At 44.5% G+C, this 144,179-nt stretch overlaps 1 protein-coding gene across 1 annotated transcript; it reads left to right on the forward strand.

Moving 5' to 3' along the window:
• Window positions 1-16,503: 16,503 nt before the first annotated feature.
• On the forward strand, window positions 16,504-82,558 carry DHRS2 (dehydrogenase/reductase 2; the record flags this gene model as incomplete). Its single annotated transcript, XM_080809734.1, has 8 exons — window positions 16,504-16,643; window positions 77,843-78,020; window positions 78,799-78,900; window positions 80,094-80,164; window positions 80,980-81,031; window positions 81,580-81,714; window positions 82,071-82,126; window positions 82,447-82,558. The coding sequence occupies 8 exons, from the start codon at window positions 16,504-16,506 to the stop codon at window positions 82,556-82,558; spliced, it is 846 nt and encodes a 281-aa protein (XP_080665860.1).
• Between the last annotated feature and the right edge of the window lie 61,621 nt (window positions 82,559-144,179).

The raw sequence follows: 144,179 nt of genomic DNA on the forward strand, positions 1-144,179 counted from the left end.
ATTGATTATTTTATCTTATTGGGAAATGGTCTAGGTATTCAATGAAGTTAAGTTAACTCACCACCTAACTTTAGGTTAGCAAAGGTTTTAGGCTACTAAAAAGATTTGGGGAAACTCCTTAAGTAGACATAAATATTGTGGCAAAATTCACTTACAAAGTTTTATGTTGCTTACATCTATTTAATTAGATTTTTAAAAAAGAATTGTTTAGACTACCTACAAAAACTTTGTTAAATATTTGACAAAATCAGTCATTATCCTAAGTTATTTATTTTATGTTGGCAGATTTTTTTTTTTTTTAAGATCTTATTTATTTGGCAGAGAGACACAGCAAGAGAGGGAACAAAAGCAGGGGGAGTGGGAGAGGGAGAAGCAGGCTCCCCGCTGGGCAGGGAGCCCTAAGCATGGCTCGATCCCAGGACCCTGGGATCATGACCTGAGCTGAAGGCAGATGCTTAACGACCGAGCCACCTAGGTGCCCCTAAAATGCATAACTTTAACGAACAGAGAAAGAATTTATGTTCTTTCAAGAATGACTTCGGTTTCCGAAGGCTGATGATTTCTAGGTCCTTTGCAATAAACGAGGAAAGTTTTAGGATTTGGAAATAGGTAAATTTTGAATTTTGAATTGCCTCTAGAACTGATTTTTTTTTGCAAAAGATTTGTAAGATTAGCATAGTTGCTCTCAATTCCTCAAAGATTTGGGTTGTAATTCAAATGCTCCTATCCAACTATTTTATCTTCAATTTGCTTCTTTTCCTCTGTGTACATAATTTTAATTTTAAATATTTCTGGCAATACTGAATGACCCTGCTTGGATCCTGAAGGACAGTGCAAAGGATATTAGCTAAAAGAAAGAACCAACAACCTACATTTCCCAAGCAGTCAGAAAGCCAAACCTAGTTACACAAACAAGAAGGCAATAATTTTTGTTGGGAGAGAAGGATCAATAAATAATGGGTCTGGATTTGCAAAGGAAAGGATGTGCCATTTTATTTTCCACTCTGGACTGGGCACTATGGACGGAAATTCTGAAGAACTGATTCTGGTATGAATTTTTACCACTGCTGGCCTCTGCCAGTTTTCAAGTGGTCCCCTCTACAGGCTCTGGTGTCTACCAGCACTTCCCCTTGGCAGTTTAAAGGAATAATGCAGCTGTTTACCAGGAAATCTCTCAGTTTGGATAACTCTGGAAGTTTGGGGGCCCTCCCTTGAAGGCAGGTATAGGGATGTATGTAAGGCCATTACCTTGGCAGATTTTTGTTTATGGTTGTGTAGTCTTTTCAGAGTGCATAAATACTTCAGACATGATGAGTAGAATGAGTTCTCAAAGGAGGGAAGAGGACAGTAGCAGGTCTGTCAGTCTTACAGTCTTACACCTTATGTACCTCTTATACCTTTAATTTTTCTTTAGCCTTTTGCAATGAATCTTTCAATGATACAATTTTGGAATTTTGAAACTTTTGGAGGCTTCTGTTTGCCAATTTAAGCAGGCATGCCACTGTATTTAATTTGGAACCCCTGCTTTCAAGCGCACGTCTTAAAGGATCTTCTGTCATTGAAACATTCCCCATAATGCCCGTGATAATTCCACATTGTTTTTAGTAATATTTTCCATCTTGCTTGACACCTGCAACTCCTAGGATGATTGTTCTTAGACATAAAATAAGTAGGTGGGCCAGAGAGGAACTTGCCTAGGAGGGCATTGGGATGGGTGGGGTGTTCTATGGCATGCCTCGCAATGTGGAAACTGTTGAGATCAGCAGGTGACTTTGTGTCAATCTAACCTGCTCCGAGACCACCTTATCCTAACACAGGAGTTTGAGTTAGATGACAAGTGCTCTAAGAGCTCTTAGATACTCAACCCGTGCCCACCAGTTTTTGTGGCTTTTGGCCTCTGAGATCTCCACTAGCTGTAGCCTTTATTTACACAAAACAAGACAGAAAATGTGTGCAAACAAATCTCAACTCACTGGCAGTAACCAAAACCTGTCACTGCAGACTGGCCAAGAGAAGACCGTGGGCACCACCAGAGGATGGACTCTATTATGGAGACCACAGGCTGGACTCTGGGCTGGAACCAGGACAGGGGTCCAATGTGGAATTATGGACTGAACCCAGGGCTAGGAACTGGTGCTTTGTTAGAGCATCCTGTCAGTCTACACTGCCTCATTCACCAGGGGCTAGAAAGCCAATGAAATCAGTAGCCCAAACACAAGCAGAGTTGCTGAAACCCAGGGGATTTACCATCCGTCCTCAGGATGAGAAAGATAAGGAACTAAATAGGGCTCCTGGGGAGCCATGCCTGTGTTTCTCATTGTTCTCAAAGGCTGTCACAAGCTTGCTTCAGATCCCACTGCTGCCACCAATTTGTTAAAATACAAAATTCAGGTGAATAAATTTGAAGACCTAATTAGTTTTATTAGATCACGAGTCAGGCGGCATCCCATCCAGCAAGTAGAGGGGGGCTCTGAGGATGAGTACAAAATGGCAGGTTTTTATAGGAAGGAGGGTGGGGCAAGAGTGTTATTAGCAAAAGGAAAGGATTGTTTCAGGCCACATAGCTTTCCTTTGGGAGAAAGGAATGGGTCTTATCAAACAGGTTACCTCAGTCTTGGGGCAGATGGAGAGGACCCCTGTGGCAGATTCATTGATGCTGATCGGAAAATTCCTGACTGACCTGTTAAGACTTCATTTCTGGGGGAGGTGGAAGCTGTAGTTAGGTTGGGTATTAATCCCTGGTTTGGGGACTCAGCCCTAGTGACCTCATTTGGGGCCTGTGGTTTTCTTCCTAACAGTTCCTTGACCTTTCAGTTAAAAGTTAGCAACCCCTCAGCAAAACCCTATGACAATTTGTATGCCCCTCACTCATGACACTTACCATGAGTTTTTCTTGTCCTAGTTATTGCATCCTAGTTATTTACATATGCATTTACCAGAACACTGTAAGGGTCTTTAGAGTAGCCGTCAGATTTCAATGTTCTAGTTTGAAACTTGTAATCCTCCAGTTCCTATATTCTGGAGAGTGTGGGTTTGTAGTCAGACTAATCGAGCTCAAAGGCAGACCTTAGTTATGCAGCATTCATTTGTTCAGTGTACAGAGTTTTATCGGTGTCTACCAGGCATTGTTATAGGTGCTGTAGACCCGGCAGAGAAAAATATAAATAAGGGCCCCATAGCAGGAAGATTAAAAGCACATACTTCATAGCCAGACTAATTAGGCTTGTAGCCAACTTCACTGTGTGACCTTGGCCAAGTTACTCTGTCTCTCTGTTCCTGAGTTTCATCCTCCGAAATGTGGAGATGTTCATAGTGCAACTTTTAAAGATTGTGATGAAGATTACACTAGTTTTCATGTGGAAAGTGCTTAGAACAGTGCCTGGCACATAATAAGAGTGACATATACATTACTTGTTATTATTAGCTTGCAGAACTTGCATCCAATTAAGCAGTGGTAAGTGCTATGAAGGAAACAAAAGATTGGAAAGGATGGGAGGAAATAGGAACCCTAGGTACTGTTGGTGGAAATGAAAAATGGTGTTAATACTGTGAAAAACAGTGTGGAATTTCCTTAAAAAATTAAAAATAGACCTACTTTTTTAAAAAAAGATTTTATTTATTTATTTGAGAGAGAGAGAGAGTGCGCGAGAGTACGAGAGGGGAGAAAGTCAGAGGGAGAAGCAGACTCCCTGTGGAGCTGGGAGCCCAGTGCAGGACTTGATCCCAGGGCTCTGGGATCATGACCTGAGCCAAAGGCAGTTGCTTAAACAACTGAGCCAGACAAGCATCCAAAAATAGACATACCTTATGGTCCAGTGATTCCACTACTGGGTATTTACCCAGAGAAAATGAAAACACTAATTTGAAAAGATACATGCACCCTTATGTTTATAGCTGCATTATTTACAAAAGCTGAGATATGGAAGCAACCTAAGTATCCTTGATAGATGAATCGATAAAGAGGAGGTGAGATATATATATATATATATATATATACATATATATATATTACTCAGCCATCAAAAAGTATGAAATCTTGGCATTTGCAACAACATGGATGGAGACAAAGAGTATAATGCTAAGTGAAATAAGTCAGTGAGAAAGACAAATACCATATGATCTCACTTATGTGGAATTTAAGAAACAAAACAAATGAACAGGCAAAGGGAAAAAAAGAAACAAAATAAAAAACAGACTCTTAAATACAGAGAACAAACTGGTGGTTGCCAAAGGAGAGGTGGGTGGGAGGTGAAATATGTAAAGGGGATTAAGGTTATATTCACTTACCATGAGGAGCACTGGGTGATGTATGGAATTGTCAAGTCATTGCACTGTACACCTGAAATTAACATAACTCTGTATGTTATGTTATAACTGCAATAGAAAAAAGAAAGAAAGAGAAGAGAATGGGTAGGAGAAGTGCTTCTAGAGGGTCTACTTTGTACCCAATGTTCAGGGAAAGTCTCTATGAGGAAGTGACATTTAGGGGCCATGAAATGTAGGTGGGAAGCGTTTTCAGGGAATAGCTAATTTGAAAGCTATGAAGTCAGGCCTGAGCTGGCAGGTTTGGGGCAGTAAGAAGCCTGTGGGTCAGAGCCTGTAGGCCAAGGATAGAGCATATAAGGTGGTCTGAGAGGTTTTTGGGAGCCAGGTCCTGAAGGGCATTGCAGATTGGGGAAATAATTTAAGTTTTGATTCTAAGTGCAATGGGAAGACATTAGAGGGCTTTAAGCAGAGGAGATTTCTTTTTATCTCTTGTTTTTTCTTTCTTTCTTTCTTTTTTTTTTTAAGATTTTTATTTATTTATTTGACAGAGAAAGAGTGATCTCAAGTAGGCAGAGCAGCAGGCAGAAGGAGAGAAGGAAGCAGGCTCCCTGCTGAGCAGAGAGCCTGATGCGGGACTCGATCCCAGGACCCTGAGATCATGACCCGAGCTGAAGGCAGAGGCTTTAACCCACTGAGCCACCCAGGTGCCGCTTGTTTTTTCTTTTTTAAAAGATTTTATTTATTTACTTAAGAGAGAGAGAGAGCATCAGCATGGGGAGAGACAAAGGGACAAGCAGACTCCCCACCTAGTGTAGAGCCTGATGTGGGGGTCCATCTCAGGACCCTGAGATCATGACCTGAGCCAAAGCCAGAGGCTTAACCCACTGAGCCCCCCCAGGCACCCCCTGCAAGGAGATTTCATTTCTTCCTTCCTTCCTTCCTCCCTCCCTCCCTTTCTTTCTTCTCTCCCTCTCTCTCTTTCTTTTTAAATATTTATTTATTTGAGAGACAGGAAGAGGGAGAGAGAGAACACGAGCAGGGGCGAGGGGCAGAGGGAGAGGGAGAAGCAGACTCCCCGATGAGTAGGGAGCCAGAGGCAATCTGTGAGCCAAGGATCATAACCTGAGGCAAAGGCAGCTGCTTAACAGACTGAGCCACCTAGGGACACCCCCTCCACCCCAGGATTTGTTTTTATTTTTTAAATTATTATTATTTTTTTAAATTTATTTACTTGTTAGAGAGAGCGAGCGAGCACAGGCAGACAGAGTGGTAGGCAGAGGGAGAAGCAGGCTCCCTGCCGAGCAAGGACCCCGATGTGGGACTCGATCCCAGGATGCTGGGATCATAACCTGAGCCCAATACAGCCGCTTAACCAACCGAGCCACTCAGGCGTCCCAAGGATTTGTTTTTAAAAAGATAATCCTAGCTGCAGGGTAGAAGGAGAACAGTTTATAAGAATTTAGGAGTGCAGTGAAGGAGGTCAGTTAGGAGACTCCTGCATGACAGTATGGATGAGAGAGGATAGTCAAGGTGGAGAGGAGGGCTGGACACATGTTTTGGAGGTGAAATCAACAGGATTTGCTGATGGGTTGAATGCAGGAGGTACAGGGAAGAAAAAACTCAAGGGCACCTCTCAAGATTTGGGTTGAAAGACCTTTCTGAGATGGGGACATGTGAAAGGACGGGTTTTAGGGTAGACAACAATCAAGAGTTCTACTTTGGCTATGTTCAATGGGGCAAATCACTTAATAGTCTGTTCTGGAGTTTTGTTATCTAGAGTATGAGAAGAATACTAATGCTCCCTTAGGCAGAAGGGTATTGTGGTTAAGAGGACAGATGCCCGAGTTGAAATACTGACCCTGCCATTTACTAGCTGTGCAACCTCATGTAAGTTACTTTATTTCTCTGTGTCTCAGTTCTATCATCTGTAAAATTGGGATAATCATAGTGCTTACCTCAAATGGTAGTTGTATGAAGATTAAAAGAATTAATGTTTACAAAGTGGTTAGAATAGCTTCTGACACATAGTAAAAGCAATACCAGTATTATGGAAGTATAAAAACAAATAAGAAAGAATTGAACCTTGTATTACATAAGTGGCAGGAAGGAAGGAAGGAAGGCAGACAGACAGATGGACCTGTTCCTCTGAAGTATGCTATATAGATTTGACAAGTTTGACATACTGTCTTAGAGAGATGAAAAAGAAGGGAAAACTTCCCCAACTCATTTTATGAAGCTAGTATGACCTTGATATTAAACCAGAAAAAGACAGTATTAAGAAAAAAAAAAAAGGAAAAAAAAAGCTACAACACACATCTCTGAATATAGACACAGAAGTCCTTAGCCAAATGTTACCAAATAGAATTCAGCAATATATCAAAATTATTATATATCACAACCAACCAAGGGTGCAAGGCTCAGTCAATATTCAGAAACCAGTCCATGTAATTGACCATATTAACAGTCTAAGGGAGATTCTTCCACATCTTCTAAAAGTTTTATAGTTTTATGTTTTACCTTTCAATCTGTGCTCCATTGTGAGTTAACTTTTGTGTGTATATGAAGTTTAGGGGGAGACTGACTTCGTGTATGCGGAGCTGGGACTCTGGGCAGGGGTGGGGAGCGCCGAGGGGAACAGCGTTCCAAGACGTTCTGTATGTTACATTGTGCAATGAACACCTCACTGATTCCTGGAGGATGATTTATGGCTCAGCAACAGTTGTTGAGTCAATATTGAGAATTAACAGGGAGAAAATATCCTCAAGAAAGAGGTGAATGGGGATGAAGTCTCCTGAAGGTTGTTGGTGTGTAGGAAGGCACGTCCTCCATCATTCCCTTAATTTCCAGGAGCCTGACCTGTATTCATCTGGGGAGAGCTTGAGTGTAAGTAGGGACTGACAGACCTTCACTAAGGGTAGAGTCTCCTAGAGAAGGTTGGAGCCTCTTGCCTGTGGGGGATGGGACAGGGAGGGCTGGGTATGTGGGAGCCTGCTCTTTGAGTCATTTCTCTTGGACAGAAACTGGGTGATAGTTAGCTTTGGGGAGTCTGTCAGGCACCTGGCTGTCTGCCCTGCTGCCTCCCGGGGCAGTTGAAAGGTCACTGCTCTGGCCCTCAGGTTGCACAGTGGGCTTCTCAGATCTGTGAGGGTGAGGGCAGGAAGGCAGGGAGTGGCTTCAGGAAGTTTCAGGCAGGTATAGGTTGGGAAATAGATTAAAACCTGAGAGAAAATTGAACCCCCTCCACTTCCCAGTGGATGGCAAGGAGTCTGGTCTGATGGCACTGGATTCTCTTCTCTGATCTTTTGTAGGGTGAGAGACTGTGTCTCCCTGTCATTCCTTACAGGCCGGCTGGTGAGACTGGGACTGGGCCTTCTACTCCCCTCCAGCACAGGGTGGCCAGAAGTACTGAGGTAGGCCGTATAATGAAGAGGAAAGAAGAGGGAAAAGGGAGTTACCCCTGATCAGTGCCTGAGATGCTCCCTGAGATCACGACTGAGCCAAAATCAAGAGTCAGACCCTTAACTGACTGAGCCACCAGGGTCTCCTTGTTTTTTTTTTAAGATTCCACATACAAGGGACACCCTTTAAAATTTGTCTTTCCGTCTGGCTTGTTTCACTTAGCCTAATGCCCTTCAGGTTCATCCGTGTTGTTGCAAATGACAGCATTTCCTTCATTTTTAATGCTGAACTTTTGTGTGTGTATTGTCCCATTCATCCACTAAGGGACCCTTAGGTTGGTTTTTGATACCCTGCCTGTAGCGAATAGTACACTGCAATGGACTCAGAAGTACAGAGATCTCTTCAAGGTCATGGTTTTATTTCCTTTGGATATTTATCCAGAAGTGGGACTGCTGGATCATGTGGGAGTTCTATTTTTAGTTTCTTGAGGAACTTCCATACTGTTTTTGCATTTGTGGCTGCATCCATTTATATTCCTGCTTGGACATCACTCTAAATAAAAAATAACCATATTTTCTAAAATAAGAAAAATTAGTAAGAAGAGTGGCATTGTTGTCCATTAAAAAAAAATCTCTTTGGGGCTCCTGGGTGGCTCAGTCGTTAAGCAACTGCCTTTGGCTCAGGTCATGATCCCAGGGTCCTGGAATCAAGACCCACAGCAGGCTCCCTACTCAGCGGGAAGCCTGGCTTCTCCTTCTGCCCCTCCCCCTGTTTGTGTTCCCTCTCTCGCTGTGTCTCTCTCTGTCAAATAAATACGTAAAATATTTAAAAAAAAATCTCTTTTATGTCTGGCTTAATAGAAGATGGCTGAAATCTCCTACTTGTTTCTACATTCAATGTGTTACAATATGCTGTTTTGATGGAAATATAGAAAGCATTTCTGGCCTTGCGGTTGGAAGAGGTAGGAATGTTAGCTTTTCCAGATATTCATTACTATTTTTTTTTTGGTACCACACCCAAACTTGACAAAGGGTAGTTTCTTAAAGGTTTGTTGCAAATGGAATCCGAGACCACGTCAATGAATTTTTGGTACTCTGTTATATTAAAATCCCTTTGGTATCTTGCACTTTGAGTGGATATCAATCAATCAATCAATCAATCAATCTTTTTAAAAAAATCACATTTATTAATATCGACACTGATCTCACTGGAAAAAAATCTTAGAGAGTCAGGCAATTGTCAAACAGGATGACAGATACAAATTTTCTACAGTCCTAACTTTTTAAAAAGATTTTATTTATTTATTTGACAGAGAGATCACAAGTAGGCAGAGAGGCAGGCAGAGAGAGAGGGGAAAGCAGGCTCCCTGCTGAGCAGAGAGCCTGATGTGGGGCTCCATCCCAGGACCCTGGGATCATGACTTGAGCTGAAGGCAGAGGCTTAACCCACTGAGCCACCCAGGTGCCCCTACAATCCTAACTTTTGCCGGAAAGTTCAAATTTTATCAATGGCAGCAAATGTTGGCAAGTGATAGTCCGCCTTGCTCGTTTTCAAGAAAATATCTGCCAAATCCCTGAATCTGAGTAATCACGGCTTGGCTGTCAGTCATTCCTTCCAGTAAAAACAGAGTTACATGAAAAAGGCAGATAGTTCCACTGACATCTCAGACAATTGCACAAGGGCCTGTTCTTAAGATAACCATCATTCTTCAGGACACAACACAAACGTTTTCTGTGCACTTTGCCATTTCTTCACCAAGAATGTTAAAAAGATGTGTTCTCAAGATCAAGATATCAGATGATAATTTTAAGTGAAACGGGCTTTCCTTGAACTGCAAGTGTGTGGCAATAAGAACACAGGGCCTGCCTGGCGCCCTTATTGTGGGGAGTGCCAGGACCCATGTCAACAGGGGGAATGCCAGAGCCATTCTTTCAGAGTAACCATGAGATTCCAGAAAGTTAGTCAGCACTGAATGTTTCACCCCCACTTGTGTTCGTTGCCAAGTATTCAAATAAAAGAATGACTAGATTGGGGGCACCTGGGTGGCTTAGTTGGTTAAAGCCTCTGCCTTTGGCTTGGGTCATGATCTCAGGGTCCTGGGATCGAGCCCCACATCCTCGGGCTCTCTGCTCAGCGGGGAGCCTGCTTCCCCCTCTCTCTGCCTGCTTCTCTGACTACTTGTGATCTCTGTCTGTCAAATAAATAAATAAAATCTTGAAAAAAAAAGAAAAAGAATGACTAGTCTGTGCTGACATGAGATAAATACAACAGCAAGCTCTCCCCACCTCCCCGTCGTGTATGTTGGTCCATTTATTTGTGAGGCAAAGTACCATTCTTCAGACAAGAGATTCATTCAGTCTTCAGGTTTGCAACTAAATCTTTTCTTCCTTCCTTCCTTCCTTCCTTCTTTCCTTTCTTTCTTGATTTTCTAAAAAATATTTTATTTATTTGACAGACAGATCACAAGTAGGCAGAGAGGCAGGCAGAGAGGCAGAAGCAGGCTCCCCACTGAGCAGAGAGCCCGACACAGGGCTCGATCCCAGGATTCTGAGATTAGGACCCGAGCCAAAGGTAGAGGCTCAACCCACTGAGCCACCCAGGTGCCCCTCTTAATTTAAAATATTTATTTATTTATTTATTTATTTATTTGAGTGAGAGAGAGAGAGTGAGAGAGCGAGCGAGCATGAGAGGGGAGAAGGTCAGAGGGAGAAGCAGACTCCCCGTGGACCTGGGAGCTTGATGTGGACTCCATCCTGGGACTCTGGGATCATGACCTGAGCCAAAGGCTCAGGTCAAATATAAAACTATAAAACTTTTAGTAGAAAATGTAGAAGGCTCAACCAACTGAGCCACCCTGGTGCCCAATTTTATTTATTTATGAGAGAGAGAGAGCATGCACACATGAGCAGGGGGCAGAAGCAGAAGGAGAAGCAGGCTTCCTGCTGAGCAGGGAGCCCCATGCAGGACTCCATCCCAGGACCCTGGGATCATGACCTGAGCCGAAGGCAGACACTTAACCGATTGAGCCACCCAGGTGCCTGTGACTACATTTTTGATTTGGCAAGTGAGTGACTGCACTGTTGTAAGGTGAGGGTGCCCAGGATTGCTTTTGCGGACCTCCTCCAGCAGAAACTTGGTGGTGTCAGTGCACAAGGCTGGATTCCCTCTCAGCCATTGTGTGCCCTTTGCCAGCTAATATAGTGTGACAACTTACCCTGCAAGATACTTCAGTGACTTGTTCATTTCTACTCTGAATAGCTCTAGGAAAATATTGGCTTTCAAGCAGTGCATTATATCTATATGTAAAATAGGCAGTTCCTTTTTCTCTCAACTCTGAGTGACTGGTCTCCAAATGATGCTGCATCTTACAGAGTTATAACACTATTCAAAATGTTCCGTTGCATCACACATAATAAGATAAACTACTAATATCTGCATAGTGGAGGGAAATTGGGATTTCATCATATTTTGGTTTCTTACTTGTGCACAGTTTCTTTGGAGTACATCCTTCCCTCCAGCTAGTCCGAGGGCTCTCGGAGAGTCCACTTTCATCTTTTCCAGTATTTTCAGACATAGATGGTGCAGCTGTGGGTTGAGGAAGCAAGTCGTCTAATCTGTCTTTCTTAAGCCAATGATGAATCCTTGAATAGAAGGAGAAGTATAATGTAAATAAATGATTTTGTGTGTTAGAATAAAATAGTACTATATCTTAAAATAACCATTTCAGATAAAACTTCAAAATTTAGAGAGGTTTTTGAAAAACATTTTATTTAAAAAAGATTGTATTTATTTACATGGGAGAAAGAGAGTGAGAATTCAAGGGTAGGGACAGAGGGAGAGAATCTCAAGCAGACTCCACGCTGAGTGCAGAGCCTGACTCAAGGCTAGATCTCACCACCTTAGATCATGACCTGAGCTGAAAGCAAGAGTTGCACAGTTAACTGACTAAGCCACCCAGGTGCTCCTGAAAAATACTTTAAGATATTATTTCAAAACAAGAAATTTTGAGAAATATTTGAGAGAGAGAGAGCACAAGAGAGCTCAAGCAGGGGGAGGAGCAGAGGGAGAGGGAGAAGCAGGCTCTCCGCTGAGCAGGGAGCCCGACATGAACTCGATGGCAGGACCCTGGGATCCCAACCTGAGCCAAAGGCAGATGCTTAGCCAACTGAGTCACCCAGGCGCTCTACATTAAAATTTTTAATCCATCTGAAATTTATTCTGGTGTGTGGTATGAAAGACACAGATCTAATTTAGTTTCTTTTTTCCCAGAACACTAGCCAGTGATGCCAACATCATTTATTGAAAAATCTTTTTCCTCACTGATGCAAAATGCCATCTTTATCACATGTAAAATTCTCAAGTGTGTTTGTATTCATTTCTGAACCTTCTATTCCTCTCCTTTGATTCATTTGTTCACGAATCAATGCAACCCCGTTTTAACCGTGGCTACCTTATTTTTAAAAAAATCTTATATTTCAAAAGCATTTTCTGCTCTGTCTCTTTAAAGAGCTAATTCTCTCCAGATTCCTGTACTAGTTATCTATTGCTGCGTAACAAATCACCCTAACATTTAGCAGCTTGGAAATGTATTATCTCATTGTTTCAGGGCGTCAGGAATGAGAACAACATAGCTGGTGGTTGTGGCTCAGGACTTTTCCTGAGGCTGAAGTCGGCAATCTTCTCCAGACCTGACTGGGGCCAACCGTTTGCTTCTGAGCCTGCTCATGTGGTTTGTCGGCAGGCTGCATTTCCTTGCCACGTGCGTCTTGCCATAGGGGCACTCACAGCATGGCAGGTGGGAGTGACCCCAGGGAGAAAGGGAGAGACAGAGATGACGGTCCAGGACAGAACACTGTGTTTTATGTATCCTTATTTCAAAAGTGAGAAACCATTACTTCTGCCAAGCCCTCTATGCTGGGGGTGTGGGGTGTGGAGGAGGAATTACACACGGTGGTGAATGCCTGCCTACAAGGATCACGGGGACCATCTTAGAGTCTGGCTGCCACTCTTCCAGTTTTGACTTTATTCCTTTTCACTTTCTCGGGATAGCTCAACCATTTATGAGGCTGCTTCCACCCATACCAATGTTGGCAAATCATTCTTCTGGTCTCTGACTTGCCCTCATGAGTGTCAGGACGCTTCCTCCAACTGCCTGGGTACCCCCTCTGAAATATCCATAGGCCTCTCTATGTGGCTTTTTCTACCCTCTCCTTGGAAGTCTCCCTGAGCCTCAAACCAACTTCTATTTTTAAATGTAGCATTCTGGGGGTACCTGGGTGGCTCAGTCGTTAACTGTCTGCCTTCGGCTCAGGTCATCATTGCGGGGTCCTGGGATGGAGCCCCACATAAGGCTCCCTGCTAGGCAGGGAGCACGTTTCTCCCTCTCCCATTCCTCCTGATTGTGTTGCCTCTCTCTCTGTCTCTCTCTTTCTCTCTGTCAAAGAAATAAATAAAATCTTTTAAAAAAATGTAACACTCTAGGGGCACCTGGGTGGCTCAGTGGGTTAAAGCCTCTGCCTTCGGCTCAGGTCATGATCTCAGGATCCTGGGATCGAGCCCCGCATTGGGCTCTCTGCTCGGCGGGGAACCTGCTTCCCCCTTTCTCTCTCTGCCTACTTGTGATCTCTGTCTGTCAAAAAAAAAAAAAAAAGAATCTTTAAAAAAAAATGTAACACTCTATACTACATTTATTTGATTTTTCCATTAGACTGTAAGCTAGTGGGTGGGGACTGTGCCTTCATTATTTTGGTGTTCATAGTACTTAACACAGTCCTGGCAGGAAGTAAGTGATCATTCAAATATTTGGACCCAGGAGAGAGCCTGGGTGGTGGGGGGACACCTGGAACTCTACTGACATTAGTCCTATATAGTGCCAGGGGCCCGATCCCCTGATCCAGAGGGAGGGCCTATTTCACTGGCTTTGAGACTGAGGCCTGCAGTCTCTTCTCAATGCATGTAGAAATAACTTGGTGGCTTTGTACTCAGCTCTGCCTCCCCAGCCAACGAAGACTGTAGGCCCACAGGGTGGGGTCTGGAGCCTGCTTAGACCCATGGGTCTGTTTGTGTTGTGTGAGTGTCTGGGGACAGCTGGACTGAAAGGACAGACTGTGGGTACCCTGGTAGGTACCTACGGTAATCTGCAAACGATTACTCTGGCAGTGAGTCCTCTTCTTCCCCCCAGACTACTCCTGGCTGTGGGGGAGGCCTTGCCTCACCACCACCTTTCATCATTGCAGGACTATATGTTCCATGAATCCTTGAGTCTTTTGGAAAGAATTACAGGACCTGAAACCCAGCCTGCCACCTCCCCACATCCTCACACTCAGCTGCAGGCTCTTTAGCGGAAGGGCTCCTGACCTGCGCTCAGGAACCACAAGAGCACAACCAGGTAAGGCTGCGGCAGGGACAATGTGGCCTCCAGTCAGGCTGACTGTCCAGGTGGGGGTCCCTGACACTCGGCTGCCCACCTTCACTTTTTACAATTTTTTGTGTTGATGCTTCTTTCTTCCTGGGTCTGTGAGCAGCTGCCTTAATTTCTCCTCAGATTCTCATAACAAAGCTCTTGGGGGCTATCGGAGCCCTTAGGGCCCCCCCAACTCATTGCCTCATCTTACCGAGGTATAGATGGAGCCAGAGTGGGGAACAGACTGGCCCAAATTCTGCTTCTTCTGTGGACATCTCCCTAGTCTCTCTCTTTCCTGATTTTCAATGTTTCCCATATTGCATGTCTCTCCCCTAATCTTTGTTTTCCCTTGTATTTTCTCTTTGGTGAAGGCCATACACCTCCAAGATGGGACTAGTGTGAGGGTATGTCCACTTGGCTCCCCCACCTCCATTTCTGGTCATCTGAACTGCTCAGCATGGTGAGGGGAATCCAAGTGGACAGTGCCAAGTTCAGAGGCCATCTAAGCTCCCGGGACCTGTGGTAGACTGTGGCCTAGCTGGCCTGGCTGACTACTCCAGAGAAAAGCCGAAGTGGGGATGAGGGCTGAGTGAGTGAAAGCCTGGGCCCTTGGAAGCTGCCCAGTCTCAGGCCCTGGGAAAGTGGGACCTGGAACGAGAAAGGGGAACCAAGGGAGATAAGGGAGGCCTGATTAGTCCCTCTGAACTCTACGTGAAATAGGTCAGAGCTGCTTTTCCCTACAAGCAGGATAGCTTTCCTGCAAACTACGTCACCACAAGGTTAGCAAAGAGCAGGGATTGGTAAAAACCGTTGTAGACCACAGAGAGGACAGCCACAGACTTGCTGAGAAGGGACAAGCTCCTCAGAGGTGCCATAACTCTGGTCTTCCAGCAGGGGGCAGCCTATCCTGACAAAAAGCAATTCCCTGTTTTTCCGGCTGCCCTCCCAGCCAAGGAGACCAATTCCCCTGACACTTGACAGGGTTAATCTGAGCTTGCATCTTGGGGGAGAGAAGTCCCCGGGGGGTCATAACAGTGTTTAGTATGTGGTGTCCTGTTTAGGAAAGGTAGAGCAATCAGAAACTGAAACCCCTCATCCCCTCAAATTGAAAGGCTGTAAATATGACCTTGCATAAAGGAGAGACAGCGTGTATGAGAGAGTGAGCAGAGTGACAGCAGCTAGGACAAAAGGGCGAGAGGTCTAGAACCTGCAAAGGGTAAATTTAGAAATATGGTGTCAGGAGAGACATAAGTTTGAAACCAAGGCTGTCTCTCTTAAAGCAGAGCATTTGGTTACCTTCCTTACAACACGGATGTAGCTTGATATTTCATCTGAAATTTCTCCATAATTCCTGAGCAGCACCCATTCACTGATCATTATAGATACCAACCCCTAACTCGAGGGAACTGGGTTACATAAGGGTTGGTTGCTAAGGAACAAGGGAGATGCAGTAGGTACGACAAGTGTTGCTTAGTAACGAGGAGTCCCTCGGTGTTGGAGTGGCCAAAGCAGGTCTAGAACTGATGGGGGTCTGTGGACAGTCAGCCCCTACCAGAGCCTCCTGAAAATGCATGTCCGCTGGCCCTTAGTCCAGAGCTGCCAGACCTGCATCTCTTCAGCTTCCTGGCACTATCCTGCATGAAAAGTACATCCCAAGTCCCCGAGTGCCCTCAATAACCCCTTGCTGCCTCCATTCCTTCCCACCTGCCTCCACAGGAAACCAATCAGACTCCTAGATTGAGGACCCTGCAGGGCTCCTGGGCAAGCAAAGGGAAATTTCTCACTGGGGGAGGTAGAAGATTCCAGACTCACAGCGTGTGGAGCTGGGAAATTTGAGGTCTGGGTGAAAGAGGGCCCCCTCCACAAGCATCTCCGATGTGTTTCCAGTTCATCAGAGTCTATCTGCATATCTGAGTCTCCCAAGCCGGGTCCTCACCCTGCCTCCACTCCTGTGCACACCTACAACGGCCTGCCCCTTTCCTTCCAGAGGGTGTCCTGTGGGGGGTTCCTGGGTCTGCTCCCTGCCTCAGTGTCCTCCCAGCCTCCACTCAGCGAGCTTCCCTTCAGCACAGCCTGGCGGGGGCAGCAGGTAGGCATTCAGAACCTAGGTCTGCTCTCTGACCTGTTGCAAGCGCTCAGTGCTTGCTCAGGGAACGAATGGGAAACTTGTCCTGTCTACTGAATGTTGGGTCTCACATTCCAACTTGCCTGTTTTATAAATAGAGAGTTTTCACAGACAGTCTTCCTGACCAAGGCTCACATGTTTGAAATTCACCCTGACCAGCTCAACTCTCTCTGCTCTCTGCTGCTGGCCTCGTCAGTCTGCGGGAGCAGAGGGTAGATTACTGTCATTACTCTGGCATCCGTGATAGGTGAAGTTGAGTCTTTCCTCCAGGACCCGGTTCAGCAGGAAGCAGAAAAACACACTGGCCAGCATGCTCCAAGCAGTGGCTGGGGTCCACAGGGGCCTGTTTCACTCCCATGCTGGACTCTCTGTGCGGATGAGCAGCACTGGGATAAACCCAAAGGGTGTCCTGGCCAATCGGGTAGCTGTGGTCACAGGGTCCACTGAAGGGTAAGTGCCCTGATTATCCTATGGGTCTTGACCCCTCCCCAGGACTCTGGCATCCACAGAGACCTCGGGCTTCTAGGTCAACACACAGCCTTGTTGATTTCCAGGACTGGGTGGAGGGACAAAGGTGGCATGGGGCTGAGGCTGTCTTGTTCCCTCCATCTCTGCTGCAGGATCGGCTTCGCCATTGCGAGGCGCCTGGCCCAGGATGGGGCCCACGTGGTCGTCAGCAGCCGGAAGCAGCAGAACGTGGACCGTGCAGTGGCCGAGCTGCAGGGGGAGGGGCTGAATGTGACAGGCACCATGTGCCATGTGGGGAAGGCCGAGGACCGGGAGCGGCTGGTGGCCAAGGTGAGGGGCCACAGAGAATGTACAAGGCCTTTCCCATGCTGTTCAGCCCTGGGTGGGGCTGGGGCTGGGACTGGGATGCGGCTGGGAGGCCCTAGAACACGTCTGGAAACCAGGACTGTTCAGGGTCTACCTGGGTGGAGGGCACTGCGCACACTGGTTTTCTGGAAAATGGCTTGTTCATGAGAGAACCCTCGCCTCCATCCAACACCCTGGAGAACCGCAGCTGAGGAGGAATCTAGAGGGATTCCCTATTCCCAGGTCCATGGACAGATTCCTGGAGGAGAGAGACCCTCCACTCCTGAGACCCTCGGGGACACAGAGCCTGTCCTTGGGCCTATCCCACACTCCTGCCTTCATCAGAGTTTGGTTCTCACACCAGCTGTGTGACCAGTCCTGGTGGAGACAGGATCTGATTAGCAAACTTTGCCTCAATGCCCTGTGCACTTGGCAGCAGCGCTGGGAGGGCGACGCCTCCTCGGGCCATCTCTACACTTATGGCCCTGTGTTTCACCATCCCCCCCAGGTCCTGGAGCACCACGGGGGCCTTGACTTTTTGGTGTGCAATGCAGCCATCAACATCCTGGTGGGAGGCACCCTGAAGGCCAGTGAGGAGGTGTGGGACAAGGTGAGAGGCTCTGAGGGGAGTTGGCTGAGGAGTCTAACTTGCTCTCCCATTGAGACTCGACTCACCTCCCTGTCAAGCAACTGTAAAAACTGACACTGACCACTCCTCCCCTGGAATGTGTCGTGATGCTACTTTCCAATCTGTGTGCCTTCTAAGTGGGTTCCTCATTCTTTCTGCTTTCTTTTCTCTTCCTATCCCTTTTGCATTTATTCATTTAGCAAATATTTAATGAGCATTTGCTATGTGCCAGGCACTGTTCTAGGCTCTGGGGATACTACTCTGGGAGTAGGTCTCAGCTCTTGATGAAAGTCAAGAATAGGAAGGGCTCTGCTCCTTGTTGACAGTAGATACATTTCACATCCTTTGATGATTTTGCTCCTCTTTGGGGACTCGTACTTGCCGCTGAGATTCTTCCCCCTTCCAAGAGGAGGGTTCCTCACTGTCCCTCACAGGAACCTGAAATACCTGTCAGGCCTGGACCCAGCCATCAGCTTTCCATGACATTCCAACCCACTGCATTAGGCCTAATGATCCTGCCACCTGGTCCACGGGGTCCAGAAGAGACCTTGTAAAACATCTTGAGGTCTACGTTGGGCTTTGTTGTTCTATAATTTGTGTTATGTTTTTATTTATTTTATGTATTTATTTTTTATATTTTATATCTATTTATTTATTATTTATATTATATTATTAATTTTTTATTTATTTTATAGATCTATTCTATGATTTATGTTATGTTATGGTTTTATGTCATTCTATATTTTCTATTCTATGTCACCTGTGTGGGTTCCTGAGTCCCTCTGACCAGACCAGATGGACTGCAGCGAAACCATCTTCTTCCTGCTGTCATTAGCCTCCATCTCCATCCCAAGCACTGGCCAGAGCATTTCCTTCTGCCTTCCCCAGGTTTCTGCGCTGCATAGACAGTGTTCTCAGGCCAGCCCCTCTTGTGTATCTGCCTTGGCCAGATGCCGTTCCCTCCTTCCTCAGAGATGACCTGAGATCTGAGCTCCCCGCAGCCACTGTTAGCAGCCTCCTCAAGCTTCTCAGCTTCTTTAATGCCTCTGAAGGGTCATTTGTGATTAGGTAGCTGGGATTTCATTGCTGATAGTGTCCTAGCCCTCCAGAGTCATTTCCCCTTTTAGTGTCTTAGTTCATGGGATCATGACTCTCTTTTTCTTGGAATCCATTTGAAATCTTCCCCCCTGAAGCTAAGCACACTCGGCCACAGCCCCGCCTTCCTTTCCCCACTGCCACCCTATTCTCCAAGGTCTTACTGAGCCACAAGCTGTCTGCACCACGGGGTCGTAGTTGTCCCTGATCACATCTACCACCACCTCACATGTTTGAAATTTCCCTGATGCTCTGCTTTCTCTGAATGCAGTTTTCAGGAGGTGTCCTGGGAGTTAGTTCCTTCTCACTCACTTTATCACTGGGCCAGTTTGAGCACTTCTCCAGAACCCCTTTTTCTCCAGCTGGTTGGGAAATCTCCCCTCTCCTCTTCCACTACTTCTCCAATCTTCTTCTGCCTCAGGACTCTCCAGCATCCAAGCTCTGCAGGCCACGATCTCTACTCAGGACTTCGTGGCAACCGGAGCTACTCTATCTGCTTTTCTTTTACTTTTCTTTTCTCTCTTTCTTTCTTTTTTTTTTTTTTTTTTAAGATTTTATTTGTTTACTTGAGAGAGAGAGAGAGAGAGAGACCATGAGAGGGGAGAAGATCAGAAGGAGAAGCAGACTCCTCATGGAGCTGGGAGCCTGATGAGGGACTCAATCCCTGGACTTCAGGATCATGACCTGAGCTGAAGGCAGTTGCTTAACCAACTGAGCCACCCAGGTGTCCTCTATCTCGTTTTCTAATAGGGCAGTCCTCTTAAGCAAGGGAGGGACTCACCTTTTCCTTAGTTCATGCTTGGCTGTTGAGTCTAGGAGGGGCCTTGTTGGAGCCCATCCCCCAGCTTAGAGCAGACATCAGTGGGATGGTGGGGCTCTATTTTGAGCAGAGAAAGACCAGGAAGTCCCTTAATCTAACCCTCAATGCCTTCTTATTGGGGACCTCATGTTGGGCCCCTCTTTGGACATCTGAACCACTTCTTCCAGTCCTGGGGGTCATCCCCAGCCCTGGCAATCGTCATCATGTGGGCCTCAGCAGCTCTCCATTGAAGCCTTTCCCCTGCCCTCATCCCTTATCAAGGGGATGACCAGATATGCAGTCTCATTCCCTAGAGACAGAGGACACACTGACCTCACTCAAGATGGTGCCTCACAGGAGGGATCCTGATGTCACTTTAGTCCCAGCTGGTGCTCTGTCCTAGCCCCCAGCTCAGTCTCTGCCTCCTTCCCTGCCAGTTCCTCTCTTACTTTTCCTCTGTCCCCAGTCCCATCAGACTGATTTCCCAGACAGTGGGTCAGGAACCCTCATGTCTGGGGCCGGATCCAGGTTTTAGTCGCAGGCGGGACTGGTGTGGGAAGCTCACTCCCAGGATGGCAATTCTCTGTTGTGTCTCCCACTTTGTGATGGCCGTAGGAAAGCTCAGAGCCACGTCTGCAGGAAACAGGCTGGCATGCAGGCTCTCGCAGCTGGCATTTTTGTGAACAGATAATAATATAATGCTCAGTCCTTGCCACATGCTGTGAAGTGTGGGCACCAACCTTCCCCTTGCTTTTTCTTATCTTTCTACACTTATTTTTCCCGTTCTCCATTTCTTCACACATAATACCTATTTGACTTGTTTTATGCTGTTGCACCGTGAGAATGCCTTAAATTCTACTGGGACAAGACAAGGACACCAACAAGTCAAAACGCAGACAAACAAAGACAACTCTTCCAGAAACCTTCTTTGCTCCCAGCACCTCCTTTCCCCTCCATCTGTTCTACTTTTAGTCTTTTTTCCAGGGGCCTCTGCTTAGCGGTTCTATCTGCAGACCAGCATGTTGTCCATTTTCTTGAAAAGGCCCGAGCATTTCCCTCCTTCACCCCAGTCAGGAACAGTTTGCTCACAGGCCTGTCACTTAGCCTGACTGCCTGTTAAACCGTTAGCCAGTGGGCTACCCCTCTTGTTCTGATCAGAAGAGAAATGAATCTTAGATCTACACGCTTGTGGGTTTGCTGCACAAATGATAGGGCTCCGGGTGTCTTATGACAACAGGCCCTGGGCTGAGGGCTCGCGGCGTCTCTTTGTCTTCCCTCCTGCCTCCACTCAGATCCTGACCGTGAATGTGAAGTCCCCAGCCCTGCTCCTGAGCCAACTGCTGCCCCACATGGAGAACAGGGGGTAGGTTGCCGGGTGGGGGGTGGGGTGGGGTCTGGTGGGGAGCCCGTGTGAGAATGGAGTCTGGAGAACACAGGGGCCCAGCTGGGAGGTGTCGCTGGGGTCTCCCCATCTCCCTTCCTCTGTCCTGCTTCACCCTTTGTACAGCTACAGCTTCTAATTCTTGGCCGCAGGATAAGGGTGCTGTTCCTGGGGCTCCAGCGTGCTCTCATTGGCCTCGACACCAGCACATTTGGGAAAGGGCTGAGCTTTAGCTCCTTAGCCTCATGGACAGATCCTTTTCACCCTCTACTCGGGCTCTCGCACCGAGGGACAGAGTGCCTTTTCACCAATTTACAATCTGTGACAGGCTCCCCCCCATCCCAGATCCATCCTCCCTCCCTGCTTCTCAGCCTCCAGGGAGACTACCTGTTCTTCCAGATCCTGCCTATTTGACTGCACTCCATACATAGCTTCAGAGGTTTCGTGTCAGGGACTCAGGCCTCCACCTCCCTCAGGCCGTAGCTCCTCAATGCAGACATACCCTTTAGGAACCGGCCCCGGGCTGTGTGGGGTAGAGGAAAACATTACTGCCTCTCATTTCTTGTCTACTCCTGCTTCATCTGCTTCTCAGAGGCGGCCCATTGTCACCAAGCCCACTCTGCCCCCTTCCCCAAGCAGCTGGCTTTCTACTCATTGCTTCCCTCAAGATGAGGCAGAGAGTGTCATGGTTCGGAGCATGGGTGTTGGGTCAGAGAACTAGGGTTGGAGTTCTGGCTCCACCACTTACGGTTCTGCTGCGAAACTCTGTGGGCCTCTGTGGGCTTGAAAGGGAGACGATAATGCAAACTGTACCGCCGCTGTGAGGCCTTCATTATTCCATGACTATAGTAGTTAAAATGGTATTGTTCTCATTCTTATCTTTTTAAAATAATAGTAGCACCTCAATCCATGTTAAGTTACTGGTTTCTTGTCTCCTTTCATGTCTGTCTCCTCTCAGGATGGGGGCGGTCATCTTGGTCTCCTCCATTGCAGCCTATGTACCACAGGCGGTGAGTGCTTGCTTGTGTGCTCCTGGTAGTATTAGGGGAAGGGGTCCCCACTATGCCACAGGGACAATGCCTGGGACAGACCCCCACATCATTCCTGCTGCCCTAGGTTGAGCTGATGCCCATGTGGCTGCTGGGTCCCTCAGACCCCGCTTCTGTACTCAGACCAGGCTAGGGAGAGTGTGTCTGAGCTCTGCGCTTGGGCCGGGGGTGGGAGCATCTGTAGGTGAGAAACTCAACTGATACTTTCCTCTGCTTCCTCATATCCTTTTTTTTTTTTTCTTTTTAAGATTTATTTATTTGAGAGGGGGAGGGGCAGAAGGAGAGGGAAAGGTTCCCAAGCAGACTCCTGGCTGAGCGCCAAGCCATGGCTGATGCAGGCTCAGTGGTGGGGCTCCACCTCATGACCCTGAGGCCTTGATCTGAGCAGAAATCGAGAGTCGAATGCTTAACTGAGTGAGCCACCCAGGCGCCCCTGCTTCTGCATATCTTAATGACTGCCTTGACTCCCTTCCCAGAAACTGGGTGTCTACAATATCAGTAAGACGGCCATGCTGGGCCTCACCAGGACACTGTCATTGGAGCTGGCCCCCAAGGGCATCCGGGTGAACTGCCTGGTTCCAGGAATAATTGAGACCAGATTCAGCCAAGTGGTGAGGACCGGGGTGTGACCCCCATTTCCCAGCCTGGCTCAGTGGAAACCTCCCCAGTGACTAAGGGATAAGCCTCAGATCAGTGTCTCTAACAGCTGAGGTCCTCACTGTCCTTTGAATTCAGCCATGACTCAGCCCGTCACCCCAAATCTGCCAGGGGTGATCTGCTGCAGGATCATCTGGGGCCCTGCCCTTCTCCTTGTTTTAACACCACTGACTCATTCATGTCTTCTCTTTGCCCAGTTACACAAGGATGAGTTTTTCTGGAACGATTTCAAGAAAAACTACAAGCTGCAGAGGCAAGTGGCGTGTGGAGCCTTGGTTACCAGGGTACAGCTAGGGAGGGGTGGCTGGTCTGTTTCACTAGTTGACCCCTCCCTGTGTGCTGGCCATTCCTTTAGCTGGAGTCTGGGTTCCACAGAGTCCTGCAGGGTGCAAGCAAGAAGCCCCGCTGAGTCCATCCTGTCCCTCCTTGGAGCCCACTCCCACCAGAGCAGCAGAGTCTGAGATCCCTGACATGTGTTCTGTCCTTCTATACAGGTTAGGGCAGCCTGAGGACTGTGCTGGGATTGTGTCCTTCCTGTGCTCTCCAGACGCCAGCTACATCACCGGTGAAAGCTTTGTGGTGGCCGGTTTCTCCCCTCGGCTCTGATGGAGCTGAGGGGTCCCTGAGCTGTGGGTCTGGGCTTAGGAGACTGGGGACAGGTGGGCTGGGAAATCATGAAGTTCGAGAGATAAAGACTGAAGCTTAAGACAGGACACCCCAATGTTCTCATCTGTTGATTCTGCTGTTGATACAGCTGCTGTGATCCAACCAACCCGTGGGTTCTTGATATGGGGCTGTGGAGCCGAAGGAGTTTATGGGCCTGGCACATTGGAGGAAACATAAGGGATAGAAGCCCCAACTTGGGCCCTCGAAAGTTCCAGTCCTTCTCTCTGCCACTTGTGCTTTAAACATTTCTTTCCTAAAACAAACTCCAATTTCTCTTCAAGCCTGGAAACTCCTGGTAAGGGGAGAGTCAAGGGGAATGAGGCTGAGGACAGGCCTCTCCTGTCTCCTGCCTTCTGCTGCCCTGAGCCTGTCCTCAGACCCAGCCAGTGAGTGTTCACAGAAGGCTCCTGCTCCTTTCTCTGAGTGGGCTGGTGGAGGCTAAGCAAGGTGGGAGAGGGTGGGAGGATTCTGGGATCCCCCTGGTGTTCTGTGGGCTAGTAGTCTTTCATGTTTTCTGGACCACTAGGCCTTTGAGTCCTTGAAGAAAAAAAGCTTCACCAAATCTTGCATACCATTCCAGGTTGAGAACTGCTAATTGATACAAAAGAGACAAGTCAGTGTGAAGTTCTCCTTAAAGGTGTCTCCTCTTGGTAAAGGTACTTCCTGCTGTCCTGAAGCATGTTTGAAGGCTCCATCCTTCTACGTGTGCATGTCCAAGGCTCAGCAGACTCAGGGAGGAACAGTGGCCCTAAGAATGCCTCTCTTCCTCTTGTGCCATCCAAAAGTCTCCCCTGAATTGGTCCCAAGGGAGGACCTGAGACAAGGCTTCCAACTGACCTCTGGCTTCCACCTCACTAAAGCTGCTCACCAGTGCACCCTCTCTGAACCTCCTGGGCATGGGTCTTTGTCTTGAGACTAATTCAGTCACAAAAGCATTTATTGTTCCCTACTGCAAACGTTGGGCCAGGCACCCTGGAGAACACAAATATAAAAACAGACCCAACCTCTCTTAAGTTCCTTCCTTGTGGTACGAGTACAGGGGTTTAAAACACTCATCTGTAAATAAGGCAGAAATGGGGCGCCTGGGTGGCTTAGTTGGCTGAGCGTCCAACTCCTGAATTTGGCTCAGGTCATGGTCTCGGGGTTGTGAGATCGAGCCCCATGTCCAGCTCTGGGCTCAGCACAGTCTGCTTGTCCCTCTCCCTCTGCTCTGCCCCCTGCTCATTTGTGCATACTCTCTCTCTCAAATAAATAAATAAAATCTTTAAAGATTAATTAATAAATAAGGCAGAATGTATTCATTCTTTCAATAAATTGAGTGAGTACCACTCTATGCCAGGTATTGTTTTAAGAACTCAGAGGGCCACTGTGAACAAAACAAAGATAATTTCCCTGCAGAGTTTACACTCTCATGGGGGAGATGTACAATAAGCAACAAACATATTAAAAAATTATACAGTGCGTTAATAGGTACATAGGTACAGAAAAAAAAAGGCAAAGAGAAGGGTAAGGGTACAACTCTATACCCAATTCTAAGGCATGGTGGGCTCTTTTCCCACACCAAGTAGTTCTCTAACAGCTGAGTGTCTTACAATTCAGCTGAATTTGGACACATTCTGCCTGGACATAGGGTGAGACCCTGCAGGTTAAGGGCTCAGTTCTGCAAGACTAGCCCCCCTCCACTTGCTAAGTGCAAGTCCTTGTTGTCTGCTGTGGTCTGATGGTAGCTTGGAGATTCCAATCACCTTTTCCTTGGGTTCAGTGAGTTTGCTGGAGTGGCTCACAGAACTCGGAGAATGATTTTTCTTACTAGATTACCAGTTAGGGCACCTGGGTGGCTCAGTCATTTAAGTGCCTGCCTTTGGCTCAGGTCATGATCCTGGGGTCCTGGGATTCTGGGGTCCTGGGGAGTCTGCTACTCCCTCTCCCTCTGCCCTGCCCTCCCCCATTTGTGACCTTGCTTTCTCTCAAATAAATAAAATAAAATTAAATTAAAAAGACATCTTTATCACTCTTATCTTTATCACTCACATCTTTATCACTTAGGAAAGTCTACGGGCTTTAGAAACTCTGTGGCAGAAATGCAGACAGTGAGGTCTCCCTAAGGTTGGGACTTGTGGAGGCCACAGGTGCAGGGCTAGGAGGCCACCTGAAGGGGCCTGACAGAGGGGCCTGAGGTGAGGAATCAGAATATAACAGTAAACCAAGAGCATAAATCTCAGACTGAAGGCTTTGGTATTGGGGAATAGTTGGGGAAGGTGGGGGACATGGGCATCCGGGTGGGGTGGGGAGATGCAGACAGGCAGAACAGGACAGGATTCTATGGGTAAAAAGGATAGGTCCAGAAAGGGGAATCTCTGGAGGGTCCCACAGCTCTAGAATATAGCCAAGGCAGTGGGCAGAGCCTTGTTATCATATCTCTGGCCCCATGACCTCCTCCTACCTAAACTCTGCGAGGGCAGACAGTGAGGGAAGTGGCCGGGCAAGCAGGGACAGTACCCTTTAGGCCTGCAAGGAGGACACCCAGAGTGGACCCCCAAGGGGAGAGAGCAACCTGAGAGCGGGGTAGGGGCTTCTGAGCTCACTTCCTCTCAGGATGAGAGCCCTGGGAGAGGGACGACAGTATGGCACTGGGAAGGAAGTCCCTGGTTCTGGAACCAGCGCTGGAGGAAGGGAGCCGAGGCCCACAGAGAAGAGGACTTTGCTTGCAATGCAGCGCCGCACAGAGGGGGATTTTGTGTGCCGTCAGTACATGCTGTGTGTTTGTGGGAGCGTGCATGTGTCCCTGATGGAGTGGGACTGACCCCAGAGGAGGAGGGCTTGGGACTGAGAGCAGGTGAATGGGCTGGGGTGTGGAGGGGCGGTTTGCACTAGTTTTATGGCCCTTGCCCCTTCCTCTGTTGAGAAATGTCCAGAAAAGCCCATCCTGGGCCCAGGGCGCAACCGGAATGGGAGGGGTGCAGGGGCAGAGACAAGGACAGGCCCATGTGCTCTGCCCCCCAGGCTATTCTTACCTTTCAGCCTCACAAGTGGACAAAGGCTCGGGACCAGGCTTGGTGAGAACCAGGGTCAGACTGTTTGAGTCCTCCCCACCCCCACCGCCCTCTAGTCCTCAGGCCAAGTTGCCAGCCAGGGGCTGCAGATCATGGATACTGCAACACAAGTATTTCCTTGGGATAAATAACCTCAGTATTTACTTGGTTCCCAGCAGCCCTTGGGTGGTACTCAAATGCTTTCACCTGGGCTAAGAAGTGAAAAAAGAAAGAACCACCACCACCAAGTTTGGCACATCAGAGGGTTTCTGCTGACTTGGGGTATTTGTGTGCTTGAAGAACTGGGGAGGAGGGAGAGCAGGAAATGGAGCCAGGTTAGTGGGGAAAAGCAGTGCGTGGGGCCACTTGGCTTCTAGCTCCCCCAGCTATGGGTGGGAGAGCCTCAGGATCATTGGCCTTGGGCTGGGAACTTGGAATGCCTAACTCTCCACCTGGGAGCATGTAGTCTCTGTTGATACATTTTAAGTTAAGCCCTTCATCTCTGATTCCTAAAGAAAGATCTGGAAAACAGTATCAGGGCAATTTGGAATTCTAGGGTATCCGGTGATGGCTGCAGGTAAGGTAACCCAGTCCAGTAATCGAGGTGCTGGCAATCCAGCCTGAGGATTCTGTGTTACGATGAGTCCTGAGGGTACCCAAACTTGTCTGGATGTTGTGGCCCCATGGGAACAAGAAGCAGCATAAGCTGCAGTCCCTGGCCCAGCTTTCTCTTATTTATTTTCCAGACCACTCTGACGATGGGTCTCTCGTCCCGTGTCTCTGGCTGTGACTGCCCAGGCCTCACTGTGGGGCTGGACTCCCAGGTGCGAGGGCAGCCTGGGGGTCCTGGAGCTGCGCTGGAGAGGAAGGGGTCATCCTAGGGTGGCCTGAAGCAGTGTAGCGGGCTAGAGGTTCTGCGTAGGCTGGGATCTGTGGGGGGTGAGGTGATGACAAACATGGGTGAATGCCCAGGGCTATGCTTGCCACAGCTGACTTCATCTTGAAGATCTTGCACCAGATTGTACCAAGAAGATGAACTGTCTTTCCATCGAAAGCAAATGGTTCCCTTGGCAATTGAACAGCAGGGGATACATTAGCTGAATACCAGAATCAAGGAAAGATTGGGAATAGGATGGAAATGGAGGAAAAGAGGGATGAGGAGATGACAAGCCACAGGTACCCTTGGGCTTCTGCACCTGTGGAGCTGGGACAGTGTTGGCGGGGTTGGGGCTGAAGCTGCTGTGCAGGTCTGGGCAGTTGTGTGCCTTGGCTGGCTGGATTCCAGTTTAGAGTTTCTGTCCCTTTAGCCGTTGAAGGCCAAAAGATGAGGTCCTCCATGCAGGGAGGGTCCTCCTGAATTCCAGTGGGTGAAATGACTTCCTTTGTTGATCGTTTTTTTTTTTAACAACACGTTTTCTTTTTTTTTTAATTTTAAATTTTTTTTAAAGATTTCACTTATTTATAAGAGAGAGCACAAACACAAACACAAAGAGGGGGAGCGGCAGGCAGAGGGAGAGGGAGAAGGTGGCTCCCCACTGAGCAAGGAGCCCTATGTGTAGCTCAATCCCAGGACCCTGGGATCATGACCTGAGCCGAAGGCAGACACTTAACCGACTGAGCCACTCAGGCACCCACTTTTGCTGACCATTTTATTCATTTATTTATTTATTTTTAAATTTAATTAAAAAATTTTTTAAAAAGATTTTATTTATTTATTTGACAGAGAGAGACCCAGCCAGAGAGGGAACACAAGCAAGGGGAGTAGAAGAGGGAGAAGCAGGCTGCCTGCTGAGCAGGGATGCATGCAGGGCTCCGTCCCAGGACTCTGGAATCATGACCTGAGCCGAAGGCAGTTAAGGACTAAGCCACCCAGATGCTCCTTGCTGATCATTTTAATGGGGACCTTTGATGTTTCCTACCCTCCAGAGAGGGTAATTTGTGTAGATATGTGCAGCGTGTGTAGATATGTATAAGAAGGTGATGCTGAGCTTTGAATCCAAGTCTGTCCACCACTTTCCCTGACAAAGTGACGGCCAGAGCTTTGTCAGCCTGATTCTCTCTGGCATGTCTGTTTTAGTTTGGTTTCTCTTGTAAGTAGAGCCTAAGACAAGAACTTTCAGACAGAGGATCTGAGGGAGCAGGAGTGAAGGGGTAGGTAGGAAAGGAGGGGGATGGTTAGGGAGGGTGACACTGCCGGCCACATCCCTCCATCTTCCAAGGAGCACACAGACCACCTCCCAGGCATGCGTGTCCCCCTAAAGATGGCAGGTGGAGCATTTATCCATGCGCTCTCACCTCCCAGCCCCAGAGGGCTGCCCCTGGGGATTATTAACTGCCCCCCAGTCAAATTATTAACTGCCCCTGGGAATTATTAACTGCCCTCTTTCAGTCAAAGAGGAAGAAGCCCTCCAAAGTGCAGTGAGTCAGACCCTCCAGAAATGCCTCCCCCTACCCCCAGCCACATCAGAAGTCACATCAGACAATGGCAAAAGGGTTCAAGTCAGAGCACGCAAAGTGTCCCATCCAAGGTCTCTAGGAAGTAACTATCCAAGGTTTCAAATTTGTTTAAGCGACAAAACTCTCTACCCATTGCTCCTATGAGGACCCAGGGAGAAACACAATCTCTCTTCTTACCCAAATAACAATTAATCTACTTGCCCCAAGGGACAGCCTTCAGAAGTTTTCACTGGAAGCTTTCAAGCTGCCAGATCTCAAATCTCCAGTTATTGGTTTGAGTAGTTGGCTGTGGCTGTCCCGAAGGGTTCCCAGAAGATTGAAGATACGGGAAGGCAGGAAAGGAAGATCAGAGGAGGAAACTCTTAATAAACTAATCATACTCCAAAAGAGCTGTGACCTCTCAACAACTGAATATTCTACTTGTTAAAAAATGAAAATTTAAAATGCAACACTCAATGTCATTAAATTTACATATTAACTTTAAAACTCCCCTTACTTCTCCATAAAAATCGGGATGGTTTTAGTATGTGAGGTCCTGGGAGGGAAGAAATCTGGGGCCTCCTTTTGTCCCATTTCTGTTGACCCAGCTTTTGGAGACAATTGACAAAAGACGCTAATGGTAAGGATGGGTCCTTGGCGACCTGAAGCGCTGCAGGTATGGGAATGAAATGTGGGGCTTTGGAGTTTAATGAATGGAGACCTCAGGAGCCAGCCCAAACAGAACACCAGGCATCTGGGGTCTTGAATGTCCTGGGTCAGGTTTAGCCAACTAAATAGCACACAGACAACACAGCCCACATCTGGAGAATTTCTTTCAACAGGCAGAAGGAGGGAGTATGGGATGTCAAGCAAAAGAAACCATTACCTCTACCACCTAACTTTGAAACAGACCTCAGCAGCCCACATCAGAAGGATCCATTTCCAGAATTCTCTTCTACCTCCTTTCTGCTCTTCCCTGTCCTCCTGAAGTTTATCAGCTAACTCCATGCCAAACCTTTCAGGGAGGCTCTGTGCCCCTCCTCTCTTGCTTCATTTGCTGGGAGTTAAGAACTGATGCAGGTGTGGGGAGGTGTAGCCCTCCGAGTGTCCATAAGATCTAAGACCACTTGCTTGTCATGGAGGCTATGTTTCTCTGACCAGATCTGGTGGCTTGTCTCCAGTGCACCTGGTCTCTTGCCTTTACCAGAAGAGATTGAAACTGTCTCATCACCTGCCTTGGGAGCAGTTATGCCTCAGAATCAAGGAAAAGGTCATCCAGAAGATCTGGTTTACTCCCACCTTCTCTCTCTCCTGATATTTTATAGATGAGGCAACTGAAGGCCATGAAGGGGAAGGGGCTTGACCATGAAGTGGGCTGGTAGGAGATATGCTCCAGAAACTAGGTCCCCTGACCCTCAGTCTGGGCTTGTCATGAGATAGTCCTGTGCCTGGTTCACTTGGCCCATCACCTGCCATACTGATGATTCCCTAAGAAGTTCTCTTTTCCAGGGCAGGAGCTTCTGGATTTGAACAGGGAGTGCTGTGGATTGAAAGTCTATGTAACCCCAAAATTCATATACTGAAACCCGAATCCCTAACAGGATAGCATTTGGAGATGGGGACCTTTGTAATTTGAGTTCTGTAAGGTTTTACAAGCGAGATAAACACGACACCAGGCGAGGTAGGCACAAGGCAAGATTTATTAAAGGCACTCTCGGGCGAAGTTTCAGGGCTCAGGAGAAGGGGAGCCAGGAAAGTCGCGCCGGGAGGAGGTGGGCACCCTCGGGTGAGGTTCCGCGACTCCGGAAAGGGGAGTCAGGGAAGTCACACCGGGAGGGGGTCGAGTGGGTCTTTTATCTGGGTTAAGACATGGAATAGGTTCACAGCCATATACGGTACAGTATTCGGGGATTGGAGGCTTGGGGGAGTCCTGATGTTCCGGTTTCTTGCATAGGTATCAGGTTACTTGTGGAGCGTGACCTGGGCATACATCCTTATGGCAGGAGAGTCAAGGGTTAGGAAGCAGGGCGGGAGGGGGGTGGTGGGGGCTGGAAGATGGTGGCCCGGTGGTCATTTCTGTTGTTTCTCCTGCATTCCCGGAGCCGCCGACCCAACATTTTCAATGAGGACATGAGAGTGAGGCTTCATGATGGAATGAGTGCTCTTATAAAAGTGACATGAGATCTCTTTCTCTCCCCACCATATGAGGACACAGCAAGAAAATGGCCATCTGCAGACCAGGAAAAGTGCTCTCACCACTGCCTGACTAGGCTTATCTCAGATTCTGAGCCTCCAGAACTGTTAGAAATAAATGTCTATGGTTAAGCTACCCAGTCTATGGTATTTTGTTATAGCAGCCCAAGCAGACTACATCTGGGGAGCTGACGCTAACCTCTGCCCACGTGACTTCACTATGGTGGCGACAGATCAGAGAGCCTGACCATCTATGCCAGCCACAGGTGGCCCCCTCCTCAGGGACCTGCCCCAGCTCAGGGCTTAGAATATATCATATAAAAGCTTTCTGGTAACTCCCAAAAAATTGCTAAAGAGATCCTTACTTAGTGTTGAATCTATATTTTTAAAAAAATACTCGATTTCTATACTACTCAGGCAGTACAGTAAAAACAACGAATCGCATTCATTAGTTTGAAAGGTGCCAAGAAAGAGAGGAGCAGCCACTGGCTCCCTGGAGCCATCCTGACATGGTCAGCTGGCCCTTGGTGCTGATGGCCTGGCCTCCCAGCTAGGCCAGGTTGTTCTGTTTAACACAAACAATTCTGTGAGATACTGACATCTGATAAGCCCACTCTGTTCCCTTGACAGAGAAAGACAAAAACAAGATCACTCTGTAATCAGTTTGAACACGGACAAATTACTGTTTCAACTACAAAAATCTGAACATCCGTTTTTCATCTTGAATAGGGAGTGACAGTGGTTGCTTTGTCAACAGCCCCTGTAACTTGGCTCTTTTCTTCTTTCCTTCTACATGCTTATGATTAAGATTCCAATGGTATGGAAGAATTACTCCAGTAGCCAATCCAGAGCAAAGCCTTGCCTCCCTAAATCCTCAACATCACCTGATACAAGCCTGAGCTGATAAGTTCTTTCCAATATTCTGTTCCCAAAATGCCCCACACTTGCCCATGGGGTGCGGTCTCCCTCATTTGCGAAGAGTCAGTAAACCCAGTCTTACTGACTATAGTATTTACCTGGTGGCCTTTGGCTGGAGAGTACTGGCAATCTGTACATTTATTTTTTAAAGTATTTTAAATGAACATGGTAAAAAATCGAGGTACTTCAAAGGGTAAACAGTGAAAGATAAGTCTCCTTTTCTACACTTGAACCCTGGAATCCACTTCCCTTCCTCCAGGGCCATCACTGTTCCCAAAGACAGTCTGTGCACATACAGATGGATACGTATATTTATCAATTTCGGTGCTAATCGCGTTTATCATTACTACCACTTTTATCCACCTGCTCGCCCAATATTTACTGCACCTGGAACTCCATGGTGATGCTATGAACTTTCTCAGGGGAATGATAACAGTGACTCAGGATACCGTGTGAGCCATTTTTCAGTAAGTCAAAGCAGGGGAAGAAAGGGCTCCATGGCCTGTGGCCTTTTAAGCAGCAGTCCCAAATTTATTGACAGAAAGGTTTATTGTTTGCTTTCAATTCTGCCTTTACTACCAGCATGGATGGGGCTATCACCTTTGATGCAGAAGCTGTAGCTTTTACAATGATGCGGGGATGGACTGAGGGGTGGAGAACAGGTCCTGTGGTAGAGATGGTTTTCCCTCAGCTTCAGGATGAGGGCCAAATTCCTTTGTGTGAGGTACAACTCCTCAGATCCTGACCTCTGCCTCCTTTGTCCCTCTTTTCTTCAAACCACCACTTGCCCTCAGGAGCTTTACTCTTGCTGGCTGAAGGAGTCCAGTCTGTCCATGCCCCCCCTCCCCCCACCAGGCTGTTCTTTCTCTTGTTTAAGGTTTTTGCACACTCCACTGCCTTTGTCAGAACCCAGCCTCCAGAGCAGCCTCTCCCATGGCACTTGCCCCAGAGTGTGGGCATTCCGTTTTCTCCTTCAGCCCTGAGATGTTCTTGCATCTCTGAAGCCACAGCCTCTAGCAGGAAGCTCAGCACATAAAAACTTCTCAAGAAAGGTTTGCTGAATGACGGAATGAATGGTGAATAAAGAAATTCCTCTTCTGGAGGCTCAGTCTGGTGTGTTTAGCCCTTCCTGCTTCTAAGAACCCCTTCTTCGATCCCAAGTTCCTGGAAATGGCAGAGGCAAGCCATGTAAGGAAACGGTTCCTTCTAGAAAAAGCAAGATTTGCCCCCAGGGCTACTCTGGAGCGGCAGCCCTCTCTGCCTCCCGCACTGCAGAAAGTTTTGTCTTTCCTTCAGGGAAGGAAGGAAAAACTCTTGGCAGAGTTTTCTAGAGCCAGAACTCAGGCTTCTTCATCAGGATTCACCTTCCAAATGACTTCCAGTCCCGCCCGATCTGGGTCTTGCCAAAGAGAAGGGGTGGGGTGGGGCACTGTAGTGGTGGTGCTACACCTTAAGGTGGGACTTAGTGCTACAGAAACCACCCCACCATCCCCAGTCACAGGAAGAGTAGCAGCTGCCACTTACTGAGCCTTTATTCCAGGTCAAGCATGGTGCTAAGTGTTTCTCAGGAATTCTCTCTTTGAAAGATATTAACAGCTCAAAAAAAAAAATTAAAAAAAAATAGTAACAGTTCTGTGAGGCAGGGCAGTTCCTAGCCCCATTATATCTGTGGAGAACCAGAAATTCTAGAAAAATTCAGTAATGTTCCAGAGTGTGGCCTCATCCCCTCAGTCCACCTCAGATGTCAGCCACAGTATAGGCGGACAGTTCCTGGGGAGCTCAGACTCACCCAGGACACACCGCGTATCATCTGCTTTCTGCCCAGGTGGGTGCCCAGGGAGTCCCGAGTGCGCATACAGGGTGACTGCCCTGGGCAGGGGCTGCTGCGCAGCCCTTGGGGAGTCCCGTGGAAGGAGGGACCGGAGGGCATCCTACTTCCTCCGTGAGTCTGTGTGGAGTCAATTCTCATGGCTCACAGCAGAGACTGCCGGGCATCTGTCTCCCCACCCCCTCACTTCCGCGTTCCGTGATCACATCACAAAGGATTTACCGGTCTTGGGTTCGGCTTTTGGAGGAATTCAAGTGAAGACAGTCACACAGTAGAAAAGTGGCAAAGCTGGTACTTAAACTGAGGTGTTCCTGATGAGGGTTTTTTGATGTATTTTTAGGAAGTGAGGAGTCCCAGGAGAAACCCGAGATCCCCAAGCAGAAGAGGGGAGGAGGAGGCAGGGTGGGGTGCTGTCGCCCCCTGCCGTCTGCTCTGTAAGTGTGGTGGTGCGTCCCGGCCGCCCTCTCGGGGTGCTGGAGGGGAAGCCATGACATTGGGCGGGGAAGGCAAAGTCTTCTGTGGTGACACCACACCTTGCTTTGGGGTAGCAGACTTTTAAGAGAAATCACATTCTTTGGCTCTAGAAATAGAAGCTTAAACAAAACAAACTCTTTATTGTCCGAGGGAATCAGCAAGTGCAAAGAAATGCTTCAGAGGAAAGAAGATCACCGGGCTTCTCTCTTTTCCTCTCAAAGAGTCAAGTCCAGCTCTACTCTTGTGGCACTTGTCCTTTGAACTGGTGCCTGAAATTCCACTTAGGAGCTCATTCCTTACAATTCAACTTCGGATCTACCTGAGAGAATATCCTTTCATCTGTCATTACTCACATTCAAGTGTGAACAGGTTTCTGATCCCTGAGTGAAAGCAAGTATTGATGGGGAGAGGGGAGAGGTCACTGGGTGCTTGAGGGAGGTGGTGAAGTGTTTCCTGCCCGGGATGCAGAGGTAGCCAAGGCCATCTCTCCTAGACCAGCCCTACCTGATTCCAGGTGTGCGGTGCTTGTTGAGAAAAGGACTAGGAGTTTCAAAGAACCCTAGTGCCCTCCCTCCTGTCCAGCGAGCTTGAACTATGTCGAAGCCGAGATTCGTGGTATGAAAAGCAGGAGAGAAAGACACACACGCAGGGCCGAAAGGTCTCTCAAGGATCGTAGTGGGCCAGTAGAGACCTGTTGGTCTCCTTATGGAAGGTGTTTTGATAGCGCACAAGGATGTTGGGGTAGGGGAGACACTGTTCTCATCCGTATCAGCTCACAGCTTAGCAGGCAGCAGTGGGGCTGGGGTCATCAGACAGGAGAGAGACTTTGAGGCTGCTGAAATGGCTAAGGAACGTTGTCTCCAGGAGCGGCATTTCTCCTGACCTCCCAGGAAGAGCTAATTTCCCAGGAGGCTTCCTGAGAGTTCATTTCCAAGAGTCTTTCCTCCCCAGATTCTTTTCATTGCCATGGAGACAGGCTGCTGTTCTGTCCAGTGAGGCGTCTGAGCAGCAGACACCATGACAACCTGTGGGGGTTGGAAGCACAGCTCCAGAGCACCTCACAGACTGGAGCAAGGACAGAGGTCCAGGGACATTATGATTGTCACGGACTCCGCTGATGAAAGGGGACAGCTTGATTTTTGACAGCTTTCCCCTCAGTGAGCAGTGAGGGAGGGATGGGCGTAATGGGTGGGCTGGGGGCTGGCAGGATTAAGGTCTTGGGCTGCCAAAGACAGGCAGCTTCATTCTTTTTCTGATTGCATGTTTTGCTTATCCAGACCAGGCCAGCAGATACATGCCTGGAGAAATGACATAAGCCCGAGCAGGACACATCTGTCTAGTCCTGGGTGGCGAGAGGGGCTGGGGAGGACAAAGTAGCGCATTCTGAGGAGACGGCCCACAGCTAAAGCACTGCCTTCCCCCCCCCCCCCCCCCCCCCAGAAATCATGTCACCCTTCCCAGGAAGGCGGAGGCAAAGGAGTTGCTAACAAGCTGATGTGAAGCAAATGCTGGTTCCCAGGTTGGAACATCCTGGGTCATCCAGTGGGTAAGGTTTGTTTGTGTTACGAGGCCAGAGGCCTGCCAAACCCTCCCCACCCTCCTCCAGTGTTTGCCTGACTCCTGCTGGAAGCCTGCCGGTCACAGGCAGATCTAGTGGCCTCGGTGGTCAGGCCATGGTTGTTTACTTTGCAGAGCTGGGTTAGGAGGCTCACCCACTCTCTCCTTCCTTCCTCCCTGGCTCTCTCTCCATTCCATCGGTCCCCAACCCTGGGCTTCCTGACTCTCAGGCCAGTGCTCTTACTCCCACTATTCCATGGTTGGCTGGATTATTCAGAGAAGCATCTTCTCTCTCACCCTGGAGGACGGGGAGGAGCAGAGCGGTACTGAGATCTGCCTGGTCCTGGAGGAGTTTAGGGAAGTCCCAGATACGACCTTTGGCCTGCTCATCCTGCTCATCTCGCTGGGGGCGATCCTCCTGAAGGCCACAGCCTAGGGGATGGCAGGAGATCTATAAAAGTGCCCCCCTAGGGCTCAACAGATGACCAAATTTTGACAAGCAATGCAAGTTATATGACTTCAATTCTGGAGGGTCAACCTCTCTGTGACTCCATTTTCTCATGTATAAAATGGGGGTAAATTTGCAGGGCTGTTAGGAGAATTGCATGAATTAATGCCTGGGCATGGCTTATGGTCGATATTAGCTGTTACTATGATGTCTTATTCCCAAGTCCTCATACAGAGCTCTTAATGTTCACTTAGTCCCTGTAGACCACCCCACCCCTGCCCAGCAGGACGTCTGCTTGTTCCCAGCAAGTCCAGTGTTTTGGAACAGCCTCTGGCCCTCTTCCACCATGTACACTGATTATTTGGGGAGTGGCAATCCCATCCCAGAGCTATTCGTCCTCATCTTCCGGGGAGTCCCAGCTGGTAGGGTTTGCCCTTCAACCCACCCGGATAAGAGAGCATCTTGCTCGGTTATCTTCAAGTTGATGAGGTTCCCAGCTCACCTTTCCCTCTTGTGGGATCCCCTATCTTCCACCCACCAGGCCTGGACACAAGCTGCCAACTGCCTACTGTAAGCCCTTCATGCTCTCAGGTAAGGTCAGTTCTGCTTTCAGAGCTCTGGTCTGACCCCTGCTGGCCTTGCCTTCTCAGACATCACCTCGCCACACAGGAGAACATGCCTCCACTTGCTCTAGCCCTAGACCAATGCTGTTAGCCCACATCTACTAACAGCAGTTCATCTGAACTAGCCCCCAGGGACTGCCTCACACGCATCACCCAGAGCAAGTCTTCAGAAGCTCTTCCATCCTGGGTCATCATCATTTGGTGCAGCCCATCACCATAGTCATGGGATGTCTTTCTCCCCTCCCCAGGTCAAAATATTCTCTTGGGAAGTTTTGTAAACTCATCAGTTTTTTGATGCATAAGTGAATTTTAGGACTTAGGCACTGAGAGTTAAAAGACTTCCAGGTAGCCCTCCTTAGTGCTGTGGACTGTGTGCTACGGTGGACACTGTTGGTTGTCACCATTGCCACCATCACTGGTAACATTTACAAGCACCTATTGTGTGCTGGATAAGATATTTGGCCATTGTATGGGTGCCTGGGTGGCTCAGTGGGTTAGGCCTCTGCCTTCAGCTCAGGTCATGATCTCAGGGTCCTGGGATCGAGCCCCGCATCGGGCTCTCTGCTCAGCAGGGAGCCTGCTTCCCCCTCTCTCTCTGCCTGCATCTCTGCCTACGTGTGATCTCTGTCTGTGAAATAAATAAAATAAAATCTTAAAAAAAAAAAGATATTTGGCCATTGTAGAGTATAGTGGTCGACATCTTAACTGAATCCCTACCTCATTTGTTATGCCAAAATTTGAGAAGGACCAAGGATTTGCATGGAATGTAACAGAACTTATGTTGAGGTTTGTGGGCAGGTGTCCACTTTATAGCACCACATATAATAGTAAAAGAAAGGAAACCACCTAAGTGCCCACCAACAGGAGGTGAGTAAATAAGGTAGAATATATCCATTTATGGGATACTCTGGATGTCTTAAGAAGAATGGGCATTGGTCTGTAACTACTGATAATGGAAAAATCTCCAAGAAATAAGTCAAAGGGGGGAAAAAAGCAAGGTGAAGAACAACATGTGGTTTGCTACCTTGTGTGTAGTGAAAGCAAATCTAGAGAGAGGCATATGCACGTGACCTGGAGTAAGTTAGTTCCCCTCTTCAGTCTCCTCCTCTGTAGGAAGGGGAGGAATGGCCCCTGCCTCTTGGGCTATGGTGAGGATTAAGGGGGATAGTGCCTGTGAAGCTCTCAGCACAGTGCCTGGCACAAAGCAAACCATCAGTCGTGAGGTGCTGTACACGCACCTCTAATTATCCCTCCGGGTCCAGTTTAGTCGACAATGCTCTGTGCTGTGCCTCAGGCCCCCAGCAGAGTCTGGAGATACAAGAGCAGTGGGAGAATCAGATGGTGGGCAACCCACCATCAGGATTAGGGAACGAAGTGCTGGAGGACTTTGGAGGAAACACGCCTTACTTTGCCATAGGGATACAGGGAAGAGGTCCAGGAAGTGTTCACTGAAGAGGTAACGTCTGAGATCTGATTTCACAGGGTGAGAAGGAGCAGCTCCTGGCGAGAGACATCACAGGAGGGGCTTGGGGCCCTCCATCCTGCCACTGGAGTGCTGAGTGTGTGGAGGGAGGCTTGCAGAATCCTCAGGGTTCAGGGCAGAGGCAAAGGGCATCAGTTCCTCTCGACAGCAGTGCCTTGCTCCCCCTTTCCCTGTGGCCATCTAACCTGTTTCACGTCGCTGCAGTCAAGTCCCAGGCAAAAGTCCTGGGGGCCGTTATGCAAATGTCCTGCACACGGAGACTTCTTTTCTAGCGACAGCCACCATGGCCATGGCCCATTGGCTGGGGGAAGTAGCCAGGGACCTGTGTCCTTGAGGGCAGGAGTGCTTCTACCCCACATGCCTCTAATACAGCAGCCAGTCACCCCGAGACATTTTTCGTCCCTGACAGATTCACACAGGGAATTTGTACAGCTGTTCTGTTTTCTCTATCCTTAAATCTAGATATGTCTCTACCTCTCTGTTGAAGAAGGGGAGGATCTGCTTCTGGCAGGAGAAAGAGCCAGAACAAGCGATGGGCTCTGGTGGTCACCCTACAACCAGCAGAGAGAGACCTGACAGTCTTGTCAGATGATGGATGAGCCACGCCTGCGGAAGACAGCTGAGTGCCCAGCTCCCCCCTACCAGGACACCTCCCACCCCCGTCTCCTGGGCAACGAAGCCTCCGGATGACCCCCTCCCCCCAACAATAATGAGATGGAAATGAACAGTGCTGCAGTATAATGAGCACGACAAAAATAGAGCCATTGCTAAGTAATGGGCCGGCCCTGGTTGAGGAGCAGGAGGAGGAAGGCAGGGCCCTCCTGTGTGGCCCCCAGCCAGGTTCTGCTGTGTCCCTGGGACTCGACCAGGCACAGGCAAGTTTGGGCTCCATAGTGGCAAAGAGATCAGGGAGGGATTAAAAGGTGGGCCTAGGTGCAAAGCCTGAGCAGACTCTGGCCTGGTCACTGTGGGGGAGGGATGATGTGAGGCCCCACAGCTGCCGATGTGAGGTTGCTGCCATCACCTCAAACCCTGTGCCTGCCTGTACGTAGCAGCAAATGGTCTAAAAGAGTTAACTAATGAGACAGATTTTTTTTCTTTTTTTCAAAATATTGCACCTCTCGTCTGTAGTGTATAGTGGAAGAAGCGGAAGAAGCTTGTTCATTATACCTTTGTTTCTTCTTTGTTCCGTTGGTGGCTTGGAGTACCTGCCAGGAAAGGCAGTCACGCCTGGGGAAGGAGGGATCCACGTGCTGCAGGGACAGCTGTCTCTGAAGCCTTCTGGCACCAAGTCCCTCCACAATCTTTCCTTTTTATTATTTTCTAAAAAAATACAAAATTATTTTTTGAATAAGTAATACCTGCATGAGGTACAAAATGCAAAAGGAACAAAAAAAAGTTTACAGTAAAACTGGATATTCCTTCCTCCTGCTCTCCACCCCCAGCCACTGTTTCTTTCCTGGAAGCATCCACTGCCAGCGGTTCCTTGGGCAGCTTTCTAGAGACGCAAAGCATGCGCCCGTACATGTGTCCCGCTCCTCAACACAAACACTTTCTTTTTTTTTTTTTTCCTTTTTTTACCTAAGGCTAACATCTCCTATCAGTCAGAGCCCTGACAGAAAACAGATGGCCCCCATAAAATGAGTCATTTGAGTCAAGCATAATAAACGGACGGTTTACAGAAGTGTGGACAGGACACAAGAGAAGCACAAGGGATAGTGTGATGCCCGGAGCCAGCCATCATGCAGGGATTCGGGCAGTGACTCCTGTGAGCCGCAGGGCCAGTGGAGCGTCACAGGGAGGAGGCCAGGGGCATAACCCCCACCCCACTTCTCCTCCCTCTGTCCTCATGCTGCAATACTGAAAATCCAGCCTGAGCCCCAGAACAAGACAGTCTATTGATGTCGTTTACAGAGGTCACCCTTGGGCAGGATGGGCGGGGTGAGGGCAAACAGTGGCATGACCCCCATGCAGGCACTCAGCACCTGGATCCACATTTCACTGGTTTCCTCTTAACAGTCTGCCTCTACCTCTAGCCTCAGTCTCCTGCTGGCCTAGAGCACTCTGTGGTATTCCTGTTGTGGAACACTGTATCACATGTATAGCATATATAATATATACATGTATATCATACAGATGAATACAAACTACATGTATATGTTCATATATGTAAAACTGATGGAATTTTTTTATTTTTTATTTTTATTTTTTATTTACAAAAAATATTTATTTACTTATTTGAGAGAGTGCATACACACGAGTGGGGGGAGGGGTAGAAGGAGGGGAAGAGAAGCAGACTCCCCACTGAGCACAGAGCTCATCACAGGGCTGGATTGCCGGGTTGGATCTCACGACCCCCAAAATCATGACCTGAGCCAAAAATCAAAGGTCAGGCACCCAGGTGCCCCACACTGATGGACTTGTATGATTGTTTCCAATCTTCTGCTATTCCAAACAATGCTCCAAGGCATATCTTTTTTCTTAGTCATTTCACATGGCAAGGATAGGTACAGAATAAATTTCTGAGATTGCTGGATCAAAGAGTGTATGCTTTTAAAATTTTGATAGACACTGCCACATGCCCCTGCATCAAGCTGGTACAAATTTACATGTGCCTCAGCAATGGATAAGGTTTCTGTGCAGTGTTTAAGCAATCTGGACGACAAAGATGTGAATAAACTTCTTAGAGCATCTCTCTAATGGTGTCTGTCACCTTCACAAAATATAAATCCCTCTTTTTTTGAGGGGGAAATTATGAAAATACGCATTTCCCCCTTGTTTTCGGTCATTTTTGTTTTGTTTTGTTTTCTGTCATTTCTTTCAGAATTGTTCAGTAGGGATAAAATTTCTACACTCTTAAATGGAGTTCTGCTCATTCTTTGGGAATAATCCTGTGTCACTTGAAGTTACAAATAATAGCCTCAACTTAGAAGTTAAAAGTTTCTAGTTTATCTTCCTAGACATGAACAAATCAACTGTATTTAAAAAAAAAAATCTTGGAGACAGTTAAGGAAACCACATATGTATTGGGCATCAGGGGACTTAAAAAAAATCACCATTAATCCCACTATGTGTGACAGTATTGCTGGAGCACACAAGAAAATGTTCTTGCTCTCTGAAAGACAATGTGGAATCCCCAGAAGTGTGAAATGCCAGATGTCTGCAATTTACCCCAAAACACCTTAGGAAAAAAAAAAGATGGAGTAAATACACAAACATGAACAATCATTAAATCTAGATGACAGACACTTTCCCATATGCTCAGAAACTCTCATAAGGAAAAATCTTAACGAGGAGTCCAGCCAAAATAATAATCAGCATTTCATCCCTTACCCAAAGGTAAGCCTTCTTCCCTTTCCTCCTCTAGCTTCTGTTCCCCCACCTCAGCCTAGCCCTCTGCCGGTGATCCACAACACCCCGACCCATCAGAGCCTCTTCACTCTCCACATGGTCCTCTTGGGGGGAGAGTGGCTCCAGCCTGGCTTTCCCTCTGCTGAGTGGCAAACACTTGTTCCATGGAAAATCCTCAACTCTCCAACAAACCCTGGAAATACAGGCTCCCTGTTCTGTCCCACACGCAGCTTCAGCCTTCTCAGGCCCAAGTGAAGCAATCATGAAAGACCACCCCTCCAGGTGGTCTTGGAACACACACCAAGCTCATGAGGATGCGGTGGAGGCCCCCCTCTCAATATTTGTGGTTTATGTTGGAAAGTGGCCTCCTGTCCTCTCCTCCCTGGAGATGGGGGAGTGAGAAAGTACCAGCATTCTCTGAAGAAATCTTATAAACCCTCCCAGTATATGTCTTGGATAAGACATTCCGCCCCCCCCCACCATGATATTGAACATATCTTAGTATTATTTAACTTTTACTTTCCATCAAATGCATTTAGAGTTTCATCCATATTTACACAGCAGGGTTTATGACATTCAACTCCATTTTGTTTGTAACTGTGCCAGAGAATGTTATTTTATTATCTATTGTTATGGTGATTTAACACAACAAACATTTCTCAACAGCTTCTGAGAGTCAGGAATCTAGGACTGGCTTATCTGGGGGGTTCTGGCTCGGGATCTCCTGTGAGGCTGTGATCAAGATGTTGGCCAGGACTGCAGTCATCCGAAGGCTTGCGTGGGCCTGGGGGTTCCACTCCCAGGAGGGCTCACTCACCTGGCTGAGCCTCAGTTTTTCTCAGGTTGTTATCTGGAGACCTCCACTTCTCACTAAGTTGTCTGTTGTAAGTTGTCTCCGTAGGACTGTTCAAAATATGGCAGCCGGCTTTCCCCTGAGTGAATGATCTGAGGGAGCAAGAAAGAAGCCATGATATCTCTTATGACCTAGCCTCAGAAGTGACATGCCATGCTCCTGCCATATGCTGTCGGTCACAGGGATGAAAACCATGGTACACGGGGAGGAGACAGGGGTGTGAATACCTGGAGGCAGGGACCACTGGGGCTATCTTAGAGGTTAGCCACCTTACCTATCGACGACATCCTGCATGTGCTCAGAGCTGTCAGTGTAAGCTGTGACCCATGGACCGTCCCCCACAGAGTCGGATACCACGTTGGGGAGATCCCTCTAAGGTTTTGAGTGTGGCCTTTGGTCACTGGGTACCAATACCTTAGTAAAGTCTGTGTCTCTCAGAGGTCACAGTGATAACAGCACCATCACTCTTTTCGCGGTGAGTCAGGGCCAGAGGATATGTTTTCCAGACAGACCCTGTTCTGTGCTTCGAACCTCCTCTCACAGCACCTGGTGCTCTCTTGTGCTCTTACCATTGACTCTCTTACAACAGAAGGCCCTGAAAGACCCAGCATGCAGAAAGAAAACTAAATTCCAGCAGGGATTGGGCTCAAATTTGGGTGCTCCTAACTGCTCCCTCCCCACCCCAAAGCACAGGAATAAGATTTATCTGCAGTGATCAGCATGAGAAATGGGGACAAGGTGAAGAGGGGAGCTGCACTGGAGTCGGGACAGATGGTGTCTATTTTCCTGTTGTAGGAGAAGTGAATCCTAACACAAAGAGACTTCGGTGGATGAGAAGAGAAGGCACCAAATGCAAAGGTAAAGAGGACACACCCTACTCCCTACTGAGGGCCTTCAAGGAATCTAGAATTCAATGGTCCTGCCACATCAGGGACCTGATCTCTCAGAAGAAGAAAGGGGTGAGAGAAAGGACAATTTTTTTCTTTCTTTCTTTCTGAAGATTTTATTTTTAAGTAATTTCTACATCCAGCATGGTGCTCGAACCCACAACCCAGAGATCAAGAGTCACACGCTCTACTGACTGAGCCAGCCCAGCACCTCAAGGAAAATGGCTTTTTGAGTCTAGGAAGAAACTATCTACTTGGCACTTGTATGAACTTAAAACAAATAAATTCCATTTGGGTTTGCACATGAGTTTCTTATAATTTTGGTTTGTGCAAAGTAGCTTCCCTGGGGGTAAAAATGGGAACTGAGAAGTAGTAGGGGCTGGGACGGTAATGCCTGTGGGGAGGGGCAGTACTGTGTGAGAGCAGCTCTTCGACTTTGTTCCCTCTCTGCCAAAGGCTCACCCTGTCCACGCTCTGGAATCTAATTTAGCCAACCCCCAAACTCAGAGAGATGGCATTGCTGTTCGTATTCTATGGGTAAAGAAACAGGCCCTCCAGAGGACAGATAACTCCCTAAACTATTTCCTTTTTTTTTTTTTTTTTGATAAGATTTTATGTATTTATTTGAGAGAGAGAGAGTGCGGACAAGCAGGGGGAGCTGCAGAGGGAGAGGGAGAAGCAGGCTCCCCAATGAGCAGAGTGCCTGATGCAGGGCTCCATTCCAGGACCTGGGATCATGACCTGAGCCGAAGGCACTCACTGAGTTATCCAGATACCCCTCCCTAAGTTATTATTAAAACTTGAGAGGACATCCATACCGAGATAAAACTCACATCCTGGAGGCTGCAAAATTGTTTCCCCATAGCGGAAACTGGATTTCCAGCAGGGCTAACCACTTTCCTTATAGACCATTATCAGTTGTCCCTTCTTAGCAACACATTCCAAGTGACTACACTCTCTAACCAGAAACAAAAACGCCATATGAACGGATTCACCCACTTTGTGGGTCATTCTCATTTCCTATTCTGCCCTCCACTAACGGTGAGCTTACTACCATTCTACCTGTGGCTGCAGGGGCCAGCCACTGCGTAGTTTCCACAGGGGCCATTCCCACAGCAGTCACGGGGGAGCCAAAAGTAGGAATGAGGTATGTCTTTTCAAACAACATATAACTGGATTTAAAAAAAAAGCGCGCATGTTAGACCCCCCATTTTTTAAAAAGTGAGTTTAGTTTGTAGGTTTTTTTTTTTTTTTTTTTTTAAAGATTTTATTTATTTATTTGTCAGAGAGAGTGAGCACAGGCAGACAGAGAGGCAGGCAGAGGCAGAGGGAGAAGCAGGCTCCCTGCTGAGCAAGGAGCCCGATGTGGGACTCGATCCCAGAACCCTGGGATCATGACCTGAGCCGAAGGCAGCCGCTTAACCAACTGAGCCACCCAGGTGTCCCAAGTTTGTAGGTTTTTTGTTTTTTTTTTGCCATTCTTGTTGTATGTGGACATTCTTCTTCTTTTTCAAGGTTTTCTTCCCCATTTCTTTTCTCCTTTCTTGTTTTTTGAGGTTTCCTTGGTTCTTTCATTGGTTAGAAGGAGGACATTGTATTTCCACATCCATTTTTGTGGCTAGGTGAAATTTTTTGTTTAATATGCATACCTAACTATATCTTTCAATAAAAGTCAAAGTTCATCAAAATGGTAATCCTTCTCCTCCTCTAAAGACATAGAATGCCTTATTTTCCCTCTGCTAATTTTCTCCTACCCTCCCTATTGTCATTGTCTAGTATTTTAATTCCTCGATGCTTTTAACCTCTCAATAGTTATGATTTACCATGCATCAAGGATTAGACTTGCCAACATGTTTTATCACTCTTGATCCACTACTACTTCTTCTAGCCCATTCTTCCTTTCTGGTTCATTTCCTTTTTTTGCTGAAGTAATACTCCTGAAATGCTGTCAAGTTGTTCTTTTTCTTTGATGTTCTTTGATAAAACCCTGATGTCTCCAGCCAAGATGAGGCTTATCTTTAATTACGTTGCTTAATATTGGGTGTATCCCTTTAATGCTGGAAACCTCGGCCATTATTTCTCAACAGGGCAATGTCATAGAAGTGTCGGGAGGTGGGGACAACATGACATAGGATGATCAAGGAGAGGTCTCTGAGAAGGGGATGTGGGCACTGAGATCTAAATGATGAGGCAGAAGGAAGAGCAAACTTGAGAGTTTGGTGGGATTCGGGAATTGAAGGAAGGCCCCTGAGTCTGGGGCATGGGGAGTGAGGGGTGTGGCAGAAGATTAGATGAGATCAGAGAAGGAGGGCTCTCCGGACACTTCATGGGAATTTGAGTGGAGAGATGAAGGAGTTCAGTGCTAGCTTTTATGGCAAAGACACCTAGCTCTTCTCCAGAGCCCACTGATTATTACCTAGGGTCCAAGTGGTATTATCTGCCTTACAGTTAAGTGTGACCATCTAGCCGCCTCCTCAACAACGGGATGAGAACAGAAGCGATGTACGCTACTCCCAGTCTTGCCCTATAAAACATTCCCACAAATTTTCCTCTGTGCTCCTTTTGGTCTCTTGGGATGGAAGCAGCCATAACAGTGATGAAAGCTACATGTTAAAAAAACAAAACAAAACAAAATAAAAACCCAAAAAAGCTACATGATGTAGATGATGGAGGTGCCATTAGGTTGGTTGCCCAAGTGACTTTCTGGAGCGGAACTCCCATCCCCATCCTTGACCCAACCATCCTGACCCGGAACAGCCCTGCACGGTTTAATGAGAAAGAAACCAGCATCTTGTTCTCCAAACCCTTACTGTGTGTTATTACAGCCAAGCCTGGTGAATGCTATCCAGAGGACCTTAGCAAAGAAAGCTGAAGTCCTGTGAATCACATGAGGGCAGGCTTGAACGTTCAGAGTAGTCTTAGATTTTATAGATTAATAGTGTCAGAGACAGAAAGTCTTGCTGAGGGGGTGCTGCTCTTCAACACATAAGCAATCACAACCCAGAGGAATTAACTGTTCTTCCCAAAGACACTTGATGGCAAAAACCAGATTATAAACCAGAGCTCCAAGTTTCTAGTGCAGGTTCTGTTCTTGGGACAGCAGGAAGGGAGGTGGGGAGAGTTGAGAGAGAGAGGTAAGGAAGGCTGCACTTGCGTTCATTGGCCACCTCAGGGCTGTGCTTTAGGACAATTCAGCAAGAACTTTCTTTAGACAAGTGTGCTCTCCCTTCCTGTGGCTGAGGATACTTACGTCCTGCAATAATGCTGTGGGCCCTCTATCAGTTTAGAGGCTCAGCAGGAAACTGGTAACAACTCAAACTGGGTAATTGTGAATAGTTCTCTTATTAAACTCCTCTCAAAGTTATGGCGGGATTTAGGAAACTGAGTAGGATGGTGCAGTGCCCTGGGGCCTGTGATGGTGGAAATCATTGTCACGCCTGTCTGAAGGGGTGTATTGATTTTCCCAGTGGTGCTGTAACAAATGGCCACAAATCTAGTACTTGAAAACAGCACAAATTTATTCTCTTACAGTTCTAGGGGTCAGAAGTCTAAAATGGGTCTCACCGAACCTAGCCCTAGTGCCATGTTTCTTTCTGGAGACACCAAGGAAGAATAATTTCCTTGTGTTTTGTAGTAGCTCTTTCTAGTACCATACTAGTGCCTGTACTCTTTGGTTCTTAACCCCCTTCCAACTTCAAAGCCAGCAATGGCTGGTCAAGTCTTCCTAATGATGCCGTTTCTCCATTTCTGACTCTTCTGGTCCCCTCCTCCACATTTAAAGGACCCTTGTGATTACATTGCGCCAAACTGGATAATTCAGGATAATCTCCTTATTTGAAAGTCAGGTGATTGGCAATCTTAATTCCATCTGCAACCTTAATTCTCATCTTGTCATATAACCTAACATATTCACAGGTTCTGGAATTAGGATGGGGACATCCTTGGGAGCCATTATTGTGCCTAACATAAAGGAACAAGGACATGAAACTGCTACTGGAACCCAAAGGAGGTAGCTGTGTGAGGTCATGTGACAGGAGTATGACCTTTCGTAGAGAACTGAGTCCTCCAAATTAGGAGTGGTAGATATCATCTGGCCAGTTTTCTACCTGGCCACAGGGGACCAGGAATCAAAGGAAAGATTTATTGCACTCGTTTGGCAATTGGTCCTGATTAGCATGAGGAGCTAGGGTTGCTTCTACACAAGAGGATAGTAAATAGAATTTCCAGAACTCAGGGCATTTATTTGGACATTTCTTAGTACTTCTATGTCCTATAATAACCACAGGAATCACAGCAACTGCAACCTACCGAAGCTGGGAAAATAAAGGGCCCAAAGGTCTGGGTTTCTCTGCCAGACAATTAACTTGGACCAGCCTAAATGCTGTCAAGGGATGAGGGAAATTTAGAATGGGTGTAGAGGAAAGAGATAGTGAATATCAGGTATGACCAGGGACAAGCTACAGCAGCAAGCACTCTTGTTTCTGAGTTCTTCCAGGAGTTTGCAACTGGGCACCACCTTGAGGGGCTCTATGACCAATTCGTACACAGACCTCCCTCTAGGGCAAGAAGTAGGGCATCTTGTACTCCCCCCAAAATGAAATCTCTACCATATAGCACAGGAGTCAATACAATAAAGAGAGAGTGGATTGGAGAGGTAGGAGGGGTGGGTTATATCTGATGCAAATCTATGTTCATCTGTAGATTTCCTCAGCACCGACAGCCTCCTGGACTCTGCTGACACTACTAGAGTCTGACCATCACTCTCTCTGGGAACACTTGGTCTTTCACCTTGACTGCTGCTAGCACGAGCCCAGAGTTCCTGGCTCCTCCCACAACTTCTAGACTCTAGTGATTTTACTATATGAGAATCTTACTGATTCTCATATAGAAAAGGCCACATGACAACACCTGAACTGTTGAGGAGTCAACTTTCTGTGGACTGAGTCTCCGCTAATGAAAACGGGAGATGGCAGGGAGATTGCAGATAAATTCCCCTTCCTCCTCCTTCCCGTGGCCTACTCTGAAGTGCCATTTCTCTCTGCAGCCTATTTGGAGCCGAACCATATGCCAACCAGAAATGCTTGCTGAGTAACCTGCTGTGATCTTGGAGGCTTCTCGTGAAGCGTCAGCCAGAATGACAACGTACCATTTCACACTTCCTCATGCCTTTCTTGCTTGGCTTCCCCTTTCCTCATCTTTGCTGCCCTGCTTATGAATTCCAAGTGGAATGGTTAATTTTATGTGTCCATTTGTCTGGGCTATGGTGCCCAGATATGTGGTCAAACCTTTTTCTGGATGTTTCTGTGAGGGTGTTTTTGGATGAGATGAACATTCGGATCAATGGACTTTGAGTAAAGCACATTGTCCTCCATGTGTGGATGGGCCTCGTCCAATCAACTGAAGGCCTGAATAGAACAAAAGGCTGACTTCCTCCAGGCCAGAGAGAATTCTGCAGCAGACAGCCTTCGAATGTCAAATGCAGCATCAAGCTTTCCCTGGCCTCCAGCCTGCTGGCCCACCCTACAAATTTTGGACTTGTCAGCCCATAATTTCAAGAGCCAATTCCTTAAAATAAATCACTTTCTTTATAATTACACAAACCACTCGTTCTCTTTCTCTGGAGAAACTTCGCTAATAACATCAAGGAAGTCTCCAGCCCTTTCATCCTTGCTTTAGCCTCTTTTTTAGAGGGAATAAATCCAGCCAAGACAAGGTCCCTGCCTTTCATGGACCTGACACCTCATCTGCATCCCCATGTGAATACTAAAACCGAGGCCCTAGACTCTAAGGGCCAAGCTCCAGGTCCATACTGACTGCCCTATTGTCTTCATCTTTCTTACCACACTGGCTTTGGGTTCCTTATTTCCCTCTGAGACTTGAGAATTTCCTATTATTTATTATATTCCCATTATTTTATAATAAAATTCCTTTTTATTAATCTCCTTTATTTTATTCCTCAACAAATATTTTCAGTATTATTATACACTATTCAGTATCTCTTTATATTTGTAGCAGGAGGGTAGCCCTGTCTCTATACAGCACATTGACTGGATTTCCTCATGCAATTTGTCCTTACACATATGAAATTGTCAAACAGTAACAAATTCTTCATATGTGTGTGTGAGGCTCACAATTTCCATCATATGGGGATTCAATTTTGCTGACCATTTCACTAGTTTTGGATAGTTATATTGGTTTTCCTTTTTACTATTAAAATTCATCTTATGGTGAATATATTTATGGATAAAAACTTTCGGTATTTGGTATTATGCCCCTAGTATAGATTCCAAAAAGTAGAATCACCACATCAAAGAATACAAACATTTTAAAATCCAAATTGCTCTCATCAATTATGCCTCCATGTGACTTCACTCTAGACATCTTGATTGAAGTTTGGCATTGACGTGTCTCTTCCGACTTTGATCTGTTCCTTGAGGTGAATTCTTTAGATAGCTACTCTCATCCATTAAAGCTTTCTTTTTACTAGTTTAAATCTCAGAGGGCAGGCATCTGCAAGTTGTATCTTTCTGGTTATAAGGACACAGTTATGTTCATGAACAAAATATTCTGCATAGTCTTAACATAGCTCTTGTTTTGGATTACACCTTAATGTTAGGATATGTGTGTGGACATTTCCCTTTCGCTTCCTAGAAAATAAACATTGCAACTGGCATGGTTAAGTGTCTGAGCTCTGGGGTCAGACCTGCCGGGATACAAATCACAGCTCCACCGCTCACTTGCTTTGTCACTTTGGCAAATCATTTACCCACACTGAGCTTTAGGTATTTTATCTGTCAGATGGGAGTAACAATAGTACCTAACTCAAAAGGCTGCTGTGAGAATGAATTGAGATAACAAATCTAAAGCCCTGGATACACACAAAAGAAAGCACACCATCAGCCTGCAGGAGTGTAGTTGTTATTAACAATTGGACCTCAGCTCCTCATGGACCCTCCCTGTGGCCCCTGGATCCTGGGGGCAGACAGTAGCCGTCGGGAGACTGGCTCTCCCCCCAAAGGGCTCAGTTTGTCATCCACTCTATTCTATTTCTAACAGCACTTTACAGATGAACTAAGTGTAACATAATTATTTGTCTTATTCTATTTTCCTTTAGCCTTTAAAAACATTTTTTTTTTTTAGTTTTTTAAGAGTTAAAATATTATAGGGGCACCTGGGTGGCTCAGTCAGTTCGATGTCTGACTCTTCATTTTGGTTCCTGTTATGATGTCAGGATCCTGAGAGTGAGCTCTGCATCAGGCTCTGAGCTCAACACAGGGTCTGCTTGGGATTCTTTCCCCTTCTGCTCCTCCCCCTGCTCTCTCTCTCTCTTCCTCCCTCTCAAATAAATAAATAGATAAACTCTTTTTTTTTTTTTAAGCTAAACCATTATAGACACCACTAATGTCCCTTTTATCCCAGTTTTTTAATTGCAGTACAATACACATAACATAAAACTTACTATCTTAATCATTTTTTTAAAGATTTATTTATTTATTTGACAGACAGAGATCACAAGTAGGCAGAGAGGCAGGTAGAGAGAGAGGGGGAAGCAGGCTCTCCACTGAGCACTGAGCCACTGAGCCACCCAGGTGCCCCTATCTTAATCATTTTTAAGTATATGGTGCAGTGGTATTAAATACATTTACAATGTTGGGTAACCGTCACGACCATCCATCTCCAGAACTCCTTTCATCTTGTAAAACTGAAACACTATGCTCATTAGACAACTCCCTTCCCCCTCTACCCTACCCCTGGCAACCAACTCCTACTTCCTGTCTCTATGAAGTTGACTCCTCTAAGTACCTCATATAAGTGGAATCATACAGGGTTTGTCTTTTTGTGACTGGCTTACCTCACTTAGCATGATGTCTTTAAGGTTCATTCATGTTATAGCATGTGTCAGAGTTTCCTTCCTTTTTAAGCTGAATAATATTCCATTGTATATAACTACATTGTGCTTATCCATCCACACTAAAGCCGCTTGGACAACACTCCTACTCTCCAACCCCTCTCCCTCACACCCAAGATGATCACACTCATGATTTAGTTATTCCCTCCGTACTTAAAAAAAAAAAATTTTTTTATTTTTTTAAGATTTTTAAAATTTATTTGACAGAGAGCGAGATCACAAGTAGGCAGAGGAGCAGGCAGAGAGAGAGGGGGGAAGCAGGCTCCCTGCTGAGCAGAGAGTCTGATGTGGGGCTCGATCCCAGGACCCTGAGATCATGACCTGAGCGGAAGGCAGAGGCTTAACCCACTGAGCCACCCAGGTGCCCCCCCCCCAAATTTTTTTATTCAAATATTTGTACTCCCAGAAAAAGCATGGAATATGTGTGGTGTTTTACATAATCCATATCAGCCAACATGTAATATTTTGCATCTTGTACTTTTCAACTAATGATTTTGCTTTTTTTTAAAAAGATTTTTATTTATTTATTTGACAGACAGAAATCACACATAGGCAGAGAGGCAGGCAGAGGGAGAGGAGGAAGCAGGCTCCCTGTGGAGCAGAGAGCCCCATGCGGGGCTTGATCCCAGGACCCTGGGATCATGACCTGAGCGGAAGGCAGAGGCTTTAACCCACTGAGCCACCCAGGCACCCCTAATGATTTTGCATTTATCCATGCTAATATATATGGATCTAGTTACTCCATTTTCATACTGCATAATTTTCCATTTTATGTATATATTATTAGTTTTATTTACCCACTTTCCTATTGATCCCTCGGATTTGAGCCCAGTAGCTTTTGTTGGCTTTCTGATACTCTAAAAATAAAGTAAAAATTATTTGTCCAGTTTCTTCTAGTCCTTAAAGGGAGAGATGGTTCTGGCTTTGTTTTTAGCTCTTCACTCTGCAAACCAAATATTCAAGAATATATCCACAGAATTCTTTAGTGTCAAGTTCCAGATAAAACGTCAATAAAATTTGCCACCAGAGAGAGAAAAAATCAACTATGTTCTCTGACTTCAATTCCATAAAATTAGAAATAGAAATAACTAACTTCATTTTTTAAAAGATTTTATTTATTTATTTGAGAGAGAGAGAACATGAGTGGAGGGAGGGGCAGAGGGAGAGGCAGACTCCCCTTTGAGCACAGAGCCAGACACAAGGCTGGATCCCAGAATCCCAAGATCATGACCAAAGCAGAAGTCAGACGCTTAACTGACTGAGACACCCAGGTGCCCCAGAAATATCTGACTTTAATGAGCGCTTAATAAGTACTAGGCATAAATCTAGATGCTTGAAACATATTAAGCTACTAAATCTCATTTAATCAGCACAATAACCCCATGAAGTAGGAATAGTATTATTACCATACACAAATGAGAAAAAGGCAATGAGATGATTTGCCCAAATTCTCATAGGGTTTTTGTGGTGGAACAAGGATTCAAAACAGAGCAGTGGTCTGATTCCATGGTGCTTAATCATTTCATGATAATACTATTTTGAAAGTAGAATTTTAAAAAAGAATACTTGCAAATGAAAAGTGAAAGGGAGAATAAGTGAATTGGAAGACACTCTAGAAGATTCTGTAGTATGGGGAAACAAAAAGAAAAGAAAAGTAGACAAAGGTAGACTGAAAGCCTCGAACTACATCTACTGGACAACAGGAAACCTAACTTTACCAAATGAAAGTAAATGGAAAGGGAAGATGTAGGAAGAGAAAGCAATAGTAAATGTAAAACATTTTCATAAATGTAATTCTGAATCGGCAGTGAATTTTTTATTAACATAGTTGGTGTGCTATTTTGAAAGTGAAATGAAATCTTGAAATAAGTGGTATCCAAAAAAAAGGCGCATGTGCCCCTGAGGGCCAACAAAATCATTTCTTTATTCCCAGAAAGAAAACATCAGGATTTGTCATCTTTACATGAAATTTATCTATTTTTATCTTTTTGTATATATTTTGTAATTTATATAATATGTTGGAAATGATGCATGTCTATAATTTATAAATGATTAAATAAATAAATATTACAGAGGGATGCTCAATATTTATTCATTGGATATTTGAAAATTTTGGGCACCATTTCTAGACAAAATAACAAAAGAGACTGGGCTGGGATTTATTCAGTGGGAAATAAAAGTATGTTAATTTGGGGGATCTTTTCTGTGAAAGAATGGAAATACTGAAAAAATACAGAATTTATTAGAAAATTTTATGGCTGTATGTCTGTTGAAATTTAAGGATACTGACCAAAATTAGTGTAAATATCTAATACCTTCTGAACAAGCAAAGGTAAAAAGATATACCTTTATCAATATGACATTAGTCAAGAAATGAGGGGAGCTAAGAATAAGGAATAAGAATGTTGTGTGGGGGATTGAATGATAGCCCCCCCCAAAAGATATGATTACATCTTAATCCCTGGAATTTGTAAATGTGACCTTATTTGGAAAAAAGTCTTTGCACGGGGTGCCTAGGCGGCTCAGTCAGTTAAGTGTCTGCCTTTGGCTCAGGTCATGATTCCAAGGTCCTAGGATCCTGGAATTCTGGGATCCAGCCCTGCATCAGTCTCCCTGCTCAGCAGGGAGCCGGCTTCTCCCTCTCCCTCTGCCATTCCCCCTACTTGTGCTCACTTGCACACTCTCTCTGTGTCAAATACATAAATAAAATCTTTTTTAAAAAGTCTTTGTACATGGAATGAAGTTAAGGATCCCTAGATGAGATCACTCTCAGTTACCTGGCTAGGCCCTAAATCCAAATCCAATGCTAAGTGTGTCAGACACACAGGGAGAGGACTGCTGGTCAGAGGAAGACAGAGGCAGAGATCGGAGAGAGGCAGCTGCAAGTCTAGGAATGGCAATAGCCACAGGGGCTGGATGAGGCAAGGGACGGACTGTCCTCAAGAGCTTCAGGAGGGAACCTGGCCCTGCCAACACCTGCATTCCAGACTTCTGGCCTCCAGGTCTATAACAAAACAGTTTCCGGAGTTTTTTACATTCATTCCTTTGTAGTAATTTGTCATAGCAGCCTTAGTAAACTAGTAATAGATGATAAACAGAAAATGCAGTAACATGGGGTAGAAATAAGTCCACATTTATCGACTGCAAGCAGGTAAATGAATCTATTCAGACCAGCAGCTCGGATTAAATAAAGCAATACAAAATCCAGTTATAGGCCGATGATAAGAGGCGGAGGGGAAAAATGGCTGCAAAGGTTGTAAATATAAGGATGGAGAAGATAGAGTGGCCAATTTTTTATTAATTATTTTTATTAACATATAATGTATTATTTGCCCCAGGGGTACAGGTCTGTGAATTGTTAGGCTTACACATCTCACAGCGAGAGTGGCTAATTATTAACTGAAGAAAGTTGGAGTGTCAATATTAGGTCAGACCATTTGAAATTTAAGACAAATAAAGAGCTAATGAGAATAAAAAGCACCCATACATAATTATCCAGGGAAGACTCTACCAAGGGGGCTTTATTTATGTGTAAGTAAAGTTAAAACAGAAAGTAACAAGCTGGAGGAAGGTAGGCTAGGCTAAGGCCTTATTTTCCTAATGCATAGAGAACCTCTACACATCAATAAGAAAAAGACAAAAACTCTTAGGGAAAAAATGGGCCAGGGATACGAATAGATGTTCCCAGAAAATGCTCAACTGCAGCAGTACAGAAAGAAATAGAGTTTTAAGCTATGCTGAAATACCATTTTTATCTAATTAACTCATTTATTCAGAAATTTTTATTTTAAAACATAGTTGACATATAATGTCCTATTAGTTTCATGTGTACAACATCGTGACTCAATGATTCTGTACATTACACTTGCTCACCACGGTTAAGAGTGGTCACTTTCTACTAATGACATAATACTATGCCATTAGAATATTACTGACTGTAGTCTCTATGCTGTACCTCATGACTTACTTTGTAACTGGAAGTCTGTACCTCTTAATCACCTTCCGCATTTTAAAATGATCCAAATGGTAAAGATCCAGTAAGTTGACTGAACCCTGGGTTAGCCGGTGGTTAGGGTGTGATGAAACAGGCCCTCTCACACATTGTATGCAGCAGTGCAAATCCATAGAACATCAGACAATTTGGCAATTGGACAACATGGAATAAAATAACACAAGCATATTCCTTTTGACCGACCAATTTCACTTCTCCTAATTTATCTACAGATACAAACAAAACGATGTATGAAAGAAGCTATTAATTATACTACTATTTATAAAAGCAAAAGATTGATTACAATTCAGTGAACAGTCATAAAATACAAATGCTGTGTGCAACTATTAAAAAGAATGAGGATTCTCAGTATGTAGTGATTCATGATCATCTCCAAAATGTATTATTTATTAAATGAAGGGTAGGACAGCATGTACAATATGCTGCTCTTTTATAAGAAGGAGTTACAACTACCTAAGTACGATTTATATGTAGTTGCTCATACATGCACAAAGTCTTGCTGGAAGGATAGGTAAAAAGACAACTGGTAACACTGGTTGCCACTGGAGGGGAACTAAGAGGCTGGTAGAGTGCAATGGGAGGGAGTCTGAAACCAACAAACCAAACAACAGCTACCTGAGACCAAACCACCCCCATCCTCTCATAGAAAGAAAAGAAACTGTAGAGATAATTGGCAATATTAAGAGCTGGGTCTTTTAAAATGACTAGTAAAGGGCATCTGGGTGGCTCATTCCGTTAAACATCTACCTTTTGCTCAGGTCGTGATCTCAGGGTCCTGGGACTGAGTCCCGCATCTGTCTCCTTTCTCAGCATGGAGTCTGCCTCTCCCTCTGCCTCTCCCCACCCTCGCAATTGCCCCTCCTCCCTCCCCCCCATTCATGGTCACGCATGCCCCCTCTCGCTCGTTCAAATAAATAAATAAGATCTGAAAAAAATAAAAAAATAAAATTACTAACAGAATAGACAAATCGGGGGGGGGGAGCTGATCAAAGAAATGAGAGAATGTACAAATAATATTTGGTGAGATGTGTCCATTCTTGGTCCCCACCTACTATGTGTCAAGGCTGTGGATGACTTCAATGTCATTTAGAATGGGGTAAGGCATAGGCTTTATTCTAAGGCCAAGTTGTCAAGAGAAGGCAGGAATGCCCTCATCTTATCATCCCACAGAGGCATGCCAGGGATTGTCAAGACCCCAATGTGCGCCTGCTTCCCAGTGAGGGTCCTCATCCCCTTGTAACCTTCCTTTCCTTCTGAAAAGTACAAATAAATGTAGGAGCAACCTTATCAGTGAGAAGAAACACATATTGTTTGGCATCAGGAAAACTTGAAAAAGTAAAAAATTATTAGAGAAAACAAATAAATAACTAATCAAACTCTGTCTTCCTGCCCCCTCTCAATAAAAATACCAGGACAAGATAGTTTTAGAGATCTGTTTTTTCAATAGAAATGGATCATTTTTAAAAATCCAGACTGTTTTGGAGGAGAGACAGAGACGGGGGTGGGGAGGAGAGATAGGAGTGGGGGGAATGATGATACTCATTTATATTCCCCCCAATTTTGATATATTTGAGTTTTCATTTTTTAAAAAAGATTTTATTTATTTATTTGACAGAGACACAGCGAGAGAGGGAACAAAAGCAGGGGTGGTGGGAGAGGGAGAAGCAGGCCTCCCGCCAAGCAGGGAGCCAGATGTGGGGCTCAATCCAGGACCCTGGGATCATGACCCGAGCAAAAGGCAGCTGCTTAACAACTGAGTCACCCAGGCGCCCCTTGAGTTTTCATTTAATTCCATTAAAATATTTTCTAATTTCTCTTGTAAATCTCTGTCAATGTCTGGGTATTTAGCAGTGGATTGTTTCATTTACAGATGTTTAGAGATTTCCCAGTTACCTTTGTTATTTACTTTTAGCTTCACCCCCATTGAGGCCAGAGGACATACTGGTAATATTTCAGTCTTGTTCAAAGCGTTGGGGGTTGTTTTCTGGCCCAGGATATGGTCTATCATGATGAATGTTTCATGTGTGCTTGGGAAAAACAAGGTATATTCTGCTCTTGTTAAGTGGAGTGTTCTATACATGTCAGTTAGGTCAAGCTGGTGGATGGCATTGTTTATATCTGCAGATATCCTCATTGATTTTCCATTTACGCGCTCTATCAATTACTGAGAAAGGAGAGTTGAAGTCTTCAACTATAAATGCAGATTATCCTGTTTCTCCTTCTAATTCTAACCGTTCTTGCTTTATCTATTTTGAAGTTCTGTTTTTAGATGCATACACTTAGGAGAGTTACATCTTCTTGCTAATGTGATCCCTTTTTCATTATGTAATGTTCCTCTTTATCCCTGGCAATAGTCTTTGTTCTGAAGTGTACTTTTTTTTTTGTACTAATATAGCTTCTCCAGCTTTCTTTTGAGCTTTGCTTGCATGATCTCCCTTTTCCATCTTTTAACTTTTAAACCCTTTCTTTCTTCAATTTCAGAGTGACTTTCTGGTAGACCACGTATTAGCTGGGTCATGTTTTGTATCGAATCTGACGATCTTTGCTTTTTAATTGGGGGTTCTCTCTGCCCCTCTCTCTTTCACCAGCACTTGGTGGAAGGCTTTGGAAGAGAGCTTGTGAGTGAGTTCAGACTCTCTTGTGTCTGGGTGTCCATGGTTCCAAACCAGTGGTTCTCAGTCAGGGGCATTTTGTCCCCAAAGGGATATTTGGTAATGTCTGAAGACGTTTTTGATGATCACAATGGGGCCAGGGGGAGGGGTGGATACTACTGGCATCAAGTAGGAAGACACCAGGAACACTGCTAAATATTCTACAATGCCTGGGACAGCCTTTCACAACAAATAATTATCCTGCCCAAAATGTTAAAAGGGGTAACGCTGAGAAACTGTTCTAAACTGCATGTTAGCCCACACTCAGTCTTAAAGAATTCATTAAAATTTTGGGTGCCTTTTTTATGGCAACCTCTTCTTCCCCTACTTTGACAAAAGTGAAACAGTTCATGTGTCCCATTTTTCTTTCGCCAGTCTCCTCAGTGTTCAACATTCAGCTAGCATGGTTGCCTCTGCTTTCTGATGGGGTCTAGGAAAGTTATGATTCTGTAGATTATCTATATTTTTTTCATTGCTAGGGTGGGAGTTGATATTTTCTCGGAGCTTTGTACATTCTAAGAGGAAACTAAACTTCCATTCGGTTTTTAAATAATCAATTCTAAACCAGGAAAAGGCCAGCTATTGACAATTTCAACGAGGAACGTGGATGGCAAAAATTCCAAAGTGGTAGTGATAGTATATACATAGTAGAAATTTATACACAAAATAAAAATTTATATACAAATAGAAATTTATATCATTAATGTTCAGAGATAAAAGGGTTAACCATTCATTCCATTATTTTCTGGAGATAAGTCCTTTCTTCATACTGAAATCTGATGGCAATTAAATTCTGATATTTTTCCAAGCTACTGTATGAAGAGGATGCTGGAGGCCATCACTCTACAGCATACTGCAACATAAGGACTCTTTGATTCACCAATTCTGGTGCAGTGCTATATACATATAAATCATGGACATGCAGAGTTTATCCCAAGAGTACAGGATGTTCACCAGCAGAAAATGTATCAGTATAATCCAGTTCCTTAAGAGATCAAAGGACCAATCCATATAATCACCTCAATAGAAGCAAAAAATTTCTTCCTATAGAATTTAAAATCTATTCAGAATAAAAAAAAAAAAAAGCAACTCGTAGCAAACTAGGACTAGAAGGGAATTTTCTCCTTTTTTCTTTTTTTTTAAGATTGTATTTATTTATTTGACAGAGAGAGAGGTCACAAGTAGGCAGAGAGGCGGGCAGTGAGAGAGGGGGAAGCAGGCTCTGTGCTGAGCAGAGAGCCCCATGCGGGGCTTGATCCCAGGATCCTGGGATCATGACCTAAGCCGAAGGCAGAGGCTTAACCCACTGAGCCACCCAGGCGCCCTGGAAGGGAATTTTCTTAACCCAATATAGGGTCCTACCAAACATCTATAATAAATATAATTTAAAAGTGAATCCTAACTATATTCCCATGGGACTCAGTAATAAGAAAAGGATGCCTGCAGCACTCCTACTATTCAATCTTATACTGGAGGTTTTAATCAATACAATAAAATACGAGAAGGAGGTAAGATGTAAGAATTCATAAGGATGAGAAAAACTCAATATTCATCAATGCATAGAATCTAAGACAAGATATTAGAACTAATAAGATAAGTCAGCATTTGCTAGCTGCAAGTTCAACATGCAAAATCAGTAATGTTGTCCTACAACATAACCAGTTAAAAATGTTAGAGAGAAAAGGGTACCATGCATAAAATCTATCAGCTATATAAGAATAAAAATAACATAGAGTTTGCTCTATCTTTACAGAGAAACATATAAACCATTTTGGAAGAGCGAAATGAAGATCTGAGTAAGGGGAGAGATCTCCTACACGTGAGGAGGCTCAGTAACACGAAGATGACCATTTGTTCCCACTTTGATCTATGAGGTCCATGTGATTCTGATCCAAATTTTAATAGTTTGTTTTGTGTCTTGGTGCAACTTATATGGAAGAATGAAACTTTAAGAATAGCAAAAACAATTTTGATGAAAAAAAAAAGATGGAGTTACTTGCCTTACCATGTATCAAGACTTATTAAAATGCTGTGGTAAATAAAAGAGACAAATAGACCAGATAAAGAGCCCCAAAACAAACTTTCACATGGATGGAAGAAATATCTGTTATTGAGAAATAACAGAAGTGAGATTATACAAGCCAATGGAGGAAAGGAAGGACTAGTCAATGAATACTAATGGCATGACTGGTTTTCCACATCAAAATTAATTAGCTCTCATGGCTCAGTCAGTTAAGCATCTGTCTTTGGCTCAGGTCATGATCCCAGGGTCCTGGGATGGAGTCCCACATCCGGCTCCCTGCTCAGTGAGGAGTCTGTTTCTTCCTCTCCCTCTGCCCCTCCTGGCAGCTTGTTTTTTCTCTCTCTCTCTCTCTCTCTCAAAGAAAATATAATCTTTAAAAAATAAAAAATAAATTAGATCCCTACTTCAAACCATATACAAAAATAAATTGAAGTTGAATTAAAAACTACATTTGAGGGGCGCCTGGGTGGCTCAGTGGGTTAAAGCCTCTGCCTTCGGCTCAGGTCATGATCCCAGGGTCCTGCGATCAAGCCCCGCATCGGGCTCTCTGCTCAACAGGGAGCCTGCTTGCTCCTCTCTCTCTGCCTGCTTTTCAGCCTACTTGTGATCTCTGCCTGTCAAATAAATAAATAAAATCTTTAAAAAAAACTACATTTGAAAATGCAAAGCTGTAAAACTTTTAAGAAAAATAATTTGTCCATTTTTTCATTCATTCAACAAATATTACTGAGCTTCTGTTATATACCTAGCCTAGTACTATATATCTAGCCTAGTACCTAGTACCTAGCAGTGAATAAACAAAAGTCGATGTTCTTACAATGGTTTGCATTCCCAAAAAACAAATAGGTACATGCCAGGTGATGCTAAGTGCCATGGGGAAAAAAGAAAGCAGGATAAGAGGATAGCTTATAGAGAGGAGCTTCTATTTTATAGTGGTGGCTGAGGAACGCCATCCTGATAAGGTAAGTTTGGCATGTGGATATCCCGGAATTTCTGCCTGTAATAAGAAATTTACAGGCAGAATGACTCACCTGAGCAGTGGCCCTGAAGCAGGAGTATACCTGGTCATTGAGGAAAAAGAGGGCCACTGTGTCTGGAGGAGGTGGGGGGTGGGGGAGAAGAGTGACAGAAGAGAAGGTAAAAGAGGAAGAAGGGAAACAGGGTAGGCAGGGGCTGGAAGACCATTGATAAGGACATCTGAAGGGTGCGGGGAACCGCTGGAGGATTTGAGCTAAGGAATGACAAGATACAGCTAACAGTTTATAAGGATTACTCCAGCTACTGTGTGGAGAGTGGACTGGAGAGGGATAAGGGGAAAAGGGACAGAATGTCCAGTTAGTAGGCTATTCTAATTGTCCAGGCAAGAGATGATGACTTGTTTCTGGATAGTGGTGGTGGAGGTAGTAAGAAGTGCATGTGTTCTGATGTATTTTGGAGGTAGAGAAGATATAATTTGCCTACACAGGATGGGAGAGAAGGGGAAAGGTCAAAGTGTGGAGATTCCAAGGCCCCCAATGACTGGGTTAATGGTGGTGCTTTTTAATAAGATGAACCCTGTAGGAGGAGTAGGCTTATGGGAGAGCACGAAGAACCTGGTTTTAAACATCTTAAGTTAGAGATACTTATCAGACATCAAGTGTAAGTGTCAAGTAGTAGGCTAACCAGTATATGAGTCTGGAGTTCAGGCAAGAAGGTGAAGACACAGATGTCAATTTGAGAGCAGCCAGTCTATAGATGATGTATGAAACCATGGGCTGGGTGACATCCCTGAATAAATTAATGTCCATAGAGGAGAGGAGGTCCTCAGGGTGCTCCAGTTTTAGACCTGAAAGGGAAGAGAAGGAACCACTAAAGGAGCATTCAATGGGATTTGAAGAGAACCAAAGAGAAGGGGGTTTCTTAAGAAGGAGGGAGCAATTATGTCAGATGCTGCTGAGAGGCTGAGTGAGATGAGGACTGATCATTTATTGTTTTGGCAAAGTGGAGGTCACCCACAGCCTTGCTGATTGTTTCAGTGAGTGGTGGTGATGAAAGCCTGTTGAGCCTCGTTTCAAGAAAGAACAGAAGAGAAAGGGGGAGAGGATGAGTATAGATGATCTTTTTGAGTTTCCTTCTAGAGGGAGGAGGGGAAATGCGATAGGAGTTGAGGGATGTATTAAGGGAGTTCGGGGTCTTGTTTTTTTTTTTTTTTTAAAGATTTTATTTCTTTATTTGACAGAGAGAGAGAGATCACAAGTAGGCAGAGAGGCAGGCGGGGGGGTGGGGAGCAGGCTCCCCACTGAGCAGAGAGCCCGATGCGGGGCTCGATCCCAGGACCCCGAGATCATGACCTGAGTGGAAGGCAGAGACTTAACCCACTGAGCCACCCAGGCACCCCATGGGGTCTTGTTTTTATTTCTTTTAATATAGGAGATATACAGAGTATACGCTGATGGGAATGATCTAGTACAGACAGATCTTTGAGGAAGTGAGAAGGAACGGGACCCAGGGCAAAAATGGAGGTGTTGGCTTTGCATGGGAACACTGACACTTGATCTGCTGTAACAGAAGGGAAGGCGGAGAATACTTTTTAGATTGGTAATACTTTTTAGATTACTTCTATATACTCCATACAATCAGAAGCAAGATCATCAATTAAAAGTGAGGACATGGAAGGCTTTGGAAATTTGAGGGAAGAGGAGAGGTTATGAAATGGTTGTCTATAAGAATATGAGAGAGTGAGTCAATTAGGGAAGTAGAGCTGAAGGACTGAAGGACAGCCCTGAAGACCCTTCTAAGGTTAGTGGTCATGAATATCACCATGCTTGTGTGTTGTTCCCTAGCAAACATCATTTGCTGATGTGCTATTGGGGAGTGAATGGAGAGTTGTATTTATTCAGTGTTGGGGTTCTTCCAGAAAATTCAAGGGAGAAAAAGAGTAAGAGAACAACCACACATACAGGGAAGTGACTGTAATGATGGAATGCGGGTTCTAAGGCAGATAGGGGAGGGGGTTAAGGACTCTAAGGGGTGTGGGATATTAAAAACTGGCAGGTCAATAGAAAGCAGGTTCTGTTAGAGTTGAAGAGTTATTGAAGTCAGGCTATGGGAGGCAGTGTGTTGAAACCCAAGTATTGAACATGGGGATGCTTGTCATCAAGAGAAAGGAGGGAATGTGATTATTGGTAACTGGTAAAGTCTCAGGCATGACTGGAAGCAGATGACTTGGGAAAGTGTGAAGACAGGATCCCTGGGAGTGAGGGGGCTAGGAACCAAGAAGATCATCCTTGTGATCCTTTGAAATCCCCAGTAACTGAGTACTGGGAAGGAGACAATGAACCAGGTGCTAAAATCTTCAAAGAATGAGGAGTGAAACCTGGAGGTCAGATGACTGCAAAAAGTAGGGGTAAAGGAAGTACTCCACTAAAATTCACACTCAGAATATGCAAATAACCCTTAAAAATCAATAAGAAACAGACAAACAACTCAATAAACTGGACAGAGAATGAACAGTCCATCAATTTAAAGAAGAGGAACGCTGAATGGCTGTCAATTGTGTAAAGAGGACCAACTGCTTGGGTAATGAGGAAAATGCAAACCACAATGAGATGCTATTTTCCATCTATGAGGATGATGAAAGTGGAAATGTCTGAGAGCACAAGCATTAAGAATGACATAGAGAAATAGGCGATCTCCTAGGAGTATAAATTGGTACAACAGTGTGGGAAAACAAATTTGGTAATATATAGTAAAGATCAAGATGTGTGTGCCCTTTAGCCCAGCCTCCCCCTTCCAATAAAACTCTACGGGAGAATTCACACTTATGTGGTGCAAGGAAATGTGCACAGGACATTTACAGCAGCATTTTAGGTGATAGATAAAAATTAAAGCAACCCAGAAGTCCACCAGCATGAAAATGGAAAATTGTGTGTGCTCATACAGTGGGAACACTCTCTTCTGTGCAGTGAAAGTGAATGGACTAGAGATGTACATGTTGTGGTTGAATTCCAAAAACATAAAGTTGATGAAAACCAGTAAACTGTAGTATGGTAGGTACAGCGTGATAATACCATTTTTGGTAAAGCCTAAAAACAAGCAAAACGATACCCACGATTTATGGATGTAAGTGTAATAAAAATGTAAAAATATGGGCGCCTGGGTGGTTCGGCCAGTTGAGCATCTGCCTTCCACTCAGGTCATGAAGCCAGGGTCATGGGATCGAGCCCTGCATTTGGCTCCCTGCCCAATGGGGAGTCTGCTTCTCCCTCTAGTCTTCCTAGTCTTCCCTCTTGCTTGTGCTTTCTCTGTCTCTCTCAAATAAATAAATAAAATCTTTAAAAAATAAAGAACAATAAATAAAATGTAAAAACATGGACAAGAAGGATACACATAACTTTAGGATGGTTGCCTCCTCTGGGGAGAGTGGGGAGAGGGCAGTAGGATCTTGGAGAGGCACAAAAGGGGTTTTTTACTCAATCTGTTATGTTTTACTTAAAAAATATGAGCTAGGGCAAAATGTTAACATTTGTGAAATGTGGGTGTTGGCCGTATGACGCTGTTCTTTGCCGTCCGTTTGGAATATTTCACAATAGAAAAAGTCCATGGCATATGTAAGATGACAGCACTTTCAGATAAATACACTTTTAAGGCTCATGTAATCCCACTGTTCAGTGTCAGTCTGTCAATTTGTAAGTACTTCTGGAACACCTAAAAATTGCATAACAATGCCCTCAGTATCAGGACAGCTGCAGAGGCTGAGTAGAATTCCCAGACAGATGTCAGAAATATGAACGTGCCACTCATAGAAACATATAATTCGTCATAACAAATGTGCATCAAGAGGAGATGGTACTGGTAGCTTCGTCTAGAATGGGCTGGAATTGACAAAAACCTCCTAAAATATTTCTCTGTGGCCATAGCTCTCCAGTGCTCCAATCTGTGACTCTGCTTCCCACCAACCCCCTCCCCCACCAGGCTCTCTCTAGGCCATAAGGGCATTTGGAATGCCCCCTCTCCTTCTTCCGTGTGATATATAAATCTTTATTTAACAAATAAATATGTACAGCTTCCTGTCAGGCTCACGTGTGCATACACACATAGCCCAGGTACCACGCACTCCCTTTCCTGGGTCCTCTTCCTCTTACTGCAATCATAACCTCATGCCCCTCCGTCTGCACTCTCCTGGGAAAGTGAACCCCTCTCTTCCTTCAGGACCTTTTGCTACTGGAAACCTAGCTGGGGAGGCAGGAGCTTGCCTTAGGAGGGGTCATTCAGGGCCATTACAGGTGATCCTAAGGATATCACATTTTGCTTAAATGTTTTCATGACTCAAAAAAGGGCTAGGGAGCGTGGTGGGCAGGGAATAGGGTGAGCTTAAGGGGAGTGTCCTGAAAGACAAGAGGAAGTGGGATGAAGCTCTTATATAGCAGAATACTCAGGGTGATCAGAAGTTTCCTGATTGCTACAGTGCCAGGCTTCTGTTCAAGGATCAGAAGAAAGCACCTGAGTTCATCAGCCCCAGGTAGGCTTGTTTATTTCCTCCACCCATACCCCTGGGGACAAAGGGCTACAGAGACTGGAGAGGCCAGAGTCCTCTAGAAGGACTAGAGGCCAGAGCCTCTTCTCAGTACAATCCCTGCTCTGCAAGGCTTAAGATTGGCCAGGCTAGGGGGTGTAGTGGTCCTTAACTGAGGAAGTGCTAACCTCCTTCTTTCTTTCTTTCTTTTTTTTTTTTTTTAACCTCCTTATTTCTTATGTACCAGAAATATCAGTTCAAATCCCTGCTGGTAGTAAGTATCAGCCATGCCAGAGGCACCATGGGGCCAACTGTCCCCATCCTTGAAGAGCATGCCAGGGGGCTCTTGCAGGGCTAGGTGTGGGAGGGAGGAGAGGGATCCATCTGAGCCCTCCTGTGAATCCCGGGCCCTGGGAGTGTGTCTAGAGGTTTCCACAGTGTACTCAGAGTATATTATTTCAGAAAATTTAAGAACAGCCCAATTTTCATACAAGTCACCTAAAATCTCTAAGTGTACAGTTAACTTAAAGTTACAAAATTTTAGTAGCAGATTTTTACTATTCACAGACTTAATAATCATGCCAAATTCTTAAAGGATTCTCAAAGTCCTCTAAGGTATGTATAGTTGGTAAAAAAAATTTTTTAATTAACTTTTTATTTTGTAATAATTTTAGATTTACCAAAAAGTTGCAAAGCTAGTACACAGAGCTCCTGTACACTCTTCATTTGGTTTCTTCTAATTTTAACGTTTTATGTAAAACAATGGCACATTCATCCAAGCTAGGAAATGAACACTGGTGCAATATCACACTAAACTACCTGCTTTATTCCTAGCTCTCCAATTTTTCCACTTACCTTTCTCTATGCCCAGATCCAATCCAGGATGCCATATTGCATTTAATTCTCCTGTCTCCTTAGTCCCCTCTTATCCCGGACATTTCCTCAGTCTTGTTTTTCATGACCTTAACAGTTTTGAAGAGTATTGGTCAAGACATTGTAGAATGCACCTCAGTTTGGGTTGGTCTAACGTTCTTCTCACGACTGGGCAGGGATGCCGGGCTTGGGAGAATACCCTGAGGTGAAGGACCATCTCATCTTATCAGTGCATCCATGACTGTGAGTGACTTACATGGCGATGTGAACCTTGATCACTTGGTTAGGGCAGCATCTGCTGGGTTTCTCCACCGTGAAGTTACTATTGCTCCTTCTCTACACTCAATTCTTTGGAAGCAAGGCTCCAAGTCCAGCATTCCCTCAGGGTGCGGGAGGAGGGATTTCTCTCCAGCTCAGACAAAGAAAATATTTGGAGTTCTTCTAGAAAGAAGGCTTATTTCCTCCTCATCATTTAGTTATTGACTTAGTCATTTTTCTGGTATCAGTATGGACACACGCATATTTATTTTAGAGGTTAGATTAAAATTCAATACTACATTATTTAGTTTGTTGCTTATTTGTTCCAACTTTGGCCACTGGTAACTCTTTCAGTTTGGCTCCTTTGCCCTTTGACACCCCTCCATCCTTTCTTTTTTTCTTCCTTTTGTTTCTTTTCTTCTTCTTCTTCTTTTTTTTGCAACTGTTTACTTTCTGGCAGTATCTGACGTCCCAGGTTCCTCTTGTGTTTTTCCTGCTCCAGCCCTAGAAGCAGCCATTTCTCCAAGAAGGAACTGGGTATTTTAAAATAGTAGACTTTTAAATATCAGAGCAATGTATACTTTTTATAGAAAATTTGGGAAGTAAATAAGAGTAAAAATTCTAGGGAAAAAAATCACAGTCCCACCACCAAAGGAAAACCTTTTTAGAATTTGGTGTGTTTCTTTTTTTTAAAAAAAGGTTTTATTTATGTATTTGACACAGAGAGAGAGAGACAGTGAGAGAGGGAACACAAGCAAGGGGAGTGGGAGAGGGAGAAGCAGTCTTCCCTCCGAGCAGGGAGCCTGATGTGGGGCTCGATGTGGGGCTCGATCCCAGGACCTTGGGATCATGACCTGAGCTGAGGGCAGATGCTTAATGACTGAGCCACCCAGGCACCCCAGAATTGGGTGTATTTCTTTTCCATTTACTTGTTGATGTTCTTTGTTTTCAGTTTCACAATTTCTGCTTTTATTTATTTGTTTATTTATTTCTTTTGCTTGTGTTTATGTATCTTTTATTCTTTCCACTTTGAGTTTATTGGTATTGTCTTTTACTAACTTCTTGAGTTGAAAGCTCGTGCCATTATTTTCCACTATTTCCTTTCTGAAAATCTGTACTTTATCCTACGACTAATGCTTTGGCCATATTCAATAGGGTTTTGTTCTTCTGCAAAGTGTTTGCACTGTTGTTCATTTCTAAAGTGATTTTCTGCTTTGATTTTCTCTTCCAAAAGTTATTTTATAAGGGGACTTAAATTTCTCTGTATATGATATTTGGGGGAGTCTATACTTTCACATTAACTTCTGTATTTATTGCATGTGAGTGAGTGGATATAAGGGACCCACAGGATTTCTGCTCTTCAGAATTTATTGAGATTTCCTTGTTAATTATTATGTAAAATTCTCTATATTTTCTTACTTACACCTTGTCTATTGAAATGCGATTTTAGAAAGGTATGTGTTACAGTTACCAACTAACTGGATTTGCCAATTTCAAGCTTACATGTTAAGTACATAAAGGTTAATGACTAATATAATTTTTGTTTCCCACATATTTTATTAAAGTCAATTATTAATCACTTCCCATCTTAAGTCTTTTTTCCCATTTTAATGCTTTTTGTCTCAAATTCTATTTTGTCTAATTATACTATTGTCATATTTGTTTGCCTTTTAATATTTGCCTGCTATGTCATCTATTCCTTTTTTTTTAAAAAGATTTACTTATTTATTTTAGAGACAGAGCAAGTGTGGGGGAGGCAGGAAGAAAATCTCAAGAAGACTCCCCGCTGAGCACAAAGTGCCTTGTGGGCTGGATCTCACAACCCTGAGATCACGATCTGAGCCAAAACCAAGAGTTGGATGCTTAGCCAACTGACCCACCCAGGCTCCCGTCATCTATTCCTTTACTGACAATCTTCCTATGCCATTTCGTTCTAGCTGTGTCTCTTCTGAACCGTATTTAGCTGGGCTTTAAAAAGATTTAATTTGTGAAACTCCATCTTTTAATAGGTAAATTTAACCCATGCTCATTTATTGTGAACATTCACATACATTTAGACTTATTCCTAAAATCTTGTTTTGTGCTGGTCATGACACTTCTTTTTTTTTCTTCTTTCATTCCTTTTATTGGGTTAATCCAAATTGCTTCCGGCCTTGTTATGATTACCTTCTCAGCATTGATGCTTTTTCTCAAGAGGTGCTTGGCACGAAATAAGTCAATCAGTAAAAGACAAGTATCATATGATCTCACTGATATGAGGAATTTGAGAAACAAGACCGAAGATCATAGGGGAAGGGAGGGGAAAATGAAACAAGACAAAACCAGAGAGGGAGACAAACCATAAGAGACTCTTAATCTCAGGAAACAAACTGAGGGTTGCTGGAGGGTGGGGGTGGGAGGGATGGGATTTCTGGGTGATGGACATTGGGGAGGGTATGTGCTACGGTGAGTGCTGTGAATTGTGTAAGACTGATGAATTACAGACCTGTACCCCTGAAACAAATAATACCTTATATGTTAATTTAAAAAAAAAAAGAGAGAGGTACTTGGCAAAATGGCAATGATTTGGAGAAGAGATCCAATGGCCTGGCTCCACCCAATGCAAGTACCTCTGTCCTGACAATTGCTCAGGCCCCTCCTTCTCCTTCTGTCTATTGCCTTTGAGCTTAGAGCACCTGCAGCTGCTCCTGCCTTTTACTGATGCCCTCCCCTGAAGGCAAGTTGGACTGTGATTTTCACTTGCAAGGTGACCCAACCTGTCTTTCAAGAATTCTTCATAATTTCCATAAAGTTTGCTTTTTAACCTTATTGCTTTGGATTTGTTTTCTTTCTTAAAAATATTTTTTCATCTAGTGATTTGTGGTGAAGGGGAAGGCTGAAGTACCTATTTAATCTGTCACTTTTATTCCATTATAGCTTATTTACTTTCAAGCATTTTTCTATGTAGACATTTATGTTAATATAATTTCAGTCATTCTGTACATAAAAGTTTGTGTCATGATTTTTTCAGCTAGCATTTTAACTGAAGCATTTCCATATTATTACAAACTACTTATAGACACCATTTTTTAACAGTTGCATATATCCCGTTAGGTAACATGCCATATTCAGCACTTAAATTTTATCTATTTTTTCACCTGTTACAAATAAGACAATAAATGTTTCTGTTCATAAATCTGTTTTTATATGTAAACGTTTTAGGTGGATGTCAAGATTTTTGCAGAATCCCAGCAAATCCCAGTTGGATCATTCCAGATCCACTAACATACAGCACACAAAGATATATCATATATAACACATATTTGTGTATTTATGTATATGTAAAATACATAGCATGCATAAAACATATATGCATATTTCTCAGAACATACAAGTCTCTATATGTTACCATGGTTTTTACGGATTCTATGTCTTTGAAAACAAAGATGGTAAATCAACCCGAGACTAAGTATAGTCCAAGAGTGGAAATATGAAATATATCACATGAATGCCTGTGGATGTAGGGCAGCTGTTCCTGGTCATACCATTCTCTTTTGGAGGGGGAGATACAGCAATAGTGACCACATTTTCTGGACCAAAAATAGGGACATATATTTTGTTCCATGATCAGTGTCAGAAGATCAGGGTTGGAGTATGAAAACATTAATATGACTGGGGTTTTTTTACTGCCTTCTGCCATATAACTTTGGCTTTCTGATCCCACCCCAACCTGTAGAAACCCAGCCCATCTCACTTGCATCACCAGAGACACCTTTGCTCTCTTCAAATTCATGAGTCTGAGGCTCATAGTTGCCTTTCTACTTCTTTTTTCTCTCCTCCTCCCCTTCCTCTTCCTCCTCTTCCTCCCCCTCCTTCTCCTCTTCCTCCCCCTCCTTCTCCTCCTCCTCCCCCTCCTTCTCCTTCTCCTCCTTCTTCTTCTCCTTCCTCCTCCTCCTCTTCTTCTTCTTCTCCTCCTCCTCATCCTCCTCCTCCTCCCCCTCCTCTTCCTTCTTCTTCTTTTTAAGTGGGGATCCAACGTGGGGCCCAAACTCATGACCCTGAGATCAAGACCTGAGCTGCGATAAGAGTCATGTGCTTAACCAGGTGAGCCACCCAGGTGCCCTGCCTTTCTATTCTCTATCTCCTGGGATTCCTTTTGCCTGTCAGAAAGCTGTAGTGTGCCTTTTTTGTTAAAAGGAGGGTTGAGGGAGACTAATGGGTAATAACAAAACGTGTTAAGGAATGTTATTGAGGTTTCTTCTGGTATCAGTCTACTAGGGCTGCCATAACAAAAATGCCATAGATGGGGGGCTTAAACAACAGAAACTTGTTTCTCACAAATCTGGAGGCTGGAAGTCCAAGATCAAGGTGTTGGCAGATTTGATTTCTCCTGAGGTCCCTCTCTTTGGCTTGCAGATGGCTGCCTTCTCACTGTGTCCTCACATGGCCTTTTCTTTGTGTGCACACATCCCTTTGTGTGTCCAAATGTCCTCTTCTTATAAGGACAGTGGCCAGACTGGATTAAGGCCTACCTTAGTGGCCCCATTTTAACTTAATCACCTCATTAAAGGCCCTATCTCCCCTCCTAAGTCACACTGTGAGGTAATGGAAGTTAAGGCCTCAATATACAAATGTAGGGCCTGGAGGGAAACACAATTCAGTCCATAATACTCCTTGAGATCAAGATTGAACTTGTTTCAAAACCCAGAGATTTAAGTAGAAAGTGCCTGGTTATTTCTAGCTTTTATGTTAAATATAGAAGTGAACTTATCTAGTCTCAGAGTCCTATGATGTTTTTCCTAAGAAGGGTTAGGTTAGCTATCTCTATTACTCCTCTACTTGTGTGAGGGCTTAGGTAGAAAGACCGGGATAGACCACTCAGAAAATGGAACAGGAATTAAGACACACACAAAAAATGTACACTAGAGAAACAAGTATTAGCTATTTCAGCCTGTAGGGCCTCAAATGAAATGTATGCCTCCTTGAGTGTCATGATCATCATTCATATAAAAATTATCAATTTCTGGGACAGCTGGGTGCCTCAGTCAGTTAAGCGCCACCTTCAGCCCAGGTCATGATCCAGGGTCCTGGGATTGAGTCCCTCATTGGGCTCCTTGCTCACAGGGAGCCCATTTCTCTCTCTGCCTTTGCCTGCCACTCTGCCTGCTTGTGCTCTCTCTCTTTCTCTCTGATAAATAAATAAATAAATTTTTTAAAAAAAATTATCAATTTCTAAAAACCTCCAGGAGCTTTTTTTTTTTTTTTTTTTTTTTTTTTGGTCCATTAGAGAAAGCACCAAATCCCATGGCCTTACCTCAGCATCCCACCTTACCCAGAGCCCTTGGCTCTGTCGCTGCTGGCCACCTCTCTATCCCACCTCAGGCCAACTCTGACTAGACTCTGTGCCTGGAGCTTTCTCAGCCCTAGCTACCAAGATGAGGGGACTAGTAGCTTCAAGCTCCCACACCCTCTTCCTTTCACACACAGGAGCTTCCTCACCTCTTCTGCCCAGGGTGCTCACTCTGTCTCACTTCATCTCCTAGAGACCAGGCTCTTATTTGTGCTGTGCTCTGTCTCATCAGACAAGCTTGATCCTTATTCCACCACACTGTCCACTTGTAATGACTAATGATGAAAAATCTGCCTCCCTTAGTATATGTGCTGCTGAAGCGAGCACAATGTGCCTCCCTTAATAAGAGGCAGGAGTACATATTACAGAGTAGATGTCTACTTTAACAAACAGTTTCTTTATAGCGATTCTAGAAATATAAAAATAGCCCCAATTGATGAATTTGTATTTTATTCTCCTATAGATCTTAGTACAGTTTTTCTATGAGTCAAAGCCAAGTGAATTTCTTTAAAAGTTTTTGGGTTGAAACAGTTTTAAGTTCAGAGGAAGTTGCAAAAACACTACGGAGAGGTCCTGCATACCCTCCATCCAAAATTTCCTATTTCCTATCCATTCTTCTAAATGATAGTTCAGTATTCAAACCGGGAAATTGACACAGATACAATCCACAGACCTTTGTCAGATTTCACCAGTTTCATGTGCAATCATTTGTGTAGGTGATGCTGGACTGTTATCACACATGCAGATTTGTGAAACCACCAGCACAGCTGGGATACAGAACTATTCCATCACCACAAAGATCCCTTGTGCTACCTCTTTAGAGCCACACCCATCTGCCTCCCCCAACTCCTTCCCTAACCCCTGGCAATAACAAATCTCTTCTCCATATGTATAATGTTGTCCTTTTGAGAACACCATATTAGTGGAATCATTAAGGGAACTGCCTTTTTTCACTCAGCATAATTTCCTTGAGCTCCATCCAAATTGTTGCACATATCAGTAGTTTGTTTCTTTTTATTGCTCTAGAGTGTTTTCGAACACCAACAAATTCTTCAGCACCAGCTGGGTGCCCAATAATGTAATTCAATTCTGACATTAACTAGTGAGCCTCAGATGCCAGAGGTTTAAGGGTTTGGTCTCATATGACTGTCCTAGTCCAGACACCAATTACAAGTCCCAAGCCACCCATGTTTCTGATCAACCAGCTATAAATTGGGAATCCCCACAACCTCTTTCTTAGGTTTGATGATTTGCTAATATGACCTGCAGAGCTCAGGAGAACACTTTGTTTACTTCAATTGACTGGTTTATTATAAAGGATACAACTTAGAGGGTGCCTGGGTGGATCAGATGGTTAAGCGACTGCCTTTGGCTCCTGCGTACCCTCCATCCAAAATTTCCTATTTCCTATCCATCTTCTTCTTCTTCTTCTTTTTTAATTTCTTTTCAGCATAACAGAATTCATTGTTTTTGCACCACACCCAGTGCTCCATGCAATACGTGCCCTCATCAATACCCTCCACCTGGCTCCCCCAACCTCCCACCCCCCACCCCTTCAAAAACCCTCAGATTGTTTTTCAGAGTCCATAGTCTCTCATGGTTCACCTCCCCTTCCATCTTCTAAATGATAGATCAGTATTCAAACCGGGAAATTGACACAGATACAATCCACAGACCTTACTCAGATTTCACCAGTTTCATGTGCAATCATTTGTGTGGGTGATGCTGGACTGTTATCACATATCCCGGAGTCCCAGGATCAAGTCCCACATCAGGCTCCCAGCTCCATGGGGAGTCTGCTTCTCCCTCTGACCTTCTCCCCTCTCACTCTCTTTCTCACTCCCTCTCTCAAAATAAATAAAATCTTTTAAAAAAAATAAAATTTGATGTTATTTAAAATAAAAAAGGATACAACGTAGGAACAGCCATGTGGAATTAATGTATAGGGCAATGTATAGGTGAGTGCGTGTGTGTGTGTGCGCGCGCGCGCGTATGTATAGTTTCAATACCTTTTTCTGGAAGCTCTCTGAATCTCATTATTCAAGAGTTTTTATAGAGCTCCTCCTCCAGCCCCTCTCTCTCTTCCTGAGGTGGGTGGGTGGAGCTGCTGGTTCCAACTTTCTCATCACTCAGTCTTTCTGGTGACCGGCACTATCCTGGGGCTACCTAGGACCCCCACCTTAAGTCACCTTACTAGCATGGACTTAGTTTGTGATTGGAAAGGGGCTCCTTATGAATAACAAAAGATACCCCTATCACTCAAAAAATCCCAAGGGTTGGGGCACCTGGGTGGCTCAGTGGGTTAAAGCCTCTGCCTTCGGCTCAGGTCATGATCCCAGGGTCCTGGGATCGAGCCCCGCATCGGGCTCTCTGCTCAGCAGGGAGCCTGCTTCCTCCTCTCTCTCTGCCTGCCTCTTCATCTGCTTGTGATCTCTCTCTGTCAAATAAATAAATAAAATCCTAAAAAAAAAAAAAATCCCAAGGGTTTTAGGAGCTCTGTGCCAGGAACCAAGGATGGAGATGAAATATATTTTATTTTACACCACTGGGAAGATGTACCACACTTGGCTCAACCATTCATTGAAGGACTTTTGAGTCATTTCCAGCTTTGGCTAATACAAATGAAGCTTCTATAAATGTTCATGTGCATGATGTTGTGTGGACATATGTTTTCATTTCTCTGGGATAAATGCCCAGGAGTACAATTGTTGGTCATATGGTAAGTATATGTTTATTTTTAAAGTTTAAGGGTAGCCAAGACAAATATGTAAGTTCTGTGGGCTCAGAACAAGTAGCCCCTCCCTGAGGAAGTCAGAGAAGGCAGTAGAATTTAGATATTAAAATTACAAACTATATTCAGTAGACTTGGTTTTGAACCTGAGCATTTTACTTTCTGGTGAGAGATTGAATAATTTAACTCTTTGTTTCATTTTACGGTTCTGCAAGATGTGGATAGTGACTGCCACTAACTCCAAATGCTATCATGATTATTACACTGAAAAAAAAATAATGTAGCATGCATAACACTATGTTTAGGACATAATCATCAATAAATGTGACATATGTAACAGATGCTATTTGTGTCTTGCTTCTGTTCCAGGGGCACTTATCTTTCTGTCCATGGAAGCTCAATGTCCAACAATGAGCAGCTATGACTTTTCCTGAATGTTTCTGAGCACAGGTGGGGGAGGTTGAAAATGTGATGGAACTAATGCTGCTCAGAACAGTCCTCAACAAATGACTGATAGGAGTTGGAAATATACTTTCACGAGATGAACCGAATATCCTGGTTTGCTTAGGACTGAGCAGTTCCATGGAATCTGGGTCTTTTGGTACTAAAACCTGCAGTCCTGGAAAACTAGAATGGTTGGTCAAGCACCTCTCGTGGACAATCTTCCCTTCTGTCTCTCTCCCTCCACTCCCCTAACATGGTTTCCCAGAGCCATCTCCAGGGCCAACCTAAGACAATTGCTCCTTGATCTCCCCAGAAGATGAAAGATGTGAGTTGAGAAAGAGTTGTTGCAGAAATGAGGTGTTGCTGATGCAGTTGCAATGGCAAAGGTGCCATGGGATCTTTGGGCAGGTGGACCAGAAAAGTGTGAAGGAGGGGTGAGTGTGGAGACCCCACGAAAGTTTGGGAACCAGAAGAGAATGGTTGGACTTTCACTACCGTTGGATGAGAGTCATTTGTGATGAGGAGAAGCAACTTGCCTGTCAAATGCTGACAAGTTTGGTATCTCTGATGCGGGGGCTAAGGCTGTAGCTTCAGTGAGGAGCTGAGAGAAGAGGAGGTTGTGGCAGATCAGGAAGCTGACAAGAGCTTGGGCCAGGTTGTTGCAACAGGCTGGGGAAGTTGAGAAAAAGTTGAAAGCAGCATCTTTGTGGAAGCATGGATGTGGGGAGGGAAGTACAAAGGTGACTCTAAGAAGAGTACAGTGACATTCCTTGTTTGAGGTGTGTGGAGGTGTCAGGCAAGAATTCCTCAGGCATCTACTGGCAGCCCAGCACCATGGCTGCTCACTCTGTGGTGGTGGTGTGGTTCACTACAATGAGGAGGCCCTTCAGTGGACAGGTAGTGGAAAGGCACAAGCAGCTCTGTTGTGCCTGGAAAGTTTGAAGGATGCATGAAGACACAGATCCTGATATATTTCTTGTTGTGATTATCTTTCCAGGTTCTTCCTCAGAGTGGGTCCAGACAGAAGGAGGCCAAATGACTGCCATGCTCAGAGCTGTGTCATGGGCCTTTAGGGGTCTTCGTCACTCCTCCGTGCCTCTGTCAGCAAGAATGAGCAGCAATAGTGCAGACAGGAGCTGCGCCCTGGCTAAGAAAGTGGCTGTGATCACTGGGTCCACAAAGGGGTAAGCGAAAGGGAATCCCCCACTGCAATATCACAAGACGTTAGTGTCCCCATCCCAGAGTGAGCTCAGTAATCAGTGCCCTTCTCAGACATCCCTGCCTGACACCCCCACGGCTCCAGCATTTACAATGAACTCTAAATCTTAGCAACTCTCCCTAAAACATCTGAGTTCCAAGAATGATGTAGTTGGAAAACCAGCTGATTCGGAGTCAATCAGAGTAGTGTTGGAATCTAATCTCTGCCACGTACTTGCTGGGTAACCAGAAGACATTTAACTTGTTATCATCAGGACAGCCCTCTTTCCCTGTCCTTCCTAGGCACATCACTGTGGTCTTTTAGGGTCCTGGTCTATCAGGGAGAAGCCCAAGACCTACTTGCCTCTCAGACTCGGGGTTTCACTGGCTGCATAATGCCCACCGGCACTAAGGCAATGGGCAGGACAACATCTCAAGACCAACTCAGAGACCTTTTATAGATGAACCTCCCCTTTTGCCATGTTTCTTCCAGTGTCCCTCCAGTTCTGCTCCTCCTCTAATTACCACAAGGAGCCATGATCTGTAATGAGTCATTACCGTAGACAGGAGGAAAGGAGGCTTCTGGTGTTGAGTGCTTCAGGGCCACCATCTTCCTTTTGACTGTTCATGGTTTAGACCATCACTAATTTGGACCATTCCATTTTAGAACTGCTTAATCATTCCAGGTTTCCCAGACCCACATGGTGTTTTAAATCTTTGTGTGGGCTCCCCGTGCCCAGCCTTCATAACAAATGAATACCTCCAAAATGCCAAGCTGCCCAGAGAGTTTCCAGGAGACAGGAGAAATATGCCTTCTGCCCTTTCATTACCAGGGCTCAGCCAGCCCCGCCCAGAGCAGCTTCAGACCTAAAGTAAGGAGATGCAGAGGGGACAGAACATCTTTTTCAGCAGGAAAGTTTTTCCACTGCAGAGCAAAAGAAACTATTGGGCTTAGAGAAAGGAATTCCTACCAGAGGCCTCTGGTTAGAACGAAGGGAGAGAATGTTGGGCAGCTGAGGGTTCTCTATAATCGAGGCTGAGTGCCCAGCACATTTACAAATGTTCATTTTAAAACCTTCCTTTTGGGGTGCCTGGGTGGCTTAGATGGTTAGGCATCTGCCTTCAGCTCAGGTCATGATCCCAGGGTCCTGGGATCGAGCCCCACTTTGGGCTCCCTGCTTGGCAGGGAGCCTACTTCTCCCTCTCTCTCCTCACTGTCTGCCCTGCTTGTGCGCTCTCACTCTCTCTGTCAAATAAATAAATAAAATCTTTTAAAAAAAATACCTAAAAAATAAATAAAACCTTCCTTTAACAAAATTAATGTGAAAATTTTCTCCCCTCTAAAATATAATTGTTATACATGGTAAGACTTAAATGAGGTAGCCTTGGTGAAGGCCTGATGTGTATTGTCATATTCAATTGTTCTTCCTCCCTGCTTGGAAGGATTTGGAGACAGCTCTTGGGCCATACTGTGGAACTCAATTTGTGTTTCATGATCAGGCTACTAGGGGGAGAATGGGAAGGGAATAAAGCCACCACAGCTATCTCTGCCCATAGGATCGGCTTCGCCATTGCGCGGCGCCTGGCCCAGGACGGGGCCCATGTGGTCATCAGCAGCCGGAAGCAGCAGAACGTGGACCGGGCAGTGGCCGCGCTACAGGGGGAGGGGCTGAGCGTGACGGGCACCGTGTGCCACGTTGGGAAGGCTGAGGACCGGGAGCGGCTGGTGGCCACCGTGAGTGCCAGGGCTGGAAGGCAGATGGGGACAGGCAGGCTTAACCCTGGAGGGAGGGGCTGGAGGTCTCTAGCATTGGTGTCTAGGCCAACAACACATGTGATCCAGGATAGGGTCCTGCTCAAGGGATAAAACAAATGGACAACCAGTGTTGTGTCAGTGTGGCTGGCAAGGGATGCTCCGGGTAAGGAAGGAACTCACATGGCCTAGACTGGAGGCTTGTTATCAGAGGGTAGTCTGATGACCCCTCAGTGGGGCGTGTCCTGGGAGCTTGCTGGGGACCCAGAATTTCAGATCTCCCAGAGCTGCTGAATTAAAATTGCATTTAACCAGACTCCAGGTGAGTGTACCTGTTAGAGTTTGAGCAGCACAGTGCTAGTGCACCCCAGGTGTTGGGTTGGGGAGCCCACTAGAGTCACAGTCTGGGTTAAGACCAGTTCATGTGGTTAAGACCAGTCCTGGAAGGGGTGAGCTATGAGGCAGCGGTGAGAGAAAGGGCAGTGTAGAAGCAGCGACCCCATGAGTGAAGATCTGGACTGGGGAACGAGCTACCAAGTGGGTATCTTGTGGGGCAGAAATTAGATGCTTCTGGGAAGGTGAGAAACAAATATCTCACTCAACTTCTGATCTCCAAGGTCTGACTCTGCCCCAGAATGGCCTCAGGCAGGAAGGGTTACTTACTATGCTCTAGGTCATCAGTCTGGCCGGGGAAGGAGAGAGGCTTCTGGGAACCTTTTATTCCATTCCTTCAACCCCTATCCTGTCATTTCCTCCACAGGCCCTGGAGCATTGTGGGGGTGTCGACTTCTTGGTATGCGTGGCAGGGGTCAACCCTTTGGTGGGGAGCACGCTGGGGGCCAGTGAACAGGTGTGGGACAAGGTGAGGACTGGGGTAGGATCTTACACAGCCTGCATGGTTCTCTGTCCACCATATCTGCATACACACACACGGTACCTAAGGTCCCTCATACTCCTGTCACTACTGACTTTGATGGGTGGGGGATGAGATCACCTGGGTCAAACAACCCATCAGGAAGCTAACAGGCACTACCATGGTCCCCGTATGCCAGGCACCAGCAGCCTCCCCTCTCTTAGGACTCTCCAGGTTGACTCTCCTTGTCCTGGCCACTGCTACAAAGTCCTGAGACGAAAGAAGAGATTTCTGGTCTGTCTATGGTGAAGGGTTCTGAGGCTTTTTCGGTCTGGACTCATGGGCACCCACTCTGATCCCTTCAGGCTGTCCCAAGAGTCCCTTACCTGTCCACAGACACAACTGAGAGGAGGGACCCCCACCCAGACTTGCCATCCTATCTGGAATCCACCAAGCATTCTAGGGGCTTCTGTTGCCCCTGCCCTCCTGCCCCTGCTGTCCTGGAGGTCCCCTGAGAGGGATCGGCACAGTCCTGACCTGCCCCCTCTTCGGCAGAGATGGGTCCGTTGGCAGGGTGAGCCATTCGCTCCTCACGGAGTCTTCTTCCGCTGACCAGCTCCTGCCGTCTGTCCTTGCAGATCCTGCCCCACCTCTGTCTGTTTCTCACATTCCCTGGTCTTCTGGACCCAATTCTCAGTTCCCCCTTCTCACTCCTCAGTCATCCTCAGACTTTTCCAATTAAAAACAAAACAAAACAAAACCAGTTCAGAACATTTCCTGACAGACTGAGTGCTCAGTGTGGATTCCCTCTCTCTTTCACCCACACTTCCCTTAAGGCACTCACCAAAAACAAATCATCCTGATTTCTTCCCCCCTTCTCTTTTCTCAGGCCTCCTCTCTGGAGGGCCATGTTGACTGGGGAGAGGTGGTGGGGACACCAGCCGTGGGAGGGTCTCCCAAACCACAGCTTGTTGGTGGTTCTCCTATGATCTGGACAGGACAGGAACCTGAGAATCCGACACAGGCCCTCACATTCTTTCTCCTGAAGGACCCTGGCCATCGTACACAGTCAAAGATCAGGACCCAAGTTCTGAGGCTATGGAAGTGCCTCGGGTCCTGCTCTGGCCACAGGTCTCCAAGTGACCAGTGAGAATGGACATTGGACAGACCTCATCTCTCCCTCTTCTCTGCTCTGATTTCAGATCCTGGACGTGAATGTGAAGTCCCCGGCCCTGCTGCTGAGCCAGCTGCTGCCCCACATGGAGAACAGGGGGTGTGACAGGGAGGGGCTTGTGGGCCCTGGGGTCTTCGTGCATGGGTGTCCTCTACACTACATGAAGCACTTGGGCAGGGGCCCAGGAAGTGGAGGGTGGCAGGAGAAGTGGGAGGTGTGTCCTTTGGGACATGTTCTCCATTCTCAAACCTACCTTCTTCCCTATGGGATGAGACAATTCTGAAGAAAAAAAAATTTTTTTTCTGGAAAGGAGGAGAAACCTGCCTTCCAGGTCCTCAGAGGACCTGCATGAGCCCTTGTTCTTTTGATCTGAGAGAATGCAGGGAACTTGCCCCTGTAGTGGCAGCTCCAGGGAAGAAGGGTCAAGAAGGAGGTTACCTGGAACCCCAGCTCTGGTCCTTTGACTCCAGCCCTCCTCTGTGAGCCATCTCACCAGTTTCCTTTCTGGTTAGAGGAACTATGGCATTTGCTCCTCCTCAAGTCACCTGCAGAGCCTGGCTCTTCTGCGTTCTGGGCTACCTGGAAGGAGACCAGGCTGGGACTGCTTGGTGGCACACTGAGCTCACAGGAGTCTGTGGCTTGGGAGTATTACTGGGGCTCTGCTCTTGGGAAGTGCTGCCTATCAGTCTTGGGTCCCCCACCCAAGGAGTACCTCCCTGGATATGGTCACTGGGTAGCATTGACCCCATCATTGACCTTCATGTCCGCTAGATTCTCCCCAGTGTTCCAGATAGTCTCTCACCTTATCCTGAATCTTGAGCTGGCTTCCTCTTACTGTAAAAGTACAACTTCCTGGCTCATCTGGACTCTTAGGTGGATGCACATGTCATCTTATCCCATCCATCTCTTTACAGGACAGGCTCTGTGGTTCTGGTATCATCTGTGGTGGCCTATGTGCCAATACCAGTGAGTATAAAACCCTCTGGATGGGGCTCCGTAAGGGGCAGCAGAGTCTTCTTTCGTGTGAGGCCCTACAGTGGGGTGTGGGCGAACTGGCTAGTGATGGGAGTTGAGATGAACTTGATTGCTACGGATTTGGTACTATAATCTCACTTTGCCATAACATCTCTGAAAGCCAAGGATGTTAAGCCATTTGCCCAGGGTATGCACAGTTTATGGTAAAGCAAGTTCTGAGTTCTGGGATTTCCTCATTCCAGTTTCTTGGCTGAATGTTGGAAAGCACAGTGTGGCTTTCTCCATTTCAAGCTTGGACACATATGGCAGTGACTCCCTGGCATTTCTCTAAAGCCTGGGCAAGGCCCTCTCTCTCAAAACTTCACCCCTTGAAAATGACTGTAGATGGGGAAAGGTGGCAGAAGGGATTTTAGTTTGGGCCAAAATCAAGTGCATCTACTTAGTCTGAGACCCAGAACCACAGCTCCAGCCATTCAGGTGACATTCCCTCCTACTGTAGACATTCCAATCTGCTCTATCTACTTCCTTCTGCTTTTCAGAAGCTGGGAGTCTACAACACCAGCAAAACAGCACTGTTGGGTCTCTGTAAGTCTCTGGCTGTAGAGCTGGCTCCAAAAGGCATCCGAGTGAACTGCTTGGTGCCAGGAATAATCAAGACTGACTTTATCCAAATGGTGAGGATCACAGTGTTTGCTCCCCAACAGCTACCCCATGGTCCCCACTGGTCCCTTCCCTGGTGTAGCTCCTGGGGCCCACAGACACCTGCATACTTGGATTACAACTTCAGTCCAGGCCCATCAATCAGAGGCTCTGCCCTGCAGCCTTTGGCACGAGTGGCCTCTCATTTCCCTGCAGAATGGAGTCTCTATTCTCAGTAGGGAGCAAAGAAAAGTTCTGCCATCCTCCCCTCTCCTGAACAGGGTCATCCTCCCACAGAGGTATTGATCTGCCACAGTGCCATTCCACCAACCCTGCCTTACCTCCACCAACAGTCCTTCTGCCTATCACTGACTCGGAAATCTCTCCCCAGGAGAAATCATTGCCATACTTGTTACCTGACTGGAATGACATCTATGGATTGCAGCGGTAGGTGGGGTTTGTGGCTTTAATGGCCTGTGATTATTCTGAAGCAGAGTTCAATTTCAAGAAGAGATAGAGCTCTGATTTTCCAGTCTGGTGGCTGTTCCCTCTTGCTGGAGTTGAGAAAGGCACAGCCTGGGACTAAGGGCTGGAGGATGGGCATGGTCCTGCTGAGCCCACCATGACCTTTCCCGGAACCTGATTTGACTAGAATTCTGTGAGGTACTGGTCGTTAGGGTCAATGCTGGACTCTGGGCCAGCAGAACCTAAAGTCGGAGGTTAACATTGCATGGGGTGTGACCTCAGTGCGGCTCTCTTTCCTTCAGGTTTGGGGAGCCCGAAGAGTGTGCAGGGATTGTGTCCTTCCTGTGCTCACCAGATGCCAGCTATATCACCGGCGAGAACATCGTGGTAGCTGGCTCCTCTCCTAAGCTGTGAAGCAGACCGTTAAGAGAATGGGGCCATGGTCCTTAGTGTGCAGCTGGGGGCTTGGTGGAGAATAAGGAGGTGGGGAGCCTTAGGGTCCAGAATCATACAGCAAATGAGAAGGAAGGCAAGATGTTTGAAATTTCTTATTTGGAAATAAACATGTTTGGAAACTCCCAGTCTGGGCTCATCCTTGTTTGGTAGTGATACATGAGCATTTCCCTTGACCTGGAAGCCTCATCCCTAGATTTGTCCATTCCCTTATCACCCCTAAGGCTTTACTGCTTCTTCCCTTCCTTCCACCCTTCCCAATGAAATTGGAAATTGAGCAGGATACTTTCTATCTGCCTCTGTTTTTGTTTGTTTATTTTTATCTTTCAGGTCTCAGATCAAATAGAACCTCTGAGATACCTTCCCTTGACCACCCTGTGTAATTAATGTTGTTCCCACCCCAGTCACTTTCTATGACATTATCTGCTCTGTTTTCTTCACAGCATTTTTAACTCTTTGACCTTATTATTTTTACTTGTTTGCTTATTTATTATATACTTTATTCATTCAAATGTAGGTTTCATAAGACCAGGCACCTTGTCTGTCGTGTTCATAGCCATGAACACTTTGCATATAAAAGATGCTCAATAAATATTTATTGAATGAGTTCACTGCCATCTTCATTCTGGCTCAGTGATTCTCATGCTCATGTTTCAGACTGAAGCTCATCCATCTACTAGAGATCATTTTAGGGAGCCCCACAAACAGATGAAACATGTTCATTTCTGGATTGGACATTATTTCTCTTTCTCTGATGACCCACCTTCAATATAATTTTGCCTTTTAATATCACCTGGCAATCTTTCTACATGGTCTCACTTGGGAACATCTGTCTTTCCTTTCAATGTGTTTTGAAACAACAGACATTTTTTTTCCCCTCCCAGTTCTGCAAGTTAGAGGTCTGAGATCAAGGCGTCTGCTGGGTTGATTTCTTCTGAGGCCCCTCTCCTTGCCTTGCAGATGGCTGCCTTCTCTCTCTGTTTTCATGTGGTCTTTCCTCAGTGTGTGTCTGTGTCCTAATCTTGCCTTATAAAGACACAAGTCATATAAGACCTCATTTAACCTTAATTATCTTTTAAAGACCCTATCTCCAAATATGTCTTTACCCTGAGGTGCTAGGGTTAGGACTTCACCATAGAAATTTGGAGGAGGGAACACAGTTTGGTCCGTAATGTCAATCCTGTTAAGTCCTCTTCCGTCCCATCCCACCCTCCACCTTCAGAGTGGAGGCAGAAACAATTATCTGGGAACTCCAACTTCTCATCCTTCCTACTGCCTTATGAACTTGTCTGTGAGAAGTTCTCTCCTTTCCTCCCTCCCTCCACTCAGTGAAGGGTGTCCTCCCCCATTCCACCCTAACCTAAGATGGCTCCCACCTCTGCTCTAACTGGGCTTCTTTTCCCATGCTCTTGGGGTCTTTGAGCTGTCAGTTATTGCCTCATGTGTCTCTTCAGTACCTCCAGTGGCAAATTTAAGCCAGAGCACTCAATCTACCACATCTGGCTCCACAGATCTCAAAACACTTCTGCACCCATGACAGGTTCTTTTCATGTTATTTTGTTTGGGACTCTGCCCAGGGGCTATGGGCTCCTTGTCTGGAGTAGGTGTTCTATGCAATTATTTCCCTCCAGGGTCTGGGGAGAGGAAGGATGGCTTCTCCTTTTTAGTGCCTATATTCACTCTCCCCTTTGGGAGGGCAGATGGGGAGGCCAAGTGGGGCCAGTTCAGTAAGTCCTAGCTCACTCGTGATGTGGAGAGCTGCTGGCAGTCACTCTTCTTCCTGAATCATGAGGAAGAGTTTGTGGGCTCCCAGAACTTTTTGCTGCCCTCTTGGCTTCCTTCTTTTCAGAGCCACCTGTACTACCTCTTCCCTTAAAAAGCTGTTTTCGTTCCATGTCAGAAAAATCATTTGAAACTTGGAAATAGGGGCACCTGGGTGACTCAGTTGGTTGAGCGACTGCCTTCGGCTTGGGTCATGGTCCTGGACTCTCAGGACTGAGTCCCGCATTGGACTCCCTGCTTAGCAGGAAGTCTGCTTCTCCCTCTGACCGTCCTCTCATGCTCTCTCTCTCTCTCATTCTTTCTCTCTCAAATAAATAAATAAAATATTTTTTAAAAAAAACTTGGAAATGGGCAGAAGAGCTGGCAGAATATTTTCAGTGCAGTGTTGGGCTTGACTTTCTGTCATCTCTGAGCAAAGGTTAATGTGTAGGGTTTGTGTCTGTTAGAGATGCAAATAATCCTGTCTATTAGAACAGACAATCCCAAAGGTTATGGTTTACTGTCTCATTGGAAGTTAAGCAGTTTTGTCTAACTGCCAAATCTTATTCTAACATTTCCTATCAAAACCTAGCTTCTCGAATGTTCTCTGAATTAGTCTTAACATGTTATTAGTTCTCTCATTAATTAAAGAGCCAGATCAGATTTGACACCTGTTTCTTTTTTATTTGTATGAGAATCATTGTATTATTATTTTTTTAATTACACTTTAAAACTGTTTCATTGTACAAAGGAGTAAATAAAAAGGAGAGGATTAGACTTTGCTGCAGAACCATTTTTATAAGTTATGCTACTGAACTTATCTCTTTCTATTATTCGTTTACCTTTCACATGAAAAATTGTTTAAATCCTCTCTCATTCATAAAGAGAAAGCTCCCAGGAATCCTTTATCATCCTGTGGCTGCCATATACTACCGTCTTTGTTTGACAAAGTGGTTTGAAAAAGTTGTGCGAGTTGTTTAAAAACTTGTCTAATGTCTAAGGCGATACGTGAAAAACATCATAGAATACCTAAAAATTAATGTTAGACGGGTGTGAAAAACTTCATGTCTCCGTGAGGTCATCCCTCCTGCCTTTGCTGCCAAGTTTTGATCTCTGCCAGGCATTTGCAGGGTCTCCACTGACCCTCTATCTCAATCAATTTTAAGTACCTCTCAAAGTAAGTGAAAGCTTCCAGTTGCAACACCTCTGCACAGACTTGCTCTTGTATCACCATAGAAACAAGACCCTCAGGGTGGAAAAAGAAAATCCACATTTTAATGAGGAAGACTGCCGTAAGATAGGGACTAATGAGCTGAACAGCAAACAGAGTGGAAGTTGGAGGAGGCAGGAACTGGGTGGCAGCCAGCGCCGTCGGAGAAAGGAGACTGATGTCTTCTTGACCTCAGAAGGGAGAGACAAGATGTGGAGTCTAACTACTGTTATTTTTTTTTTTAAGATTTTATTTATTCATTTGATAGAGAGAGAGAGAGAAAGAGAGCGAGCACAAGCAAGGGGAGTGGCAGGCAGAGGGAGAGGGAGAGGGAGAAGCAGGCTTCCTGCCAAGCAGGGAACCCAGCGTGGGTCTCGATCCCGGGATCATGATCTGAGCCGAAGGCAGACGCTTCACAGACTGAGCCACCCAGGAGCCCCTCTAACTCCTGTTCTATGGGTCTGAGTTCCTGCATATCACAGTACTAGCGTGCAGGCTCCTGCTCTGGGGGTGGAGTAGTGAGGATAGAATTCTCATGGTCCTGAGTTGCCTTCATATTATTTGAGGGGATGTGGCAAAACTGACACATGACATTTCGTAAGTGTTAGGGACTGAATGGTCACGTTTCCCAAAAAATCATGTTGAAATCTAATCCCCAAGCTGTGGTAGTATTTGGAGGTGGAGGCTTTCGGAGGTAATTAGTTCCTAAGTGTGGTGCCCCCACGATGGGATGAGTGCCCTCTAAGAAGAAAGCTTGCCAGCTGGTCTGTTCTCTTTCCACACTATGAGGGCACAGTGAGAAGTCAGCAGTGTGGAACCCCGAAGAGGGTTTTCACCAGAACCTGACCATGCTGGCACCCTGGTCTCAGAATTGCAACCTCCAGAAATGTGAGAAGAAAATGTCTGTTGTTTGTAAGTCACCCAGTCTATGGTACTTTGTTATGGCAGCTGGATTGAAGACAATAAGCTTAACAAAGAGAGTGTGCAAATGAATGAGAAAAATAGTTTCTAAATAGGTAAGTGGGCAAAATCTATGAAAAACAGTGCATAAGGAAGAAATCTTACTGGCCAACAAACATATGATAAAATTCAACTTAATTAGTAATTAAGAAACTCTAAATAAGACCAACAATGCATTACCATGATGCTCATCAAATTGACAAAGATTTTTATTATTATTTTTTTAAAGATTTTGTTTATTTGACAGACAGAGATCACAAGTAAGCAGAGAGGCAGGCAGAGAGAGAGGGGGAAGCAGGCTCCCTGCTGAGCAGAGAGCCCGATGTGGGGCTCTATCCCAGGACCCTGGGATTATGACCTGAGCTGAAGGCAGAGGCTTTAACCCACTGAGCCACCGACGTGCCCCTCACAAAGATTTTTAAAGGACCATACTTAATGGTGATGAGGGATGAGATGAGTACATTCATACATTTTGGGTGGATTTGGAATCTCTACGTCTTTCTGGGAAATCGATTTTGGTGTGATGAATCAAGAACTTCAATCCATTTAATCCAGGATTTCTTTCCACTTACAGGAATCTAGACTGGAGAAGTGATTTATGAAATGTTGACTGCAACATTATTTGTAAAATTAAAATACTGGTAAAAGCCGAGAACTCCTAAATAAGGAAATTGTTCATTATGTGTATCCTGCCAGTCTCCCCTTGCTCACCTCACTTCAACCACATGGCCCTCTCTGCTGTGGGGAGCAGGACAGGCTTAATCTAGCATTAGAACAACTGTTCTTACTGTTGGCTGTCCTTGGCCTACCCTTCTCCCAGATATCTGCATGGTTTGCAATCTTCCCTCATCCAGGTCTTTGATCAGATGTTATCTTGTAAGCGACACCCTTTTAAAACCTGCACTCCTCTACCATATTCCTCTTCCCGTCTTCATTTTCCTCCTAGCCCTTAGCCCCCTTTAACATGCTTGATTACAAGTCAGTCTCTTTACAAAGTTCATCATTGTCTGGTAGCCTTGAAAAAGGTTTTAAATTTTAAAGCCCAATTAAATTCTGCATTTCATTGCACTGCAAGTTATTCCATGTTTCTAAAAATAAGACAGAAAGAAGGACCTTTGAGTCAAATCAAGATGTAAAAGGGCAGAGACTCCAAAATGTGAAATTGGCTGAGTGAGAAGCTGTCTTTCCTTGTTATGTGATAGTGATGAAACTGGTTAAACTCTTCCGCACTGCAGACCAGAGTGGTAGAAAATACCGTCTGTGTAGAGGAGAAATAAATTTCCCTCTACCCTTCTAGATTTTTGACTGAGAAACCCCAGGTTACAAAAAAGAGATTAACAGGAGAAAAACAAACTTAATTTCATACCTACAGGGTCCCAAAGATATGAGACCCAAAGAAGTGACCAAAGCAGGAAGCTTTTATTTTATGTTTTTGACAAGGGAAAAATAAATTTGTGGAGGATGAACAAGACAGGGAAGTTGGAGCTTGGGGTAAATTAGAGAGGAAGTAATAAGATTTGTTTAGGTAGACTTCTTTGCTCCAAATTCTCTGTCTCTGGTGATAAGGATGTCCCATTTCCTCCTGGCACAGAGAGGGTACATTTCACATGGGAGATTTCTTTTCTGCTTTTAGGGAGACAAAGGACACTCAGAGTGCCCTTCTTGTATCAGCTGTTTCTTATGTAAATTTAATTCAAAATAATCATTATGCACTTTTTGGGGTGGTCTACCCTGGACCCCCTCAGCTGTTTCTTGCTGCTTTTAGAAAGACAAGCTTTGATCCGAGCTGACCAAGCTGAAAGCAGAAAGGAGACAATATGCAGCTCTGTTAACAGAGACCCTCCTGCTCATGGCAGGATTGCTGAGGCTCAGTTACTCCAACTTCTTGCAGAATTGCAAAACCCAGACTTTCTGCCCTGTTCTAAAATTAGCATAAAAGGCAAGGAGGTGGGGAAACACAACAGGGGGATAAAATTGGGACACCTGAGAGTCAGAGAAATGAAGGAAGCCAGAGTCCTTGGGCCCTTCCCAGACACCCTCCTTAAACTATGATTTAGGGAATCCTTCCTAGTGTGGGCTTCAGCCTGATCACAGGTACAGATTATTCTGCCTTGGCTATCATCTCACAGAGCCAACAGGGAAACAGTCGAATTTATATCAGCTCCTCCCAACTCCCTCCTTTCCTCTATAAAAGAGTGTTCCTCTCTTTTGTTCTCCAGACTTGCCCATGGTTTTTTCTGTAGCTGGCATGTACCGAGTTGCCATTCTCTGCTCTTCCTGAATTAACCCATTTTGCTGGCCAGATAACTGGCAGTTTTATTTTTAAGGTTAACCACATGCTATAATAGATCCCTTTCTTGCTAAGTGAGTTTGAATTGGGTTTCTGACACTTTGAACAGAAGGGTCCTGCCTCATACCATAACTGCCCATTCAGTTTTCCATGGACCACAACCTGACTTGGGTCCCAGGACTCCTCTGCAACTGCTGTTGCCATTCACTATTGATTGACTTTCTGGGTACAAATCTGATGAACCCGGGCTTCTGGGTGGTTCTGTCAGTTAAGCATCTGCCTTCGGTTCAGGTCATGATCCCAGGGTCCTGGGATCGAGTTCCACATTGGGCTCCCCACTCAGCATGAAGCCTTCTCCTCCCTTTCCCTCTGCCTGTCGCTTCCCCCTGCTTCTGCTCTCTCTGTTTCTGTCAAATAAATAAATAAAATCTTTAAAAAAAATTAAAAGAATCTGATGAACCCTTTTCAATCTTTACCTTCCTGGATCTATTTATTGAATTTGATGCTATTTATGATTCTTTTCTTGAAATTCTCCTACATTGACTTTTGAGAGACAATGCTTTTCTTTCTTTCTTTCTTTCTTTCTTTCATTTATTTATTTTTTGGTGGTTGTTCCTGCTTTTTTGTTTCTCCTTAATTTATTTTCCAGACCAGTGCTTTTCTCTAAAATGATTTGCTCCCAGTGTTACACTCTCGACCTTCTTATCATCTTCATGAGACAACTTCTCCTGGGGTGACACAATTTACAGTGGAATCTTCAGGATCTTTATGACTCTTACTTCTAGACTCATATAATCCACTGCCAACTGGAGGTCTCCTCTCAACTTGCCACAGACACCCTCAGAATTAACATCTCAAATCCAATCTTGTCGTTTATCCACCCAGCTATGAGTTTCTTATTTTGCTCCAATCACAGCGACTAGTACCACTTTTAAGAACTTGCCTTTGTTAGAAATGACTATAGTCGCTGGCTCTTCCTGTTCTTCATCCTTTCATCAAATTCTGTCAATTATATTACACAAATATTTCTCAAATCTGTAGCTGCCTATCTTACTGCTTTTTCCTTAATTTTGTCCAGACTACATCAGCTCTGCATTACATGACTCCAGGAGCCTCCATGTAACTACATGGTGAAAGGAGTCATGATGGTGATGAGGGAGCGGGAGGCTGGCTGAGGACAAAGCAAAAGCTGGCACCTTGCACCCCCTCTCCACCCACTCCCCTCCCCTCAGTAATATATGTGACATTCCTCAGGCACCCCTGACTGCCATAAATGAGAAACAAATAGTTAACTTGCAGAGATCACAATCCTGCAAGGCAGGAGTCTCCCTTGGTTTACAAATGTCCTTGAGATTTGCAACAAAGAAGTTACCTTATCAATAGCCCAATTTCCAGAGGCACATAACTCAGTTCCTCAAGCCCTAACATCACCCTCCCCTCCATAAAAACTGAAGGAGGCTAAGGTAGAAGGATAAGTAAACAAAGTTAAATTTCTTCTAAACCTAAATCTCACTAACAAGGATGCTTGATAGCAGGAATGCGACATTCCACCAGGAGACTCCCAATTGTCTTTATGTTAGTGCCTCATTAGAGGGAAAACGGCCTTGGCTTGATAGTAACCAGGCCTTCAATATCCTGACAGTCTTCTTTACCTGATAGCCCTTCTGAACACCCCCTTTGTCCTCACCTACCTAACTCCTGTGTATATAACCAGCCACTCCTCACATCCCCGGGGCAGCAGCTCTTCCTGCCCACAGGTCCTGTCCCCGTGCTTTAATAAACCACCATTTTGCACCAAAGATGTCTCAAGAATTCTTTCTTGGTCATCAGCTCCAGACCTCACCCCACCGAACATCACCTAGGTTCTAGAACTTCATCAATGGTAATGGTCCTGATTTAGGCCTTCATAACTTCCTACTCGCCTTCTGTTGCTTCTTTCTAAAGTTCTCCTCACTTCCAGACTCGTTTCTCTTTAACCCTCTCTCCAAGTGTGGCCTGTGAGGGTGAAAGTGTTCGCTGCCGGGGATGCCTGCACTTTAGCCTTGTGAAAGTGGACCACTGTTCTTGGTTTGTGAACATATTCACTTCTTCAATACCAGAGATATTGTTTACCCCTAACTTCTTTAAAGAGAACTGAAGTGTTTTATCAACCGCTGTAGCTGTTCTATGAATCACCTTCTTCTTTTGGGGAGCAGTTCCTTTCCCTCCAATGCATACTGTGCTTGCAGTTTCTAAGTTTCTCCTGGTTCGTGATAGTTTCTTTCATCTTGTTAGAGCTGAAATGGGACCATGGTGCGGAGTGAGGGGGGCCAGGGGTGCACTAGGGTTGGCTCTCAGAGGTTCTCAGGTGGACCAGCCGAGATTAGATGCACACACACACACACTGAACCCAACTTTTAATTAAGTGTCTGTGCCCATGGGAGATAGCATCTGAGAATCTACAGAGGGAAACTGCTGCTGTCACAAAGCTCTCCTTCCATAAATCAGAGAAAGGTCATTGGGACCCACATCCCAGATTAAGGGTCCAGACTCTCCGGAAGGGCATCTCTTCTCCTAGGGAATATTGGTGGGAATGTCATTGTAGGGCTGGGACTCTACAAACGAATTTTCCTCTGCCTTGCTCACTCCCTGCCCTGCAAGATGCTGGAATGGTGCTGGGGGACACTAAGGGTAAGTGACTTGTACTGATCACAATCATTTGTGGGTGACCAGACTGTGACCAGGTAGTGAATCCTCACAGCCCAGCCCAGAGTGTGTGTGTGCGTGCGTGTGCACATGCACTTTTCCCAGGGCTCAGTTCTGACCCTGAGTTGTTATTCTTCAAGTACTAGGTCTTTATCAGAGGAAATGCTAACTTTCATCCTCTTCCTCCTTTGTTTTTTCTTTTCTTTTCTTTTTTTCTTTTTTTTTCTTTTTCTTTTTTTTTTTTAAAGATTTTATTTATTTATTTGACAGAGAGAGATCACAAGTAGGCAGAGAGGCAGGCAGAGAGAGAGGAGGTTTTCCCAGGGCTCAGTTCTGACCCTGAGTTGTTATTCTTCAAGTACTAGGTCTTTATCAGAGGAAATGCTAACTTTCATCCTCTTCCTCCTTTGTTTTTTCTTTTCTTTTCTTTCTTTCTTTTTTTTTCTTTTTCTTTTTTTTTTTTTAAGATTTTATTTATTTATTTGACAGAGAGAGATCACAAGTAGGCAGAGAGGCAGGCAGAGAGAGAGGAGGAAGCAGGCTCCCTGCCGAGCAGAGAGCCCGATGCGGGGCTCGATCCTAGGACCCTGGAATCATGACCTGAGCCGAAGGCAGAGGCTTTAACCCACTGAGCCACCCAGGCCCCCCCCCCCTTTTTTTTTTATTCCTAAGGATAAAAGGCCAGATCTCTAGTCCAGCCTATAGCCATCAATAGCCATTCCCTAAGGCACTTCTGAGCCAGCTACTCTTCATTTTTAGAAGCCCCTGGCTTTCCTCTACTCAGAACACAAAGTCATAAGGCTTCCATAAGGATTCTGCTGTGAGGGAGAGAAAGCTTAGAGAACTCCTTCCAGAGTTCTACTGATGCCTTTGCCTAGGAAGTATTCCCCAGTGGATGTAAGCAGCCCAGTTTTCAAACAGTTCACCCAGTTGTTTTTAAAGTACAATTTATTCAAAGTTACCAAATTTTAAAAACAGATTTTACTACTCTAACTTTAATGTGTTGCCATTTGAGGATTAGTCTTTCAAAGTTATCCGTGGTGTTATAGGACAATTTTTTTAAAGACAGGATTTTTGTATGATAAAATCAATGCTTAATATTAAAAAAAGATTAGGCCTCAAAATAAAATAAGATGAAAATTGAGAGGGAGGCAAACCATAAGAGACACTGAACTCTAGGAAACAAACGGAGGGTTGCGGAGAGGAGGTGGGTATGGGGAAGGGATAATTGGGTGATGGGCATTAAGGAGGGCACTTTATGTAATGAGCACAGGGCATTGTATGCAACTGATGAATCACTAAATTCTACCTCTGAAACTAATTTAAAAAAAGATTAATCCTCATAAATTTCCTCATTTAAAAAAAAAGCAGGGGTGCCTGGGTGGCTCAGTGGGTTAAACCTCTGCCTTAGAGTCAGGTCATGATTTCAGGGTCCTGGGATAGAGGCCCACATAGGGCTCTCCCCTCAGCAGGGAGCCTGCTTCCCCCACCCCTGCCTACCTCTCTGCCTACTTGTGATCTCTCTGTCACATAAATAATAAATCTTTTTTAAAAAAGGAATATTTTTCATAGAAAATTTGGTAAGAAAAGTAAAGCAGAAAACAGGGAAAAGAAACACCTGAAGAAAATTAGTTTTGATGTTTTGGTAAATTTCATTTCAACTGTACTGTTGATTTGCTTTCTAATTTCAATAATTTCTACCTTTATCTTTTTTATGTCCTTCTTTCTATCTTGACTTTATCTGCTAATCTTTTAGGAGCTTCTTGGCTTGAAAATACACTTTTGTAATTTTCAGTCTTTCCTAAATTATTTCTGATTACTCTATATAAATTTGAATATCTGTTTTTTTTCTGAGTATTGCTTTGACTGAATCTAATACACTTAAAAAGTTCTGGCATATTCTCATTGTTCATCTCTAAATATTTATAATTTGTGTTTGAATTGTTTAATTCTTTAACTAAAGAATTTTTAATGAAGACATTTAACAAAAATTTTGCTATATAATTATCTATAGTTTTGCAGTCCAATACAGTAGTTAGTAGCCACGTGTGGCTAATGAACACTTGAAATAAGATTTGTCTAAACTGAGACAGGCTTTAGGTGTAGAATATACACTAGTTTTGAAGACTCGGTATGAAAAATCAATTATTTTTATATGGATTACATATTTAAATGATAACATTTTGGATATATTTGGTTAAATAAGACATTAAATTTCACCTGTGTTTCTTGTTCTGTAGCTATCAGAAAAATTTAAATTATGTACATGTTTGCATTTGTGGATTGCGTTAGATTTTCATCCAATCGCATTAATCTATAGACTTATTTTTTCATTTGAACTGTTAATTTCAGTTTGTTAAATTCATCTGCTAAGACTGGGATTTGGCAACTTTGAAATTACACTGGTAGGTCCCAAAAAATTCATAACCTATTACCTTGGTGGAGTGCCTTTTATCAATATAAAAAAACTATCCTGATTTGCCCTTTTTAATGCTTTTTGACTCGAAGTCTGATCTCTGATTCTAACATTTCTACATTTGCTTTGTTTTGATTAGCATTTTACATACTATTTTTCTCTATTCCTTTATTTTCAAATGCCCTGCATCATTTTGTTTTAGGTATATCTTTTGTAAACTGCATACAATTATTTTTTAAAATACAACTTGAAAGACTCTTCTTTTAAATATATTAATTCAATTCATTTGCACTTTCTGTGATTATTAACACGTTACAACTGTTTTCTGATCATTTCTTTTGTGTTTCTGATTACAGAGGCATTGTTCTCTCTCCCCTGACTTCGGATTTATTGGATCAGCGGCCTTCCTTTTTTCTCATCCTTACTCACATTGGGTTTGACACCTTTGCTCTTGGCTGCCTGGCAGAAGGGCAGAGATTGGAGAAGAGACATCCTTCCAGTGCAGCATCTGCATAGAGTCACCCTGACCACTGTCCCCTCCTGCTGCCTACTGTGTCTGCTTCTTCCTGGCTCAGGGACCATAACCTTTCCCACATTTTGACAGAGTCCGCTCTTCCAGGACTTGGGACTATGGTTCCATATTCCTCACAAATTCTAGTTCACCAAGAACACCACCTCATATTTACATTTGCTGTTACTGATTTTGTTAACCTTAAAAAGAAAACTGCCAGTTGTTTTATCAGCAACAATGTGTTTATTCTGTTAAAGCAAAGAATCACAATTTGCAACTTGTAAGCTACTGCAAAGCCACTGGCAAGTCAAGAGAACAAAAGAGAGGAACACTCTTTTATAGAGGAAAGGGGGGCGTTGGGAGGAGTTCCAAGAATCGTGGCTTCTCATTGGCTGAGTTGTGACTGTCTCTCATTGGCTGGGCTGTTGCTGGGAAGAAGAAAACCTCTCTCTTGCCTTATGGGGTTGTAAACTAATATAGACGTATAAGGTAAGTCTCTTCCTGTTGGGGTCTGTAATCTACAGTGAGTGGTAGGGATGACAGATTCCCCTTCTGGCCTCCTGACTCCACTTCAGTGAGGTTTTCTTTTATTAATTCTCCCAGTTTTTTTCTTTTTCTTTCTTTTTTCTCTTAATCCTCTTACTATCTACTGATTTAGCGTGGAGAGCAAGCAGAAGTATGGCTTAATTTATCATCTTCATCTCACTGTGATATATTTACTTTCTGCTTTTTTTCTATATGTATTTTTTATCTTAATATAATTTTAGTCCAATATTTCATACATAATTTTGTGTCCTGATTTTCCACTTGGCATTTTAAGTATTTTTTCTCTTACTATTATACATATTTTAAAACTTCATTTTAGGGATGCCTGGGTGGCTCAGTCAGTTAAGCGGCTGATTCATGGTTCAAGTCAGGTGATGATCTCAGGGTCATGGGATTGAACTCTGTTTCAGGCTTTGTGCTCAGCCTGGAGCCAACTTGAGATTCTCTCTCCCTCTCTCTGCCCCTCCCCCCACTCACTTGCATGCACTCTCTAAAATAAATAAATGAATAAATAAAATCTTCAAAAACAAACAAAAAAAACCCTTCATTTTAAATGTCTGTATAATACCCCATCAAGGAAAATTATTGAACATTTCCCATTTTTGGAAATTTAGGGGGCTTTTTTTTGGGACACCTGGTGGGTCAGTCGGTGGAGCTTCTGCCTTCTGTTCTGGTCATGATCCCAGGTTTTTATATCTACCTACCTATACACATTTCTATCCATCAATCATGTTTTTATCTATTTATCTGGCTATATAAGTGGCAATTTCATTTGGTTCAGCTAAATGTCTACCCTTGGGGCACCTGGGTAGCTCAGTAAGTTAAGCATCTGCCTTTGGCTCAGCTTATGATCCAAGGGTCCTGGGATGGAGCCCCACATTGGGCTGCTTGCTCAGCAGGAAGCCTGCTTCTCCCTCTACCTGCCCCTTCCCCTGCTTGTGCACACACACACTCTCTCTCTGACAAATAAATAAATCTTTAAAAAAAAAAGAAATTTAGGTTGTTTTCATTATTCTGGTGTTAAAAAATGATCACATTACCAACTATATTTCATATTTTGAATTGTAGTCTTAGTGGGGTATTGAGGTTCTTATAATTGCATGTGAAAAGTTTAGGTCATTCCAGATTTACTCTAATTTTAACGATTAGACAAAATATATGTGAGCTTAGAGCATACAGGTTTTTCTGTGCTATTGCAGTTCTTTTAGTCTTCTGAACACCAGGAGACTAGAACAACTCTTCAATAGGCATAGATCTGGATTTAGAGTACAGTATTCTATCTATGTGGATGCCTGTGGATACTGGTAGAGTATTCTGTTTTAAAACTCTCAGAAGGGTGAGTTATAGCAAAGTTGACCACATTTTCTGGGCCACAACAGGAATACATCTCATATATTGTCCTGATCTGACAAATGTCCTGTATCTGTACTATTCAGTAGGAGAGTCATAATCACATGTGGCTACCTTGAGTTGAGTACTACTGTAAGTGTAAAATACACATTGGATTTCCAAGACTTGGTATAAAAAAAAGTAAAATGTATCATTAATAACTTTTTACATTGATTACTTGTTGAAATGATAATATGTGGCTCACATGATAAGTTCCACTGGACAGCACTGTTCTATCTCATGCCATTTGGGATCAGGGATGTTTGAAACCCTGGATACACATGTTTCTTACCTTGTCTTGCTGTAACACTTATTATTAATTTCCCGAGACTCCCAGTCCACACAGTCTATGTCAGCTGCATCAACAGCAGCTCTTCTGCTAGACTTTAACTTGAACACTTGAGAATTTGAGAATCTAAAGATTGTGATTTCCCTCCTGCTCTCTACTTCTTAGCATTCCTGCTTGCTGAAGGTCAGTACAGGAACTTAGTGGGTACTAATGTTAGGTGCTAACGAGCATTCTTAAGGTTTTTTTCCCTTAGGTAAACAAGATTTTTTTTTAAGATTTTAAAAGATTTATTTACTCATGAAAGACAGAGAGGCACAGAGGGAGGCAGAAGCAGAGGGAGAAGCAGACGCCCTGCTGAGCAGGGAGCCCAACACAGGGCTCCATCCCAGGACCCTGGGATCATGAGCTGAGCTGAAGGCAGACGCTTAACCAACTGAGCCACTCAGATGCCCCTAGGTACACAAGTTTGAAATAACTTTGAAATTGAGAACTTTCCATTAAAAATGCACAAATGCATAAAGCTCTTGTGTAGGAACATACAGATTGACCATTCATGCATTCAATTCATTCAACAAATATTTATTGATTACTTACTATGTGTCAGTCCCTATTCTTGGCACTTGAGGTACATCAGTGAACAAAACAAAGATCAGTGCTCTCTTGGAGTTTACTTTCTAGCAGGTGATATGGATAATAAATAGGAGACATAATAAATAAGTAAATTAAATAGTATTTTGGAAGTAGAGTATGGTGGAAAAGAAAAAGTAAAGCAGTTTAAGAGGGATCCAGAGTGCTGGAAGGAGAGGGGGAACGGAGAGTGGCCAGGTTTATTTTCATTGGGGAGAGATATTTAAGCAAAGAGTTGCAGAAAGGGAAGGTGATAAATGTGCAGATATTTGGGGGGAACAGCATTTCAGGCAGAGGGAACAGTCAATGAAGAAGCCTTAAGGTAGGAGTGTGTTGAGCATGTTTGAGGAACTTGTGTGGCTGGGCAGAGAGTAGTGATGAGGTCAGAGAAATAAGGGGGTAGCACAGAACATTTAGAGCTTTCTAGAACATGGTAATGATTTGGACTTTGCTATGGTGTGAATGTTTATTCACATTTGAAATTCATATGTTGAAATGAACCCCAAGTTGATGCTATTAGGAGGTGAGGGCCTTTGGGAGGTGCTCAGCTCACAAGGGACCTCACAAATGGGATCAGTGCCCTTATGAAAGAAGCCTGAGAAAGCTCCTGTATCCCTCCCACCATGTGAGGTTATAGCAAGAAGAAGCTATGAACCAGCAAACCTGCCTTTGCCAGCACCTTGGTTTTGTTGGGCTTCCCAGCCTCCAGATGGTGAGAAATAAATTTTTTGTTGTTTAAAAGCCACTGATCAATGGAATCTTTTTTTATAGCAGTCCAAGTGGACTAAGACAGATTTCTACTCTGAATGATGAAAAATGCAAGTTTTAGTTTTTAAGATTTTACTTTTATTTATTTGTCAGAGAGAAAGAGCACACAAGCAGGGGGAGCAGTAGGCAGAGGAAGGAGCAGGCTCCCCCTTAGCAGGGAGCCTGAAGTGGGACTTGATCCCAGGACGCTGGGATCATGAGCTGAGCCAAAGACAGAAGCTTAACTAACTGAGCCACACAGGCATCCCCAAAACTGCAAGTTTTAAGAAAAAGAACTGCCTGCTCTGGCTGAAGTGTTTAAGAATTACTCAGACCTCTATGTTGAGGCAAGACTTCAGGTGAGAGAGCGGGCAGTGGCTCTGACTAGGTGGTGACAGGGCAAGTGGCGACACTACTATGCTTTGATACATAGAGAGGGATTAGAATCAATAGGATTTCCTGACAGTATGGGGGGGATGTATGAGACCAAGAGGCTGGTGACATCCCGACAGGCACGTTATGAGAAACACAGAGCCAGAACTACCTAGGCTGGCCACTCCTGAATTCCCAACCCACAGAAACTCCAAGATAATAAATGGTTGTCCAAAATCACCAAATATTGGAGTACTTTGTTATGTAGCAATTAGATAACTAATACAGTCTCCAAACCAAACTCCTCCTGTTTTCCCGAAACCTGATTCAATAGCAGGCTTCTCTACCTCAGATGATGGTAACTTCATCCTTCCAATTGCCCAGGCTTCAGACTTTGGAGTTATTCTTTTTTTTTTTTTTTTTTTTTAAGATTTATGTATTTATTTGAGAGAGAGAGACCGGGGGGAGGGGCAGAGGAAGGGGGAGAGGAGCACCGGCATGCAGGGCATGATCCCACAACCCTCAGATCATGACCCAAGGGGAAATCAAGAGCCAGACACCCAACTGATTGAGCCACCCAGGCGCCCTTGGAGTCATTCTTGAGTACTTTTTTTGTAGCTGATATCTAAGGTGGGCAGACATGTGGGGCTGAGTCCTTAACCTGTAGGATCTGTGTTACCTCTAGTTAGTGTCAAAAGTGGATTGAATTGTTAGACACCCAGTTGGTGTAAGAGAACTGGTGTGGGAAATTGGTGTGGGAAATGACAAATATTTCGTGTTGGAAAAAAACCACATGTTTGGTGTCAGAAAACATCACACATTTCCCGCTGGGAGAAGGGGAAGTCCCTGGTCCCAGCTGGCTCTTTGTCCAGGCAGCCAAGAGTGAGGCTCCATGACCATTTCCAAACAACGAATTTATTACACTATAAGTTTAATTCTCCAGTTGGGCAGGGTTCTCAAGAGTGCTGTAAAAGACGAGGACAGACCACACAGAATATGGAAGAAAATTAAACTGCATAAAAGGTGGACAATAGAAGAAATGTGATTAGCCACTTCTACTAATTGGGACCTAGAATTAATTTTGAGTATGATGATTTGTCGTTTATCACACTGAAGAAGATCTGTGCTTTCCTGACAAGGATCATGCCTTAGTCTGTTTGAATTGCTATAACAAAATGCGATAAACAGGACTGGTTAAAAATAGCAGAAATTTATTTCTCACCATTCTGCAAGCTGCAAGTCTGAGATCAGGGTGCCAGCATGGTTGGGTTCCAGTGAGGGTCTGCCTCTAGGTTGCAGACTGCTGGTATCTTGTATCCTCAGAGATCAGAGAGGGGAAGCAAGCTCTCTTGCGACTCTTATGAGGGGACTGAGCCCACTCTTAAGAGCTCTACCCTTAGGACCTCATCTAATCCTAATCACCTCCCAAAGGCACTACATCTTAATCCCATCATTAGGGGTAGATTTCAACATATGATTTGTGGGGGCACAAGCATTCATCCCACAGCACCCATCCCTCTGTTCTAGCTATTGTATGTTCCCACCTCACCATTCCACAAGTTAACAGTGCGTGGAGGGCCCCACAGCCCTCTCCACCAAAACACATCCTCCTCTTGCTCAAATTTCTTCCTACATAGGACCTTTCCCACCCTCCATTCCTGAGGGACCACGATCAGTCCTTACATTAGATAGCTGGAAGTCTGACTGCTTATTGTTACATTGTCATTAATCACTTCCTATGGAATCGTTTTCCAAAATGAGATCATACACGTCCCAAGGGCAGAGAGAAGCCTTGTATGTTCTCTGTCCCCAGGTACCACCTGTTGAATTGCACAGACTAAAGGCTGAGCACAAGACTGGCTTATTAAGAGGCAGGAGTGAAAGTTACAAAAGAGTAGATGCTTCTTCAAACAAATGAACAGTTTAAATAGATTTTAGAAATATCAATCAACCCTTTTAATGAATTTTTATCATTTTCTCTTATAGACTCTTTTACCCACAAGTGCTCTACAGGTCAAAAGTAAGTGACTTCTTAGGGCAATGAGGATAGAAAGATATTTGTGGGGCTTCAGGAAAGGTCAACCCAAGGATTCTACAGCCAGGAATGACAGGAAGTATTGAACTTGAATTCTGACTGGCCTCAGACTGAATCAGCATTTCTCCTTTTATGGCTTTGAGAGCGTGTCCCTCAGTAGCCTCATCTTTCAAATGAGAGTGAAAATAACAGTGTCTACCTCACAGGAGCAAGGAGAAGATGACAGAAGACAATGCATGTGGAATGCTTAGTACAGCCCCTTCCACAGAAACACTCAATAGACAGGAGCTATTATCATCCTTATTACTATTTTTCAATCTTCTCCAGAAGGCAGGGGATGCTGGAAGGACAGGAGGCAGAACCAGGGCTGCATTAGGAGGGAGACTTATTTTGAGATGAGGCTATGAGAAGCATGACAAACTCCCAGTGGGTTCTTGGAGCAGATGGGCCTGAGCTGTTCCTACGGCATGGACTGGGGTCGGCGAGGGGACAGGGCTGGAGGGCTGCCTGGAGCACCCCTCGAAAAGTCTCCAAGCCAGAGGGAAGCTGCTGGGCTTTGTCTACACTGGATGAGAACCATCTGAGGCTAGAGGATAACATGGCCCATGAGACCCATAGTATGCCTGGGGTCCAGGGTGAGGCAAAGATTGGGGTCAGAGAAGGTTGCCATAAACTGTGGACAAAATGAAGACTAGGGCTATGGTGGTGACTGCACAGTATAAAGGGAGGGGTGGAGACTAGACACAAGCAGACACAAGGGACATGGTCAGGTAATGGATGAAGGAGGCAAGGAATGGAGAAGCGAGCCCTGTTCCTTGCATGGGACTTTGGTGATTTTTGGTTTTTTGTTTAAGTAGGCCATACCCCGCATAGAGCCCAACGTGGGGCTCTTGATCTCATCTGAGCTGAGATCAAGAGTCAGATGCTTAACCCACTGAGCCACTCCGGTGCCCCTGACTTTGGTGATCTTCTAAACAAGAACCACTTTGGTGTGACCATGTTTGCCGTGATGATGGAGTGGCCCTCTGAAGAATTGGGAAGCTGGTCCGAGGAAGGGGTTGAGGAAAACTCTGCATATTCTTTGTGAGATTGAAGTGATGTTAGGACATCCACTGGAGACACCATAGAGACGCCACCATAAAGAACCCATGGAGGGGTGCCTGGGTGGCTCAGTCTTTAAGCATCTGCCTTCAGCTCAGGTCATGATCCCGGGGTCCTGGGGTCGAGCCCCGCATCAGGCTCCCTGCCCAGCAGGAAGCCTGCTTCTGCCTCTCCCCTGCTTGTGTTCCCTCTCTCGCTGTGTCTCTCCCCCACTGCAGGGGGAGGGGCTGAGCATGATGGGCACTGTGTGCCATGTGGGGAAGGCCGGGGACCAGGAGCGGCTTGTAGCCACAGTCAGGGGCTACAGCGGGGTAGGGGTTGAGATGAGAATGCACAGATCCAGCCCAGGGGAGGAGGGCTCAAAGTTAAAATGCTCTTCTCCTTAACATAGTTTTGGATATTTACTATGTGCCAGGCACATACTAACACCCTGTCACATTAGAATGTGAGGCACTCGATGTTGTTATAACAGCTTTATGGTGGGAAATAGACCTGGGGAGGTTAAGTGGTAGGGATAATTTTGAACTAAGAGCTGACTGACTCCCAAACCCACATTCCTAATCACAGCTGTGGCTCTGCCTGGGGGAACCCTGCAGGGACTGACACTTGAAGCCCAGTGATGCTGACATAACGCTCATGACAGGGGCAGAACTGTGGGCTCCAACAAGGAGATACCAGGCTGGGGAGCCCATCATGGCCACTGTGGGAATGGGAACTATCTCCATATATTTTCCAGAGAAAAGACTCCAAGTATATGGGGCTTGGAGTGTGAAGATTTTCAGAAATGAGGGAGGGCTAAGAAGAAGAGTCTGCCTGGAAGTACAAAGTGGGAGAGAAAAGAGCCCTACAGGGCTGGGAGCCCTGGGCTCAGGTCAAGTGCAGGGTTGTGGCTTGGGCACTGTCCATTTTTCTCTCAGAGTAAGTCGTAGGGTGAAAGAAATCAACCCGAGGCCCCAGTGAAGCCTCCAGAAATGCTACTCTGTGTTCCAGGACCCATCCAGTAGGGAGCCTTCCCAGATGACTGTGGTGGGAAGTCACTTCGATTCTTCCTCACCCTCCGTGCTGCCTCTGCCTCCCCCAGGCCCTGGAGCACTAGGAGCTAGGGGGGACAACGTCCTTGTGCATAACACTGAAGTCAGTGCCCTGGTGGGGAGCACTCTGGGGGCCATAAGCAGATGTGGGACAAGGTGAGGCCTAGGGAGCATGGAGCTATGAGGTTCTCCCTACCTCCCATCTCTGCTCCTGGGAACACCTGCATGTGTCCCCAGCTGCCACCCATGTACCTTCAGGCCACAGTCCCTGGTTCCATTGAGTGGAGCACACCTGGATCAGTCCTACTAGACTGGAGCCCTACTGGAGCCCTACTGCAAGCCCCAGATCTGAGGGGATACACCCTGCTCCGGGCCAGAGCTTCTCTGTTGGCTCAGGTTTCTGAGGCTGTCCCAGTCTGGGACACTCACTCTGATCCCTTCAGTCTGGCTGTCCCAGGGATGCCTCACCTGTACACAGACACAGCTGAGAAGGAGGGACCCCCATTCAGACTTGCTGTCTAGCTGTAATCCACCAAGCATTCTAGGGGCTTCTGTTGCCCCTGCCCTCCTGCCCCTGCTGTCCTGAAGGCCCCTGGGTGGGGTCAGCACAGTCCTGATCCACGCCTTCTCCTGACCGTGTCGGTAGATGGGTCTGTGAGCAGGGTGAGCCATTCCCTCCTCACAGAGTCTTCTTTGGCTGACGAGCTCCTGCCGTCTGTCCTTGCAGACCCTGCCCCACCTTTTCCGTTCATCCTCACATTCTCTGGCCTTCCTGGCTTAGCTCCACGCTCGCTCTCCCCAGCCCAGCCTCCAGCTTCTGTAGGACATTCAGATTTCAGCATCACCCCTGAACAGTGCCCCACACAGAACTGGTGTTTACACAGTGTGACTTCTCACTCTCCTTAAGAAAGCACACGCCACTGCGCCAGCTTTCCTAACGTTCTCTGCAGATATGTTTTCACTGCTGTGCTTTTCTGGAGCATGATGGGCCCTGAGGAGAATCCATGCAGCAACTGACTATGAGGATCTTAGGCTAAGTACTGGGCAGAGCAGGCCCCTCAGACCCTTTCTCCTCTGCCCTGGGGCCACACAGAGAAGAGCAGTGCATACCCCCAGCTCCTCTCCAAAGCCACTCTGGACTGTGGGACTGTGGGAGCTGGCAGAGGGGCCAGGGTCCCTGACAGCTGCCCTCTGTCCCTGCTCTGATTTCAGACCCCAGATTTGAAGGTGATGCCTGATCCTGCTGCTAAGCTGGCTGCTGCCCTACATGGAGAAGAGTGGCTAAGGGCAGGGAGGGCCCCTGGAGTTGGGGTAAGTGTCTTGTTCTGCCCTATACCAAGGGGACACTTGGAGAAGGGGTGCCTAAGTGGAGGGTTCCAAGGGCAGCATGTAGGAGTATGCCCAGGATGCCAGCCCTATCTCCTGTTGCCTCCTGAACCACATCTTCAAGCTACTTGGTCCCTAGAGGATATGGCCAACAGAGAGAAAGGGAACACTGGGAGCGAATGTGGAGAGTGCATTCCAAACCCACAGGGGAGCCTCTGACATGCTCTGTCCTTGACAATGGCAGAGGCAGCTGCAAAAAACAGGGGCCTCACGGGATAACCCAGAGTGCTGAACACCTCCAGCAAAGCCAGAGGAAGCCCCTTGGTCCCTCCCCTGCTCTCCAACTTTCTCCTCCCTCTTGTTCTTCATCTTTTCCTGTGTTAGTCAGCAATCAGTTCCTGTTCCTGCTCTAGATTTCTATTTGGAACTCAGGTGACTCCTATGGGAGTGGCCTTTGTCGGGGCTGCTCCAACCTTGTACCCAGCTGGCTCCAAGCTCCTGGGTTTATCCTCCAGAGATCCAGCTGCTGGTTCATCTCTGCCCTAGTGACTGGTTCCAGCAAGTCCTAGGGTTTCCCAGCAGGGGAGACTGTTGGCAGCACCTGCCCAGGTCCAACCTGCCCAGAGTCCCCAGCACCATCTGCACTCTCCCTTCTCTCCTTATGCCTCAGCTCTGCCTCCTCAGCACTAGGAAGCCCATTTTCTAGAAGCATCTGGCTTCTCAGTTGCGCCTACCTTCCACCTGGTCACACCTGTCTGTCTCCTCACAGGGAAAGTTCTGTGGCGCTGATTGCCACTGCTGCTGTCCACCCCCCTCAAACAGTCAATGGGGAGCTTGGAAAGGGCAGTGCAGGGTGGGATAGGGGAAGTGAGTATTGATCCTGTGTGAAAATAAAATTCAAATGTACAGGCTTGCACACCATCCTGTTCACATTTATAGTTATGCTCATTGCCTTTGTCTCATTCAGTGCCTACAACCCCAGGGCGACCGCATACAATTGTAAGGTTTTTTGTTGTGCAAGTGCATTGAATCCAGAGACAAGTCAAGGCTGAAATCCAGCCTGTGCTTTGCTTGCCTACCCTGGAGGCTTAACATTTGTATTCACCAAGTCGGGCTTCTGTGGGGTTGTATCAGCTCACTGGAGAGTTCTTTTTAAAATTCACACCAGGGGGGAAATTAAAGAACAGAATAGAATAGAATAGAATAGAATAGAATGGAATGGAATGGAATAGAATAGAATTCACACCAGGGGGCAGCACAGGCTCTCGGTGTCCCAACAGGACACCCCTTGTCTGTCACACAGTGCCTACACTCCATGTGCCAGGGGAGGAAATGGAGACCAAGGTCAGCCAGTTCATGATACAGCAAGGATCCGGCCTCAGGGCCTTTCAGTATAGTTTCTGGACCTGGCACAGAAGCTCCTCTCTCTGGGTCAAGCGAGCACTGGCAGACGTGGCCTCTGCCTTCTGGGGCTTCCTCCAGATCCTGCTCAGATATTGCTCCTAGGGGCGGAGTGGGAGACAGGTCTCGGCAGTGGGTAGGCGCAGGAGGATGCATGTCCATCCTTCACAGCTCAGGAGGGTTGGCCGGAGCCCTCCTCCCACCTGCAGTGCACTTTTCCTGATTCCTTTTCCTTCCTAGATGCTGGCAGCCTACACTATCAGCAAAACTGTCCTGCTGCTCACCACATCCGTGGCTGTGGAGTTGGCACCAAAGGGCATACTGGTGGCCTCCAACCTCATGGTGAGGATTCAGGACTATTTGCCGCATGGGCCGCATGCTGTCCATGGGCCCTTCCTCTCACTGTGTCTGCGGTTACACAGTCCAGGAGCTGGGATCTGGAGGGTGGGAAGGGCCCCACTGTATCCCTTGAGGGGCCTGGGAGGTGGGATCTGGGGGTGGAGGGTATGCTGGGTCTCCAGCCAAGTCAGCAGAGCCAGAGGTCAGAGTTCATTAGTGCATGGGCCAAGACCTCAGTTCTGTCCTCCTTCCATGGGGTCAGGGCAACCAGAGGACTGGGAGGGGACTTTGCCCTTCCTCAGCACTCCAGGCACCAACTACATCATCAGGGGAACACTGTGGTGGCTGGCTTCTCCCTGAGGCTCTGATGTCCCCCACCAGGCCTGGAGGTTGTTCTAGGTGGAGATACCATATTTTGTCCTAGGAACCAGATGGTGATTGGATAGGAGAACAAAGTCTGGGCTTCTAGGAGGTGTCACAGGTCCAGGCACTAGTTGACAAACAGAATTCTGAGACAGCTCTAGTGTAGGGCATGTCAGGTTATGGGGCAGAGTTGCTGCTGAGCAGTTACTGAGCTAAAATCTATTTGGTATTGTGTTTTTTGGTTTTTGTTTTTTTAAATTTTTTTTTTAAATTTTTTTTTTTTTTTTTTAAAGATTTTATTTATTTATTTGACAGATAGAGAGATCACAAGTAGGCAGAGAGGCAGGCAGAGAGAGAAGGGGAAGCAGGCTCCCCGCTGAGCAGAGAGCCCGATGCGGGGCTCGATCCCAGGACCCTGAGATCATGACCTGAGCCGAAGGCAGCGGCTTAATCCACTGAGCCACCCAGGCGCCCCGGTTTTTGTTTTTTTAAATTATCCACAAACTTGTTTTGAAACTCTTAACCTTGGGTTCCTGTGAGGCTGACACATACAAGTGGCAGCTTTGCCTACAAATGCTACCGCTGTAGTCCATTTCCTCCACTGTCCCCATCTCCTGGAGGTCCTTCCTCCATCTTTGTCACCAGCACTGGAGCATCCCGAGAAGCAGGAGAAGAGAGTTTTTTGCCTCAGGAGTTGGGGGGTGGGCAGGTAAACGTCATGCCCAGTGGTCCAGGAGGTTGGCCAAGAGCTCATCCCTTGGAAGGATGGTGACTCTAAGAGGAGATTCAGCTGATTGTCTCCCTGCCTACTTTCCCACCTGGGAGCCATAGAAATAACCCTGGATTAGGAATGGGCCGTCTGCTGAGAGTCCCTTTCTGAAACTGTTTTTACCTCTCTGGGCCTCAGTGTCCTCAGATGTCACATAAGGAGTTGGATTGATAACCCCCACACCCTCTTCTCTGGGTTTCTGTGAGACTCACTCGGTGTTTCCCAATACTCTAACCTCTGGGTCCACAATGGTCTTGGTTCACTCTAAGCAATGATCTTGTTGCCTACCTCACAGAGAGAATGGTGACAATAAGATGCCATCTGTCAACTTCCCCCACTCTGTCCAAGGTGTACTGTCATTTGCCTCTATTCTTCCCTGGAAGCATCAGTGGAATAGATGTATCTTTCCTCCCCTGGGGACCCCTTCCATATCCCCTGGGGATCTTACCCTCTCCCACCCCTGCTGGTCACCTTCTTCTGAGAACCATCTTCTCCCTTTTCTGCAGTTTTAAAGACAATCCAAAAGCATCCAACAAGCTCAGACTCTCCTATCTCCATCCTAGAGCCGCTATAATGGTTCCCTCCTTCCCAAAGGCGTCCCCTTTTCCTGCACCCCTGCAGGATTTTTTTCATTATCAATGCGAATGCTGAGGTTTTATTTTCCTGCCCTTTGGGTATTTAAGAATTTACTGGGCAGATCCTTGCTGCTCTCCACTTACTCACTCAGTAGGCTTGTCAAGAGTTTTTTTTCCCAGTCACAGCCTCCATACAGCCTTCATGCCCATTGCCCTCTCATTTTTTTTTTCCTCTTCTGTCTCAGAAATTGGCCATTTCTGCATTTGCTCTACAATGTGGCCATTATCCTGGGCTCCATTGCCTGCCCAATCGCCTATTCTGTGAATTTCAGTCCTGTTCCAAGGACATTTTTCCTAGGGCTCTGGGGAAAGGGAGAGATGATATCTGCTGTGGATTTCCTCTGTGGTTCTGGAAACAAGCTAGTGTCCATATATGTTGCTTTCCAGATGAGCTTCCAAGACAGATGATCCTTCTCAAGAGAATGTAAATCGTGTCAGCTCTTAGGCAACTCACAAAGGAAATGTGTAGGATCTCTCTGCCTGACATTTTGGGCCCTCAGGGGTCCATCCCAGGGCTCCAACTAGGCAAAGAGGTTTCATCTCCTTTCCCCTGGTTGGTATCTCAAGACCCTATACCCCAGGATCCCAGCCATTAAGCATTTGGTCACCATGGTTATGAGTCATTCCTGAAAGCAAGAAGTGGGAAATCCCACACCCACCTGGGGGGCATCAGAATTTACAATATTAGAATCCCTTCAGGACGGCCTCCAAAATATGGATTGGGATTTCCAAAGTATCCGTATATCTATGTGTAGAAGAAGGGTCATAACAAGCATCACAAATCATTATTTCTTTGGCTTTGTCCCACCAGCTCCCAAGGAGCTCCATGGGCCTCACAAACTTTTGCCAGTGGGACCTTTCTTATCTTTTCTACACATTCTTGCTTCTGCTCATAGAAGAGGACACTTTGTATAGTTCAGCCCTTTCAAAAGGGCTGGTGAGGAAACAGCCACCCTTCACTCCACTTCCTTATGACCTCTCCTGAGGAAGAGCTAAACTGATTGTGGCTTACACAAGCAAGCAGTGTGCCCTGTCTTCTTCCCCTGGGGCACCTGCACTAAGATATGGTAGGTTCAAGTGATATCTCTAGTCTCTAGCAATCAGGGCAGGCTTCTGCTCTATTCATCCAGGTTTCTGCTCTGGGGCGGGCAGCGGGGGGAGATGTTTCACCTGAAACTTGCTGGGTACATCAGGTCAGCTCTACTCTGTCAGTTGCCTTCAGTTTAGAGAGGAGGTGGTAGCTTGTTCTCCAAATCAGCACTAAGAGTGTGAAGATGACCTTGGCTTTGATTCTGTCTGTCTCCTCCCATATAGTTCTCAGGTGTTTAGAACCCACTAGGGAAGGAGAGAAGTGACTAGCTCCTTCTGTGACTATCCTGTGGTAGGAAACATTCCTCTCTCCTCCGTGACATGGGGAGAACTGCTGGCCCTGCCAAGGCTGTCTGAAGATGAAACTCCTGCTGGTGCCACCACTGCTCGTGACCACAGATGTTGGCACAGATGTGAAACATGCCCGTCTGAGCTCCACTGCCAAAATCATTCATCCATCTTTTATTTCTGCAGAAGCCAAAGGCCTTGACTTCCACTGCCATGGGAACAGCAGGTATCAGCTCTCAGGAGGGCTTGTGTTCACACACACCACACTTCCATTTATTTATCTGCTTATTATCATATTATTTTAAAATTTAGCTTCATTTTTGTGACTCCTTTAAGTACTCAGGACTCTTTGGAGTTAGACTGGAGGAAAGGTAAGGACAGTGCCATGTAGGAGCCCTGGGAAGTCAAGATTCTTCTAAGACTGCTTGTCCAACTGGTCTTGTTCATACTAGGCTTTTTAGATAATGACAGGTGAGTCTGCTTCCTTTAGGCCGGCCTCCTTGCTTTTCCAGAATTACACAGAAATCTGAATATCTCATTGTTTTTAACACAAGCCGTCCTGGCTCTATCTTGACTTTTCTGCCCCATAAGGCAGCATGTGGAGAAGCTATGGTTCTTGCAGTGAAATACAGTGAAATGCAACAAGTTGCAGAGATGTTGCCCGGCTACACATGAACACATGGTGCTGAGCAGAGTGAGAAGCAGAGTGAAATCCGTATCACAGGATCATCCATGCAATAAAACGTTATGCACGGAATGTGATGAAACAGATTTTAATAAGAATATACACAGATCAAGAGCTATAAATTGAGTCTGTTAGAATGGGGAGGTACATGGCAGTGGAGGTTGGGGAGTACAAAAAGAAGTAAGTAAATAAGTAAAAGAACAGTGGGGCCAGCACAGACCAGTGGTGAGAATGCCCCCTGACCTCAGGAAAGGGAATAGGAACCTTCTCTTCCTGTGATTTTAAAAAGGTTAGAAATGAAATAAACCCTGGGTCCTGGGATTGGAGGGTACAGCCAAGTGAAGTCCCAAACAGTGGAACTGTAGAACTTAAAACTCCTCTCCTCGGTCTCTCAGGAAGGAAAGATCTTGTTGCTGGGCTGTGGGGCCACTGCTGTAGCGAGAAGGTAAAGGGTGGACGTGCAGAACTCTGAAGCAGGAGGAGACAGACTGCTCCATAAGAGGAAGGCAGGTTTCTGCTGGAGAAATACAAGTAAATCTCCAGGAGTTGGGAAAAGTTTGTGGGGAAAGGGGAGAGGAGAGAGAAAGAGAGTGAGAGAGAGTTGACATAGTTGGATGTATGTGAGAAAGCACTGATATGTAGAATGTGCACGTTGCTGGGGCCCAGAGAGCAAGCACATTTGCATAAGGAGCCCAGGAACATTCTGGGAGGAGAAGAGTAAGATCCACATTCCTTCTGGATGGGTTTTAAATCAGGGTTCCCCAGGACAACTAGACCAAAGCCCAATAAAGCTTCTAGCATATAACATAGGAGAGTATGTTCATGATCTCCTGGTAGGGAAAGATTCCTTTAATGGGGTAGAAGAATACCAGCCATACAGAAAAGAGTAATACATTTGACTACATTAAAAGTTAAGAACTTCTGGGGCGACTGGGTGGTTCAGTGGGTTAAAACCTCTGCCTTCGGCTCAGGTCATGATCCCGGGGTCCTGGGATAGAGCCCCGCATCGGGCTCTCTGTTCCGCAGGGAGCCTGCTTCCTCCTCTCTCTCTCTGCCTGCCTCTCTGCCTACTTATGATCTCTGTCTGTCAAGTAAATAAAATCTTTAAAAAAAAAAGTTAAGAACTTCTTCTTATCAAAAGACACTAGTTAGAGGGTAAAAAAGTAAGCCACTGAGGAGGAGAAAATGCAATCAACAACCAACTCAAAAGAAAATGGGCAAAAGATCTAAACACTTTACAAACAGAATTTCCAAATGACCCATGAACATATGAAAAGGGGCTCAGCCACATTGGTAATCAGGAAAATTCAAATAAAAAACACAATGAGATAAAAGTTAGACAAAACCCGACTATATCAAGTATTGGTGGAGCAACCAGCAAATACACATCTGGGCCAATTTAAATTGATGCCACCACCATGAGAAACAGTATGGCATTGTCTCCCAATATGGAACATTCCTTATGGAGCAGCAATTTCACTTCTAAGTACATAAACAACAGAAACGTGAGCACTTCTGTAACTTCGTTTGTAACAGGCCTAAACTGAAATGACCCCATGTCCATCAACAGTAGAATGTGTAAACAAATGTGGTCTTGCCATATAATGGCATATTCCACAGACTGAAAAGAAATGAGATGAACATAGATGGTTCTTGAACAAGGAAAGAATGTACAGTCACAGGGCCTCTGTATTTTCTCAAATGTAACACTGAGTCCAATTAGCCAGTCACAAAAGAGTACGTATTGTATGATTCCATGTATGTGAAGGTAAAAAAAAAAGATGCAAAAATGAAACCATAGTGTCTAGGGGCTCACCATGTGCTTGGATGGTAGAAATATAAAGAGAAGCAAGGCAGTGGCTGCCATGGCAGTCAGAATACCAAGGAAGTGGTAGTGGGGAAAAAGGGTGCATACTGTTTAGGAGGGAAGAGTCATGGGCTTTTGGGGTGTTGGCGATGTCTGTTTATTGACCTGGGTGGTGGCTATCTGAGTACTGATCTTGATTATTCATTGTGTTTGCTGTACATTTTTGTTTGGGACTCTCCTCTGTATGGGAGCTGTACTTTACAACTGAAAAGTTAATAAGCTACTTTACCTTAATACCAAAGGATATGCAGATGCCTGGAGTGGACCCGCTTACAAAACTCTGGTAGTCATACTTTATTGTTGTTGTTGTTGTTACTTACAGATTGGTGGACAAAAGTGGCGGCACTTTATTCTTTGGTATTGCAGTTGGAGTCACCTTTTTTTCCTCCATCTTTCTGTTGGGACTTTTTAGCACCCATTTGCAGCTAGGAAATCTGGCTCTGAAAGAGAATTCCAGGAGCTGGTTACCCACCTAAGGAAAATCATCCATCCTGACTAAGTTCAGAGTATACTTCAAGGATTCATGTTCTCTACATGTGGCATTATAATCTATAAATGCTGGGGTGTCTGGGTGGCTCAGTCGGTTAAGCATTGGACTCTTGATCCCAGTTAGGTATAGATCTCAGGGTCGTGAGTTAGAGCCCCATGCTGGGCTCTGCGTTGGGCATGGAGCCTACCTAAACAAACAAACAAATAAATAGAATCTTTAAATGCTGCTCCAAAGAGTCTGTAAAGAAGCCAAAACCATCCTCCCAGAGTGGAAGAATAGCTGTGTATTGACCTGGTAGTTTATTGTGATATCGCATGACTGCAAATGTTGATTCTGTTGGTTTACATTGGATCTCAGATTCAGGGCTCTGAGACAACTGACTTTGAAATCAAAACCCCTAAAGATGAAGATGGTAAATCATTCTTAAAGGTTATGGGGGTGGCTAAGTGGGTTAAAGCCTCTACCTTTGGCTCCGGTCATGATCCCAGGGTCCTGGGATCGAGCCCTCCATCGGGCTCTCTGCTCAGCGGGGAGCCTGCTTCCTACTCTCTCTATCCCTGCCTCTCTGCCTACTTGTGATCTCTGTCTGTCAAATAAATAAATAAATCTTTAAAAAAAAAAAAAGTTGCATGGTCTAGGATTCTTGATGTATGGGCTTGCTTTTGTGTTTGCCCTGCATGATAAATTGTAGAAAGTAGGTATGGAAAAAGAGTGAATTGATTGGTTTAATACTTACGATACATCATTAGGAACCATTGACCAAAAAGAAATTCCTCTGTGTCTTTGTTCCGGTCACATCATGTTTATATGGTATTTAAGGGAAACTTCATAAGACAGGACTGTTATCAATTGTTTATACATCTTAACTAATGGCCCGGAATACTTCTTATATTTCACTTTGGGAGAAAACGATAAATAATAACTGTGAGTCTGCAGGGGCAGATTAGCTCGGGTAAGTTTATAAGCCATCACATTTATGAGCTATTTTATAAAACTCTGAGATGTACTTATGGATTATTTTAAAATAAAATATCCTATTTGTTCTTAAGTGGTATATACAATTTTGTACAGTTCAATTACTAACAGTTCTGTTCTATTGGAGATTTCGCTGTAAAGGTTGAAGTGAGAGTAGGTTAAGAATAGAGTTTCTGGGGGTGCCTGGGTGGCTCAGTGGGTTAAGCCTCTGCCTTCAGCTCAGGTCATGATCTCACATTCCTGGGATTGAGCCCCGCATCAGGCTCTCTGCTCAGCGGGGAGCCTGCTTCCCCCCTCTCCCTCTGCCTGCCTCTCTGCCTACTTGTGATCTCTGTCTGTCAAATAAATAAGTAAAATCTTTAAAAAAAAAAAAAAAAAAAAAAAAAAAAAAGAATAGAGTTTCTGGGGGTGACTGGGTGGCTCAGTTGTTAAGCCTCTGCCTTCAGTTCAGGTCATGATCCCAGGGTCCTGGGATAGAGTCCTGCACTGGGCTCCCTGCTCAGCGGGGAATCAGCATCTCCTTCTCCCTCTGCCCCTCCCCCCACTCATGTGCACACTCTCTTGCTCTCTCTCTTAGTTTTTAAAAATTTTTTATAAATTAATAAATAAATAAATGTCTATCCTTCATCCATCCTGCTATCTGTTCAGATAAGGACCTGTTTCCTTTAGGACCTACCTGCTCCAAATAGCCATCTCATCTCCCTCCATCCCAAAGGGGTTGTGGAGGGTGGTGGTGAAGGCCTGTCTGAGTCTGAGCTCCAGGGCTGCTCCACCTGTCCATCTTACACCTCACCCTGCCAAGCATGTGTTTGGCACTGAGGGTGACAACTGCTCCACAACAGGCAGGGAGGTTCATAGGCTGGATGGCTCCAGGAAGAGGAAGTGAGGGTGTGTGTGAAAGGAAAAGGGGCGGGTGGGAACGTCTCCAAACTTCAGTTCTGTTCCTCAATGGCTTACCCTAACTGCAGGTCCTAATCAGAGGCTCTCTTTGCTTCCTTCTCTTCTGCTGCTGACTCTTCCTGGGGGCGAGCCGTCACATCCCCCACAGCAGCCAGCAAAATGAACAGGAGCTACAATCTTCCCCTCTCCAAATAGCCCCCGCCTTCCTATCCTGACCTGGGGTCCTATCAGATGAACACTGGGAATACTGTGGTCACAACATTTGGGGGTGAAGATACCTCAATCTTTTTTTTTTTTTTTAAAGATTTTATTTATTTATTTGACAGACAGAGATCACAAGTCGGCAGAGAGGCAGGCAGAGAGAGAGAGTGAAGGAAGCAGGCTCCCTGCGGAGCAGAGAGCCCGATGCGGGACTCGATCCCAGGACCCTGGGATCATGACCCGAGCCGAAGGCAGAGGCTTTAACCCACTGAGCCACCCAGGCACCCAAGATACCTCAATCTTAAGCCTCTTCTTATCCTTCTTGCCAGAAGTAAAGTCAAATATTCCATTATGATTTTGGGTCAGAGGCAAAAGACTAGCCCAGTTTGTGCCAGATCAGTCAAAATGCATAGCTGGTTGACAAGTCCCATGTTTAAGGAAGGCATTTTACTCATTTTTACTAGTATAACTTTAACAATTGCAGCTAAATCTTGCATGTAGTCAAATAAAGATACCAACTTTTAAAAATTGTAGGTGCTGTGACATTTCTAAATTCTTTCAATAAGGATACATTTTAAAATGTTTTCAGGTCAGATGCCTGGTTAAATATAAGGCTGCTTATCATGAACCTAACATACCATTTGGGGCTGAAATTAGATATTTAACAATGCTCACATTTTCTTAAACAAAATAGAAACATATCATTCAAAAAATATATACTTATTTGTGGAGAAAATGGAACAAACACTTGAAAGCAGAACTTTTCTGGGAAATCTGGGTCATATAGTTGTGTATTTTTTTAGAGGATTCAGGTTACATCAGCAGAACCCAAATTGTCTAAGAACTGAGTTTTCCACTTTGCTTTGTGCTGGGCAAACCCAAGTGCTTCTGCTGTTCTGGGCTAAGGTAAAGCTGATGATGGTTTGGCTTCAGGGGCAAAAGAAATGTACATTCTTTACCAGCTACTAAAAATTCAAATCCATTGTATCACTTTTAGTTAGTAGTGCTTTTATTTACTTTGTTTTTTGATTTTTTTTTTTTTTTTTTTTGAGAGAGAGAGAGAGAGAAGAAAGAAAATGAGCAGGAGGAGGGACAGATGGAGAGAGAGAATCTTAAGCAGGCTTCATGCCTAGCACAGAACCCAACTCACGACCCTGAGATCATGTCCTGAGTTGAAATCAAGAATTGGATGCTTTACCCACTGAGCTACCCAGGTGTGCCTAATTAGTAGTGCTTTTAAATGGAACATCCATAAATAAGAGCAAGACAATTTTTCAACACAGGTAGTTGTTGTATTCATTAGGGCCTGGATTCTTATTAATTCACAGAGCCATTTACCAGTTTCTATTGAGAACCAAGTACCAAGTACTACCATGAGGTTTGGGGAAATGGAATACAAACTAGTCCCTGACCTCAGTGTGCACCCAATATAGGAAGTAAACAGATATCTTGGCACATCAGAGCATGGTTGGTGCTGTAACTGAGGAGTAAGCTGGGTTTGGAGGCTAAGCACATAGGAGGAGTACCACCTCCTAGTCCAGGTGGGACAAGAAGAGTTGGAAGCTAAAATGCGCCGGCCTTCAGCCAGGGAAACAAGACCGAGAAATGGCATTCTTTTTATTTTCTTTATAATTTTTTATTTTTTATTAATATATAATGTATTATTAGCCCCAGGGGTACAGGTCTGTGAATCGTCAGATTTACACACTTCATAGCACACACCTTCCCCAATGTCCATAACCCCAGTGTCCATAACCCCACCACCTTCTTCCTACCCCCCTCCCCTCAGCAACCTCTGTTTGTTTTGTGAGATTAAGAGTCTCTTATGGTTTGTCTCCCTCCCGATCCCATCTTGTTTCATTTATTCTTTCCTACCCCCCAAGCCTCCCACATTGCCTCTCTACTTCCTCATATCAGGGAGATCATATGATAATTGTTTTTCTCTGATTGACTTATTTCACTAAGCATAATACCCTCTAGTTCCATCCACGTCATCACAAATGTCAAGATTTCAGAGAAATGGCATTCTTAACAGAGGAAACATCATTTGTGAAATCATGAGGCATTTATGGAACTTGCTTTGGTATCTCTGGGGCTCAGACACAGTGAAAAAAGACCAGTAGGAAATAAAGATACAGTTAAGAGCGAAGGCCAGAGCAAGATATCCCTCAGTGTCAAGCCAGGGATGCTGGAACCAGTCTGGCGGACAATGAAGAGCCAATGGAGGGTTTTTCTTATCCTTGTTTTCTGAATGAGACAACCTTCTGTGGCTCCTAGCTTTATGCAAGGAGCTCAGATTGAGTTCTTGGCCATGTCCAGGCCTGAAACATGATCTTCTGTTCCATGGGGTTGTTAAAACTCCAGCCTCTATGTTTCTGGACTCTCCAGTCCCTCATCAGTGAGTATCTACTTTGTGTTTGGCACCTCACTGGGTAATGTTGATAGAAGATTGAATATGAAAAGTAAATTGATTAATGTAGTATTCTGCTATAATGTATAAACTCCAAAACTGTAGTCATTTGATACGAGGGTCAACATCCTACCACCCGCAGGCCAAATCCAACCTCTCCCTGTTTTCTATAGATATTTATGGAACGTGGCCATGCTCATGCATTTACGTAGTGTCAATGGCTGCTTTCACACCACTATGTTAGAGTCGAGTGGCTGTAGCAGAGACCACATAGCCTGCAAAACCTAAATATTTACTCTCTGGCCCTTTACAGAAAAAGGTTGCTGACCCTGGACTTAATAAGATAGAAGTTTATTTCTCTTTCATGGAAAAGCCAATTAGAGGCAGAGAGTAGTTCTTCTCCACAGAATCACTCAGAGATCAATGGGGCTGATGGAAGCCCTCCCACCTTCAACATGTGACTTCCAAGCTAATGCTGACACTGACATCTGGGAAGCCAAGAGAGGATGGGGGGTGTGGAGGATGACACGGGAAGGTTTTATAGGCCCTCCCCTGAAAGGTACTTCTGGAGTGAAGCTGACTCAAGCTGGAAAGGGAAGAAGTTTTCACTTGGAATAGATTCCAGAATTTTTATTATTATATTGGACTGAACCAGTTAATTACTAAGATGAGATTATACTGTGACTAAAGGGGACTGGCAGGCTTTTCCTTCCTACAAGGAATCCCATCCAGTTGTAGGGCTGTGCTGTTGTCAGGAGCCCCACCTTTTTTTTTTTTTTTTTTTTTTTTTTTTTTTAAAGATTTTATTTATTTATTTGACAGATCACAAGTAGGCAGAGAGGCAGGCGGAGAGAGAAGTGAGGAAGCAGGCTCCCTGCTGAGCAGAGAGCCCGATGCGGGGCTCGATCCCAGGACGCTGGGATCATGACCTGAGCCGAAGGCAGCGGCTTTAACCCACTGAGCCACCCAGGCGCCCCAGGAGCCCCACCTTGAGACCAGCACAGCTTCTGGAAGCTAGCAGTAGTGGCAACATGAAGAATATGCTCAGTGCTTATGTCATTTACTTCTTCCATGAAGTCTTGTGTGGGGTCCTCTGATTGGCAGAGCCTACGCCTATGATATCCCTGCCGCTAGTGTGGGGGCAGCAGGGATATCATTTTGGGGCTAGAGACTTGGGGTTGGAGGGGTGTGGACTCAATGGTCGGAAATTCTCCAAACATTAGAAGAATCTTCAAAAGTTGCCAGGTAGGGACACCTGGGTGGCTCAGTTGGTTAAGCCGCTGCCTTCGGCTCAGGTCGTGATCCCAGGGTCCTGGGATCGAGTCCCACATCGGGCTCCTTGCTCAGCAGGGAGCCTGCTTCTCTCGCTCCCTCTGCCTGCCTCTCTGCCTGCTTGTGTGTACTCTCTCTCTGACAAATAAATAAATAAAATCTTAAAAAAAAAAAAAAAAAGTTGCCAGGTAGCTAGAAGATATGTAGTGGTCCAAGTTTTAACATGAGTTTAAAAAGTAAGGTATGGAATATGTTGGAGACAGTTGGTATAGTACCAAGATCAGTGGTTCTACACTCAATAAGTAGTGACCTTGGGCAAGTTATTGAACTTCTTTGTGTCTCAGTCTTTTAATCTATCCAACGAGGGTCTGAGCTAAGTAATCTCTAATGTCCTGTCTTCAAAAGGAAACAGCTGTACATGTACTTGTCAGACACTTTTAAGCCACTCAGAACTTAAGGACAGGCTTGTGTCCTTCCACAAGTTTTGAGCATGGAAAGAGTACTTGGAGACTGATGTAGAAAAGGGGACAACTTCATCAAAGATCAGTCTAATCTCAGAGAATACCATACGACACTGAACGGTGAGGACACACTGAATTCTGATTTGCACTTTGAGATGTCACTTGATCAGCATTTGGGCATATCTTTGCTGCACTGTCTCTTCCACTCACTCCTGGAGAGGATGGTGATGGTGAACTCACTGAAGACAGAAGCAAACTGAAGCTTGCTGAGCTTGGTTTCCTTCTGTTTCCTTCCCCTACCTCCCAGGTTCTCTCATCCTCTCCCACTTCCCAGGAGACCTCTGTTCCCTCAGGTAATTTTAGCTTTTGATTGCTAGAAACCCAGAATTATATGACATTTCACCTTCAAAGATTATCTTAAAGCAGTATAGCAGAATTACTTAGGAACTGGGGCAAGTGCTCCCATAAATGTCAGTGACATCTCAGAATGGGCTGATGTTTGGCTCTTGTTTTTGTTTTTAAAATAAAATAAAATCATGCTGTACTTTTCTGGTTCTAGAACAGTCACCTTAGGTCAACACTGGGGACACCCAATGGACCCTGAGTCTCTGGACAGGAGGGAACATGTATCTCAGACTGATGTGGTAAATGAATTTCTAATGTGCAGTCCCAGCCTCCTTCCTGTACCTTCAATTTCCCACTTTCACTGTGGATCTAGAGGAGAAAATGTGATGAGTGTACAAGGGCAGGGCAGAAGTGACTAAGATCCACTTTTCATGGTTAGGAGGAATTTGGATGTTCTGATTAAGGATGAGATGTCAAAATAGTTTTTCCCATCAAATCAGTTCACCAACAGTGTGGGATACAGCAAAGAAGTAATATTGTGGAGTATGCAAAAAGCCTCCTAGGAGGGTGGAAGTCCATTTTAGAAAAGACTGAATTCGAGGGGCAACTAGGTGTCTCAGTCAGTTGAGCATCTACCTTCGGCTCAGGTCATGATCTCTAAGGTCCTGGGATAGAGATGCAGCCCCCTCCCGACACTCATGCTCTCTCTGTCTCTCTCTCAAATCAATGAAAAAAATCTTTTTGAAAAAAGATTGAATTCAGTGCTCACTTTGGCAGCACATATACTAAAATTGGAAAAAAGATTGAATTCAAATAATTTAGTGGCAAGTGGGGACCTTAGAATTGTAAGTACACGAAGATGAACTTAGCAAAGCACTTTTCCTGATGAAAGTAACTGTAGTTATGTTGAATGCATTTCCAATGAATAGAAATGTAGCAGTATCATCTAAGATATCATGTCCACAGGAAAGTTATGGGAAACAGAAATCCAAGGCTCCATAGTTAATTGGGCTCAAATTATTTCTACATTTTCTGTACTTCCAATGAAAGGGTCTTAGATAACAAGAAAGAGGAACTTGGTGAATTTGGGGTTTGCACAGTACGAACAAATTCATATGCTGGGAGCATCCTTAAATACAAAGTAAATAGGACCATCAGGGGCTGGTACTTCCTCTGAAGTCATACTTTTCTTTTAAAGAATTTATCATATGACTCTAACCAATGGAAAAAGACATGTCATTGACAACGTCCTCAAGAAGATTCCTACAAGAAATATAGTATCTGGTTTCATAACCCCCAGTCTGCTGACTGATCACAGAAGAAAAGCCAGATCTGAAGTCTAAACATAGAAAAAACATATACTTATTAAAGGCATTTGTCAAACAACTCTAATAGGGAGATAAAATAGGGGAAAGGTGGGGTAAGTCTTTCCACACTCATAAAACCAGCCCTAGTGCTCCCCAAGGCTTCTGTTACCCAGCCCCTTCTGGCTGGTCAGTCAGTGCTTCTGTCAGTCCTTGCCCAGTCTCAACCATTCCCATTTCACCTCCCACATCTCCACCCTGCCAGTCCACGGAAGCATGTGGCCAGCCCTCCCACCATCCTTTATCCCTCCAGTCTGGCTCAGCCACCAGCCAGGGCCTCCAGGATCTGAACAGATCACTGATCCAGGATTAAGATCTAGGACTTGACCTGAACCCCACATAGGTAGGTAAGATCCTGTTCCTGGTGGATGGATATCCCAGGTCACAATCATGTCACCCATGAAACAATGAAAACAATCAGGATAATCCCCACTGATGAACGTCTCCCTCTCCCCACAAATGCCATGGCAATGACATGACCTGACCTGACTCACATCTGTATTTGCTGTGTTCTTTGCACACTCTACTTCAAACACTGGGCTGAACTTTCAGAGTCCTCTTTGGGTAGTTTCATCATGTCAAGAATTTACCCACCATTGTGGGCAAATTTTGCGGGTTTAATGAAGAATTTCTCAAAGACTGTGGAGCAGGGTGATCTGCAACAGATTCTACCTGCTCCCTGTTTAGTTACAGTTGTTTACCACCTTCACGGAAGGAGGAACCTATAAATCCTCTGCCCTGTTTGAAAAACGGATTAAATGGCCCAGCTGCCCACGTCATTCCAGATTGAGCCAAACAGGTGTCAGCTGGTACTCATTAAAATAAGGCCTCCCTATTTGACAATTGTCATTCTATGTAGTTTCTTTCTATTAAAAAATCATTTGCCCCCTCTCCCCTTACCCATAATTACAATATTCCAAATTGAAAAGGAATGAAAAAAGTAAGAAAATAATTCAAGAAAAGTTGTTAAATTTAGAGACTGAATTTTCAAATAAAAGGGGTTTCCAATGGTGGGGGAAAAAACAAACAAAAGGATCAAAATCGATACTCAGAGAAAACATATCATATTTGGAAAAAAATTACAGAGAGTACGTCCAAAGTCCCAGGCAAAATCAATAACAAAAGCAACACCATGACATAGTTTTATAAAAATTTTAAACTATAATGGGGGAAAAAATTTCTGCAAGTTTCCAAGCAGAAAAAGTAGGTCATTTTCAAAGAGCAAGATATCAGTCTAGCTTGGGCTTTTTCCACTGCACTAAGCAATGCCAGATGACAATACCATGACATCTTCCATGGGAGGGATAAGCTGCAGCTCAAGAATAATGGGCCGCATCAAGCCACTTGTATGGGGAGGCACCAGAGAGAGGTTCTCAGACATTCCCAGTCTCAAAAAATCTGGAAGCCAGAGGCTTTTTTTTTTTTTTTAAGATTGCTCAAAGCTACAATATATATAGTGTATAAGGTTAAAATTAGAGAAAGAAGTTTGAATGGATAATGACTAAAAAAATGAACCCATGATAATTATTGATACCAACTATGTTAAAGAAGGATACCAGTGGAAGTGTTATTTCTGATACCAGTGTGATTATTTGAAGAAAAGTAAGCACAGAAAGCATAAAAGAAACATGAAAGAGGGAAAAAAAAGTGATAAATATCAAATTTAATTATGAATGTGAAATTAGAGTAGGGAGTAAGAAGTGCACACAAAGAGCAGTATCCTTTCTCTTCCGTACCAGAGAGTAGAGCAGGTTTTTTTTAAGGAAAAGAGACTTAGAGTGCTTAATAGGATGTTAAGATATTGAGCCCGTATGATTTTAAAGTAGGGTTTTTTTGTCTTCCAAACCATATTGAAAGATAAAGGGAAAAACAGAGTCCATAAAACTAAAGAGACAATAAAGACACCTGCTATACTTCAAAAGGATTAAGGCCAAGTATACCAAATATACTAGATTTAATATAAATAACTGAAACTCGCCATTCACAAGCTACTTCTACCTAAATCACAAGCAAAATTAACATGCCAAAAGGTTATAGCTAGAAAGATTGGTCCAAAATAGGTCATTTCAAAACAATAAAGAAAATAAAAATGGGGAAAAAAGAAATTAAAGTTGATAAAATTAATAACCCATCATAGAGTTGAGAATAAACTGATTAAGCATGATAGAAAGTTTCAATAATAAAAGCTACCAATATCCAATTAAACGGAAGTGTAAGACAGGAGATGTTAGGAATATGAGAAATTTGGGGGTACATGAGTGGCCCAGTTGGTTAAGCAACTGACCCTTGGTTTCAACTTGGGTCATGATCTCAGAGTCCTGGGATTGAGACCTGTGCTGGGCTCCACGCTCAGCATAGAATCTGCTTGTCCCTCTCCCTCTGCTCCTCCCCCAACTCTCTCTGTCTCTCTCATAAATAAATAAATAAAAGTCTTAAAAATAATTTCCCATTCTATATTCTCCTTCATCCTATAGTAAACTGAAACAAGCTCAGCAAAGACTGTATCTTGCTTTCATTGGTCTGTTGTAGACCTTTTCTGTGATTCTATGGACGGAAACTAATTATATGAATAAAATGTATATTCTTGACTGTTAATATTTCTGCAAACCTGTATGCTAGCTCAATACTGTTGTGATGGGAGGAGGTGGACACACAGAAAGACCACAATGGAATCACATTGACCAGAGATGGTTAATCTTGATGTAAACTATTAAAAACATCATCACTCAAATAATATTCACCAGGCTTTTGGAGAACTGGATAAGTATTACCATGAACTCTGGTTTAGTTTAGTGTAATGGCCAAAGTGAATATCAAGGTTACATAGAAATCTCTCTTGTGCATCATTCTATAGGTACTAATTTTCTCATTTCAGTTAATATTGAGGTGACCGGAAAAACAGCATCAATCATTCATAGTTTTTTGTTTTGGGGGCTTTTTTGGGGGGGTAGGAGAATAATAGATCCTCACAGGAACAACCCCATTCCATTGATGGAGAATAGAAATTCTGCAAAAGAATGACCCTGCTCCTCAAATAAGAAACTTTAATTTGAAAAAGTCAAAGGCCCTGAAACCCGTCATTTATCCAGCTTTGAGGCGTGCTCTGGAGGAAGCAGTGTGAACACAGAGGGCCCTCCAGTTTCTGCATAACAAAGAGCTGGGGCTGGCCTGGGTTGGGGCTAAGGCACAGATGCTCCAATCAGGGAAATGTTCTGCCTATGAATATTCGTTTAGGCTCTAAAGTCTCAGAATTAATTCTGTCCTTGGGAGGCATGTGTGTGAGGGGGTGCTTAGCATTAATGAGAAAATAGATAGGCCTCAGAGTGGACAGGCCTTGGGGGAGAAAGCTCTACTAGACATTTCTACTAGGCATTTCTACTAGACTTCCTGTTCCTAGAAGTCCTTGCGATTATTTACAAGGAATAAACAGCCTTTGCAAAGTGAGCTATGGGGTTATTACTGGGTCTCACTGATATGGGGAGAGAGGGAGTTCGACCACTAGAGCTGGCTTTCTAACAAAAATTAAAAATCCAGGGGCACCTGGGTGGCTCCATCGTCATTAAGCATCTGCCTTGGGCTCAGGTCATGATCCCACAGGCTCCCTACTCAGCAGGAAGCCTGCTTCTTCCTCTCCCACTCCCCCTGCTTGCGTTCCTCTCTCTCACTGTGTATCCCTCTGTCAAATAAAAAAACTTTAAAATTAAAAATCCAGAGGTAATAAAAGACACCAATAAAACAAGCAAACCAGGGCTCCCAAGAGAAGTGGTTGATTCTAGGACTGGGACGGGGAAATTATACAATGAGCCTGGAATATCTTACAGGGACAGTAAGTTAGAAAGTGCTAAAAAAAAAAAAAAAGCTGGACTAATTTGAGCAAGAACATAAAGGTTGATAGTATTGGATTAGAAGCCATAGAACAAAATAAATGTCCATGAGTCCATATTGATATCAATAAATGACTAAGTTAATAAATAAGGGAAGAGAAACAGAAAATGCAATTAATAAATGTAGGAGTGAAGAAAACAGAATAATCAGTAGGCAAGCAGCACAGCAAAGTTGTTGCAGGCATGATCTGTTTCTAGATGCTAAAATTAGTGCACAAGAGTTCTAAGAAAAACTGAATATTTGCATAGTCTCAAAGTACCTCTACACAAGACCTTTAGGAATTACAAAGGGAAAAATATTCTCTGTTACTGTACAGAAATCTGGCAGACACCATCTTTTTTTTTTTTAATATTATTTATTTATTGGAGAGAGAGAGAGTAAGTGAGAGTAGGAGCGAGGGGTGAGGCAGAGGGAGAAGCAGACTCCCCGCCAGGCAGGGAGCCTGGCAACATGGGGCTCTAACCCAGGATCTAGAGACCGTGACCTGAGCTGATAAGGTGACCAACTGAGCCACCCAGGAGCCCTGGCAGACGCCATCTTAACCAAGTGATCAAGGTTAACATCACCAGTAACAAGACACGCTGACATACCGCCTGGGAGAAGCTCTGAAAAGGGCACAACATCACTTTCATGGTATTCTTCCTAAAAAGCGTAACTTCAGCCTACTTATAAGAAAGTGTCAGACAGACTCAAACTGAGAGGCATTCTACAAAATCACTGATTTTGCTCTTCAAAAGTATCAAAGTTGTGAAAGACCAAGAAAGACTGAGGACTTGTTACGGAGTGCAGGACACTAAGGAGACAGAGCAACTAAACACAGTAAGGGATTCTGAGTAGATCTTGGGAGGGAAAAATGTGAAATTTGAATAAGCGATATAGTTTCATTAATAGTAGCAATGACAATTTCTTGGTAGTGATCATTGTACCGTGGTTATGTAAGATGTTAACACTGGGGAAGGTAGGTGTAGGGCATGTGTCAATTCTGTACTAGTTTTGTAGTTTTTCTGAAAACTTGAAATAATTTCAAATAAAAAGTCAGAAATCTAATTGGCTTTTAGAAACAGCATTAATAAATTAAGCACATACAAATGGGAAGAAAAAGAAATTCAAAGATTTCTAAAAATACTTTTGTATTTCTTATACTTTACGTATGTAGTTCTTGAAGGAAATTTATCTTTGTAAAGCTGTAACAAAAAAGAAATTTTGACTGTGGCTTTAATCAAAAGTTTTGGTTACTATAGGAAGTAAATATAAATAACTTTAAAACTTTAATATTGGCTATGTAATTGCACACAAAAAGAGCATGCAATATTCCTAATTGAGATGTCTCTTTGGACAAATTAAACTGATTTAATGATTTTGATTTAAAAGCCGTTCTATGTCTTCTCACCGACTTACACCATGTAAAACTGTTAACACAATATTCTACTCTATGAAAGTCTTCTCATGAAAAGCTTGATTGATTTGAATTTCCTAAATTTCCTCCACTAGTTGTGCTAGTCAAATAAACTAACATCACTTTATATTCATAAAATGGCAAAATTATGTGTTCAACTAAGTTACTTGTTAATATGTAACGTCCTCCTAAAAGGAGATTAATTTTTATGATTCTACAAATGACTTACGTGTCAACTTAAATTATAGTTTCTGGATCCTGAGTTAATTTTCAGTCCTTAAGCCAAAGTAAATTTGCATTAACTAATAAATAATCTTTGGACAACATAATTTTAATTACCTGTGCTCTTTAATTCTTTACACGGTAGCATCAATCACTGATTTAAAAGGATGTCCAAATGTCTTTGGGTTAAAAATACTTGTTTTGGGGGTGCCTGGGTGGCTCAGTGGGTTAAGGCCTCTGCCTTCGGCTCAGGTCATGATCCCAGGATCCTGGGATTGAGCTCCGCATCGTGTTCTCTGCTCAGCGGGGAGCCTGCTTCCTCCTCTCTCTCTCTGCCTGCCTCTCTGCCTACTTGTGATCTGTCTGTGAAATAAATTTTAAAAATCTTAAAAAAAAAACAAACTTGTTTTTGTAATGGACCTTCTTTGTCACCCAAGTTAGCACTTGAGAGTAATCTTCCCTTACATCTTTCACTTAGATTCCTGACTAGAACGTAAAACGTGTGTGTAACTTGAGATTTTAGAGGTGTGGATGCTGGACAGACAAGTAATTAAAATAATATGTGATATCAGGAAGCCCATAGTAATTGACTGGAGATTTGGGGGAACAAATTTTGTCTTTTGCCTCATTAGAGTATAAAACTCCTAGAATATGAACATCAAAAGCGTCTCTCCCTGAAAACAGGTGCATGTACCCTGGTACTGGGAGGAAGGTGGTACAGCATTTATGGGAAGGTGTTTGGTAATATTTGTTCTAACTGGTTTATTGAATGTGCTAGTCATAGTGGGGTGCAAGCTGCAGGGGGGAAAGCCATGATATTTATTCATGACACTAACTTTCTTCCATGCTATGCTGAATCCCCATTCTCTCCACTCTAATGAAATCTTGGGTAGATGCAATAGCTTTTCTAGCTATTCTAACAGGTTTGGTCCAGTTTCATATTAATCTCGTCCTGTTTAAACCTTCTCCCCAACCTCTGGCTCAGTCTCGACTCGGGCTCAGAAACCTGAAGCTCAGGATGGAATCTTGGTCAGCTTTTCACCATTACTTCTTGTTCTTTTCCTCTATTTCTTCCTGACTCACTCTGTGACCTCTGGCTCCCTGAGGGTTGGTGCTGGGAGACCAAGACAAGCAACGGTCGGAAAAGGTCTTCAGTGGCCAGCATCCAAATGCTTGTCCTTTTATGGGATGATTTTTGAGTTCGTTGGAGACAAACATTCACCTGAACGTGCCTGACCCCTCCGACACACTCTCTTGCTGACCATTTGTGACGCTCACGCTCATACTCTGCTTCCTTTCCCATGCCAACGTCCCCAGCCTGTTCTTGGTGGGCTTCTTGGCAATTCCAGCTCTCCTCCATAGCGCCTGCATCAGGCCACAGGAAGCACACACCTTTGCCCCATGGCTAGAGGAGGTATAGCTGCTCCCACGCAGCCCACAGAGGCAGCTTTGGCACCGTACGTGGCCTTAGGATGTTCGCACAGCAGTGACTCGGGCACTAAGTCCCTCCTTCCCCCAAATTCCACAGGAAACACAACAAACTCTCTGAGCGGCTCTTATGAATCCCCTCATTTAGGTTAAACTAGAAGGGCAACAAGCCCTGGAAAGGAGAAAGAGCACAGTGCTGACAACTCTCCATTCTCCCACTCTCTAAAGAACCCTTCTCCTAACCTTTGCCCCTCCAGGAATTCCTGGCCTTGTCTTATGTACCTTGGGGGCAGAGGCGAGGTGAAGGCAGGAGAGAGAGAACTGGTACAGGTACCCCTTGCTTTTTGAAAATTCATATGACAACACCTCACTTTTATGAAAGACCTACATTAGTTCTTGTTTTCACTAAATGACAGAAATAGGTGGTCTGTCACTTAGTTTGATCTTTGGGACCTCTGCTGAAAATCTGAAACAACTGGAAAAGTCACATCTAATATCCTATTACTATATGAAAATTAAAATGCACATTTCCTTGAGTAGGACAATTCTACTTCTATGCATTTCACTTATAGATATATATGTGTATCTAGAGAAAGACATATACAAAGATATCCATTATAGAGGAGCCTGGCTGGCTCAGTAAATAGAACATGCGACTCTTGATCTCAGGGTTATGAGTTCAAGTCCCACATTGGGCATAGAAATTGCTTTTATTTCTTCAAATTTTTTTTGTTTTTTTTTTAAACATATTATTTATTTATTTGACAGACAGAGATCACAAGTAAGCAGAGAGGCAGGCAGAAAAAGAGGGGGAAGCAGGCTCCCTGCTGAACAGAGAGCCTGATGCAGGGTTCGATCCCAGGACCCTGAGACCATAGGCAGAGGCTTTAACCCACTGAGCCACCCAGGTGCCCCTAGAAATTACTTAAAAAAAAAAAAAAAAGATATTCTCAGGGTGCCTATGTGGCACAGTCAGTTAAGCATCTGCCTTTGGCTCAGGTCATGATCCCGGGGTCCTAGGATCGAGCCCTATGTCGGGCTCCCAGCTTCTCCCTCTCCCTCTGCCACTCTCCTTGATTGTGGTTCTCTCTCTCTCTCTCAAATAAATAAATGATTAAAATCTGTTTTTAGAAAAGATATTCACTATAGCTCTATTTATAAAATCAAGAGTTCTGAAACAATGTGACTGTCTATTGATAGAGAATATATTATAGTACATCCATTCAATAGAATACTATGTAGGCATTAAAAAGAAAGAGGAGGGGGGCACCTGGGTGGCTCAGTGGATTAAAGCCTCTGCCTTCGACTCCGGTCATGATCCCAGGGTCCTGGGATGGAGCCCCGCATCTGGTCTCTGCTCAGCAGGGAGCCTGCTTCCTCCTCTCTCTGCCTGCTTCTCTGTCTACCTGTGATCTCTGTCAAATAAATAAATAAAATCTTTTAAAAAAAAAAAAAAGAAAGAAAGAAAGAAAGAGGAGGTGGCGCCTGGGTGGCCCAGGTTGAGCATCTGCCTTTGGTTTGGGTTGTGATCTCAGGGTTCTAGGATTGAGCCACGCGAGGGTCTCTCCGATCAGCAGAGTCTGCTTCTCCCTCTCATTCTCCTGTGCTCTCTCTCTCAAATAAATAAATAAGATCTTTAAGAAAATAAAAAATAAATAAAAATTTAAAAATAGTAATAAAAAGGAGGCAGCTTTAGCTCTGTCTGGGCTGCCCACATGCCATCCAGACTGAAGAAGACCCAGACACTTTGGGGCCATTGGGGCCACGGCCACATCAGCAAGTACTGGAAGCCGGAGGAGGCGAGAGTAATGCTGGGGACACGCATCATCACATGATCAACTTTGACAAATACTACCCAGGTTACTCTGGAAACACTGGTATGAGGCATGAGCACTTAAAGAAGAACCAGAGCTTCTGCCCCTCTGTCAACCTTGACAAATGGCGGACCTCCATCAGTGAGCAGACACGGGTAAATGCCGCCAGAAACAAGCCCAGACCTGCTCCTATCCCTGATGTGGTGCACTCAGGCTACTAAGAAGTTTTGGGAAAGGGAAATCTCCCCAAACAGCCTGCCATCGTGAAGGCCAAGTTCTTAAGGCTAGGGTTGGGGAGTGCTGGGTCCTGGTAGCTTGAAGGCCTGTGGAGGGAGGTTCATTAAATGTTAACAAGGGAAACACACAAACAAAAACAGAAAAAAAAAAATACAGAAACAGGCAGCTTTAACTTACCAATACAGTATCATCTCCAAGATAGATCTTTAAGTGGAAAAAGTAAGAGAGTAACATGTAAAAATTTGTGCCACAAAAAGCCTGTGTGTATGTGTTTATGTGGTAAGCATATAGAATATCACTGAAAAGATAAATTAGAATTTGGTACCAGAGTTTGTCACTGAAAGGGGAAAATAGGGAGTCAGTAAAAAAGTGATTTAACTTTCACTGTATATAGTTTATGTTTTCATTTTTTTACCATGTATACCTATTTCCCTTTTAACATATAAGTTAATATCTTCCCCCTCCTGTCCCTTGTTAAGCTATCCTTTGTAGGCTCTGCACTCTATTTAAGAGGAGAGCTTTTGCTTGTGATCCCGTTTATTTTCCTACCCTCTCAACCTAAGCCAGGTAATGTAGAAAGAAGCCCCAATGTCCACTTTTCCCCTCTGTCTAAAAGCTTAGGTTCTAGGACAATTATAATCAACCGAGTTGGTGGTTTCCCTTGGTGTCTCCCAGAGTTCTACAGGTTTGCGTATGCCTTAGTTTTCCCCTCTCCCCATACTTTATTACTCCAGAAGGCAAAGAGAAGGAAAGAAAGTAGAGAAGTTCCTTATAATCTCTTGCCCCAAGGGTATCTAACTCTCAACTCTCCAGGCCTGGGTCATTGTCCATTGGTAAATTTATTGTAGGTTCCTGCTGTCAGAATAATCCTTTCTTCCTCTCCCTCAGAAGGAAGTTAGAGGATGGAGGAATAGATGATAAGCCAAGCGTTGGTTCTAGTCCTGGCTCTGTCTTGTGTTAGTGATGAGCCCTCATTGTGGCTGTAATAATAGCACATTGTCACAGAAACCCTCCCTGGGCCAGGCAATATGCCAGGTGGCTTATACACATTACTCATCTAATCTTCACATTGACCCCGTGAAATGGGCACATTATTCATTCTGTTTTATGGATAAGTTGATGACCTTGCCCAGGGTCATTACAAGTCAAATGTCTGAAATCGTTCCCCGAGCTCTCTTATACTCTCATCCCTTGTTTGTATGACATAGTGTTTCTGGGCTAAGCAGGAGAGTCCCAGATCTAATCATCGGGAGGCCCCTGGTGACAGAAAAGGGAGACAAAGGCCAGGCTTTAGGGGTCACAGCATGAAAGCCTTGGCATCATCCAGGCTGGGAAAGGCCAGGGAAAACTATAACAGCTCAGCCTCAACTTCGTGCCTCTGACACTCCCCTCTGCTCTTCTGACTCTCAGCTTGGAATGCCACCTTGGCTTACTTCAATGTGTCTCAGAGGCTTTTTCTTCCATTTCCCACAAGGTCTGCCATGGATCTCCCATAGCCTCTTCAAGTCCTCCGCCTCCCCACCTCGAGGGCCCTACCCCCATGTGTATACCTCAGCTTTGCTGCGGTATTTGAGGCAGGCCCTTGTAAAACGCCTCCGTTCCTCCTCCCCTCAACTTCTCTGTGAATTTCTCAGATTCCCCAGGCAGAATTAGGTACTCCTTCCTCTATGACGTTGGGCATCTCTCATGTATACGGAAGACCCCAGAGACCATTCCTTACATCACTGTGAATTCTTTGTCTTCATCAGTTGCTGAGATATAGCTGAGGGCAGGGACAGGGCCATGTTTATCATTCTGTCATGGGCAAATTAGCGCGGGGCTCCATACCCAGCACAGCCTCCAGAGTTGTGGTAGGATTTTGTGCAGCGTTAAGGCTCTATAATACACGGGTCTTAGAAGGATCGTTCTGGTAGCAACATGGAGGGTGAAATGAGAGGAGATGAGAGACAAGAGCAGCTAAAAGGCTGTAACTCGGGCCCCAAACACCTGGGATCTGATTAGGGCAGTGAAATGAGGGGGAGGAGTGGAGGGTAGATACAGGAGACTGGAAACACTGACAAGTCGTGGGATTAATTTGATTTTGAAGGAAAGGGAGGTGGAGCTTTCTATATCGATGTCATGGGCCCTGGTTGGGGCATTGGATGGATAGACTAAGAAAAAGTAAATTGACAATAAAATATCAAGTTCCGGGGCACCTGGGTGGCTCAGTGGGTTAAAGACTCTGCCTTCGGCTCAGGTCATGATCCCAGGGTCCTGGAATCGAGCCCCACGTCAGGCTCTCTGCTCAGCGGGGAGCCTGCTTCCTCCTCTCTCTCTGCCTGCCTCTCTGCCTACTTGCGATCTCTATCTGTCAAATAAATGGATAAAATCTTTAAAAAAAAAAGAATATTAAAATATCAAGTTCCATTTTAAAGCAGGTTGATTTTGAAGTTAACTGTTCAGTAGAAAATTTGCTATCTGGATTTACAACAGGAGAGAGGTTTGGGTTAATATATTTGAAAGTCACCAGTATCTGCACAAGTCATCCTATCAGTAAGAATTTTAAGCCAGAAGAAAAAGTCATGAAGAAGGAAGAAATGACAGTATTTGATGGGGAAAAAAATGAGGCCCTTAGGAAAGAGTTTTCTGTTGTCTCTCTCCATTATTAGATGGTCTGCCATTCCTACCCAGCTCTGGCATAAATCATCTAAAACAATGTGAAATGGGTGCCTCCCACGTGAAACAGCTCTTCAGGGACCCAGTGCGACTGCCTTCACTGGACAGGAGATGCCAGACAGTCACCCAGAGCCCCAGTGAAAAAGGCATTTGTCACTAAGGCTCAAAGAGTCTCCTTCACAAAAGGAAGGAAGCTAGATTCTGATAAATCGAGTATGCCCTAACATTGAAAAGGTTTTTTCTGGCTATACATGTGAAGAAAAAGAAAACATGTTTTAAATAAATCCTGGCAGACGGTGTGGGTACTTTGCAACAATAACACAATACAGCAGCCAGCAGGTTGTCCCAGACACTTTGTGTACCCTGGGCTGCAGCAAGCTTTAAAATTTACTCAAATAACTCAAATTCCAGTCTTAGCAAATCTTTGTAAAATTAGGTCCATCATTCAGAAGTCGCCAGAACGGACGTTTCCCATCTGTGAGTGTTATCTTGGTTCCGGTGGTACAAAGAAGGTTCAAAGAATATTTGGCCTTGGCCAGAATGGGCCACCACCAGCAACAAAATGCCTGTGATATTTTCTTGCACGTACAGAACAGAACACCTGAATTTCCAGACTCTGAAGATAAGGAAGTAGAAGAGCTCTGGGAAAACAAGGCCCATACTCGTTTGCATCTCTACACTAATATCCATTTATCTCTCCAACCTCCAAAAAGGGAAGTCATCAATTAAGAGGAAAAGGATCCTGACCAGCTAAGAAAACTCTTTTTTTTTTTTTTAAGATTTTATTTATTTATTTGACAGACCGAGATCACAAGTAGGCAGAGATGCAGGCAGAGAAAGAGAGAGGGGGAAGCAGGCTCCCTGCTGAGCAGAGAGCCCGACGTGGGGCTCCATCCCAGAACCCTGGAATCACGACCTGAGCCAAAGGCAGAGGCTTTAATCCACTGAGCCACCCAGGCACCCCCAGCTAAGAAAACTCTTAAAATTGCAGAACTTTGAAGCACAGGGAAATCATGAGGTTGCGGTCTGTCTTTGTTATGAATCATGGATGAACTACTGAAAATCAAATGATCTCTTGAAACTGTAAAGAGTTAAGAACAGACTAATTGAGGAGAACTTATTTAGAAGCTTTAAGCAGCCAACATGCATGACCTTAATTTTATTACTATAATGTCAGTAGACAAAGCAGCAAAACTTGAAGAAAGGGGAACTTGATGCACCAACAGATGATGACTTTGGTGGAAAGCAGTATGTGACAACTAAAGGGTATCATTAAATTATTGTGAGAATTTTCAGAAGCAGATCATTTTACTAGCATAACAGAATAAGCAACAATAACTGGATAGAAATGGCAAATATGCTGGACTGACGCTCCAAGAACTGTTATTTCTTTTTAAATTACAAGTTTCTCAGGATGCCTGGGTGGCTCAGTAGGTTAAGCGTCTGCCTTTGGCTCACATCATGATCCCAGGGTCCTGGGATCAAGTCCCACATTGGGCTCCCTGCTCAGTAGTGAGCCTGCTTCTCCCTCTGACTGCCTCTCTCCCTTCTTGTTCTCACTCTCTCTGTGAAATAAATAAGTGCAGTCTTAAAAATAAATAAATAAATAAGTCTCTCGTCTCATGCAAAACAGTTCAAGTATTCTTAGAGCCAGACAACACCCCTGCCACACAGGGACACACCCAGCCTGAGCAGCTGATATTTTCCTACAAAAGAGGTCTCTCCCTCTACAAGCCTGAGATGCCTCCAGCTTATAACATTCTGTATACACAAAGAATGGCTTTTGGTATGTTTTTCCAGCTTTACAAAAAAAAAAGGGGGGGGGGAATAAAATTAAGCATATTGCTTTGCAACTCAATTACTTACATGGTAGCCGGTTATATGGATACCGTAAGTTACTAAAGCTTTTATCCAAGTTGCCTGATTTCAAGCTTTGTTACAAAGCTGTGATCACCAAGACAGCACGGTACTGGCACAAAAACAGACACAAAGACCAATGGAACAGAGTAGAGAGCTCAGATATGGGTCCTCAACTCTATGGTCAAATAATTTTTGACAAAGCAGGAAAAAATATCCAGTGGAAAAAAGACAGTCTCTTCAATAAATGGTGCTGGGAAAATTGGACAGCTATGTGTAGAAGAATAAAACTCGACCATTCTCTTACACCATACACAAAGATAAACTCAAAATGGATGAAAGACCTCAGTGTAAGACAGGAATTTATCAAAATCCTGGAGGAGAACATAGGCACTAAGCTCTTTGACATCGGCCACAGTAACTTCTTTCAAGGCATGTCTTCAAAGGCAAAGGAAACAAAAGCAAAAATGAACTTTTGGGACTTCATCAAGATAAAAATCTTCTGCACAGCAAAGGAAACAGTCAACAAAAGAGAGAGGCAACCCACAGAATGGGAGAAGATATTCACAAATGACATTACAAAGGGCTGATACCCAAGATCTATAAAGAACTTCTCAAACTCAACATCCAAAAAACAGATAATCATCTCAGAAAATGGGCAGAAGACATGAACAGACACTTCTCCAATGAAGACATACAAATGGCTAGCAGACCCATGAAAAGATGTTCATCATCATTGGCCATCAGGGAAATTCAAATCAAAACCACACTGAGGGGCGTCTGCGTGGCTCAGTGGGTTAAAGCCTCTGCCTTCAGCTCAGGTCATGATCTCAGGGTCCTGGGATCGAGCCCCACGTGGGCCTTTCTGCTCAGCAGGGAGCCTGCTTCCCCCTCTTTCTCTGCCTGCTTGTGATCTCTCTCTCTCTGTCAAATAAATAAAATTAAAAACAAAAACAAACAAACAAACAAACAAACAAAAAAAACCACATTGAGATACCACCTAACACCAGTTAGAATGGCAAAGAGGCAGGAAACAACAAATGTTGGAGAGGATGTGGAGAAAGGGGAACCCTCTTACACTGTTGGTGGGAATGCAAGTTGGTGCAGCCACTTTGGAAAACAGTGTGGAGATCCCTCAAAAAATTAAAAGTAGAGCTACCCTATGACCTGGCAATTGCACTACTGGGTATTTACCCCAAAGATACAGATGTAGTGAAAAGAAGGGCCACATGTACCCCAATGTTCATAGCAGCAATGGCCACAATCGCCAAACTGTGGAAAGAGCCAAGATGTCCTTCAAGAGAGGAATGGATAAAGAAGATATGGTCTGTATATACACTGGAATATTACACAGTCTTCAGAAAGGATGAATATTCAAATTTTGTATCAACATGGACAGGACTGGAGATTATGCTGAGTGAAATAAGTCAAGCAGAGAAAGTCAATTATCATATGGTTTCACTTACTTGTGGAGCATAAGGAGTAACATGGAGGACATTAGAAGAAGGAAAGGAAAAGTGAATCAGGGCAAATCGGAGGGGGAGACAAACCATAAAAGACTGTGGACTCTAAGAAACAAACTGAGGGTTTTAGAGGGGAGGGGGGTGGGGGGATGGGTTAGCCTGGTGGTGGGTATTAAGGAGGGTACAATTGCATGGAGCACTGGGTGTTGTACATAAACAATGAATCTTGGAATACTGCATCAAAAACAATGATGTATTTTATGGCGACTAACATAACACAAGAAAAAAAAACTTTTATCCACTGTTATGTGTTTAGGTTGTTTCTGTATTCTGTTATTGTGACAATGCTGCAGTGAATATCCTTGTATACATATTTCCATGCTATTGGAGGATAAATTCTAAAAACAGAGATTATGAGTCACATTTAGTCATATACATTATGATACAAAATAATTGAGTAATATTTACTTTACATTCTTTAAGGATTCTGCATTTGAAATATTATTTGTTTCTATAAGAGCTTTGCTGCTATGAATATAAGGGGTTTTATTTCACTTGCCCCCATACCTTGGTTTTGATTAATAAAGAACTACACAAACTTTCTACTAGTGTGCTCAAAAAATATATAAAATGTATATTTTGATTTCACATTTCTTTAAGAAGTATTTTTAAAAAACAAGACTATTAAAACAATGATGGAGTATGATCCATCATTTGGTATTAAGCTTTTAGTGTATTGTGTTTTATAATTTTAAATGTAAAAAAAGGAAAAATAACAGCTTTAGTTATAGATGCATTTATTCAATAATTCTCCAATGAGGACTTGTAATAAACTCTAATACCTTCCAATCGAGGATTTCAAATGTTTTTCTCTAACTTCAATTTTCCAAAGCTATACATAGGTAATTTAAAATTAAGTAAATTTAAAAATTCAATCAATTTAGGGGAGATACAGATCCAGAATTACTGGTGTTTAGGTTTAAACAAAAGCTGACATTATACAAATATTGTTGACTGTCTTCAACACAATAATGAAGTTAGTTTCAGTGATTAAAGCATATTATCCTGTAGTAAATCCAAAAAAATACCTCTATTTACATTTACAAAAAGATGGCTTTTCTAGCAGTACCTTTGAAGGGAGATGCTGAAGAAATCGTGGAAGTGGGCAGGCATATGAATACAACAGTGTAAAAATATTCAGTTGCTTAAATTAATCTTTCCTTGCACAGGAAAGGCAAAAGTGAAATCATGTTATTTCATGCATAAATTTCAATAAGTAAGATTGAGGGGCTAAACTTTTAAATGGAAGAATTCACAATAAAAGTTTGACTTTTAAAATATTCGAAACTTCTATATGTCCAAAACCCATAAATAATAAAACAGTCTGATATTGGTAGAGAAATAGAACAGTATAACCATCAGAACAGAGAGTCAGGAAACAGACCCAAGTGTATATGGGAAACTAATAAATGATTAAAGTAGCATTTTAAATCAGTGAGGCAGGAATGGATTCTTTGGGGAAACTGACCACTGAATGGAAAAATCAATAGAGTTAGATCCTTACCTCACATCATATGTACAAATAAGTCCAAATGGATTAAATATTTAAATGTGAAAAAAATCATAGATGTGCTAGGTCAAAATATAGGAAAATATTTTTATAATCTTCACACGGGCAAGGAATTTCTAAGTATAAACCGAACTCCCAAAATTACAAAAGAAAGATGTATAGATCTGATTGTAACAAAATTTAAAACTGGTACATATTAGAAAATAGGCACAGTGAAAAGACAAATGACCAACTGCTGACACATGTAAATGTTAGCTACTGTTACTATATAGGAAAGTCATTATCATTAGTGCTCACAGCACGTTAAAAGGAGCTAAGACAAGTTGGTTAAGCATCTGACTCTTGATTTCAGCTCAGGCATAATCTCAGGGTTGTGAGATCCAGCCCTGCATGGAGTTCTGCGTGAGGAGTTTACTTGAAATTCTCTCCCTCTCCTTCGGCCCCTTCCTGTCATGCATGTATACTCACTCTCTCTGAAACAAAATAAATAAATCTTTTTTAAAAGGGTGGGGAGGTAAGACATGCAAAATCATTCCAGTTTCCATGCACACATATTTGCTGGGTGTATGCTAAATGCTGGTCATGGTCCAAGGTGCTAATGATACACACCTTGTTAAGTCTTTGGACATTATGGTGAGAGTAGTAGGGTACCATTAAAGCATTTTCAAAGGGTTCAGGGAGGTTCAGGCTTGGATTTGAATTTTGGAACAATCATGCTGGCTATAGTGTGGAGAGCCAACTGGAAGGTTGTAAGGTAAGTAGATTTGAAGATTGGAAAACCGATTGAGAGGCTATGACAATAACCCTGGTGGTGAAGACAGGGGTTTATATGGGGCTAAGTATGGGATGTGGGGGTGATGAGAGAAGAATGCTGTGTGCTGTTTAGATGGTAAACTAGACAAGACCTTGTAAATTGCTTTTGGGGGGTTGATGTAGACACAGGAAGAAAATATGTTGCATAAGTTTCTGGCTTAAGCAACTGGGAGAAAATAGTGCCACTTTACTGAGATGAAGAAGCCAGGTGGAGGAAGAGAGGGTAGAGGGAAGATAACAAGTTTGGTTGCTGATCTGCTGAGTTTTAGGTTATGTGGGACATCCAAGTGGAGAGGTCCAGAGTATCACTTAGTAGAGAAATCTGGGCTAGAGAGTGATAGATCTCGTGTCTCAGGTTTCAGCATCAGGGAGAATAGATTTAGTCCTATTATCATTATTTCCCAAGTCTCATTTGGTCAGATCTACCATCTACATGATTATAGGAATTCTATTCTCCTCTAATAACTCGGTCTCCAAGAATTTTCAGGAATTCTCATGGGATGTTTCTAAGCATCTGAGAATTGAACCTATCCTCAATTTTCAAGGTTAGAACTGTTCTCCTCACCCACCCATAGCACACATATGGTTGGCTGAATATGGACTTTGCAACACACAGTGCTGGAAAAACCAGGAACACCAAGGAACACGCTGCAACACTGTCCGCAGCTTGGGTTGCGATAGGGGTATTTGAGTGTGTCTGTTTCAGTGCTCACTGCCTCTCTCTCTTGCAGCACATACACTCTGGAAAGGTGATCAGATAAGGAGGAGGTCCAGTATCATCCTGCTCCTCTTTGCCTAACTCCATCCTATACAGTGAATTATTCTCTGCCTTCTTTGATGTCTGTCCCAGCAACCTGCCTCCTCGGGAGCCTCCTCCAGCCATCAAACATTTTTCTGTATATCTGAATCACAGAGTCCTTCCACCCTTATGGAGATAAATGGCTTCAAGTCAATAGAGGAAGAAGTGTCATTCAATCTCCCTCACCTGCAACATCTGAGTTCCAGTTGTTGCCAGGACAAGATTCTGTTTTGTATTTAGTATGACAATGCCTTCATCTAAGTCAGAGTCTTGCTTAAAAAATTAGGAGCCTAGGGGTACCTGGGTGGCTCAGTCAGTTAAACATCTGCCTTCGGCTCAGGTCATGATCCTGGGGTCCTGGGACAGAGCCCTGAGAGGGGCTCTCTGCTCAGTGGGGAATCTGCTTCTCCTTCTTCTTCTGCCCCTCACCCCAATCATGCGCTCTCTCTCGCTCTCTCCCAAATAAATAAATAAATATTTAAAAACTTAGGAGCCTCCAAAGTCTCATTCGAGACCTTCCACATTCTGGCAGGGGACTATGTTTACAACCGTGCATCCATTTCACACCCACCTGCTGATCATCCCCTCTTCACTAATGTGTCTCAGACTCTGAATGTGTCTGTGGTCATGGACAGCATCGTCCTCCTGTGTCCTTCCTCCAAGAGCCATAAGTAGAGTCAAACACTCCCATTTCATAGGCCTATACCACTTAGCTTGAACTTTGGCATTGCCCTTATCATTTATTCATGCTGCAAATATTCTTTGAGCAAAATTATTGAGGGCAATTAGCATAGTGGTCAAGAACAATGCAGTAAGATTGCCTGGGTCCACGGTCTGATTTTGCCGCTTTTTAGTTCTATAAATTCTAGCAAATTCTTCATCTTTCCGTGCCTCCATTTCCTGGTAAAATATGGGGATATGTAAAAATGAGGATAATGAAACACTTCCCTTTGGGGGTTATTATGAGAATTAAATCAATTCATTCAGGCAAAGTACTTAGAGTGGTATCCACACAAATAAGTACTAAGTAAGTTTTAGTTATTTTTATATATTTTATGTTTAAGATACAGCATGACACCTGCTACACTAAATTGCCTCTCGGTCACTTTCTCTGGGTCAGCACAGAGGACAAATACAAAAGCTTAACATCTGCCTCTGCTTGTACTGAACCTGACATGCTTTCTTGAAGATTCCTTTGACACCTTCATTTTTAACAATTTTTGTCCTGCAGAGAATTGTCCCAGAATGAGCTGAACACTTTTTTTTTTTTGGTCCTGACCGCATCAACTTTTTCTGGCTTCACTTCTCATTGAATGATAATTATTTGAAACTTGTTATCTGTCAGGGCTCTGCTAGGACTAGATATGCCATAATTGCAAAATGTATGTGATCCTGTTCTCAACAACAGTTAAGGGAGATAGGCATCAAATAAATATAAAAATAATTGCACAAATAAATATAAAATAACAATGCAATGGTAAGTTTTCAAAGCAACAGGGTAAGAAGGAAGCAAAACAAGGAGCATCTAATTTACATTAGGTGGTTAGCTAAGATCCATTTAAAATTTTTTAATGTATTTTTTAAAGATTTTGTTTATTTACTTATTTGAGAGAGAGCGAGAGTGAGAGAGCACAAGCAGGGGCAGAGTGGCAGAGGGGAATGGGAGAAGCAGGCTCCTCACTGAGCAGGAAGCTCGCCAAGGGGCTGGATCCCAGGACCCTGGGATCATGACCTGAGCCTAAGCAGATGCTTAACTGACTAACCACTCAGGCACTCCAAAGATTTATTTATTTATTTTGGAGAGAGAGAGAGAGAGAAAGGGAGGGGGGCAGAGGGAGAGAAAGAATCGGAAGCAGACTCCCCACTGAGTGCGGAGCCTAACACAGGGCTCAATCCCACAACCCTGAAATGATGACTGACCTGAGCTGAAATCAAGAGTTGGATACTTAACTGACGGAGCCACCCAGGTGCCCCAGCAAGGATCTGAGGATCTACTTAAAGTAGTGATGTTTAATAAGAAACCTGAAGTCTGAGCAGGAATAGCCGGGTGAGGAATGAAAGGGGACATCCAGGTATGTGTGAAGGTCAGAAGGAAGGGAAGGGCTTGTTGAGATCAAGGAAATGGACCTCAGCCCACGGATTGAGATGAGACCCTAAAGGGAGATGGGGTCAGGTGACATGGGGGCTCATGGGCTCTGCTAGGGATGTGTGGTTCTGTTCTAAGAGTTTTGGAATGCCTGAAGGGTTTTATGCAACAGAGTAACAAATAATGGCTTTGTATCTTTAAAAGATTGCTCCAGCTGTGGTATAAAATATGGATTGGAAAGCAGTGGAAACAGATGAATTACAGCTCCCTGAAACAATGGATATGGCTTCCAAAGCATATTGCTAAGCAAAAAAAAAAGGCAAACCACAAGAGAATGCATTCAGATCGACCCTATTTATATAAAATGCCAAAAAAAAAAAAAAGAGGCAAAGAACCATTAAGGATTTATATATATATATATATGCATGCTACAAATATAAAGAAAGGCAAAGGAACCGTTATCACAAAAATCAGGATAATGGTTACTTCTGAGGGGACACAGCAGAGTTCCTGGTTTGGAAGGTGGATATGGGAGACTTTAAAGACCTTTGGAAATAGTCTGTGTCTTAAGCTGAGAAGTGAGCACATGAATATTTGTTCTTTAAAGTGTTCATTTACAGGGGCACCTGGGTGGCTCAGTGGGTTAAGCCTCTGCCTTTGCTCAGGTCATGATCTCAGGGTCCTGGGATTGAGCCCCACATTGGGCTCTCTGCTCTGCAGGGAGCCTGCTTCCCCCTCTCTCTGCCTGCCTCTCTGCCTACTTACGATCTCTCTCTCTGTGTCAAATAAATAAACAAAATCTTTTAAAAAAATAAAGTGTTCATTTACATTATATGTACTCTTCTCCATGGGTGATATATTTTGTAATAAACATTTAGGCTACCTAACTCCAAAAGTTTTTGTAAAATGTTAATATATGTGCTGCCGAAGCGAGCACTGTAAAATGTTAAAATGTGAAAAAGTTTGGTTATGGACACATGAGTATATGTTAAATTACTCTTTATGGGTTTCAGTGTGCCTGAAATATTCCAAAAATTATAGTTAAGTAGCAAAGGAAAAATAGATCCAAGGAGGGAGAGCAGTATTGCTTACCTCCAAGGGCATCTTCTTGTAACTGATTGTGCAAGTGGAGGTGTGCACCAGGGTGTACTGACACAGGCTACAAGGTCAATGTTACTCCTGGAGCTCTGCAATGGTTCTGTCACTTGTGGCGACACCACTGCTGAAGCCCAGTCTGTAGATAACCATGACCTGAGTTAGGATATGGCTTAGAGAAAAAGAGACATTCCAGTTATATTTAGGAGGTAGAGGAGTGGAATTGAGAACAGACTGGATGTCTCACTGTATCAAAGGGACGGGAGACGCACCTGCTCCGTGTCATTTGTCTTTTCACAAAATTTTATTCCAAGAGCTGGGAACCGCTGGGTCACAAATGCTTCACAGAGGCTACCTCAGAGGCTTTGAAACTTTGATACAACTCTCTCAGGCTGTGGCTTTTCCAAAGCCACCCAAAAGACCTCTGAATTCTGTCCCTGTGCCAGATTTCCCAACAGCAACTGCCAAACAGCTGTGGAAGGAGCATGAAACAGAGAAGGGACTCCTGTGGCACCCCAAAGGCTGAACTGACTTCAAAATACCTCAAGGATGCCACCTGCGTGTCCATGCCTGCTTTATTGCATGGAGCACTGGGTGTCATACATAAACAATGAATCTTGGAACACTGAAAAATAAAATAAAATTTAAAAATAAATAAATAAATAAACACCATGGTTTATACACATGTATTTAAGTCATTAAATTATAGGTTTCACTCACTCATGCTGGCACATACCGCAGTTCCCGTTTCCCTGGCCAGTGTGTACCCACAGTCGATTATCACCTGGCCCAGCCTTCCTGATACACCTGAATCAGCAGCCACCCAGGACAAAGCCTGACGGTGGTGATTGCCAGCCCTGGTCAGAGAAGGCAGAGCCCAGGAGTCCCTCACCAGCACTGCCTCCCCTCAAGGTACAAACATTCGTGCAGAGACTGAAAAAATGTTGATGTGGGGTTCTTCAGTGCACTGTGGTGTGGCTTGTGGACACTTGATACCCATGTGATAGCTGACAAGCCAATGGAACACTTATCTGTCCTTCATTCATTCAGAAAGTGCTTATTGAGCATTTCTCTGGTGGGAACCACTGGGTCAGTCTTGGTATACAAAATGAACAAGACGGTCAAAAGACTGCTTGTATTTTGTGATGTGTATTGAGTGTTCTGAGAGCTACTTTGTTGTGTGTGGTTTTTGTTTTGTTTTGTTTTAAGATTTATTTATTTGAGAGAGAGAGAGTGCAAGTGAGTTTAGGGGCCAAAGAGGATAGGGGGAGAAAATCTTAAGCAGCCTGCCCACTGAGCACGGAGCCAAAATCATTATCAGTTGGCTTTACCAACTGAGCCACCCAGGCACTCCCGAGAGCTACTTTGGATAATCACTGTCTTTCCTACACACACACACTTAATTTTTCTACCTTCCTTAAAAGTTTCTTTCCTTCAAAGCTTGTGTAACAGTCTTTTATCCATTTTACTGGTAGGGTCTATTCGGTTTGTCTTTCTTTTTGGCAATGGAATATTACTTACTAGATTTTCTTTTTTTTTTTCTTTTTTTTTTTTTTTCAGATTTTATTTATTTGAAAGAGAGAGAGAGTAAGTCAGTGAGAGAGAGAGCATGAGCAGGGGGAGAAGCAGACTCCCCTGCTGAACAGGTAGCCTGATGTGGGGCACTATCTCAGGACCCTGGGATCATGACCTCAGCTGAAGGCAGACACTCAATGGACTGAGCCACTCAGGCACCCCTACTTAGTTGATTTTCAAAAATCCATCAGATATTTTCTGTCCAGCAGTTACTTCTACCAGGAGTATTGTACAGCTTATGGTCTTACACTGATGCTCATGATCTATCTGATGGTATTTCTCCTGGCTTTTCTTCCCTGGGGCAAAGGAATATTAATGATGTGTGTTCTTGGGGTTCTGTAGGTGAGGGATACACAGGAAACTTAGTGTGAAACACCCCAGCAGGCCAGATTCAATTCAATTCACCAACCATACTGAGCAATGCACAGTGGGGAATGTCATGATTTATATTAAGATTTTGATACCCAAGTCTGACAAAGCAAATGAAACAAATATCATTGACCATTTTTACTTGTGAATACAGACGGGGGGAAAAAACCCACAATGTTAGTAAGAGCAGATTCAAAAGTATGTTAAAAGAATAATGATCAAGTTGTAATCACACTGTATAGTGACAGATGGTAGCTACACTTGTGATGGGCATAGCATAACATATAGACTTGTCAAATCACTATGCTGTACAGTTGAAACTAAGGTAACATTGTGTGTCAACTATACTTTGATAAGAAAATAAAATTAAAAAAAGAATAATGGCCGGGAGTTTTATTTCTGAAATGAAAATATAGTTTATGATAAAGGAATTTATTATATTCATAAATTACAAAAGAAGAAATCATTTCCAAAGATGCCAAAAAGGGACTTAATATAATTTAACAGGCATTTATAATTAAATAAAAGCTATTACCATATTACAATAAAAAGAATACAAGAAACACTAAAAGCAACATCGGATTAACAGTGAAACACTAGCAGCAATTCCATTAAAGTCAGGAAGAAGACAAGAAGGATATGATCACTGCTACTTAAGTTGCCCATGTTCATGGGTTGGAAGGCTCTGAATGTCATTTCTTCCCAAATTGAGCTATAGATACAATTACAATCCAATAAGAATCCCAACAGCTTTCTGGTAGAAACTGACAAGCTGATTCTAAAGTCCATATGGAAATGCAAATGACCTGGAAAGCCAAACAACTTGGTAAAAGAACAAAGTTGGAGGACTAACACTATCTGATTTCAAGGTTCACATAAAGCTACAGTAATTAAATACAGTGTGGAGCTGGTGTAAAGATAAACACAAATAGATCAGTGGAACAGATGCTGCTTACGTGATATCTCCAACCCCAAGCTTAAACAGGAAGAAACTCTTTCCTAGAAGTCTCCCCATATAATTCCCTGATGTCTCATTGGCCAGAACTGGGTCATGGGGTTACTTCTAAGCAAATCACTAGTTAATGGAATTACCATGATTTACTTGGACCAATTATGCCTCACTCTTTGGGGACAGGCTTCCTTTCTCCAAGGAGCAATGGCTGTTGGG

Source organism: Martes martes (genome assembly GCF_963455335.1).
Source record: "Martes martes genome assembly, chromosome: 7".
NCBI lineage: Eukaryota > Metazoa > Chordata > Mammalia > Carnivora > Mustelidae > Martes > Martes martes.